Source organism: Felis catus, chromosome D2, assembly GCF_018350175.1.
Source record: "Felis catus isolate Fca126 chromosome D2, F.catus_Fca126_mat1.0, whole genome shotgun sequence".
In the NCBI taxonomy this organism is placed as follows: domain Eukaryota; kingdom Metazoa; phylum Chordata; class Mammalia; order Carnivora; family Felidae; genus Felis; species Felis catus.
Window position 1 is genome coordinate 25,410,581 of NC_058378.1, and position 144,179 is coordinate 25,554,759.

Sequence of the window (144,179 nt, forward strand, 5' to 3'; positions counted from 1 at the left end):
AATGTATAGGAATGTTCAACTCTCCATTGTCTAAAGATGTGAACAAAAACCTTTTTCCTTGACTTTATGTCTACTACTAGCTACTACTCTTTGTCCTTCTCAGCACAGCGCCACACTTAAAAGTGTGGTCCATATTTGCAGTCTCCTCTTCCTCCTCTGGCTTTGGTCTCCACCATTCAAATGATTTCCTAAGGGATCCATTTAGCAGAGATTATCTTGCTTTTTTTCACCAACATCTGGTTCTGGTGGCCACTCCCTCCTTGTATCATTCTCCCTTTGTATTCACAACACCGTATACTTTTTCTTCTTATTATTCACCCATATCTTTAGGTCATTCTCAGGTTCCGTGTGTGTGTGTGTGTGTGTGTGTGTGTGTGTGTGTGTGTTTTATCCTTATTTTTTTTCAGCCCCAGAATTTCTATATCAGAATGGCTCCTTGACCCAGAAAAAGGAGGATGGTGGCTGGTGGGTAGGTAGATAGATGGAAGCTGGGTTTGCATAGCACTTTACATGTGCTTGACAAAACATTAATCGCTGTATCAAAGACTGTGGTTATGTCTAAGTGAGAGTAAAGGGGCCAAAGGGTTTCTCACCCTTAGTAAGTGCCATTATTGGACACCTACCCTATTTCCATAGTTTATCAACTATAAGCTGATGACAGTGAAGTATATTGAGATAATAAAAATCAGCCCAGAACTAGGAAAGTAAATATATGCCTAGGTTTGAGTGAGTAAATATGAGTCCTGCTAATAATCAGACTGTACTAATAGACATATAGAGAGAGCTAACTGCAAAGTCAAAAGAAAATATTATTTCTCAAGGTCACATTGCAGGTGTAAAATGTTCTAACAGTCCTTTCTTTTGAGTGATGACTACTTTCTTGCCAGTGACACTCAAGACCCATTTTTGGGCCCTCTGCCTTCTGAACAAAGACGACTAGTACTGCCCTCACTTGATCACAGCTTCTAATTCCAGAGCCGATCCCCATTTCTCCTAGTCCTGCCTCAAAACTCATTACAAGTAAGTCCTAGCCCAGTAAAAAGCCCCTTCCTGTTCCCTCTTAGAGGCCCCAAGATTTCTCATGGAATACATTCCATGTTGCGGCAAACTAGATAAACCTGACTTTGTCAGATTACATTTGTGTTCCTGGTGATTTTTAATGGATGGGCTTTATTGTCCAGCTCCCATGCATTTCTCACTCCTGATTCATATTCCAGCTATTTACTGAATATCTCCCCTTGCATGTTTTACCAGTGACTTGAATAAAACATGTCCGAAGTTTAACTCATTTTGTTTTGTTTTGTTTTGCTCCGTCTTTCTCTTATCTAGACTGATGAGTCCAGTAATTAGTTTTTTAAACCAAAATTTGCAGATAATTCTAGTAATAACAACTAGTAATGATTCTAATAATAATTTTCTCATTTTCGTCTCATTACTCACTAAGTTCTGTTAGTTATATCCTTTAGATATGCCTCAAACATGTCCTTCCTCTTCATCCTCATCATCATAAGATTAAGTCTTCATCATTTCACACCTAAGGCCTTCCCCCCACCATTTCCAGTATTTTCTTCTCCAAAAACCAGGTCCCATAACTACTATTTATGTAGTTTTGTTAAATACATAAAATAGTCATTAAGCTCTTTAGCCATGTGGGTTAAAATACTCCACTTTATGTTGAAGGCTAGTGTTTTCTTGACATCAGTCACACAAGTAAGAAATGTTGGTCTCGAATTAGAAACAAAGAGGGACTGTTTTAATAGGCAGCATCATGGAAACCTGACTTACCAGCTTTTGTCCACAAGGATGTTCAGAGCTGAGTAGGAGTGGTGGGTTGCAATTCTTTTAAAAAAGCCAAAATGGGAGTTGGAGTTAGTTATGACAATTCTTGGGTCACCGATGCAGGTATTTCAGATGGTGTGTGTGGGGCAATTGTACCTATGGGACTCAGGTGTAAGCCCCCTAGGGAAGCACCTATAAGTGACAAGCCTGAATGGCCATGATTCTATTCCTTTTATTTTTGTGTTGAATTCCTTTTTATTCTACCTTAGAATAAAATGGATTCTCTTTAAAGGCTCTCATCTAAACTTCTTTGCTTAAGATACAAGGAAAAGAGTTTGTTTCTATTTCTGAGCCAGGCTGTAAAGGAGATGTCAGTACCTCGGGAGAAGGGAGAAAGTGATACCAGGAACCATTTGGTTAGCCTTAGGAGATTTACTGCCAGAGCTAAATCTTGGAGAGTTTGGGTTTTGTTAAGTTAAAAGATTTGGGATTCTGGGGCGTCGGGGTGACTCAGTCGGTTGAGCGTCCGACTTCAGCTCAGGTCATGATCTCGTGGTCCGTGGGTTCGAGCCCCCATCCAGTTCTGTGCTGACAGCTCAGAGCCTGGACCCTGCTTCGGATTCTGTGTCTCCCTCTCTCTGTCCCTCTCCCATTCATGCTCTGTCTCTCCCTCTCTGTCAAAAAACAAACAAACAAACAAAAAAACCCCAAAAAACCAAAAAACTATAAAAAAAAAGATTTGGGATTCTTTGATTAGTCTTTCAGTAAACCCCTTCACTTTTCATCAGGATAAAGCAAGTTTTTAGCTTAGCTTATAAGGACTTTAATATCCTACTCCCATCCTATTTTTGTTGTTCTATTTTTCTACACACACACCCACACCCACACCCACACACCCACACACACACTTCAGCCATCTAAAAAATATTGAGGATTCATAAGAGCATGCTTCCTTCTTAGTCTCTTGGTCCAATTTTTTTTGTTTTTGTTTCACTGTTGTCACTTTTATTGTGTCTCACAAACTTTCTTGCATGTTGTGGGAAACCTATCCACTGGTAGTTCAAGAAAATTACACTGTATAACTTCTATTCTCAGAAAGAGACTGACTTTCTTACATTCAGTTAGAGGAGTCAGAAGCAACATCTTTGGTTGGCTTGGGTTGGGTCAAGACCAATTGACTCTGCCAAAGAGGTGTGAGATCAAATGGAGCACCACAGAGCCCACTTGAACCACATGATACAGTAGGGAGAGGAGCATTATTTAGATGATGGCGGGAGGTTACTGTTTCTAGAAGGGCAGGATTCTGTATGGGAAATAATTTGGGTTCTGTATTTCTTCTTTTCTGTGAAGTGAGGCTATTCTACTTGACTTGTACTCCCTCTCCTCCAAACCTAGCATAGGGTCTGGTGTGTGGTATGTCTACCATATGCTTTTGTCAATAAGCATTCTCTTTCAGAAAGGGAGGAGGGCCCTGAGGAGGACCAGCGAAGGGTCGAGAAGTGTAGGAAAATTGTCCAATGACTATTCTGACACAGGAGTAGCCATTGCCTGTTTGAGAGGCCAGCAAGAAGATAAGACTCATTTTCAGGTAATTCCTTCCTAAGTTTCTTTTTGTGGCCAACTCTATATATATGTGTGAGAAACCATAATTATGTAGAGGGCTCTTGGCAGGGCAAATGATCTCTTTTGCTTCCATTTTCAGTTTTCATTTATTTTCATGTTGTCTGATGGTTGATTATTGGTGTATTTTGTGTTCCTTAGAAGCTCTATATTTCTACTTTCCATCCCCTTCTTCAGAACACATTCTTAATTCTTTCTTAGCATTTTTCTTAGCGATGGTTCAGTAAAAGCAATGCAAGAATACCTTGGAGATGTTGCAGGTTCAGCTTCAGGCCACCACAATAAAGCAAATACTGCAATGAAGCAAAATCCACACTACAGTGAGTCAAATGAATTTTTCGGTTTCCCAGTGCATATGAAAGTTATGTTTACCCTCTACTATAGTTTCTTAAGTGTGCAACAGCATTACATCTAAAAAATGTACCCACCTGAGGGTGCCTGGGTGGCTTAGTCGGTTAAGCATCCAACTTCAACTCAGGTCACGATCTCACCATCTGTGAGTTCGAGCCCCGCATCGGGCTCTGTGCTGTCAGTTCAGAGCCTGGAGCCTTCTTTGGATTCTGTGTCTCCCTCTCTCTCTGCCCCTCCCCCACTCATGCTCTGTATTTCAAAATATGAATAAAAGTTAAACAAAAATAAAAAAACGTACCCACCTGAATTAAAAATATTTTATTGTTAAAAAATGCTCCCAGTGATCCTGGGATCCATCTGAGCTCCATCAGGATCAGTGATCCTGATCACTGATCGCAGATCACCATAACAAGCATAATAATGAACAAATTTGAAATATTGGAGGAATTACCAAAACGTGATATAGAGACAGGAAGTAAGCAACTGCTATTGGAAAATGGCAGCCACAGACTTTCTCGATGCAGGGTTGGCACAAAGCTTCAATTTGTGAAAAACACACTATCCGCAAAGCACAATAAAATGAGGTGTGTTGTACAATAGCAAGGTACCATCCGTATTTCTACGGTATACTTTGATTTCAAAAACATCCCGTGTAGTTAACACTAAGTTTTTAGAGTGTACCGCGTAAGTGTGTTTCTATCTCGCAAGATCTGGGAGATTAATTTCAAGTTGGATAGATTTTTGCAGTTTTGCATTAATGAGTTCACTTCCTTTTTAAACTGGTGAACTTTTTATGTTTCTTGGTTTCTGTGGGTTCATGCTGAGTTAAAAGAAATTTCATGCCACCACTCATTCAACCATTTTACTTTCCCATTTTTATTTAATGTAGCAGAAAAAGCACAGAATTTTTCAATCATGAAAACCTGAAACATCAAAGGATATTTGATATTCATGGTTTGAATTTCATGATTTTAAGGGAAACTGTTCCCTAATGGAAATGGTCCAGAATAGCTCCTTGAAAATGTAACAATGGAATTCCTTCTGCGTGTATTCAAGTAGTTGTTACATTCTGTTTGTGAATTTATCTTCAACATTTAAATGTAGTATTTAAGGGATGGTTTAGGGGTACCATCATCTACCCATGTTCATCTTTGCTGAAAAGAAAGCTGAGGACTTCTTGGTGGGAATGACCAAACATATAATGCAAGCAATTCCCTCGAGGAAATGGCTCCCAGGGGCCATCTCTTGAGATGAATAAAAGCAAAAATTGTTGGAGAAGGTTTTCCCCATCATAAATGCTTTTAAATAGGAAAACAAACAGAGAAGAGCATGACTCTGCCCTTTGTGCTGGATGGCCATCAGCTTAGAATCAGGTCCAAATGACCTTTTATGATTTCTTTTTTTTTTTTAGGACAACAAACTGGGCTTCCCAGAATCCTCTTTCCTCTTCTAACCCTGAAGATGGGTTGGAGTCTGCCAATGAGGGGAGACTGGAAAGTGGAAGAGGAAAGGCCATTATTCTCTCAGGAGGCACTAAGGAGAGACGAAGATGTGAAATTTGAAGCAATCTCTTAGAGTTTCTTACAAGACATTTAAGTCTGTGCTATAGGCACAAGTTTTTAAGCACTGAATTTTCTGAGTTTCACCCCTCCAGTTCTTCCAGCTACCTCCTTATATTCAATCCTCCATACTCAGGGTGTTTTGAGGGGTTACTGTTTTCCAGACTTGATCTTGACTGATACACTCTTCATGCTAGTTACCTCAGTTTTGTTGAATATTGGGCTTCCTCACTTGCCCAGCATTTGTCCACAGGGTGTTAGAGGTCTTTGGGATGATGCAGAATTCAGAGGAGGTTCAAGATCCAAGATCTATGGGTGCTCATAAAAGTGGAAGATGGAAGGATGCACAGGAAATTGAGAGATGGCAGGTTGAGGAGGACCAGAGGGTAGTGTGGGGCTGTAGAGAAAATATTTTTATATTTCCATATGGTTAGGGCTTTCTTATTTTTTCTTTTTTAAAAAAATGTTTATTTATTTTTGAGAGAGAGAGAGAGAGAGAGAGAGAGAGCAAGCATGGAAGGGACAGAGAGAGAGGGAGAGAGATAATACCAAGTAGGCTCTGTGCTGTCAGAGCAGAGCCCGACGCAGGGCTCCATCTCACAAACTGTGAGATCAGGAGCTGAACCGAAATCAAGAGTCAGATACTCAACCAACTAAGCCATCCAGATGCCTCTGGTTAGGGATTTCTGAACAAAGAAAGCTGGGATCTGGATGAAAGGACAAGTTATAGTGTTTAAGGATGAGTAGACAGTAAGAGGCCCTCCTGAGAGGTTTATCTTCCCTGAGGTTAATGTTTCATTTCAGAAGAGGAATGAAATCCAGGGCCACAGAGACCTTCCAGGTATTGTGAACTTGTACATGGAAGCATTTATTTATAGTTCAGAAGAGCAGAACTTAGGATCCTTCCCTTCTCTTTCCAAGGAGAATTTGTTTAGGGAGCAAAGTTTTCGTTTTCTCAGGAGGAGAGGGGGGCACAGCTGTCATCCTAGATAAGCTCCTAGATTAATTTGTTTTGGGTTTCTTGCCTGTCATACAGATCTTGACCTGTGGGTCTCACTGCAAGGCTCTGGATAAGAAGAATTGACACAGAGGAGAACTGATGTGGTTATTGCTGTAAGTAATGATAACTGTGTGCCAGAAAACTCATGCCTCCTTTCAGGATAATATGAATATATTATATAGATAGATAGCTACTGAAAACTTAGCAGGTGCTAGAATCAGGTGGTTTGAGCTTCAAGGGTGGCAGTGGGAGGTGTTGAAGAACACATGAGAATGACCTGGAGGAAGCCCCAAGGAGGTTGCCAAGGCTGACCCCAGGGATTGTCGAGCGTGATGGGGATGGGTAGCCTCCTGAGGGCTGAGAGAGAACTTTGTGCAGTTACTTTCAGCTCCAATAAAAGCCTTATTGGATGAGAGATTACAAAGGAGTTTGTAAGTACTTACAAACTGTGATAAATGTGATGAAGGAAAAGAACAGGGTGTTGTGTGAGAAGGTTGAGATGATGGACTTTAGACTGGGTGGCCAGGGAAGTCTTTTCTGAGGAGGTGACAGTTGAGCTGAGATCTGAAGGATGGGCAGGAGTGGGGGAAGGGTGAGCTTCCCAGGTGCAGCAACTGCACTTATTAGCTGGATACGAAACGCAACCCCTCATGGTGTGTCGGAGTGAGGCATTTAATGACTGGGGGGCATTTCTACCCTGGTTTTGTTGGTGGTTCTGTTTCTTCACCTGTGTGAAGGGGATAATGAAACCTACCTGCCAGGCAGCTCTGCTCTCCAAGTGAGAAAATTGATCTGGAAATGACCACCTTCCCCCAACTTCATGATGCAGATGAACTCTGTTCCTTAGCTGAAGCCAAGTGACATCATCTCTCTGGAGGGGGATGTACAGTTAAGGAAGTTTGTTTGGAGGTAAGAGAAAGTGGCCGCAGATGAGTCTTATTGCCATCTGAGATCTTGGTTCTGATAAGGCCTTCTTCCTAAATTTGGAGGATAGAATTTTCAGCCTTAGTACAAATGGCAGTGAGAGAGTTTCTGGAGGCTTGGAGGCTTTTCTCTGGGTCCTTTCTAGTGCAGATGATCAATTTCACTTATGCCTAAGGATGCTTTGATTTTTGGGCTTCTGGGGTGATCTCCTTTAATGTGTCTGACTTCCAGGCAAGCAGATGGGCAAGCATAGTCTGGGGAGGCTTGGAAGGGGAGAAGGGGAATTAGGGACGACAGCAGAGGGATGGAGTTATGGGACTTTCTTCATTTCTGTATTTATTTCTGGAACTCTTTCACTCGGGAATTGCTGTGAATGCATTTCTTTTCCTCACAAGGAGGCAGATGTGGCGTGGACTGGGGACTACAGCAATTAATTTTGAGAATCTAGGCAGAGCCTTAATCAGAGGGAATCCCTGCTATGGTGGACATATCGATGACTCAGGAAGCAACCTGGCGTTCGTCATGGCTTTTCAGCTATAAGGCTGCAGGCTGGACCTTATTGGAGTTACACGTCTCTGTGAAGTATATTTGTTTCCTGTTTTGCTTAGATAAGTATTGCCCTTAATGATCATGATAGGATCCATACAGCTAACTTTGAAAAGATTAGACACTGGCTACTATGATTTCATTGCTGATGGTTATTTTGATGAAGAAAACCTCTCAGCAGAGGAAATGGGAAGCAATAATAACTCCCCCGGCCAGAATCATTTATTTACTGAGTGCTTATGCAAAGGAAAGACAAGAAGATTGACTAGACACACCTCACTTTCTCTTCGGTAGTTTCCCCCTTTGCTTCTGCCCCTTACCGTGACGCGAGTTCTTGAAAATACAGATACATCAACCCTAAAATTGTAATTCATTTCCTAGAATTTAAAGCTTTAAATTTTTCTACTCCTCAGAGAAGGAAATAGACCTGTCCCCTTTTTATGTTCATTCTATCTTGGTATCTGCCATTGTCAGTAGATATCAGAGAAGACTTGATTGGCAGGCACTGTCTGAGTTAGCCTTCTACCAGTCACAGCTCAATTTAAATCATTAAGGGTCTTGGTGAATATTTACTCCCATTTTCCTTCCAGGCATAATCAATGGCTCTTTCCTCTTTGCCCCTATAAAACTTAGTCTGTCGTTCATTCAGTAAACATTTACTAAGTTCTAGCTACATGCCACGAATGTGATAGTCATTGGATATGCCATGCTGAACAAGAAAGACAGTTTCTCTCCCTCTCTCTCCTCTCCTTTCCCTTCCCACCCCTCCCCTCTCTTGCCCTTCCCTCTCCTTTCTCTCTCTCTCTCTCTCTCTCTCTCTCTCTCTCTCTCTCTCTCTCTTTCACCCAGACAGACAAAACAAACAATTATTATGAAAGATGATAGGCTCCATAGTAAAAAAAACTATAGTTATGGCTATTGTGGCGATAACAAGAATAAATAACCTAGTTTGAGGAGTCATAGAAGGAAGGGATGTTTACATTGAAACCAAACAATCAGGAGGTGGTGGTTAGAATAAAGAAGGGGATGTGTGGGTCGGGTACATAGAATAGCTTGGGAGAAAGAAGGAGGTAGCAGAAGACCTGTAAATGAAGTGATTGCATCCACGCTTTAGAGACCTCATATGTCAGATCTGGGCCAGAGCACATCCTCTTGTAAGAAAGGACATGAGAACTGGGGTTGTCCGTCGCACATCTCTCCCTGCTTTGCCTGTGGCTTACGATTACTTGTCTCCTTGAAATTTTTACTTGTCTTGCTGCCTTAGGACAGTGGTAGCTACTCAACAAATGTTTGCTGAGAATATTTAATAGTTCGTCTCTGTAAAAGCATTTTAACATTCTTTATCTTTTTATGTCTGTGTGTTAGGCTAAGATCAATCGCTCTTCTCCTACTGAGCTGTCAGCGTAAGCCATCAGGCATTTTAGTAAATTATCTGTGATCGCCATTCTTTGCAATTCTGATTAACTTTCCTGTAGGAGCTACACTGTTTTGGTACCAGCTCTGAGAAAAAAAACAAAAACAAAAACCTGGCTAGAACTTTCCATCTTAAAAGTCAGTTTCAGTTTGGCTCTGTCAGGTACTTCCAGAAACAATTTTTTTTGTGTCTTCAGTCATTCTTTTTGGTTTTAGTAACAGAGTAGATGCTAAAATGGCATGGAGAAGGATTTGGTAAGAAAATTTGTTAACGTGGTATTTATCCTACTTATAGACACCTTTGAAAACTTACACAAGCACAATGATAGCTTCTTTTGGTATATCATATCATGTCTCATCTATCTTTTTCTATCTATCTACCTATCCTTTTAGAAATATGTAGGAGCTTCTTTGTTAACATTTATGTTCATTTAAAAATCTGGAAAATCACGCGGTGCCTGGGTAGCTCAGTCAGTTGAGCGTCCAAATCTTGATTTTGGCTCAGGTCATGATCCCAGGGTCATGGAATCAAGCCCTGCTGACCATGGAGCCTGCATAAGATTTTCTTTCTCTCCCTCTGCCCTGTTCACATGCATGCACATGCTCTCTCTCTCAAATTAAAAAAAAAAAAGTCTGGAAAATCTTACTGTGAGTAGCCAATGGAAAATTTTCTCATTGAAAATGGGAATGCCCTTAAAAACTCAGAATCCACTGGGGTACCTGGGTGGTTCATTTGGTTAAGTGTCTGACTCCTGATTTCAGCTCAAGTCGTGGTCTCATGGTCTTGAGATTGAGCCATATGTCAGGCTGGGTCCAGAGTGTGGAGCTTGCCTGGGATTCTCTCTCTCTGTCCCTCCCCCACTCATGCACATGCTGTCTCTCTCAAAATAAATAAATAAAATGTAAAAAAAAATCTTAGAATCCATTGACTAAAGATACACTTTACCATTTCCTCCTTTATTTTGAACCTGATTACTTTTCCCCCAAATTACTTTTTCCCATATCATGAACTACTTCTGTTTGTTCAAAAATAAGTCCAGATTAGCTCCCATTATCTGTCCAGATTTCTGCATGCAGTAGTCTGCTTCCATCACTTGTTCTATCTACCGAGGGTTTGAGCTGCCATTAGGGTATATGGAGCATATATTGGACTCTCTGTTCTTACCAGATTTTCACTTCATGCAGAAAATAGGCTTATAGCTGTCTTGTCTTGCTTACTGTAACATCATGTGCCTTAGTTTTGTTTCCCTAGCTTGACCTTTAGGTGTGTACAGAATAGGACTACACTCTTTTGATTCCAGCTGTGCCCCCCAAACAATGCTGAATAAAACAGATTCTTATTTCTCCTTGTACTTAGAATTGTTTCCACCTGACTTAGGACTGAATTGATATTACAGAGTCATAAAATGTTAGAAACTGGGGCGCCTGGGTGGCTCAGTTGGTTAAGCATCCGACTTCGGCTCAGGTCACGATCTCACGGTCCGTGAGTTCGAGCCCCGCGTCGGGCTCTGGGCTGATGGCTCAGAGCCTGGAGCCTGCTTCTGATTCTGTGTCTCCTTCTCTCTCTGCCCCTCCCCCGTTCATGCTCTGTCTCTCTCTGTCTCAAAAAATAAAAATAAAAATGTTAAAAAAAATGTTAGAAACGAAAGTGATCTTAGAGCTCATTTTAGTGAATCTACCCATGTAGAGATGAAGAAACTGAGGCTCAGAGATGTCACATTGCTTGCCTACAATTGTCTTGATGTAGTGTTTTCTGGACAGGGCTGACTGCTAAAAAAACAGCCCGTAGATCATAGTGGCTTCTAAGAATCAATAAAGATTTATTATTTCCTCACGTCAAGGTCTATGTGGGTCCTTGGGAATGGGGTTGGTGTGCTCCATGCATTCATTTAGAGACTCGGTGGTTCTATTATCTCTGATGGGGTCTCACAGACTGCATCCTCTGCATCTTGCGAGCAGACAAGGAAAGACGGAGACAGTGGGGAAAAGACACACTTGCTTTCAAGTGCTTCAGACCCCAAGTGACAAATCACCTCCACTCATAGGCCATTGGTGAGAACTAGCCATGTAGTCCCATCTAGATGCAAAGGAGGCTGGGAAGTGTAATTTAGTTGTGTATCCTGGAAGAGAAAATGGGCATGGTGACCATTTAGCCAGTCTCTGCCATACTTAGCCTTCCCCATAGCAGTGATTTTCAAAGTGTCATCCTAGCAGTATCACTTCACCTAAAACCTGTTAGAAATTCAGATTCTCAGGTCCCACACAGACCTCCAGAATCAGAAATTCTGGGAGATTCTTGTGATTTTGTTGCATGCTGAAGTTTGAGAACTACTGACATATCCCAATTGATATAGGTTCTCAATGTTGCCTGGCTACCATTTTAGAGTCACCCAGAGAAACCTAAAACAAATAAAACAAAACAAAACAAACAAACAAAAATAAAATAAAATAAAATAAAATAAAATAAAATAAAATAAAATAAAATAAAATTGCCTGGGCCCCACCCTAATCAATTAAATCAGAATTTCTAGAGGGGGACCCAGGCATTGTTATTTTAGAATAAAAGTTCCTGGTTATTCTGAGTGTGGCCAGGGTCAAGAACTACTATCTCAGATAAAAAAAAAAAAAAATACTTATTTTATTGTATCATACTTATTTTATTGTATGCAGCATGCAGCGTATTACCTGTGTAACTTGGGATAAGTCCGTTAACTTCTCTGAGCTTCTGTTTTTCTCTTCAGTAAAATGGGGCATGATTCTAGAATCTACTTTACTGAGCCATGAAGATTACATGAAGCAGTTTATTTGTAGCAATTTGTAAATTGTAAAAGCAATTTATTGCTTCAACAGCTGGCACATAGTCAGTGCTCACACATAAAAAAGAAAATTTTTACTACATTTTGATTGCACTGTTGAGAGAACTATAGAGAGAAAATAGAGTTGCTAAATCAGAAGTCAGGATAGTATTCACCACATCTTCCCATACATTTTTAGGTCTCTCTGCCTCTCTCTCTCCCTCCCTCCCTCCCTCCCTCATCTTTCTCCTACACCAAACATTTGAGATTTGGATTTGGAATTATTCACCATTTGGGATTATCTGTATTATTATTTTTTCTTTCAGAGGCTACATTCCCATTGCTTCCTATTAGGCCTGTTTTCAGCACTGAATTCGGGCAGGACATTGATCTAGCATCCTAAGTGAAAATAAGAGAGTGTTCCTTTGGACATCTGCTTGGTGACCACGTGGTACTCAACTGGCGGTTGGACACAAAGGAGGCTTGGTCATCATCTGTGAGTGACACCTTTACGTTGTCTAAGAAGATATTGAGGTGCTTGCCTCTGTATTTGGTGTACTGCTGGAAAAGAGAAAAAAAATTGCGTGTCATGTGGCTGCATAGGTTTTCTATTACATGCAATTTGCTGAGAATGGTGAAATTTTAGTAGTCTGGATCACCTGTAAAGTATTCAGGAAGTTGATCCATTTACTGTGGACTTCTAGTAGGACAGCGTAATTCTATAGAATTTTTAGGCAAAATAACTGATTGACAGGGCAAAATAACTACCTCATTTGTGCTTATCTTAATGGAATTAAGATTAGATTCTATCTTTACCTAGAACTAAATGGTTTTTTGAGGCACCCGGGTAGTTCAGTCGGTTAAGCAGCTGACTTCAGCTCAGGTCATGATCTTGCGGCTCGTGAGTTCAAGCCCCGTGTCAGGTTCTGTGCTGACAGCTCAGAGTCTGGAAGCCTGCTTCAGATTCTGTGTCTCCCTCTCTCTCTCTGCCCTTCCTCCACTCACGCTCTGTCCCTCTGTCTCTCTCTCTCTCAAAAATAAATAAACATTAAAAAATAAAGAATTAAATGGTTTTTCTGGTCTGTATGTTCAAGATTAGCTAAAATATTAGATGAAAGCTTATATTGGTTAGTGAAACTCTCTTCAACTTGTGTTTGAAGTAATTGTGCTTTAAAAAATGCTTTGGATGGCAGCTATGATGGATTAAACCTGGAAACAAGACAGAAACTGGTACTACATTTGTTAGAGAGTAGATGAATCATGTTAGGGTTAATATTCTGACAGCAAAAAAACACTTGCATTTAAACTTCTGAATGGCTATAGATGGCTCAGTCTATTCAGACATCCTGGCAAGACTGAATTTAGGATCCTGGTAGGATGCTGGTTTGTGAGAAGCATAATTTTCAAGGAAGTAATCACAAAGCTGGGTGTTGACAGCTTTGAGTTCAAGTTTCAGACTCTCTCTATAATAGTACATAAATCACTCAATTTCTCTCTGGTTCTTTTTTACTACCTGTAAAATATGATTCACTGTGTTTCTCCCACACATATTTCATTGTGGTTCTCACTCACATACCTCGTCCTTCAAGGATTAGGAAACAATTAAAAATATTTTTTTTGCCAAATTAGAGTCATTCAGAGGACCCATAGTTTTCCCCTATTAGAAAAGTGAGGAAGTCTTAGACCAGTTAGGTTCTGAAAACAGTGTGGCATGTGAGTTCAGGGGAAGTTGCGAACCGAGTTCCATTATGGGGGTCAGACATTAGCGTTCTTATTCACTTGGCTTTGATCATTTCTGTGAGCAAGTGGAAAATCTGCCTTTTTCAGAAAGCCATTTTACTCTGCGGGTTCATTATTTTGGCTGACAAATGGAGAGGTAAATTGACAGTGACTTCCCAGCTAAGAATACTCTGTGTGTTTACCACTATAGGGAGCACGAATTTTGTCAGTTAGCATGATGTCTTTTTTAGCTTTCTTACCAAGGTTTCCATCTGGAAAAAAAAAAAAAAAAAGAAAAGAAAAAAGAAAACCCAGCAAAATTCTCTTTCTTTCAATGAAAAAAGCCTTTAAAAAGCTAGGGAGGTTCATTGTTAGCAATGGCCATTCCTGTGGAGGACCTTGATGAGACCGTGTTAAACTGTCATCAAGGCTGGCTTCGGGCTTAATGGGGAAATTCTTCCATCATCAGCAGTGAGTCAGCATGGACTAGGCGAAGGTCATGAAGACAGGTGGTAGAGATGTAAGATATGTAAGGCATTCTAGGGAGATACAATAGCACTGCTGGAAAGGGGCTATGCTCTGGGAGTCACACAGGCCTTGAGAGGGGGGAATCCTGGCTCAGCACCCGACATATATGCAATCCTAGGCAACTGATGTAACTTAAGTCTAAGTGAGCTCATCTGTAAAACGGGAGCATTATCACCTACCTTGTGGGTATGTTGTAAGGATTACATTAGGTAACTCATTCCAAATGTTCAGTGACGTCAAGTTCTGGCAAGTAGCACGTACTCACCCTTTTCAGGCAGCCCCCCTCTTGGTGTTTCCTTCCTGGTCCCATTTGTAAATGACAATTAAAAAGCTCTGGTATTCATCGTTCTAGGGAAGGATTGTAAATTGCCACTGCCATTTTACTATAATTTCAAGCCACTGACCTCCCTCTACCTCTGTATGTAGCAGGAGTCCTAACCCACCGAGAGCTGGGATTTATTTCCCTTTCCCTTGAATCTGCATTGTTCTGTATTGGTCCTATGACTTGCCTTGACCAATGGAATATGGCAGAAATGATGCTCCATGACTTCAGAGGCTGGGCTTCCGGAGATCTGCAACATTTAATTTTGTTGCTGGGGACACTCCTTCTGAGAATCTAACTTGGGTTTAGATAAAGTACAGTGTCAAAACTCTGTCATTTCTGGAAGATGAGGTAGGGGCTCCTTGGGAGTCAATTGTGGGAGATTCTCGGATGAATTTTAACTCATCTCAAAAATGTTAGAAATGAGGTGACCAGGTTTGATTTCAGGATGGTGGCCGGGAGCAGAGGATAAAACGGATTCTGAGTATAGCACTCTGGTAGTCCCTCAGGCACAATGATGTGCTACGTAGCACCCCCTGATGCTGGCCCACAGCCCTTGGACAAACCTGAGCCTTGAGATGGCTGTCACTGGGGCTATGAATAAAATCCCCAACGTAGTGTTATTAAAATCTTGTTTGGACAGTGATGATGCAAGGTGTTGGGTAGCACCGATTTCAGTAGTGTTAATGGTGTTGAAGAATGTTGCATGTGACTTTATAGTGATTCTCCAGTGATGGGTAATAGCACGGCTGGTATCTGCAGTAATGGGAGGTGGCGGTGGCAGTGCAGATACGAGCACTGTGAACACATGGCATTGTGTGCCTTGGGCCAAATGAGATTGTGTGTTTGCAGCAGTGGTGACACTTTTTGCAAATTTTGGTGGTGGTGGTTTTGGTGACTGAAGGAAATCAGTTTTTTTGCCATGCGTCCCACCAAGAGGTGGAATTTATTTCCCTTTCCCTCGAATCTGCATTGGTCTGTATTGGTCCTATGACTTGCCTTGACCAATGGAATATGGCAGAAATAATGCTCCATGACTCCAGAGGCTGGGCTCCAGGAGATATGCAGCATACAATTTTGCTGCTTGGAACACTCCTTCTAAGAATGCGTTCCCCATGCTGTGAAGAAGCACAAGCACCCATAGGGGAGAGGAAGCCTGAGGCTCCCTACGGACAGTCAGCACCAGTTGCCAGCCACGAGTGAGGTCATTTTCACCAGGCCATCCCAACATCCCAGACGATGCCATGTGAAGCAGAAGAGCCAATTGGTCAATCCATGGAGTCAATGGAAGTAGTGAATTCCTGATGCTTTAAGCCATGAAAATCGGGTATGGTTGCACAACAAAAGATTACCACACAGTAGCTATTTGCAGTTCAAGAGATAGTGCCCAAGAGTTGGAACAGACAAGGAGGGAAATAATAAACTCTGTAAAATAGTTAACAGGACTAGTTAAGAGAACACAACTGAGATGCCTTCAAAGGATTCCCAGAACTAGAAGGAAGACATTTTTGGGGAACGAGGAGATGGGTATCTCATATATAAGAAGGAGATGGTAGCACCAACCTTTCAGTGATGCAGTGTAGATTAAGTAGGGCAATGTATGTGAAAGAGTTAATGCTCTTTGGGGCATAAATAGGCTTAGTAAGTAGGAGCCACTATTGTTATTCTCTTATCTGGGGCTAGCCGGGGCTAGTCCACTAATTTCATAGTCAACAAAAAACAGCCCCATTAGTTGTATATATATCTTATTTCCACAGCTAGATGAAGGCTCTCTTAAGGGCAGGAACTGTAACTTATATTTCTTCATGTGATGTAGCTCTGAATAAGTATTTGCTAGTCAATTGGCTAGAAATAGGGCAGACTACATCAATTTTTTTAGGGGTCTAGTTTCATTCATATTAGACCCATGTATCAGTTTATAATCTTAGCTAAATTTTAAAGCCGAAAGGTAAAAACTGATTGAACCTCACATAACATGAACACTGGTTGGAGGGATACATGGGTGTCTCGTATGTGTATTCCAGATGGTACTATAAAGCCACAAATGCTCTGTTGTCAAAGTTTGTCCATTTGATCGTCCTTATCCTAATCAGCTATACACCTATCATGACCTCCAGATTGCCTATCTGTGGAGCATAGACAGCTTTGTTCAGTCAAGGTCAAGTACCAAAGCAGACTCACAGTTACTGGCAGAATAGTCTCATTGGGCTTTGTGGAGCTGAATCCTTAGAAAATGCCATGAAGCTATGATAGTATGTGATTGGCCCTTTCAAGCACTGCCCTTCACCAATGGGTTATTACCACCTGTGCCCTATATGTAAGTAGTCACTAGGGCCTCCTCAATCAGCTGAATGGGTTCTCAGCACTGTTCTGCTATCAGTTAGCTGGGGGAGTATGTAGTCTTGGTCCATTACAAGAACAGCAGGGTGTGCATGTGTGTGAGTGCACACGTGTGTATGTAAGCGTGTGTGGGTGGCAAGTGTTAAGCATAACAAGGCTCTCTAATGCAATCCACTCTGCTTTCTTTTAGAGTCTGGCCACTTACATCCGTAGGAAATTAATTCCATGTGTGTGTGGCAGCTGGGATTTTATCATTTTCAGAAGGGACGATGAATTATTTGAAACATCAGTTTAGACAAAGCATCTAAAGTCTCCTCCAACATATTCTATTCTTCACCAGGGATTCTTTGTCTAAGAAGAACAAGATTTAGTGAAGGGTTTCTCTAAATAGAACATGTGAAATGATTAGCTGTGGCTCATGACATATACATGATGGAAAGCAGTAAATTATATTAAAAATTTGGAGCTAGAAATCATCCCTTGAAAACAGATAAAGAATTGGTTTTATATTTAGACAGTGTCCCTCTTCTGGGAGCTTAAAGCAGGCTGACTTTAAAAACTTAATACATAATTAATTATTTATGAGGTGTGATTTAGAAGGCACCAAGAAGGATTCTCTGCCTCAATACAGTTTTTTTTTTCCCCCAAATGATACAGGTCCTGAAATTCCACCATTAGAGAGACTCTTTTTTGTTGAGGGTCACCTCCTTAAGTAGTCCTTTTTGTTGGAATTAGATAATTTTAGGGTAGAGCCTTAGAATTCTTGATCTAAAACAGAGAATTTTTTTCTTTCAGTGATCAAATTTTAAGAACTACATAGGGATTCTGATTGGCCTAGATGTTATCATGTGCCCACACCCTGGGACCAATCACTGTAAACCATGGGTTTAATGATTTGTGATTGGTCAGGTTAGGCCACATGCCTCAGACATCCTGAAAGCAGGAGTAGGTGGTTCACTGGGATTGACAGCCTCATCTGAACCACATGGAGTCAGGGAAGAGAGTTCCCCAAAGGTAGGTGGGGTTGCTGTCTTCACTAGAAGAAGGAGGATGGGAAAAGTCCTGGGAGTACACAAGCAACATCACTGGGTCAAAAGCATCTCCACTTAGGGTTTCATGGCATGAAAGAGTTCATTCTAACCTGAAGGGTGTAGGCAGTACATGGAGGTTACATGTTTGAAACCCATGCATCCCCAGGGAGAAGGTGATTCTGAAATGCTGCGTCTCTGATTGACACAAGAAAAATCAACACCACATAGACACGTTTTGCAACATGATGCTATCCATTAGTGTGGATCAGTTATGAATGTGCTAGTGATGAGACCAGGATGTTTCATAATCTTGCATCAGAAGAATATCTTCTAGGCTGTACCTTCCCAATCAAGACATTGATTCAAAGGGGGTGAAGATTGGTTGCTGGGGGCAAAAACTTAGGTATTGCAATGGTTTGTGGCCTTCCCAAGGTCTATGGTACATAAACAGATATGCAGTATCATGGGGGCAGTTAGGAAAGAAAATCTAAAAAGGTTCTTTAGGGGGACAATAATACAAAACGAGTTTGAGAAACATTGATCTAAATCCAAGAAAGTTGCTATATCCTAGGAAGATGGGGCCCGGAAATGAAAGAGATGATATGAAACTAGTGATCAGAGATACAGTATGATTTATGAAAATAGAACCAGGATTTGAATCCAGTCCACCTTCTGGTGTGGGAATGTACAAGAAACTTAAACGTTCTGCATTTCAGTTTCTTAACAGTGACCCTTATGCAGTCAACCCTCTCAAACACTGGGACCAGGCAGCCACTGACCTGCTTCCTATCACTACATTTCTGTCCTAGCGTTTCATACCAATAGAATCATGTAGTATGTAGTCTTTTGTTCTAATTTCTTTTGCTCACCATGTTTTTGAGATTCATCCATGTTGTTCTACATATTAGTATTTCATTTCCTTTTATTGCTGACTGTATTCCACTTATTAATTTGTGAGGTGTTTGGGTTATTTACTGTTTGGGGCCAGACAGCGTGATGTGTAATATTGTTATGAACATTTGTGTTTGAGTCTTTGTGTGCACATTATCTTTTCAAACATTTTTTCATAGTTCTTGATTCTTGCTGCCAGATGCCACGGAATACCAGATATGCCAGAAGTTTTTGCCCCCAGCAACCAATCTTCCCCCCCTTTGAATCGATGTCTTTACTGGGAAGGTACAGTCTAGAAGATATGCCTCTGATGCAGGATTATGAAACAGCCTGGTCTCATCACTACATCATGAAAAACAAAAGACCAAAAGAGGGAAGAAGAATACAAATGGGCGAATTTGATAAATAAATTATTTTTGAAATCCGTATCTTATAAGTACTTACTGCTAGAAATAGCATTATTTCAAAAAGTATTAGAAGTGTAAAAAATATATTGGAAGTGTAGAAAAGTATGTTAAATTAGAAAAAAATACCCAAATATGTACAAAATAATTATACAACTGGCAAAAAGCCACAAGATGAATGAATAGTTAGGTAAAATACATGGTTACTTTCAAAGTGTCTTTGGGAAAATTGTTTATAAAAAACTTAATTTATACTCCCTAATTCAGAATTTTAGGCAAAAAAAAATCATTAGGAAATTGATTATCAGGAGAACAAGTTTCAGGTAAACAAATTTGAGGCAAATTCACTTTAGGCAAATTTCACTGTTAACGGAGAGGACTTTGTGATTAATTGGATATAGATGGCAAAAGGAGAGCTCATCCCTGGACTGATTCTCAGATTTCTCTTGTGTTCCACCAGTCAGACAGAGGTGTCATTCATGGGCATGGCGAATCCAGGAACGGAAGGAGGATTTGTGGTTGGGTGTGAAGGGCAGATGATAAGTTTAGGTTTGTTCGTGTTGAGTTTGAGTTGCTTGGGAGACACCAGGTCGAGGTGTCCAGTAGGCAGTTAGGTTTATGGAGGTGAGGGCAGAAATCTTGCTGGAGATCCATATGGAGCCATTATCACATTGGCATTCAGATATATGTGGACACATGGAGAACATTGTGGGGACTGGAGAATCTCTGTAGGAGACTTCTGTTCCTACACAGGAGAGAATGAGGTTTTCCCTCCAGTTGTGCCTTCAGGAAGCTCCTCAGATGCTCCAGGGTACCAGAAGTGTCCCCATGGTCCTATGTCTCAGGTGCATGTGACCTTGGCTCATAAGTTGGGGGTGGGGTGAAGTCCTCTACATTGGATCCACATCTGATGAACTCACTGAATATTTGGGGTTTGGTGCATGTTGGAAACTATTACAGAAACCTGAAAAGACTGATTCTTTGGGAACAACATTGGGGCCTAAGCGTCATTGCTTTGGAACTCCTTCTGTAGAGCGTAACCACAGAAGGAAGCATGTGGGAGGATATGGCAGAGGCCTCTGTGTCCATGTCACCTCCCCCCTGCCCACTTTAGGTTTCAGGTGCAGCTGTGGTGGGCCTTTCTGGTGAGCTCAGACTAGTCTTCTCATTTTTCTTTTCTAAAAGTTTATTTATTTATTTATTTGAGAGAGAGAGAGTGCATGTGTGTGCATGAGTAGGGGAGGGGCAGAGAGAGAGGGAGAGAAAGAATTTCATGACCAGTGAGATCATGACCTGGGTTGAAATCAAGAGTTAGATGCTTAACTGACTGAGACACCCAGACGCCCCACATCTCATTATTTTTCTGATGTCTGCCTTGGGTTCTTTTCTGATTCTGCAGAAGCTCTCTTGGCCTGTGTGCAACTGCAGCCCGGAAATGCTGGGGAGCCATTGCTCCCCTCACACAGTGGGCACTGGGAGCCAGTGGATACATGCTGGAATGTTCTTTTTTGAGGTGGACAGCACTGGAGGTGTCCTGTATACTTCTGTGGGACCCTGGTTGAACCAGCTCCCGTCATGGATAACACATCCTCTAACTTCCTCTTCTTTCTTCCCTGTCTCACTCTCTCATTGTCTAACTCTACATTCCTGGAGCACGTCCCAAGGAAGTCACCCGTACCCAAGTCCTTGCCTCAGGCTCTGCTTTTGGGGGACTCTACTCTGAGACAGCTAGCTCTGTCCACTCTTCAACAAAACACTGTCAGTTTGGGGGCCTCCCACTGGCCTTGACTGAGGGAAGAGATAGGTGCCCAGCAGAAACAGCAGGGTGCCCAGGGATGCAGCAATTCCCAGGCCCGGCGGGTGGGGGTGGGGCAGGAGGCAAAGGTGCAAACTGGGGTTGACATGTAGCAGCTGCAGGACTGTGTACTGGATGTTTCCACGAGCACATGTGTTACTCCTGGAGAACTCCAGAAGTATTTGGTAGCAACTTCGCTGGGAGCTGGGAATCAGCATTGTCAGAAATGAGTAAGAGCCAGTGGAACCCTGGTTATGGCAAGATTTGCTATCATCAGAGTATGTGTGGTTGTGGAGGTAACGGACAATGAGAGTGAGTAAAATTTCCTAGGGATAGCTCAGGGGTTCTCGACCTTTGGTGTACAACAGAATCACCTGAGGAACTTCAAAAAATACGAATACACCCAGAGTAGAATCTCTAGGGATCTGGCTGTGTGTATGTTCCAAAATTCCCTAGCTGATACTGATCCTCGATAAAGTTTGGTGACCTTTGCTCAAAAGCGGGACCAAAAAAGGCCAGGGAGAGAAGCCTGGGGAGGCATTGACCCTTAAGACGCAGGCAGAGAAAGGTAAGTCTGTGAACGAAAGTGAGGAGAGCAGTGAGAGAGTCAGAATCTCAAGGAGGTAGGTGGGCCCTGTCAGGGGAAGGCTGAAAAAGGGCATTAGGCAGTGACCTTGGTAGGGGTGGTTTCGGGGAGCCTGGGAGGTGGCTGTCACGTCTCAGCAGATTAAGGCATGAGTTGGAGCCATACAAGAGTGCACAGTGTCCCTTTCCCCTGGCTCACAGGTCGCACACACCTTGTCTCCCGCCAAATAGCAACCATCTCGTTCAACTCGCGAGAGTGAGCACATCACCTGGGGGGTTAGTACCATCCCCAGCACCCCCGGGGAATGAGGGTGTGCAGAGGACCCATGAGATTCTCTAATAGGGGAAAATCTCCAAGAAACTAAGAAGAAAAAAATACTTCCAAAAAAAAAAAAAAAAAAAAAAAAGAAAAAAAGAAGAAGCATTTCAAAACCGTGGCCACAAAAGGTGGGGCTGCGTTTGTATTTTTTTTAAATGAAGGATGTTGGGGTGCCTGGGTGGCTCAGTGGGTTGAGCGTCTGACTTCGGCTCAGGTCATGATCTCAGGGTGTGTGAGTTGGCGCCCCACATCCTGCTTGCTGCTGTCAGAGCCTGCTTGTCTCCCCCTCTCTCTGCCTCTCCCCCGCTTGTGCTCTCTCAAAAATAAATAAAACATTAAAAGATAATAAAACAAAATAGAATAAAATAAAATAAAATAAAATAAAATAAAATAAAATAAAATAAAACAAAGGATGTCTAAATAGCACCCTTTCCCCCGTTGGCTGGCTTTCAAGCCGCAGCCCCTGGCATTGTGCCCCGTGGGAGGCTGCGGCACGTGGGAGGGACAGCTTCTGGGCTCGCTCGTCTTGCTTTGTGGCACGACGGCCTCTAGATGGCAATCCGTCTCCATCTCTGGAGCCTCCCCTCCCGGGCGTCCCGTCCCTCGGAAAATTGCTCTTTGGGAGAGAAAAATCAGAGGCATTTCTTCAGAATTGACTGGAAGCTGCTGAGAAAGCTCTTCCTTGCCTCTTAGTTCTCGAAAGGCCTTTGAGACGCTGGCGAGGGTCCAGCATTGGGAGTACTGAAATCTCCGCGAGGAAGGCGCCGCGGTGTTTCCGAGCAGCCCGGGGCTGGGGGGTGTCGGTGGGGAACGTGGGCTGGGAGGAGCTCCTGGGACAGCCTCGCCGCCCCTCGGGAACCACCTCTCCCCTGCGCCGGCCGCCTTAGGGTTTTCCCTTCCTCACGGGAGCCTGGCCTTCGGTCCCCTGTAAGGCAGCTGCCACTACCATGAGCCAACCTTGCTGCTTTTGGTTTGTGCTTACCTGCCATATGCTGTTATGGGCAGAGTGCTTTAGAAATCTCGTTCAACCCTGCCAGGTAGGTTCTGTTATGATCCTGTTATTTGTTTTAGTTTTTTTTTTTTTTTAAGTATATTTATTTATTTTGAGAGAGAGGCAGAAACAGCACGAGTGGGGGAGGGTCTGAGAGAGAGACAGAGAGAGAGAGAGAGACAGAGAATCCCAAGCAGGCTCCGCAAGGTCAGCAAGGAGCCCGACGCGGGTCTCGAACCCACCGTGAGATCACGACCTGAGCCCAAACCAAGGGTCCCTCGCTTAACCAACGAAGCAACCCAGGCGCCCCTATCCTGTTATTTAAATAGGTGAAATACTTGGCCAAAGTCAGGCAGGGATTAGTGTAATAGCTGGGATTTGATTCTACAGCTTGAATTCTTAATCACTATATTGCCTCAAGGACAATGTCTAAAAATACCCTAAAGCCTCTAGGAAAGGAGCCCCGCCATGGGTCACAGATGAGTGTCTAGGAAGAGAGGCTCAGGACATGGGGCTCAGGCTTTCTGAAGGGGGCATGAGAGGGCATCCTGGAGAGGGTAAAAGGGTTCCAAAAAAAGAAAAAAAGATGTGCGTGGGAGCCACAGATGAGACGCTGCTCCTCAGTGCTGCCAGGACCGAGCTGCACCTTGATTTGGGACTGGCTTGTTCATGGCGGGCATCTGACACCACCAAATGCATTCGGAAGCTTTAGTTTGAGAGTCAGTGCGTTTCTTGGAACGCAGTCAGCAAAATGGCCCGTTCAAAGCAGTAAGCAAATCAGATCCGATCCTGAAACAGAATGGGCGGTTGCTGGCCTATTGTGTCTTTCGGTGAGGGCTGAGTGGCAGAGAAAGGTGACATGGGACACGTGAACAGGAGGCCCTGGGGTCAGGCTTGGTGCAGGTGTCTCGCCTGGGAGCTTCCGACAGGGGTGTCACCAGGATGAATATTCAGATTTTGCTTCGGAGAATGCAGACAACAGAACTTGGGCCATACTACCTGCCGTTTCCCTAGTTTGCCTTTAGAATGATTAAAAATTTGTCATTTATTGGTTATGTGCTTACTATGCATCTGGCCCTGTCATGGGCCATTTATGTGCATTGTCTCATTTAGTTCTTATGCAACACCAGGAGGTATTATTACCTCTCTTCTGCAGATGAGGAAACTGAGGCTCACAGAGGTTAAGTAACTTCCCCAAGGTCACACAGAGCATGCCAGAGGCCTCGTCTCTCTTGCTTTGGGGCCTTGCTCTTAAGCACTCTCTTTGGCAGCTTCTTCTCTGCCTCAAGTTGGTTCCTTAGCTGGGACCATCAGAGTGTTGACCATTAGTGTGATCACTCGTGGAGGCAGAAGCAGAGTCATGGACAAGTGCGTGATCTTTGCTAGGACTCTAAAATCACAGGCTCCCCTGTGTCTCTCCAGAGCAGGCAAGATTCAGGCTGCACGCAGTGAGTGAAATGGAAAGGGAACTTTTGAAAACCCCGGAACTGTCAGGCCTGAAGGAACGACAGCATCCCTACCCACTCACTGGCTGTGGTTGTGGGAGAGAGGTTTGTGGCCTGAGGGGCAGGCCCTGCACTTCCGGAAGGAAATCCTAGGGCTGGCCACTTATTTCTAAACCTTTGCCTGGCTGCATGGCTATTCGTTAACTCTATCGGTACCGGACTCAACTGCACATATTTTGCACCAGCATCGAGACTCATGCCAGCTTGGTTGCAGCAGGGGGCTGTAAGGCACGGGACAGCCCAGTCCTGGTGATCACTGGGCTCACTGACGTTGTAGCAACATTTGCCGTGGCCCCCTTCCAGTGCTCAGAGTGCTCTTCTGTGTTTATCGACACCCATCCTACAAATGCTGTCCATAGCTGTTTTCCCTTTTCCCCAAGGATCCTGAAACGCTTTGCATGTGCTCCTACTACTGGAAGATAGATGCCTGATGTTACAGCTTCTCCCCATTTACGAGATGGATAACCTTAAGAACAAATGGGAACCCGAGCTGTGTTCCACACAACAGCCTCCTTACATATGCTACGTTTCTCTCCAGAGATATAACACAAATACAGAATTACAGAGGCCATATTTATGGAAATATAGAGGCAAATATTTTGAACATCCGTTTTTATCAGCGCTGCATTTTTCTACTTAACATTAATCCTTTGTTTCATTTGTATTCTTTACTGGAAACACATACCCACGTTAGCAAAGGAAGAAAATTAAAACCTTGTCAATCATAAAAATGAGTGGATTGTCTAAATGTTTTTATCTAAAAGGTGTTATATAAATGCCTTTTTCTACATGTTAGCCTGATTTTTCCTCTCCAAATACTTTGAAGAGAATTTTGTGTTTCTTCAACCTATCAACTAACATTTATTAGGCTCTTCCTATGTATACCCACTACTCAAGGCTTAGGGAGGAGGGTAGTACAGGTCGTGTATATTTCTCCTCCGGGAAAGTGCTACACTCTAGCTGGGAAGAAGCCTGCCTATCCATGGCAACGTCAACAGGCATCGCTTCCAGTGTTGGCTGTGACAAAAGAGCTCCATGAGCGGGCTGTTGAGAGATGAGGTCCAGGAGGCGGGGATCAGTTATTATCCATTTAACAAACATGTGTTGTGCTAGCCACTGAGCGGCTTGCTGGGGCTCTGGTGATGGATTAGAAAAGCTCTGTGAGGGGCCCCTGGGTGGCTCAGTCGGTTAAACATCAGATTTAGGTCATGATCTCACAGTTCCTGAGTTTGAGCCCCACATAGGGCTCTGTGCTGTCAGTGTGGAGCCTGCTTCAGATCCTCTGTCCGCCCCTCCCTCTTGGCTCCTACACCACTCACGCTTTCTCAAAAATAAATAAAAACTTAAAAAAAAAAAAAAGGAAAGCTCTTTGAGGGACTTACGCATAGGGAGGGAAACATAGTCAGTTAGAGTCCAGACCTGGGTGACTGGGAAAGGCTGAGTGGTTTGTGCACTAGGTGTGGCTTCGGGGGAGAAAATGGAGGTAAGTGGGGCTAGCATCCAGCCTCCAACCTCCCTCCCGGGGATGCCTGGAAATGTGAGTACTACAGGGACTTTTGTCACTAGCGAGGATGCCTTTTTGCAAATTGTGCCAAGGTGTCCCAAGTGCCAGTGGCTGCCCTGAGGGTGATTGTTTCTATTTTTAAATTTATTTTTTAATTCACATAGAAAAAAAATCCACTCTATTTGGGGTACAGTGTTGTGAGTTTTGGCAAATTCGTAGTTGTTTAACTACCACCACAATCATGCACAGCACAGGTTTTTATTCCTCCAAAATCTTCCGTCCTACTTCTTTGTAGTCAAGCTCTTTCTCATTCCCAGCCCTGGAAACCACTGATCTGTACCCGGATCCCACAGTTGGTTGTTTCCAGAGTGTCATAGATATGGAATTATGTGGAATGTAACCTTTTGAGCTTGGCCTCTTGCACTCAGCATAATGCATTTGAGATTCATCCATTTTGTTGCAGGTATTGTTTGTTCCTTTTTAATGCTGAGTTGTATTCCAATGAATGGATATACCACAGTGTGTTTGTCCATTCCCAAATTAAGGGATGTTCCAATTATTTCCCAGTTTTTGGTGATTATGCATAAAGCCGCTGTAAACATTTTCATGTTGGTGTTTGTGTGAACATAGGTTTCATTTCCTTTCGGTGATTATTGGGTGATTATCTAGGAGTGGGATTGCTGGTTTGTACGGTCAGTATATATTTAGCTTCATATAAGAAACTAGTTAAAGATAACATAAAACGAAGATAAAAACAAACTATTTTATAGTGGCTATACCCATTTGCGTTCTTACCAGTCTGTAAGAGGGTTCCTTTTTTGCCACTTTTTGCCACACCTGTTGTTTCTTATGTTTTGGATTTTATCCATTCTGACAAGTGTGAGGTCATATCTCATTGCAGTTTTGATTCGCATTTCCCTGATGATTAGCATCGTTTCACGTGTCTGTTGGCCATATGTCTTCTTTGGGAAAATGTCTGTTCATTTCTTCTGTCCATTTTTTAATTGAATTACTTGTTTTTTGGGTGTTGAGTTTTATAAGTTCTTTATATATTTTGGATACTACCTCTTTATTAGATATGTCATTTGCAAATATCTTCTCCCAATGCATAGGCTGTCTTTTAGTTTTGTTAATTGTTTCCTTTGTTGTTTAGAAGCTTTTTATTTTGATGCAGTCTCAATAGTTTATTTTTGCTTTTGTTGCCCTGGCATCAGGGGACCTATCTAGAAAGAGTTGCTGTGGCCATGCCAGAGACATTAATACATGTACTCTTTTGTAGGGTTTTTATGGTTTCAGCTCTCACATTTAGATCTTTAATCTATTTTGAGTTTATTTTTGTGTATGGTGTAAGAAAGTGATCCTGTTTCATTCTTTTGCATATTGCTGTCTAGTTTTCCCAACACCGTTTGCTGAAGAGAGTATTTTTTCCATTGGATTATCTATTTCCTGCTTTGTCAAAGATTAGTCGATCATGTAGTTGTGGGTCCGTTTCTGGGTTTCCTATTCTATTCTGTTGATCTGTGTGTCTATTTTGTGCCAGTACCATACTGTCTTGATCACTACAGCTTTGTAATATAACTTGAAGCCTGAAAGTGTGATGCCTCTAGCTTTGCTTTTCTTTTTCAAGATTGCTTTGGCTATTTGGGGTCTTTTGTGGTTCCATAAAATTTTAGGAGTGTTTGTTCTAGCTCTGTGAAAAATCCTGGTGGTGTTTTTTTTTTTTTTAATGTTTATTTATTTTTGAAGGAGAGAGAGACAGAGCATGAGCAGGGGAGGGGCAGAGAGAGAGGGAGACACAGAATCTGAAGCAGGCTCCAGGCTTCGAACTGTCAGCACACAGCCCGATGTGGGGCTCGAACTCACAAGCTGTGAGATCATGACCTGAGCTGAGGTTGGACACTTAACCAACTGAGCCACCCAGGCACCCCTATCCTGGTGGTGTTTTGATGGAGATTGCATTAAATATGAAGATTCTTCCATCATGTCAGCACCATTTGTTGAAAAGACTATCCTTTCTTCATTAAATTGCTTGTGCCTTTTTGTTAAAAATCAACCAGCTATATCTTTGTGGGTCTTTTCCTGGGTTTCGATTGTTTTATTTTTTATTAAAAAATTTTTTTTAACGTTTATTTATTTTTGAGACAGAGAGAGACAGAGCATGAATGGGGGGAGGGGCAGAGAGAGAGGGAGACACAGAATCAGAAGCAGGCTCCAGGCTCTGAGCCATCAGCCCCGAGCCCGATGCGGGGCTTGAACTCACGGATTGCGAGATGGTGACCTGAGCTGAAGTCTGACGCTTAACTGACCGAGCCACCCAGACGCTCCTCGATTCTCTTTTATTGATCTCTGTGTTTATCTTCTCCAGTGTGAGTCTGGTTTTTTTTTTTTTTTTTTTTTTTTTTAAGTTTATTTATTTTGAGGAAGAGGGAGAGAGAGAGAGAGAGAGAGAAAATCCTAGGCAGGCTCTGCACTGTCAGTGCAGAGGCCAGTGTGGGTCTTGAACTCAGGAACTGTGAGATCATGACCTGAGCTGAAACCGACTGAGCCACCCAGGCATCTGGTAGGTAAGTCTTAAGAACAGACATGGAGTGAGAGGGGGGCATGTGGGAGAGAATGATGTGGGAGGGGCAGGAAGGGCTGGCGAGTTTTCAGGGGATAGAACCTTTAAAGCAGAGATCTCTATTGGTTACGAGCGAGTGAGGAGAAGAGAATAGGCAGATATTATAGTCGTTTCAGGCCTTGGAAACATCATGTTCCCAGCAAAGGCTGGAGGGCCAGAGAGAAGGGGGTGAGGCAATTGTATGATTCTCAGTGTGGCTGGGACTGAGTGGGGAAGTCCGAAGTCAGGGTGAGGTCAAGGGAGGTGTGGATTTGATCCCAAGCGTAGGGTGGGTGCAGCCATTTCATAGAACCTGTAAGTGGGTCTCCAGGAAGAGTAGAAACGCCACATTCAGTTCTCAAAATTTTGTCAATCAGCGCATTGTCCCTATCTCTAAAAAAGGAAGTCTGGCTTCGCATAAAAAACACAGCCCAGTCTCAGCTGCTCAGTCATCTCCCAGAGGGAACAGCCCACTCAGTCCGGGACCCCCACCATCCTGTTTATTTTTACCTCTGTGAATTGAAACCCCGCTCTCCGTTTTCCCCTCTTGCCTGGGGCTCTGTGTAATGAGGTGTCGGCGAGTCGCAGTGCACTTCCAGGAAGCGGCCTGCAGGTGGCAGCAAAACCAAGGCTCCTCCTGCGAAGGCCTCCCTGTTCTCTGCCTTGAGTTTAAGGCAGCTCTAATATTGTCGAGCACATCGAAATTTGGTGTCTGCATAATAGCAGGCTTGTTTTTACCACCTCCCCCCGCCCTTCGGAAATAATATTCTCTAAGTCTTTTGGAAGCAAACCTGCCAACTAGAGTGTAACATGTTTCCTAATCATTTGGGCCACTTTCTCCCTTCTGAATGGGTGTTGGTTTCAGTGGGAATGTTTTGTGCAGCTGTGGATCATTGAGAAGATGGTTCCGATTTGCTCTGGTAAGCTGAAGAAATAGCCAAGCACGTGGCATGAAGTGAAATAAGGACAAATGCAGGCGACAGCCCGGAGGCAGGCAAGGAGGGACAAAAGAAAGTCTGGAGGGCAGGGTGGTGAACTGGATGCTCACAGGCAGGGCCGTTACCCTGCGTTATCAGCTGGTAAGCCTCTTCCTCTGAAAATACTCCTCCTGCACTGCTCCCGACTTCCAGAATTCTGTCACGGAGGACAGCGCTTTTCAGAGTTCAGCTGTTCCTTCTCAGGGACGTCATCTCCCTAGCGCTCCCCTCCCTCATCTCCGGCCGAACCGGGTAATACACTTGCTCGCAGCACATTGCAACTTTGCTTTGTGGTGCTTTTCACACGTGTAATTACATGACTGTGTGATGATATATATGACATCCCTATCCTCTACTAGATGGTAAATCCCATGAAGGCAGGGATAGTTTTGTTTCACCCAATTCTTTATTCTACAGGCGTGGTCTAGCTCCCGGCACAACTCTGGCGCAATTATTTTGCTGAGTAATTCAATGATTATCAAAACAGCAGAGGGAGTGCCATCTAAAGGCAGGGGGCCAGGTTGATCTGGGGGAAATCCCTGCATCTGACACTTACCCACTCTGTGTCCTTGGATGTGCTGCTTAACCTCTCCACATTTCAGTTTTCTCATGGGTACCATAGAGAAAATCATGCCTATTTTGCAGGGTGGTCATGAGTACACGGGAAAAATCTATGTCAGGTGCTTAGCACAGTGCTTGCCCCTGAGTAAGTCCTCAAATACGGTAGCTCCTCTCGTTTTTATGGAGGTGACTTCATATGCAGTTTTCTGGGGGAAACAACATGGATTTGAGTTCAGAAGGAGATGAAATGACTAACAAGAGAGCTTGTCATAAAGTTTTGACAGGAGGGAGGAGGAGAGAGCTGTTGGAGGTGATGGTGCTGCTGGTGTAGCTGGTGCCATGAGCTAGTTCGCAAGCCCTCAAACTGTTAAAATGTTCTGAGCTAGAGTGTGAAACAGGACAATACTGCTCTGAGTCAGAATAAGTAATGAGCTGACTAGGTGAAGCCATAGCCTAGTTTAGAAATGGAATGCGGTTGGGTCATTGATAGAAGGGTCCAAGAATGTAAGGCTGAGCAAGGCGGTCGGATATTTACACGGCAACAAGCCAGTTGTAGAAGAACTGTGTTCACTGGAAGTGTGGTGAAAGGAAGCCAGAGGAGCAGGGTGACCCTTGGCGTCCTCTTCCCGAGAATGGCTTTCCGACTGTTGCGTAATGTTTTACATAACTTTAAAAGCAGATCTTTTAAAGAAAAAGTGCTTTTAAGTGTTAGGAATATTCATAATAGCTAAAAGGTAGTAACAATCCAAATGTCCATCCACTAATGAATGGGGAAACAGAACCTGGCATATCCAGATCTGGCATATTACTCAGATATAACAGGGAATGAAAGACGGATACATGCTACAGCATGGACAGACCTTGAAACCATTGTGCTAAGTGAAATAAGCCAGATACAAAATTACAGATATTGTGTGATCCCATTTATGCGAGGTATTCAGAATATCCAGATAGATTCATAGAGACAGAAAGTAGGATAGTGTTTGCCTGGGTCTGGGGGTGGGGAGTGGGTAACTGCTAATGAGCCTGGGTGTCTTTTAGGGCGTGATGAACATATTCTAAAATTAGACTGTGGTGATGGTTTTACGACTCTATGAAGATAGCAAAGACCACTGAAGTGTATACTTCACATGGGTGAATGATATAGTTTGTGAATTACAGCTCTTTAATAAAGATATTAAAAAATATCAGGGCTAGATCAGTGGTTCTCAACCCTGGCTGCACATTACAATCACTTGAGGAGGCTAAAAAAGATACTGATTCACAGGGTCCCAGCTGCAACCAATTAAATCAGAATATCTGAGAAGTAGCACATGGGCTCTGGGCATTTGTGAAGCTGGAGTTGACAGCTTCTGGCCTGGGTCATCAAGCAAGTAGATTTTGTAGATTTTCTGCCTCTCGAGGACCTCCTATAGGCAAATAACGGGCACCGTCCATTTTGTTGTTGTTGGTTTTGTAAATCGGTGTGTCGGAGGTAATTTCTGTTTACTTTTGCTTGAAGGCAGAAGAATGGCTCAACTATGTGGCCTTACTAGAATCTTTCCCGTTTAGGATTTTGTGATTAAATTCATCTGTTGCAAATGTGATAAAAAGAGACAAGCATTTGTTCTAGTGATGTCTGGAGCTTTAGTACAACTCGAAACATTCTGTTCATTTAAATTTAGTCAACAGAGGTAATGACACGGGTAATAACACGAACATTTTCGTGCCAAAATTGTACTTGCCACTTAGGCAAAGTAAATGATGAAGGTTTAGGAAGGAACTTTTGATTACTGCTGTCATCACTATCAATATCATAATCAAAAGCAATCAATTGTCTGTTTATTCTCCACAGTGGTAGGGGCAAGTCGGGCATGTCTTGTTAGGCCAACCACTGTGTTTTTATTTTTTTTTATTTTTTTTTATTTTTGGGACAGAGAGAGACAGAGCATGAACGGGGGACGGGCAGAGAGAGAGGGAGACACAGAATCGGAAACAGGCTCCAGGCTATCAGCCCAGAGCCTGACGCAGGGCTCGAACTCACGGACCGCGAGATCGTGACCTGGCTGAAGTCGGACGCTTAACCGACTGCGCCACCCAGGCGCCCCTACCACTGTGTTTTTTGAAGAATACTGATCAACGAATGTCCCTGTCCAAATCCTTCTGAAAGCTGACCAGAACTAGTTTGAATTGCAATAACCTTTTAGTGAACGAAGAGGGTTGCTGATATCTCGAATTTTACAGTGCAAGGAATGATGCTGAAAACGTTCAAAATAAACACATTAGAATAGAGAATGTCATCCTATTAAATTGGTTTTGGAAGGGCAGCTCTAGTAGCATGAAAGGAGGAAAGGGAGATAAAAGGAATTTTCCATTTATTGAGCTAGTATGAGTCAGACATAAAGCATAATGCCTTATAGGATGTCATTTCGTTCTTTCTTTAATCATCTTTCTAGGTTAGCGTTTTCTTTCTCTGCATATGAGAAAATGAGGCGAGGGAGGCCACCTATTTTGCCCCAGGCCCCCAGCTTGTAAGTGGAGGTTCTGCCCCAGATGCGTGTAACTCTGTCAATCCGTCGTTCTGAAGAAAGGCCAGATTGTTTCTGTTTAACAGCTTTGTGTAGGAAAGAGCTCTCAATAGTGGAAGGCCCAATTTCAAATTCCGTGTGGTCTTCGGCAAGTCACAACCTCCACGGCCCAGTTTCCTGAGCTATAATTGAGGGTGAGAACATCTGCCTCCTGGGATGTTAGGAGGCAAATGAGTTACGTAGGCGAACGCGCTCAACAGCTTGCTTGGCACAGTGCGGGTGGGACGTTACAAATGTCACTGCTGCCCCTTCGGCTTTGGGTTTCTAAGCTGTGGAGAAGCCTGCCTGGAAGAGGTGACCAATCTTGGGAAAATCCCCAGCCTTGCTCTAACCTCCACGTTGAAAACTGTCCACACCGGGGTCAGGCATGAGAGCCTGGGTTGGAAAGGCTCCCCGTGGGTCCTGTGTGAATGGGCAGGTGTTTTGGTTTTCCAAGGAGTTCTTTTCCTGGCTTGAGTTCTTTCAGGAAACCAGTAGTCTATAGACAGAGAGGAGTATGGGGTGCTCTGGGGAATAGCTCTGTCTTTAAGGAATTTAACACGTAGTCGCGGAGGGCAAAGCAAACACATGTGAAACGAGAGTGGTGCCGTAAGAGGTGGTATTTCTTTTTAGAAAAATAACATGCATAGTGAAAATTAAAAAAATGCTACAGGATATGGGTGTGGTGGAAAGTCAGTATCCCTCACTCTCCCCTCCCCCTTTCTTGCCCTGGTTCTCTTTCCCTCTAATCAGTTTCTTCCTACTTTCCGGAGAAATTCTTCCTAAATGCAAATATATAGGTATGGCCAGCACCTTCCCTTTTATCAAAATGCCAAATGAGACATACTGTAATACTGTTCTGCACTTTGCTTTTTAGAATTCATAATAGATCTCCGATATTGTGCTGTATCAGTACGTATTGATCTCTCTCATTCTATCTAATGGAATTCCTTTGTATGAATGCACTGCACTTTATTTAATGGCTCCTTATCAATGGTCTTTTAGGTTGTTTCCAGGCTTTTGCTACCTGAACAATGCCGCAATAAATTTTCCTGACAAAGAGCCATAATTAAGGGCTAAATTGTGTGTTCAGACTGTAAGTGATTCTCATTTCACAGTGTGGGTGTGAGTGCGTTTTGGGTGGGATAGAGTTTTGTGCTGCAGAGTCTCTTGCCCCTGGCACGATTTTTGGCGTTTCAACTCCACACCCCCTCCAAGTTCCGGTATGCTCCCACTGTGACAACCTCAAAATGCCTGCCCCTCCTCATTTGTAAATGCCCCCTGGGGGGATGCCATTGTCCAGAGCAGCACTGGCAGCAAATGTAAGGAGTGAGAGTTGGAAGCCGGGAGAGGGGAGGGGCATCTGAGCACAGGGTCTGAGACTACAACAGGGTTTGAGAACAACCAGAGAAAGGACCAGAAGTAGGGTGGCCTCCTTGAGGGATTTCCCTTCTCTCTCGGCACCTGCCTGCTTACTCCCCGAGACATGGCGCAATGTCTGTAGAACCGATGGGCCTGCCACATGGTCCTTAGTCTGTAGTGTGGGACCTGGAAGCCCTCCTGGGTCTTTGCTTCAGTTCCTGTCTCCAAGCTGCCATGTTGGCCCCAGGGCCCTCCAGTCACAGTTGTGGAGGTGCTGGCCTGTTCACTGGAACAGGGACAGGCATCAGTATAATTGAATGGGGCCACCGACCGGGCTGGGGACAAATGACACAGTGCTTGAATTTTCACTCTACAATTTTTGTGCCAATGAATCATAAGTTCCCCGGCCAGTCAAAGCTTTACATCACCGAGTCCCTCTCAATTAGAGACAGCCAGTCGGGTTGATGTTGGCATCAGTTACAGGAGGGGAGAAATATTGCAGAAGAGCCCACAGGTATGGGGTGTTGGGGACATGGAGAGGGGAGGGGAGATGGCTAGCTGTAATGGACTCTGTGCCAGGGGAAAAACAATCAAAATCAGTGATATCCTAACTGGGTTTTGCATCACAGTTACTTGGAAAAGTTATGAAAAGAAAACAATGCACATTCCTCAGCTCCATTCCAGACCAAAGAAATTATATTCTCTAGGAGTAGGGTCTGTATTTTCATTACGATCCTCAGGTAATTCTTACGCCCTGTGGTGGGCAATCAAGCTTGGGAAACTCTGATTTAAATAGACTCCAATCAAAGAATTCCCACATCACAAATGAGAGGGTTAGAGGAGCCTGGCATGCTGCTTTGCTGGCTATCTGCCCCGTCGGTAAAGGGAGTGAGCAGGTAATATGCTAGGTGGTTAATTATATTGGCATTTATTCATTCTGAAATGTTTACAAAAGTAATTAGAAGTCAAATTAGGTTTGATGCTCACTGACCTTTTAAGGAAGGGCTTGGCTTCAAACAACCAAAAAAAAAAAAAAAAACCCAAAAAAAAGAAAGAGGACAAAAAAAAAAAAGCTTATTTCAAAGGTTAATCAGAGCAAAACACAGCATGATTAGCTGGGATCTCCAGCATGCAAAAGTAGGGTGTCATTTGACATTAAGGACGAGAGGAAATGGAAGATCACTTCTGGGTTGTTGTTTTTCTGGATTTAGAGTGTGAAAGCAACCTTCTCTGAAACAAGAATCCTCCGAAGTATGAGCCTGGGGTGGAAATGGTGTTCTGAGAAAATATACTCGTCAACTCTTCCTAGATCTGAGTCTTTCTTGGCTGGTGGTTTTCGAGTTTTTGCCAGTCCTCCTGGGAAGGTCTTTTCAATTGTAAAATCAGAGGTCTTTCTCCTAGTCAGGGCATAAACAAACTCAACCTTGGTCTGTTCTTCCCTCAAGGCCTAGAGACTATCATCATACCTTCCGGTGGTGGGAAGTCCTCTTCTGCCTATGGAACTGCTTTCTCCTCAACCCCGGATGTGTATTTGGGGTCCCAGGGTGCATGTTTTTGACAGTGGGGTTAAAGCTGACTAGCTATGTGATCTTAGGCAACTCTCCCAATTTTTCTCTTGTTTCCCTTTGCCTTTCCAGATCCATTTTCTGCTCTATTCTGCCCCTGGGAGACTCTCATAAACCGTAACACTTGGATTTTCTTGACTGTTGACTTCCTGCTGGGTTCAGCCAGTGGGAGTCCCTTCCCTGATTGGGTGGCTGTCATGGCCCCATAAAGGGCTCAACCCTGGGCAGGCTTGCCTCCACCTCAGGACTCTCTGAGCTCCCTTTGCACCTCCTAGAGCCAGGAATGGCTCCCCCTGTTGGTAGTTGCTGGATTGTTCATCCACCCGTGGTGTTTCCCTGACCTCTGAGAACCTCCACAAATAATACATTTGAGCCTCTTCAGTTGAACTGTTTGAGGGAAACTGTTTTCACCCACGTCCTGTCTGATGGACTTTTCCTTAAAGCTAACAAATGGGGAAGCAACTCTTCCTCTTTCTGTGTTGGTAACGATAATGTGAGATCCATTTGGGAAGTATGCTTCAGAAGTAGAAAGGTTCTACTGCAGGGTAGCATCAGAGTTACTGCTGTGGTGACTCCAAATAGCATCAAGACGTCTTCATAACCCTACCTCAGTTTGGAGTTTTCAGCATTTGATATTTGTGCAGTAAATTCTTGATTCATTCAGAGAGTAGAAAGTGAGAAATGATAACGAGACTCTTTTCTTCCCTTTAAGTACATAGACTCACTGTGTTTCTGGAAGTTACAGGAATGTCTGGTTTTATTATCTTTGCTATTTACAGACATTCCTTCCAGTTTCTGGTAACAGGTTGGGATTTATATATATACTTAGTTTTCAGAGTTGCATTTGGTTTACGTCTGGGGTCCATAGACGTTTTATTCAAAGTTAGAAGAAGCTCGGGGTGCCTGAGGGGCTCAGTCGGTTAAGCATCCAACTTTGGCTCAGGTCATGATCTCGCGGTTCGTGAGTTCAAGACCCACATCGGTTCTGTGCTGACAGCTCAGAGCCTGGAGCCTGCTTCGGATTCTGTGTCTCCCTCTCTCTCTGCCCCTCCCCTGCTCATGCTCTGTCTCTCTCCCTCTCAAAAATAAATAAACATTAAAAAATTAAAAAAAAAAATTAAAGTTAGGAGAAGCTACACTGAGGGTTCCTGACAAGATTTCATTTTAGCCTAAAGACCTTGAAAGCATAAGTTTATATTTATTTTTTAAAGCTTATTTCTTTATTGTTGAGAGAGAGAGAGAGAGAGAGAGAGAGAGAGAGGGAGTACATGCAAGTGGGGGAGGGGCAGAGAGAGAGAGGGAGAGAGAATCCCGAGCAGGCTTCTTACTGTCAGTGCCGAGCCTGATGTGGGGCTTGATCCCACAAAGCGTGAGATCGTGACGTGAGCCGAAATCAAGAGTCAGATGCTTAACTGACAGAGCCACCCAGGTGCCCCGGAAGCATAAGTTTTTAAATGGCTGCGCACATACATCGTTGTTTAATCGTTGTCACATCGTTAGATAATCACGTTGTTTCTGGGTTTGCTCTATGATGAATAGTGATAGAGTGAGCATTCTGGTACTTACAGTAGACTCACGTTGTTCACCAATGCCAGGCACTGCTCAGGCCTGGTCCTGGTGGATATGGCAGTAAATGAAGCAAAGCTCTGCCCTCAGGAGCTTAGTTGGGGAGACAGAGACAATAGAGGAACAATTGAATGAGGAGGGTAAAGCAGGGTAAAGGCAAATGGATTGCCTGTTTAAATAGGGCAATCCCAGAGAGCTCTTCTCATATGGCCACATTTGAACAGAGATCTGAATGACAGGAGGGAGAGATCTGGGGGAAGGGCGTTCCTGGCAGAGGGAGTGGCCAGCGCAAAGGCCTGGAGGCAGGAATGTGCTTGGTGTGCTTGGGGAACAGCACAGGAGTGAGTGGGACTCAGAGGAATGAGTGCCGGGTAGCAGTAGGAGCTGAAGTCAGCAGGAGAACTGAGGGCAAGGTCTTGAAGAGTCTTATAAGCCATTGGAGGGGCTCTGATGGGTTCTTACAACAATGAGAGACCCTGGAGGGTTTGGAGCAGTGGAGTGACACAATCAGACCTTGATTTAAAAGGCTCTTTTGGTTGCTGTGTGGAAGATGCTCTGAAGGCGGCAGGGGAGGAGTGGGGGTGACCAGCCAGAAGGCTTTTGGGGTAATTCGGGGAGAGATGTTGGTGGCTTGGACTAGGGCTGTCACAGCAGAGGTCATGAGGAATGGTTGGATGGCGGGTATATTTTGAAGGCAGAGGTGGCAGATTGGAATCATGGTTGGATGCAGGGTAGGAAAGAAAGGAGTTAAGGATGACTCTGGGTTTTGCCCTGAGTAGTGGTTGAAGGAGAAATAAATGAATGTCTTGTTAGGGCAGGAGTTCTCAATCCGGGCAGTTTTGCCCCCAGGGGACATTTGGCAGATAGTTTTGTCTGTCACAACTGGGATGGAGGGTGTGCACTACTGAAGTCTAATAGGCAGAAGCCAGGGATGCTCTAGACCTCCCACAATGCATAGGACAACCCCTCTCCCCCAGTGAAGAATCATCTGTCCCCAGATGTCGACAGTGCTGAAGCTGGGAAACCCAGAGTTAGGGAGATCACTACTTTTTTCTTTCCTCAGCCTCTTTCTTCTCTTGACTTTGTTCTCTCTATCAGATGGGTTTCCTGGCCATGTCTTGTACAAGTCAGGACATGATTGGCCCAGGTATCCCCCTCCCTCCCATCAAATGTGACCTTTAAACTCCCACATCCATATTTGACTTAATATTCATGGTCTCTCTGTTCCAGTTCTACGCTTTTAGCAGAGAGAATTTCATTGGCCTAGGCGTGTTCTCTGTTCCAATCAGGCATGTCAGAGGTAGCCACAAGTGGGTCCCTGTTCTTTTAACAAAGACTGCAGGAAAGTTATTCTGGGAAAGAGCGAAGGTCAGATAAGAAGATTAACTGGAGTGTCCGTTGTATGAGCTTGGAGAATTCAGCCTAAGGATCTGACCCCTGGGGACCCTGCTCAGCTCATAGAATTGTCCAGGCTTCTGCAGTTTCTGCCCAGTCTTTTAAAATCAGCAAGGAACAGAGACCATGAGGGAGGGGTGACAGCTAAGGCCCTCCTGGGCCATAGTCAGAATCTGGACCCCACTGCGCTGGACATAAAAGAGAAGGCTGCTTGCTGTGTTTTCCCTTTCCCTTTTTAATTGAATCTGAATCCAGCATATCTTCAGAGGAAATCATCTGGAGCAACAAACACTCATAGCTAGTGACTGGCATGAAAAATAATAGTGGGGAGAGAGCATAGAATGCAATGTGCATTTATTGTGACATATGGCTCTCCTCCTGGATTTTCATTGACTATATTATCCAGGCAGGAACTTGTTTTCAGAGAGAAAGGGGTGTTCTGCAGATGGCAGCATATTGGAATCATTGTCAGAAAGAGGAGAGATTATATCAGACTCATACTGAATCAAACGTTCAGTTAAGAATTAGTCTGAGATAGTTTTTCCATGCAGTAATGAGAATTTTAATATTTCCAGCCTGCTGTTGCACATGACTCATGCACTTCTCACAAAGGGATGTCTCTGGGGGCCTTAAAATAGGGCTACTAGAAACCGTGATTGGGACAGAATGATGATGGTGAGGCGAGAGGGGCCTGATCAGGCCCGGGGAGGTGCGGGTGGGCTCCTGGCATGGACAAAGCAGGACCATGGTGACCACGGTGACTCCTTTGCTCTTCCTGCTCATTGGAAGTAGCTGCATTTCTCGGACCTTTGAGTTAGGTCTTTGAAAGTCCCGGTAGAAAGGCAGATATCTTCTAATAAATAAGCCATGAGAGGCCATTTGCACTTTTTGAAAGAACAATTTTGAGATATGATTTACATACAATTCACCCATTTACAGTATACAGTTCAGTGGTTCTTTTTAGTATATTCACTGAGTTGTGCCCCCCTCTCCGCAATAGACTTTAGAACATTTTCATTACCCTCAAAAGAAAACCTGCACCCATTTCCTCCCAAACTCTATGCTTAGTAACCATTAATCAACTCTCTGACTCCTTAGAACATTTCATATAAATGGTGTCATGCAATACGTAGTATTTTGTGTCTGGCTTCTTGCACTCCGCATGTTCTCGAGGTTCATCCGTGTTATGGCATGGGCCCTGTACTTCGTCCTTTGCTATGGCTCAGTAATATTCCACTGTGTGGGCACATCCCATTGTATGTGCATTGTGTGGATGTATCACGTTTTATTTAGTCCGTTCTTCAGTTGATGGACACTCGGGTTGTTTCCAGTGTTTGGCTATTGTGAGTGGGGCTGCTGTAAACATTTGTGTGGAGGCCTTTTGTGCTTGAGTGCTAGTTGATCAACTCAAAGAGACAACCAACCGGTCGAGAAGTCTGCCACGATCTGTCTTCTCCTCTCTTCCCTCTTCTTCCCGCCACAGTGGGTTGTTCTCTCTGCTCTCAGCACCTTTGTGTGTCTTTCCATTATTAGTCCTTGCTGGACTCTAGTGTGACATTTTCTTATCATTCCGTGTGTCATCTCTGTGAAAGCGAGGGCTGTGGCTTATTCATCTTTCTCTCCTCAGCATGTGACAATACTGCGTTTACAGCTGGTTTTGGTTCTACTTCTTTTTTTTTTTAACGTTTATTTATTTAAAAAAAATTTTTTTTTCAACGTTTATTATTTTTTTTTTTGGGGGGGACAGAGAGAGACAGAGCATGAACGGGGGAGGGCCAGAGAGAGAGGGAGACACAGAATCGGAAACAGGCTCCAGGCTCTGAGCCATCAGCCCAGAGCCTGACGCGGGGCTCGAACTCACGGACCGCGAGATCGTGACCTGGCTGAAGTTGGACGCTTAACCGATTGCGCCACCCAGGCGCCCCGAAACGTTTATTTATTTTTGAGAGAGAGAGAGAGAGAGAGAGAGAGAGCAAGCAGGGGAGGTGCAGAGAGAGAGAGGGAGACAGAGAATCCGAAGCAGGCTCTGCGCTGTCATTGCAAAGCCTGATGCGGAGCTCGAACCCACGGACCACAGGATCATGACCTGAGCTGAAGTCAGACACTCAACTGACTGAGCCACACAGGTGCCCCCTTAAGCATGACTTCTTAAGTAATTGCTGTATTTTTAGTTATGGCCTTTAAAAACAATGAGTTTTTGTATCTTACTCTTTAAAGGAATTTCAGAGTCTGAGTTTAGCCTAAAAATCCCACATCTTCTTCTCTACTGTCTGTGGGTCCTTTTTGGTCATGGTCAAACTCAAAGGTGGCTGGAATCTGTCTGTCGTGTTCATTCGTGGTGAACCAGAGGGAGGCACCAAGGGGATTCAGAAAATCAGATTTTTTTTTCTTTTTGCTTATCCTTGTGATGTTGAGTTATCTTTTTGTGTCTCTCTTATTTTTTCTTTTTGAGCTCTGAAGGAGGGGGAGTATCTAATTGGACTCTTAGGGATGTGTGAATTCAGTAAAGTATTGGCATAGGTGGTTAATGAGCATCGTGAAAGTGTAGGGCTGTGGTCCGTGGGAGGCATCTTGAGTCCCGCAGATGACAGTGTTGCTGTTGATAACACAGTTGGACTTTCTCTTGAGCATCCGCTCAGCCGGAGGCTGCCATCTTTTGTATTTTTATAGGAAATGATCAGATCTTTCTTTAGTAATTCGGGGCTCTGTGTGCCCAACATGGCTTTTGAAGATGATGCAGTGTCTTACAGTCAAGTGACAAAGGTTACATTGACTGGATTGAGTCCTCTGATAGTCTGACCCCTGGCCATGACTGCTTCTCCTCACTGTTGAATCACTGTGCCCTCCTCCATCCTTGCAGTGATGGGAGACCCTGGAGGGTTTGCAGAAGAGGCGTAACATGACCAGACTTTGATTTAAAAGGCTCTTTTGGTTGCTGTGTGGAAGATGCTCTGAAGGCGGCAGGGGAGGAGTGGGGGTGACCAGCCAGAAGGCTTTTGGGGTAATTCGGGGAGAGATGTTGGTGGCTTGGACTAGGGCTGTCACAGCAGAGGTCATGAGGAATGGTTGGATGGCGGGTATATTTTGAAGGCAGAGGTGGCAGATTGGAATCATGGTTGGATGCAGGGTAGGAAAGAAAGGAGTTAAGGATGACTCTGGGTTTTGCCCTGAGTAGTGGTTGAAGGAGAAATAAATGAATAAATGGGTTGGGGCAGGAGTTCTTCCCCTGTGTGCCCTCTCAGAGCTCTCACCTTCAGTTCTGAGACTGCTGATTTGCTGGCCTGTAGTTTCACTCATTTCCATGGTCCTGGACAATCAAGATTTTGTTCCAGCTCTGTACTGACAGTGCTGGGCATCCTGTAGGTTCTCAGTGACTGTTTTTGAGTGGGTCACTTCCTGGCATCCCGTTAGGGCTTGCCGAGGATGTAGGTGCACGAGGGAGAGGCTCTCTGGGTGGAGGAAACAGGTACCTAGGAGTGTGGAATGAGACTGGAGGCCTTGGCACACTTTTGCTTAGAGAGACGCAATCCTGGAATTTAAACTTCTGTTCTTATGAGGCCACAAATGGCCTTTTATGTTTAAATGGTCTTCTACTGGATGATGTCTCTCGATCTATTCTTGGGGTGCAAGACCTTTGCATAGGGCTGCTAAGGCGATTTCCAGCTCTCGACTTTTGGAAAAGGCATGTGGCTTCAAAATTTTTTCCCTCTCCTGATCTGAAATTGCCTCTCAACTTATTGAAATCACTGTTCTAAAGGACCTGTTTGTTTCCGCCCAAACAATAAATCCCTGGGCATGTGTTGCATTTGATACTTTCCCCAAGTGCTTTTAAAGAATTCTTTCATGGTGGCTGTGTTTTATCCTTCTGACGTCTTGAGCTCTGACAGGACACTGCCTACCTGAAAGATGCAGAATGTGGCAACATTTGCTTTTTCATCTTATAAATCAAGCAATGAGGATTATGGAGGTAACAGCAATTTAGACACAAATGCAGGTTTTTCTTTATATTTTTTCACAATGCCATTCATTTCGAATCACTTTGCTGATAATTTGTATTGCTGATACGTGACTGTTTAAATAGTTCATATATTCTAGTAATCTCTTCCTGTCTTTCCTTTGAGCTCTCTCTTTGGATTTCCTTTGCCTTCCCATTCTGTTGCCTGTCCTTTGAGAATGAACAGCCAGGTAATCAAATCAGTGAGGCATCTCTATAAAACAAAACAAAACCCCCAAATAAACGAGAGTGATGTTTATGTGCAGGTTTTGAGAGAGACTCCAAGCACAGAGGTGCTAACATACTGAATAACCTCAAATTCCAAGGCTCAGAAGCCCCATCATTCTATTCTATAGCAGTGCGAAGGGACCTTTCAAGTGCATGGAACACTAGAAATAACTAATATGGGTTTTTATTTCTCCTTTAAGTACTTACTAGTGATGTCATTCACCCCGCAATTGACCAAAACCTGGGTTAGGGGTTTTGTTTGCTTACCTTTGGGGTCCTTGAAGACTGTAAGCCTCGCGAGGCCATGTCTTCTGTGTCTATACAACATTCACAGTGCCTCTCATGGGCTGAAATCCAGTGAAGAGCTGGCTTTGAATATTTGCAGACATACCTCATTTTATTGCACTTTGCTCTGCTTCACAGATGTTGCTTTTTCTTTTTTTCTACAAATGGTAGGTTTGAGACAGCCCTGTGTGGGGCAAGTTTCCTGGTGCCATTTTCCCAGCAGCACTTGCTAGCTTCATGTCCCTGTGTCATATTTTGGTAGTTCTTGCAATATTTCAAATGTTTTCATTATTATTATATTTGTTATGGTGATCTGTGGTTAGTGATTATGACTCACTGAAAGCTCAGATGATGGTTAACATTTTTTTAGCAATCACGTATTTTTTATTAAGTATGTATGTTGGTTTTTTTTTTAGACATAATGCTATTGCACACTTAATAGACTACAGTGTGCTGTAAACATAACTTTTATATGCACTGGGAAGTCAAAGAATTCATTTGATGCACTTTATTGTGATATGTATTTTATTGCAGTGGTCTGGAACTGAACCCACAGTATCTCCAAGGTTTGCTTGTATATTGCCTGTATATTTCCATATGAAGATTCCACCAGCAGTGCAAACTCTGTATGAGTTACGTTGGTCTCCCCTTTGTTTTAAAATGGATTTCAGTCAGCTTACATGGAAGTCATATGTCAAAGTTAACATAAATTACATGAGAGTAGGGAAAAATGAAAAAAAAGATAGGGCCATAAAGTGGAGCTCCCATGAGGCACACATACTACAGGTAAACCGCAGATGTGACTTTACAAGACTAAACAGGAAACCTGACTGGTTATAGTCTGTTGCCCATATGATAAAAGCAAGCCAGCTTCTCAGGAGGAGCACAACCACTGGACCCTAAGAGCCGAAAGGAGTTTCTCAAAAACTATCCATGAGATTCATAGCTCTCTGCTGGCCTGAACTCTCCAAGGGATAGATTTTTGAATATAGGAAGGCATGGATGGACTGCACAGCTTTCAGCCAGTCCCTTCAGATATTTTATTTCTCTCAACTGAGCTTTTGTTCAAATGCAGTTTATTTTTAAGAGAACATATCCATCTTGCTCCCAACTGAACTCTCCCTTCTGCTTCTCTTTTTCTGAAAGAAGGCTGAAATCATACAGCCATGTAAGTCTGCCTCATTCGAGCCACACAGGACTCCTTTGCTTGTTTCTTCTCATACCAACCAGCCATCAAAATCTCCCCCTTTCTTCTTTTCTTCTCTTCTCCTTCTCTCCTTCCTCTTTCTCTCCCCTCTTCCTTCCCTCCCTTCCTTTCTCCCTCCCTTCTTTCCTTCATCACTTAACATGTAGCAGAAGCTGACTATGCACGTGAAGGCATGATGTGAAATATATGTACCAGTTGGCAAGGGGACTGGCCAATCAGAAAGGATATCAGCGTTGGCATAGGAGCAGTGTTCTCAAAGCCTTCTGTGCCAGACATAAACTCTTCATTTGCTCGACTGGGGAAGGGGGTGGTTTTGGGGAGTTCTGGGAGAGGGCTGGGGTGGAAGGGCAGGCCAGGGGGTGAGTGAATGGTGGTTTCAGATAAGGGGCTACTTACTCACAAGTATAGAAGTGTAACAGCTGACGCACCTGCATTGGTAGATGCTGGTGCGGATCAGCCCTGGGTATACGGGGTCACAAAGATGACTCAGCCATGGTTCCCATCCTAAAGGAAAGTGGAGTTCACTGTCTTCAGAATGCATTTCAGAAACCTCTTTTCCTCTGTCTATGCCACAACTGTGGTTTAGACCCTCACTGTCTCAGGCTCCATCGACTATAATTACCTCTTAACGGGTAACTCAAACTGAATTTTAATTTCTTTCCTCTTTTATTTTTTCCCTTTCCAGTGTTTCAAGTATGTGCTGCCAGAGAAAATTCCCTAAAATACTGCTTTTATCACACTATTACCTTCTACTCCCAAACTGTTAATGGCTTTTCTCTTCTTTCTAGGATAATATTCACACTTCCCAGCTGGGTATTCGAGACCTTCTGTTTTGCACCTGTCCCACTGTATCAAGGAATATGGTGTCACAGAAGGACCAGCTCTGGTCCCTTCTGTTCCTAAGTAGCTTAAGATGGGCAGTGAAGGTGTGGGAGAGATGTTTGTAATGATTATTATGCAAAGAAAGAAAATGTGGCAACTGGGCAGGTGATGGGGTGTGGGGTGGGGCAGGCTGATGTCACTAACAGGATTGGACAGTCAGGAATAAAGTCACTTGAGTCTGACTTCTCTTGGTGAGCCAGGAGCAATGGATTCCTAGGCACATGCCCCTGATTCTGGGTGGTTGAGCCTGGGAAGGATGAAGGGGGTTTGTTAACCTCAAGGTGAAACGTGTTATACTTTCTGAGATGCAAACCCAGGATACAAAGCCTTTTCAAAGATTAGGTGCCCTGAGTAATTCCTAAACGGGGCAGTGCCAGTGTGTGTGAGACCCATTTTCACGTACCACCTTCCTCAGAATTTTACCCCCTGCTCTCAGTGGACACCCGGAAGTCCTGGGCCTGACTGGCTTCACAGGATGAGCCCTGGGGAGAGTGTCTGGGGACCTTTTTCTGAGCTAGCTATTTGTTAATAGAAAGTTTGGCTCAGTAGCCCCTGAGCTTAGGCCAGGAAAAATGATTCCTACCTATTACAAACTGAGAACTTTCCATAACCTTCTTTGGGTACCACGAGTTAGGCATTTTGCCGACATTTTCACACATGATCTTGTATAATCTTCTTCACTATCTTGTAAAGTCGGTGTGATAAGAAAACTGAGGCGCAAAGACTACCTTAGCCATGATCACCCCAGGGGTAAGTCATAGAATCAGGATTGTAGGGCTACCAGGATCTAGGCTCTTTCTACTCTATCACTTTGCCCTTCTACAGCTAATACTTTACATAGTGCATGTAAAGTGCTTAGTACAATGACTGGCACATTTTAAGAGCTCAATAAATGGTAGCTTCCATGATGATTCCCAGTGAATTGAGAATGCCCTATAATCACAACATAAGCCTTCAATCCACAGTATTCAGATGAGTATCACCTGGCAAGACCAGGGGGACGGGGTACAGGTCAGAGAAGTTTTCAAATGGGGATGGAGTGTGTGACAGTGTACCCAGAGGACATCCTGAGCATCTGAAGGACTAAGGCAAAGTTCAGCAAATTAAGACCCATGGGCCAGATCTAGCCCACTGCCTGTTTTTGTATAACCTATGAGTTAAGAGTGTTCTTTTCGGTTCTAAATGGTTGAAAAAAAATCTAAAAAAGAATGATGTTTTGTGAAACATGGAAATTATATGAAATTAAATTTCAGGGTCTGTAAATAAAGTTTTATTGGCACACAGCCTTGCCCATTTGTTTATGCATTGTCAATGGTCTCTTTCACTCTATGATGGCAGAGTTGAGTAGTAGCAGCAGAGATTGTATGGCACCCCAGGCTGAAAATATTTGTATCTAGCCCTTTATAGTAAAAGTCTGACTTGGTCTAAGGTAGAGTGATTTAAGAAAGGTAGGTGAAGGAAAACTCAGAGGTACTTCACTCAGTTCACAAAGCTTCCGAGGGGAGGCCCTGCTGACTTGGGCCATGAAATGAGATTCTGTCTAGTTTCAGTTCAGTTTAGTGATACTGAATGCTCCTTACATGACAGACGTTGCCCTGGGTATGAGGAATTATCTCTGTCCCTAGAAACATCACAATATTATAAACTAATGGAATTATGGGCAGAGATGTGGAATCACCTAGATTTAATTTCAAATCCTGGCTTCATCATTTACTCGTTGTATGCTCTGCTGCTGGGTTTCTTCTTTTTGCTTTTCCTCTCTGCTGCCCTGATCTGTGCCTGGGGAGGTTGATTCATGGATTTTACCAATGAACTAACTCCTTTGCCATTCAGCTTCCAGGTGGATTTGGCCAATGGGAGGTACAAGCAAGAAATAAGATGTTAGTTGCTGCGTGACTCAAGATGTTTATTCTCTTGTTTCTCTCCTTGCCAGTTGGCTGTGCCTGGCTGCATGGTTCTACCGAGGCCACAGTTCCTGTTGGAGAAGGCCTATTCCATCCAGCTACTCTTTCTGCTGGGTACTGGTAGCTACTCTTTCCTCTTTCCCTTGGGCTTAGGGTTGTAATAGGCTCCAATGTCAATAGCTTCAGGCTATTGCAATATCCCAGCATTACCCAAGCACTTATAAATAGTTCATGTGAGTGTCAGCTTCCTCATCTGTAAAATTAGGATATCATATGAGTGGTCGTGATCACAAAATATATAAGCTCCTGCACAGGGTCTGGGCCTGCAGTAGGGGCTCAGCAAATGCTTTTCTCTTCTGCTTTCCTTAAGAGCTCATGGTTTCTTAAGGGAGACAAGCCAGGAGGCTACAAAAAAGTTTAAACCAAATTAGAGTAGTAGTTTAGGGATTATTAGGAAAGGACAAATTTGTAAAATATTTTGTAAGTAGAACTAGCAGGATTTAGATGTATGGGATGAGGGAGAGCAGAGAAGGATTAGGGGTAAGCTTCAGTTTTTTGCTTCAGTTATTGTGTGGATGGTGGCCTCATAACTGAGGTAATGCACGAGGAGTTCCCAAATTAGAGAACAGGATGATGAGTGCCGTTAGGACAAGTAGAATTTGAAATGCCTGTAGGATGGCCATGTGACAGTGTTAAGTAGGAGTTTGACTGGGAGGAGATAGAGAAGGGTCTGTGCTGAAGAGGAGTATTTGAGAGTCATCATTGTGCAGGGGAATAATTATAGTCAAAGAGACTGCTGGATCGTGGGTTTGGGGGAAGACAAGATGCTTTGATGGCAAAAGGACTAGATTGGAGGCCAAGTGACCTCACTTTATGATTTGGCTTGCTGTTTAACCTTGGAGACAATACTCAACTATGTTGAGATTCCGTTTTCTCAGCAAATAAGGAGGTGGAACAGATGGTATCTATGATGCTATAGGACTTGCCGTCTAATTAGAAGGTAAACCATGAAGTAAACAGAGATTAATGATTGTATTTTCAAGAGTTGTATGGAAGAAAGCCTCCAGAGACCAATGGCCTTCCTAGTTAATGGCTATTGTTTAGTGAGAAGAAGGTACAGAAAAATTGTCTAAGGCCCAGTTTCATGGAATTATAATAATAATTGTAATCACAATGGCCAACATTCACTGAGAGCTTACTGTGTGCTAGGTACTTTTCTATGGGCTTTGTAGGTATTAGCATTCAATATTCACAATAGACCTGTAAAATGGGGGTGATTCGGAGGCCTCCATTTTCCAGATAAAGAAAATAAGGCAATAGGAAGGTTACAACATCAGGGGCACCTGGGTGGCATAGATGCTTAAGCGTCTGACTCTCGATCTCAGCTCAGGTTATGATCTCACAGTTTGTGAGTTCAAGCCCTACTTGACAGTGTGGAGCCTGCTTGGGATTCTGTCTCTCCTTCTCTGTGGTCCTCCCCTACTTGGGCTTGCGGTCTCTCTCTGTCTCAAAATTAAAAAAAAAAAAAAAAAAAAAAAAAAGAAATGTTATAACATCCCACTCAAAGTCATAAAGGTACTGAGGAACCCAGATCCCAAGCATTTAATCCCAGACTATTTGTTCACAGGGAAAACTGTGAGCTCTGGGGAAATAAGAGTCAGCAGCATACACATTGGAACTTGTAATTATTTTAGGTTATTACTAGTAATGATTTTAAGTTAACCATAATTTTAAGAGAGGCAGAGTCAGGAAACAGACTTGTCAGTTATATTTACTGGTGGTAAGAACTTGGTTGCTGACTAGTATTATTATTATTTTTTACAGCATTTACAGATATAAAATATACTTTTGATCAGTGCGTTTTGGTAAAGATTTTAAAAACTACATAAGAACCCAGACTATATATATATATATATATGTATATATATATATATATGCACTCATATATTAATATATACAAATCCCATCTTTTGTGCACTTTACCCTTCTACTCCAAGAATTCACTTTTCTGAATTGTTCTTGACTATGAACTTGGCTATTTTTCACAACAAAAGTAGGTAAGATGGATGAAACTTACCCATGTGAGTATTGTATGGATGGTGTCAAAGTCATTACTTGTTTACTTTCTATAATGTCCCTTTTCTGAGGACGTGTCAGGTAAAATTCTCTTGTGGCCTTGTTAATATTCATTATATTCATTAAATTGTATATATATATTATATATATTGTATACGTTGTATATACATTGTATATACGTATATATTGTATATATTGTATATGTATTCATAATTGTATATATATTTATTATTATTATTACTTTATTATTTTAGTACAATTTATTGTCAAATTGGCTAACATACAGTGTCTGAAGTGTGCTCTTGGTTTTGGGGTAGATTCCGATGGTTCATCGCTTACTACAACACTCAGTGCTCATCCCAAGTGCCTTCCTCGATGCCCATCACCCATTTTCCCCTCTCCCCCACTCCCCCTCTACCCTCAGTTTGTTCTCTGTATTTAATCCATAAAGCAGTCACTTCAGTTTCTTCACAGAGGCTCTAACAAAGCAAACGATCAAGTGTTTCCTTTTACCTTGAAAGTTTAGGAGCCAAATCTGTGGCCCGTGGGCACTGTGTGTGCTGTGCAGTTTTAGCTTTATTCTTGCTCCCACTTTATGATCCTCTGTTTACTTTTCTTTCTTTTTTTTTTTTTTTACCTGCTTTTATTTTATGGCATCTTGTTGCAGTTTATGTTACTGTACCCAGAAAGTAGGCAGAATTTAAATAAAATATATGCACGCACGTAGCCCTGCTTACATGTACACAGTCACATACCCAGTGCATTTTGGACTCTCCAGGAGGCCAGGGTTGGCTTGCCAGCACAGGGACTATTAAGTTTCTGTAACTGCTCAGCATACTGGCTGATAACAAGGAGGTCATCAAAAAGAAACTGATAATTAGGGGGATTATCACAACCATCAATTCACAATCCCTTTGATGAGTGTCGGTTGCACTTAACGACTCACTGAAGATCAAGTCACACTGCCTTTCAGCAGTAATATGAGCTTAATAAGCATTCGTGTGATGATAACAATGAGTAAACAATCATCTTCGTAATGATAACAATTTGGTCCAGGCAGGAAGGAAAATGTTCCTGACTGGGCTTGCTTGACTGTGACAGGAGATAGGAAGTCAGAAGCTGGTAGAGGCAGTGACAGGGCTGGTGGGGTTAGAAATTCTGAAGGAAATAGGCTTAAGGAACACAGAGTTGGGATGGGGGTGGGAATGTACGTGTGGGACTGAAGGGTGTTCTAGTGAGAGCTTGGTTCAGAGCAAGGAGTGAGGGAGGTGTTGCACTGGAGTGTGTAAGAGGAAGGGTGCTTTGTATGAGTGTGTAAGAGACTGCTGGCTCAGTTGCTCACTGGCTTTGTAACCTCGGGCAAATCATTTGACCTCTGGGGCGCCTAGATGACTCAGTCGGTTAATCGTCCGCTCTTGATTCAGGTCATGATCTTGTGGTTCGTGAGTTCGAGCCTTGCATTGGGCTCTGTGCTGACAGTGAATCCCTGCTTGGGATTCTCTCTCTGCTCCTCCTGTGCTCTCTCTCTCTCTCTCTCTCAAAATAAACACACAAACTAAAAAAATATCACTTGACCTCTGTATGTCTCAATTTCCTGATCTGGAAAAGCATGATCCAAAAGAATCTACGGCATGGGGTTGTTGAGGCTTTAAATGGTAAAGTCATGTAAAGTGTTTGTGTTGTGGATGTATAGTAACCGGCAGTGCTTATGCTCCTGCTAGATCCTGGCATGGAGAATGCTCAGATTCTCGTCTCAACCTTCTAAGGGGATCGTACCTCATTTTGGATGTTGGGAATGTTGGGGCACCTGGGTGGCTCAGTCAGTTGAGCGTCTGACCCTTGATTTCAGCTCAGGTCATCATTCCAGGGCTGTGGGACTGAGCCCACCTTGGGCTCTGCGCTGAGTGTGGAGCCTGCTTGAGATTCTCTCTCTCTCTCTCTCTCTCTCTCTCTCTCTCTCTCTCTCTCTCTCCTCCCCTCCCCTCTCTCCCCCCTTGCTTCCTCCCCTGCTCACACTCTCTCTAAAATAAAGGGAGAATGTAATTGTGGGAGCCATGTTATTTAAGCAACGTATAGGTTATTATCTGTACTATGTATTATATGCTGTGTATTTCATTTGACATTTCATTTTCTATTGTGTTCTTATCATCTTCTCTCCCTGTATATATTGGTCTGCATCGTGTGTAAGCCTGGATGAAACATCTACATGATAGAGGTGCAATAAATACTCAGTGAGTTGAATTGAGGGATGCACTTGATATTTTGAGATAATGAAGAAATCAGTGAGCTTGGGATTTCAAATGAAAGTACTACCATGAAGACGCCAATATTAGTAATTGTATAGTGTTTTTGACCCATCTCAACCTTTTCACAAACACATTAATTCTCATAAGCCCCGCAAGGTAGACAACATGCTACAAACAGTTCCATTTTACAGATGAGGAAACACGTGGCTTAGAGGTTCAATCTTGGGCCACAGCTGGTTAGTGATGGAGCTCGAATCTGAATTCAGGTCCGTAGACACCTCCAGCAAAGAAACGCTTTCTGGTACTGCTTTGGTGTGAGGAACCCTGAGATCTGTGATTAACTGCTCGTTAACTTCTGTGGAGTTTCTCTCCTCCACCCGGAGCCGGGAGAGGGATTACAAAGGGATTTTCTCGGAGGTGGGAAGGTCCGGTGCTTGCGGGAAAGCAGGCTGGTGCGGAGAAAGGGGAGTGGGGAGAGAAGTCATTGCAGGCCCAGTTTTCACCTGAAGGGGGCAGTTGCTCATCAGTTCTGGCTGACGACTGGCAGCCAGGAGATAGAGATCCAGAGTGGCCAAAGCTTATGATGTTTTATTTTATTTATTTCTATTTAAATACAATTAAGATAGAATGTTACATTAGTTGCAAGTATACAACACACTGATTCAACGGTTCTGTATATCCCTCAGCGCTCACTAAGTGTAGTCACCATAAGATGGCGACTTTCTATGCGACTCTCCCAGTTTTTTTTTTTTTTTTTTTTTTTTTTTTAATTTTTTTTTTTTCAACGTTTATTTATTTTTGGGACAGAGAGAGACAGAGCATGAACGGGGGAGGGGCAGAGAGAGAGGGAGACACAGAATCGGAAACAGGCTCCAGGCTCCGAGCCATCAGCCCAGAGCCCGACGCGTCTCCCAGTTTTAAGTACTGATAACGAATTCAAATTAAAAGCAAGCAACCGAGTCACAAGGATCAAGTTAAAAAACATGTGGGTTAAATCAGGCCCACGCTGTCAGTTTGCCACCCCCTATATCAGATGATTTTCATGGTCCCTTCCGACTCTAAGGGCCAATGAACAAGGCCAGTAGCTTCTTGCTGAAAGGTGGGAAGATGTTTATCTCCACTCATCATTGAAACCCATCATCTCTGTTTCCAGTAGAGAATATTCATTGGTACCAGGGGATGATGCCACCCTGTGCCTCCAGGTTCTCGTGCACATAGAGGAGATGGAATTGCCATGCCACACTGCAGTGAGTGACAGGTGTAGATGCAGGGAGAGAAAAGCAGACCCAGGTTTAATTATGTAAATCTATGACTATGCTTTAATAAGGCACTGCAATAAAACTGTCATAACTGCCAAGTTTGGGAAATAGGCTGAGCAAAGTTTTCACTCCTGGCACTATATTTGGGAAGAAAAAAAAAAGGAAGAAAAATGCAGAAGAGTTGGCTCATCTTTGAAAACCTTCAGCAACACATCAGGGATTCCTGAGCTTCTTGTCCCTGCCAGGCGGTGTGTGCAATGACGACTCTGGTACCGAAAGCCCGGCAGCCCCCACAGAACTCCTTGGGAAAGGAGAGAGTTCAAGTTTCAAGGTCGGTGTTCTCTAGCGAGATCTCAGAGACACTGAGCTTTCCAGCATCACCTGCCACCTCTTCCTCAGACTAGTCAGCCCCCTCTTTTGTCAAATAACCTTGCTGCTGCTCCTGTTCTCAGGGTGTGACAAAAGGGGACAGGGGCTTGGTCGTGGCAGGATCGGTAGTGGGGGTGGGTGTTTTCTTCCCCATCAGGTGGTAGGGGCTGGAATGCTACCATTATTCTAACCAACCAAATTATTTAAAAAATTTTTTTAAGTTTATTTATTTGAGAGAGACAGAGACAGAGAGAGCATCAACAGGGGAGGCGCAGAGAGAGAGAAAAAAAGAGAGAGAGAGAGAAAGAAAGAGAGAATCCAAAGCAGGCTCCGTGCTGTCACAGAGGCTCTATGGCTGAAACCAAGAGTCAGATGCTCAACCGACTGAGTCACCCAGGGACCCCATAAAAATATTTTAGTATTAAAAAAGCACCCCATCTTGATAACACAGGGCTAGGATTTTCATGGCCAGGGCTCTGTTGGGCATGAACACCAGAGGTTCCCTCTAAGGAGCTAAGGCAGAAGGGCCCACAGGAAAGGAATCCCCAGAGCAGATGTCTTGTACTTTATAGTACAGATGTCCCGTGCTCTTATGAGGTTAGCTCTTTGCCAATGAAAAAAAACTAAAAGGGCAGCCCACTCTCCCATTTCATCAACAAATAACTGAATAGATTATGTGGAAGAAGAGAGAGGGAGAGTGGGAGGGAAGAAGAGAGAAACAGAGAGATTATGGATGAAAAGAGTCTTCTGAGTCTTATCAATCAATGAAATGTTTGTGGCCTTTATTTGGTCCCTGAGTTAAACTAGTATAAATTTACGTGCCAGTTAGAGAATATTAGGGAATATTAAGGAATTATTATTACAGTTGTTTCGTGTGATAATGATTTTGTGGTTCTGGTTTTTTTGAGTTTATCTTTTAGAGATGCATGTTATAACGTTTATGGAGAAGATGACATAATGTCTGGCATATTTGAAAAAGTAATCTGAGAAAGAAAAGAGTACGGTGCAGACTAGATCCAGCTTGTACTCATTGGCAAGATCTGACCATTAAAGTTTTAGGAACTTTGTGAGCTAGTTGGTAAAGAGTCATTATTAAAAATTGAATCCGGGGGGCGCCTGGGTGGCTCTGCAGTAATTTTAGCTTCTAGGCTCATGACGATGGGTCTTTCTGGGGAATTATTTATGATTACAGAAGTCACTAGAGTATAGAAGTGAAAAGTGCAGGCAGTCAAAAAGTAGAAGTAGCCCATCAACTGATGAATTGATACATAAAATGTTGTATATGCATGCAATGGAATATTACTTGGCCATAAAAAGTAGTGTGGTACCGATACATGCTGTATCATGGGTGAACCTTGAAATCATTTCACTAAGTGGAAGAAGCCAGTCATACAAGACCGTATTGTGCAATTCCATTTATGGAAATGAAATTCCCAGAACAGGCGAATCTATAGAGACAGAAAGTAGGTTAGTGGTTGCCTGGGGCTAGAGAATGGGGGTGTGGGAGGTAACAGCTAAGGGACTGTGAGGTTTCTTTTTGGGATGATGAAACATCCTAAAATTGCATGGCTCTGGAATATACTACAGCCAGAGGCTTGTATATATTAAATGAGTGAATTGTATATTATATGAATTATATCTTAGTAAATCTTTCAAAAAAAAAACAAGTGCAGGCTGGCCGAGTTTAAATTCTGTTTCAATTTGCTTATCAGCTATGGGACCTGGGGCAAATACTCTTAACATTCCTGTGCTGACTTCCTCATCTGTAAAAAGAGGCTAAAGATGGTACCTGCCTCATGGGATTTTTATGAAGAATTAATTTAATCGCCACATAGACTGTCTCAAAATGCTTACAGTGTGCCCTACACATGGAAAGAAGGCAATAAATATTAGCTACTATCATATACATGTTAGCAGGGAAGAATTTTCTCTAATAAGGGAGGGAAGAGGGAAAGAACCTGCTGGTGTTTGTTTTTCTACCATTTAATCCGACCCTGGGCAAGTGAAAGTGTAACCAAACCATTTCAGGTAATACTAGTTGCAGCGGGTTGAGCAGTGGTTGCCAAAAGATGCATCTCTGTCCTACCCAACCCCCAGCCTTGAATGTGATCTTCTGTAGAAAACCAGATTTGCGTATGTGATTCAGTTAAGGATCTTGAGATGAGATCGGCTTGGAAAATCCTGTCGTCCTGGAAAGACAAAAGCAGAGGGACATTAGGCAAGCAGGGGAGAAGGCTCTGTGAAGATCGAGGCGAGGCCAGTTATACTACCTCGGACAAAGGGCGCCTGGAACCTCCAGAGCTGGAAGAGACAAGGAAGGAGTCCCCGCTAGAGTCTTCCGAGGAGTTTGGCCCTTCTGACACTGTGATTTAGGACTTCTGGTCTCCACACAGTGATGGGATACATTTCTATTGTTCTATGCAACCAATTTCTATGCACCAGAGAAAGGTTACACGTCTTAAAACTGCTTTTGTGACAGCACTCCACCTAACATTTCCTCTGCCGATTTGTGTATCAAAGATCAATTTTCATTCAGCAAATCAAATTCTTCTTCATAGACCCAGTCTCCTCTTCTCACCTCCCCAAGGCTCGTTCAGGCCTTTCCTCTCCTGGCTTAGGAAACCTTTAGCCAAGGCAAGGCCGAGCTCAAACGGCACTCTGCGTACTCCGCTCTTTACTGCTTGCTTCTCTAAAGTACTTTCTATTGGTGCCCCCCGTTTCCTGTGTGCTTATGTGCTATTTTTTAGTATTTTCTAGTTGTATTTGTATATAGTGATGTCTCTACAACTAGTTAAGTTCTTGAGGATGCAGAATCTTGTAATTCTTTAGATTTTGCCAGCATACCTGGCATAGAGTTGGACACGTAGTAGGTGAATGAATGACACGACTCAAGGCAAGTTGGATGTTCTGAAACGACAGGAGAGTTTATCTTTCTACCTTCTTTCCTGATCACTGTTTCTCTCCTCCTCCATTTTCAGGGCTAGATGACTTTCTCGATGGAGGGTAAAAGATATGAGGGGTGAATGTTAGCTAGATTCTCAAAGACAGGCTCCTAGAACTAATAGCTGTTCCCTTTGCCAACCGTTGCTTTGTTTGGCTAGCTCTGTTGACTCCTCCAATAAGCATGACAGAGGATAGTACATTGGGTTTCTTATCACCCAAGCATTCTTTCTTTGTAGATGGAGAAATAACTTGATGAGAGAGACATGTTGGGCAGAACAGATCAATGGTATGAGACTGAGAATTTGCTCAGAACATCATCTTCTGTTACTACTAAGCATGTAGTACTTTGTACATTGTCAAAAAGATCACTGGACCTGGAATCAGGAATCTCAGACTCCAGTCCTGGGCCAGTCACTGCCATTTGTGACCTCGAGTGAATCAACCTCTCTTGACCTTGAGTGAGTCAACCTCTCTTGCATTTTGACTTCCCCACTGATAAAATATCAGAGGTGAGCTAGGTGATCTCTAAGACCCTTTCATATTTGCATAACCCTATAATTTTGGATATATATTCTTTTATTCATCTGAATTCTGTATGTCTAGCATAGGCTGTATCAGTCAGGATCCAGTCAGAGAACGGAAGCCATGCTAGCTGTTTCAATAGAGGGAGTTTAATACAGGGGTTGGTGGGCCGAAGCAGTAAGCAGGGAACTCTAAGGTAATCCAGAGTTGATAACTTCAGGGCGTCCCTTCTACTTAGGTGGTAACTAAGGAAAGATGGTAGGGTTACCAGAACCTGGAAACACAGAGGAGGAGTCTCTCACGCTGAGACTCAGATTTATGAGGAGATACTGTCACCTCTGATGGGGCATGATGGGGCCATTCTGGAAGTGCCAAAAGTAGGTGGAGGCCAAGACTAGCTGTTGCTGCTGGGGGATGAGGGGTCATTGGTGGGGTGACAGTGCTGGGAATACCAAGCCCCTCTCTCTTCCTGTCCTCCAGGCTCCCTCCTGGGTCTGTGTTAGCAGAACCTACTGTGGAGCCAGCTGCCAAATGGTTCATGCAGTTCTCAGCGTCCCAGCCTCAACATCGAAAGGCAGAGCACAGAAAGACAGATTCGGGGCCAAGACAACAGCCTAATGACTGGCGCGTTCATTTTATATTTATATTATGTATTTATTTTATAGTCATTTATAGGTGTTCAATGTATGTGTGCCCCCAAAATGGTGCTCCTGTAAAAGCAACTGCATGATCTGTTTTGGGGGAGAGAGTTTAGGGAGATTCACTTAGTCGACAGGAGTAAAAGAAGTGGTGGTCGAAGAGCAAACAGGCAAAAGTGGTGAACAGGCAAACAGGATGGTGGGCCGGTCTCCCACGTGGCTTGCTCAGCTATACGGAGCTCTTACCGGAATGGGACTTATGCAGTCTGAGGCTGGCTCCGTTGTGGACTTTTTAAGGTTTTCGGTTGTGCCGGTGCTTAACGGTAGATTGAGAGATTCATAGCCAAAAGAAGCCCCTCTCTGGCCTTGCTCTGGCCTTGAGGAAGGAAGGTCCAGCAGAGTTTGTGAAGCCAGACACCTGTGGGAGGCAGAACTCCAAAGACGCCTCTCGGATTTTTGTCTCTGGTTATGCAATCAAACACTAATGTAGATATTGCTGGGAAGGGACTTTGCAGATGTAATTAGGATCATGACAAGGAGGCTATCGTGGATTATCCAGATGGCACAATCCAATCACATGTCCCCTTCAGAATAGAGAAACTCTTGTGGCTAGAGTCAGCCAGATGCAGCGGAAGACGAAGGCAGCTGGGGAGATGAGGCAGGAGGGGAGGCCAGAGAGATTCTCAGGGTGAGAAGGACTTGACCCGTGGTTGCTGACTTTGAGGATGGAGGTGGGGCGAGAGTCAAGGAATGGGGCAGCCTCTAGTGCCTGAGAGTGACCCCCGGTCAATCGCCAGCAAGAAAACAGACTGCAGGGAACTGAATCCAGCCAGCGGCCTGAATGAACTTGGAAGAAGATTCATCCCCGGGACCTCAAGAAAGAATGCGACGTTTCTGACGCCTTGATTTCGTCATTATGGAAGCAGAGAACCAGCCGAGCCACCCTATGCTTTGGTTTCTGACCTCCAAAACCATGGAGTAACCAGGAGGTGTTTTTTTTTAAGCCACTAAATTTGTCTTAATTTTTTGCAACATTAATAGAGAACAAACACAGCACTGGAACAGTGCTCCTGGGAGATCCGTTTTTGTTGTTGCTTCCTAGTGGCTTTCTCCAAATGCCCAGTCATTGTTTCTGGAGGCTGTCATGGGTGGCTGTCCTGAACTGTCTCAATTCCTATGTCGGTCCCATAGGGATAGTTGCGAGACCCTCCCTCCACGGCCCTGCGGATCAGTTCAGAGAGAACCTGACTGCCTCCTCCCTGTATCGTCAATATGATCAGTAGGCAGTGAGTCTGTCACAGCAAAGAGAAGTGGCGATTGGGATGGATAACTGATGGGTTGAATCAGAGAATTTAAACTCTTTCTTTTTCCCTTTTGCTTAATCATGTTACGTTTCCATATCTCAGGGGAAGCATCACTTTTATTGGCCATCAAGATGGAGAGGTTGCACAATCAAATTGCAGATGTAATTGTTAGGCTAAATTAAACTGTCAGGTGCTCAGACAAGGCTTCTCTGTTGATTGGAGCTCAGTTCACTCAACAAGCAGAATATGCCTTGTGATCTTGTCTGGATAATATGCACGGCCTGGATGGAGGAAGAATTAGCCTTTCACTATGTTTTCCTAAAACCTCCTTCTTAAAATTTTTTTTTTTAATGTTTATTCATTTTGAGAGACAGAGCATGAGTGGGGAAGGGGCAGAGACAGAGGGAGACACCCAGTTGAAGCAGGCTGTAGGTTCTGAGCTGTCGACACAGAGCCCAGTGTGGGGCTCAAACTCATGGACCACGAGATCATGACCTGAGCTGAAGTTGAATACTTAACCAACTAAGCCACCCAGGCATCCCTCCTAAAACCTCTTTCGAGGAGAGGCTGGGTGTCAGGCTGTATCTATTTCTTTTGACTCATGGTTCACAGAGAAGCTATTATTAGTGTTTCTGGGCTTGGACGGCCACTGTTTCATTAAGTGACTTGAGAGATCTGGACACTAAGGGGTTACATGAGCTGTCAGGAACTTCATACCACACAAAATGGAACGCTCTTACTGTTTTCCCTCTTTCTTATTGCTAAATTCCATTACACATTGGTCACAACTCTCAGGGCAGATCATTTCAAGGTTTTATTGTGTTCCCCTAGTTGTTAGCCAACTGATCTTTGGCCCCAAACCTTCTTGTTCCTCACAAGTTACCGTTTGTCATTCCCGAGGAGCAGTTCTGTCACTGTCCAAGGGGCTTTCTAAGTGCTGCTTCTTCATCTATGCTTACTTTTTTTGGTTGATTTTTAAAAATATTTATTTATTTTTGAGAGAGAGAGAGAGTGTGTGTGAGCAAGGGTGCAAACAGGGGAGGGGCAGAGGGAGAGAGATACAAAGGATCCAAAGTGGGCTCTGTACTGACAGCAGAGAGCCTTATGCGGGACTCGAACTGATAAACCACGAGATCACGACCTGAGCCGAAGTCGGACGCTTAACTGACTGAGTCATCCAGGCGTCCCTAGTTGATTTTTAAATGTACAGCAACTTTGATCACCTTTTCCTCCCAGAGACCAGATTTGAATTTATGGCACTGTGCCAAAGGAAATATTACTTCACCTTTTTGCCTAGTAATAAGAACTTCACATTTCTATTTAATTCTCTTCTCAAAGTTTGCTTCATGTCTATATTTGCGTTGTATCACATGATTCTTTAATGGGTGACATTCCCAAAGAGGCTTAAGGTAGGTTCAGGCCCCAGTTTCTAAGGAGCACTGCCTATTTGATCATCCTTCCGTGGGCCCAGATATTTGTGTGCAAGCTGGGATCTCTCAGGTCAAGGGGCTTGTAGCTTGGGGCTTTAATACAGCAGCTGAACAGCTGAGAGAGTTGGTGGAGAATGACTTTTTGGAATGAACTGATATAAAAAAATATAAGAACTATAATCTGGGGCACCTGGGTGGCTCAGTTGGTTGGGCGTCTGACTTTGGCTCAGGTTGTAGTCTCCCGGTTCATGGGTTTGGGCCCCGCATCAAGCTCTGTGCTGACAGCTGCTTCAGATGCCATGTCTCCCTCTCTCTCTGCCCTTCCCCTGCTTGTGCTCTGTTTCTCTCTCTCTCAAAAATAAATACACATTCAAAAAATTAAAAAAAAAACATACTTTTTTTCATCCTCATTCTTCAGTAACACGCATTGATGAACACTGTGTGCCAGGCATTGTGGTAGGCATTTTATATAGACATTATATCATTTAACTCACGCCGTTATCAAAAGTCATTTCAAGCATATATGTGTGTATAAACATACATACACAGTTATATACACACGTATATTTTTTACCATGTGCATTATGCATACATGTATGTGTGTGTACATGTATATATATATGTGTGTATATATATGTATATATATACACACATATGTATGTGTATACATACACACATATATGTAAACCAGATGTTCTGGAGTTCTCTGGCATAATGGAAATACCCCTTCTTGTAGTAGAATGATTTAAGTGCTTAAATAGCCCCCATTTCAAGTATTGTGGGGTCTGTCGGTGCTCTCCCTGATACCTCTGAGGATTCTGGAGGCAGGGATTATATCTTCTGAGTCATCCCCAGTGTAACCTGCTTCTCTGTGATTGTCTCCTCCAGTCAGTGCTCCTGGATCCTGTGGTCACTATCCTCTCTGCTCTTTTGGACATTTGGACACTTTCCCCCACTCTTCTTTGTCTGTAGTTTCTAAATCAATACAGTGCTGCTTATGTTATGAATAGTAGACTCTGTGTGTGTGTGTGTGTGTGTGTGTGTGTGTGTGTGTGTTTGGGGATAATAGAAAACACTGCCTGGGAAAGATTAGGGAACAACTTAAAACTGAATGTCAGTCATCGCTGATTTTTAGTATCTCTTGGACATGCTTTTGGTTGGGAATTTCTCACTGGTTGCCTTTGCCCTCAGTCCTGGGTGTCCTGTCATGTTACCAGCCTCTCTTTCTCCATCCTCTCCTTTACCCCCAGCTGCCAACCCCAAATCTAACATCCTGAACATTCTGTGTCAGTTCCTGTCTCCTGCTGGTCCACACAGAGCACACTGGACTGGTTTCTTCTTTGTATCACAGCTCGTATTCTAACCGTAGACAATAATGGCTTGTTCTGCCTTTGATTGCTTAATTTCAGACATTAAAATACGCATTTCTCTTGCTCTAGCTGTTTCTTCCCACTGGATTCCTTTCACTGTAGGAACCAGCATGGAGATGCTGAAACTGGAGGAGGCAGGGCTCAGAAATGCACACCTGCCAAGTGGTTCTCCATGATAGAGTTTAGCCACAGCCGCAAGACTGCAAGGCAGAGGTTAAGGAGTTCTATAGACCCCCTTGGTTTTTGGTGGGGAGAGAACAATAGTGAAAAGTCTTTCTTCATGTCAAACAGCCATTATTCTGTTATTTTCCTATCACAGTCTCAGATATTCTGGCAGAGGTAGAGGAATATCTGCTCTTTAAGCATTCATGCTCATTTGTAACAGTCTTAGGTGGTAGATGGAACAAATTATAGTATCATAGCTTTGCAGAACAGTTAACTATCCTGGAATTAAGATAAAATAAAAAAAAAGCTTTACAGAAGAGGAGAGACGACAGAACATAAAATGTCTTGCAATATTAATCATTTTAAAATTCTCCCTTCTCTGTGTTCTCCTGCACTTTCCTTGTTCCTCAGTGAGCGCTATATTTAACTTCATATATAGTTAATTATTTATAGTTTATAGATAAGAAGACCATTTCCTAGGACAATTAACTGAGTTGACTAAAAGGAGGTGATACAATAAGGAAAAAACATTTTCTAAAGGATGCAAATGCTTTTCAGTTTTTATTCCTAATACCCTCCTATTTTATTTAAGGAAGACCGCTGACGATTAGATTAAATTAGATAGGGGTTTACCAAGCATTTAATTCGGCCTTGATGATGAGCCAGGTGCTTGAGGATGTTTGTCAGAGGGATGAAATCTGTCATGGAATTCTCACGAGTGCCTTAGGAGGTAGTCTTTTTCCAGATGTGAAGAGCAAAGCTCAGAGAGGGAAGGTGACTTCCCCAAGATCCCACAGCTGGGGATAAGCAGAACCAGGATTCAAATGCAAATATTTGACTTCAAAACCCTTAACTCCCAGATGTACTGGATGTACTGTGGCCTTATCTTCCTCCTCAATCAGTTAATTAAGGACATGCATTCCTCACAGACATTTGTTCAGAGGATTTTGTTAAGTAGATAAGGCAATTGGAAAGACAGAGCCCAGTTAGCTGAATTCCTGGTAACCTACACCTGTCCGATCTAATCCAGGTGGGATTTTGGAAATGAACCTGCACGTACGTGATCTGAAAGCTGAGTCATTTCTGTGGTTGCCAGTCTCCGAGACAGTCCTGATGATTCCCACCTCCTGGAGTTCACACCTTAGAGGCCCCTCACATGTTGTTCCAGGGCTGGTCTGTGTGGACGATAGCATGTGGCAGAAGTGATGGTATTTTGTAATGTAGCCTAGCAGACTAAGACATATGTCCTTCTCAAGATGAGGTTATAAACAAAGACTGCCGCTTCTGTCTTCTGGCGTTCTCTGTCAGGGCCCAAACTGGGGGGAGGGGGTGTCTCATGGGTGCCTCCTTCAATTCGAGCCTGCCACCCCACCTGCTCACCCTGTCCCTGCTCCCCCCCCCCCCCGTCTCTCTGATCTCTGGGGGTAGCTGGTTGCCATGTTGTGACCAGCCCTGTCAGCAGGATTGTGTGGCTAGGAACTGACACCTCTGGTCAGCAGCCATGGGGAGCTGAGGCCTGTGCAAAAGCTGTGTGAGTGAGCTTAGAAGTGGATTTTTCAGCTCCAGTTGGTCCTTGAGATGACTGTAGCTCCTGCTGGTAGTTGACCGCCATCTCAGGAGACTCCTCGAGCCAGAACCTCTCAGTTAAGCTGTTTCAGATTCCAGACAAAGATGTTCAGGGCCGGCTAACCTTTTCTAACTCGCCACCGGATCCGCTTTGGTACAGGAGAGGGCTGTGACACCTCACTCCTTACTTTTACCAGAGTCCTCTCTCCTTGAGGGGCTGTTGTGGTTTTATTTTATTTTATTTTATTTTATTTTATTTTATTTTATTTTATTTTATTTATTTTATTTTATTTTATTTCTATTTTTTATTTTTTTAAATATGAAATTTATTGTCAAATTGGTTTCCATACAACACCCAGTGCTCATCCCAAAAGGTGCCCTCCTCAATACCCATCACCCACCCTCCCCTCCCTCCCACCCCCCATCAACCCTCAATTTGTTCTCAGTTTTTAAGAGTCTCTTATGCTTTGGCTCTCTCCCTCTCTAACCTCTTTTTTTTTTTTCTTCCCCTCCCTCATGGACTTCTGTTAAGTTTCTCAGGATCCACATAAGAGGAAAACATATGGTATCTGTCTTTCTCTGTATGGCTTATTTCACTTAGCATAACAGTCTCCAGTTCCATCCACGTTGCTACAAAAGGCCATATTTCATTCTTTCTCATTGCCACATAGTATTCCATTGTGTATATAAACCACAATTTCTTTATCCATTCATCAGTTGATGGACATTTAGACTCTTTCCATAATTTAGCTATCGTTGAAAGTGCTGCTATAAACATTGGGGTACAAGTGCCCCTATGCATCAGAGCTCCTGTATCCCTTGGGTAAATTCCTAGCAGTGCTGCTGCTGGGTCATAGGGTAGGTCTATTTTTAATTTTTGAGGAACGTCCACACTGTTTTCGAGAATGGCTGCACCAGTTTGCATTCCCACCAACAGTGCAAGAGGGTTCCTGTTTCTCCACATCCTCTCCAGCATCTATAGTCTCCTGATTTGTTCATTTTAGCCACTCTGACTCATGTGAGGTGATATCTGAGTGTGGTTTTGATTTGTATTTCCCTGATGAGGAGCGATGTTGAGCATCTTTTCATGTGCCTGTTGGCCATCTGGATGTCTTCTGAACTATTGGTACCTCATGAAGATAAAAAGCTTCTGCACAACAAAGGAAACAATCAACAAAACTAACAGGCAACCAACGGAATGGGAAAAGATATTTGCAAATGACATATCGGACAAAGGGCTAGTATCCAAAATCTATAAAGAGCTCACCAAACTCCACACCCGAAAAACAAATAATCCAGTGAAGAAATGGGCAGAAAATATGTTGTGGTTTTAAATAATAATAGCTTTTGTCCTTTATCCTAATTTGATAGGAATTTGTTTGTGAATACCCCAAAAGTATAGAGACGAAGTACCTGTTACCTAAGTTTTACATTTGTTCTTTGAATGAAACTCATCAGCATCTGCATAATCCTTTCAGATGTGATGGTTAATTTTCTGGGTCAAGCTGACTGGGTCACAGGGTGCCCAGACAGCTGGTAAAACATTATTTGTGGGTCTGTCTGTGAGGGTGTCTCTAAAAAAGATTATTATCTTGGTAGACTGAACGACAAAGAAGACGCCCTCCCCAATGTAAGTGGGCATCGTCCAATCCCTTCAGGGCCTGAATGGAACTAGAAGGTGGAAAAACGGAAAATTGGGCTGGATTTCCATCTTTTCCTGCCCTCGGACATTGAATCTCCTGGTTCTGAGGCTTTTGGACTTGGACCAGGACTTATGCCATTGGTTCCCCTGGTTCTCAGGCCTTTGGGTTTGGGCTGAAACTATACACTTGCTGTCCTGGGTCTCCAGCTTACAGATGGTGATCATGGGACTTTTCAACCTCCATTGTCATGTAAGCCAGTCCTTCAGAATCAGTTTCTTCCTATCCATCTGTCCCTCTTTATATCCTACTGGTTCTGTTTCTCCGGAGAACCCTGACCAATCCAGCAGGTTTGTGAGGAGGTCAGTGGTGATATGTGTCACTCCGGTGTTCGGTAAAATGTGATAGCAGCACTGTTGCAGCAGCAGCTTGAGGAGAGCCTGGGACTGGCAGATGGGGACCCGGCTTCAATTCCGATTCTGTTCTCAGTGTTGCTTACCACACTTTGCCTTAGTTTACTCTGGGGACATGGTAAACATTCAATCCTGGTTATGCTCTCAACTAGCTCTGTGACTTTGATCAAGTCCTGCTACCTTTCTGCCTCACCTCTCATCTGTGAAAGGGAAATGAGATTATTATGAGAATGGACTGAGATAATAAATGGGGCGATGCATTGAAGGGTACAAAGGGTAATACAAATGCTGTGTAGTATTAATCAGGGTTCTGGTTGTTATGACTGTGTTAAGTAATTAATCACATGATAGGTAGTTTTAAGTGGAAGTAAGGGACCGTCCCCCAAACACAAGTGGATTTGCTTTACAAAGTGGAAATGATTCATCATCATTGGATTAGGTCATGATGGATCTGCTCATTCATTCATTCATTCATTCATTTATTCAACAAATATTTACTGCTATGACTATTATGTTCTAGGTACTGTTTTAGGGACACCTAAATGAACACAACAGACAAAGACCCCTGCCCTCCTGGAGCCTTTCCTGATATGCCCCTCTTGTGAGGGCCAGGGCTGTGGCCCTCCTTGTCCATGTTGGCTGTGCTTAGAACCAAGAGAGAGTGGCTAACAGCCGCTATACGCAGTCTGAGGTGTGCTCTTTGAACCAAGCAGCCACTGTCCAAGAAGAGGGAGCAGGGTGTAAAACCAAGGGATTCAAGAACAAAGGAAAGACAAGGAGTGAGAGGTCTAAAGCTCCCTAGGGAGGACAAAATCTGGAGAAGTTCCTGAGCCAGAGTAAAAAGTGATAATAGCAGCCTTTGGGCGATCCTTAAGGAGAGAGGATCCTGGCAAAAGAAAGAAAGGAGGAGCGAGTGATCAAAATTCCTTGATGTGCAAGGAGGACCTGATGGTGAGTTGAGAGATAGGGCCAGCGAATGCTGAATTGCTTCGCATCAGGGAATAAGAAGCAGCTGGGGTTTTGGGCGCAGACCAACTGAACAGGAGTGGGAGGATCACCCGGGGATACGGATATGAGGCTGAATAGTGGGCTTGGGTCACAGTGTAGAGAGCCTTTGACATGGGTGAGGATGTGGAATGTAGTTTTTGGTGCAGTGGGGATTGTAGATGGTTTTAGAGTAGAAGAATGATATAGTCTGAGCAGATCCATCTGGCAGCAGGATATTGAACTGACTGGAGGGGGAAGGAGTGAAAGATTATATGGGGAGCAAAAGGAGTTCAGAGGAACATAGGTTTCCTATCCTATAATGTGAAGCTGTTCTCATCCTGGCTGCACGTTGGACTCCCCTGGAAAATGTTTAAAAATTTACTGATTTTTAGGACCCACCCCAGACTCATTTAATCAGACTTTGTGAGCTCATTTCCTGCACATCAGTGTTTTTTCTTTTTTAAATGCCTCTAAGTGATTTTGATATGTAGAAAGAGATGGGAACTAATGCTGCGGAAAAATTGAGCCAGATTCTCCTGTTATCGCCATATCTTTATACACATTTAAAAGGGAAAAAAACATCATCACTGCAGGCTTGAAAAGCTTTTAATCTTTAGCTTGATTGTAGTGGATTGTCAGAATGAAAGAAAAAGGTTGACAGAAGCATAAGGTGACATTTGATGATGGGCGTTCAGTTTATGGGGGTGGAGCCTGTAGCGTAGGGTTCAGTGGGAATGTTCTGCAGTGGAATCTACCTGCTTGGTCCATTTTCCAGCCAGGTTTAAACCCTTGTCCGAACTCACTAAGCTATGTGACCAGTTGTAAGTTGCTCACCACACTTTGCCTTAGTTTACTCTGGGGACATGGTCAACATTCAATTAATTTTAGTTCTTATTGTTAGTCGATCCTGAGGAATTTCACTGCAAGCCCAAAGATAAAGATGTTGTTTGGGTCACTTCTCATTAGTTTTCTAATTAGTTAGGTTCATGGTAGATAATGGTTGGCTAGGAAAGACCTAAATGGTCCAGAAGACAGTTCTAAACCTCATCCGTGGATTTTCCTGGAGGTCTCAGTTTTTATCAGAATCTTAGAGACCACCTCAGTACATCGAAGGGTGCCAATGAACAAAAGAGAAAATGTTCCCTAATATAATGAAGAGCATCTTCAAATGGTGCCTAAAAGTCCCAGGCACATGGGATATAAACATTTCTTAGAGAGTTATAGATGACCATCAGAATGAATTATTGGGGCAAATTTTCAAAAGTGACTCCTGTTCTTTCATTTGAAGGCTTTCTGTTGGCTATTCTTCTTTTGTTCAGGCAATGTGAATACACATGGATCCTTCCGGAGGGTGGCAGTGAGAGTCCTGTGGTTTAGCACAACTTTTCTGGACCCCACTGGCTTCTAGCTGGGCTTTAGGTAAGCTGCTTATCCTAAGCACAAGATACTTTGATGAGAAAAGGGATCATGGTCATTGGTACTCATTTCCTCTCAGTAAATGGTTTTTGCTGTTTTGAGCTGTTGAACTTGTGGCTCTGTGTCTTGTTACTGGCTCCACCTCTCTTGAAGTCTGATTTGGCTGGTTGGTTCATTTCTAGAATATGATTGAATTTGTTCCCTTCAACCTAGTGTTTAATGAAATAAGATAATTCTTTTCTGGTTCCCAAGAAAGAGATGCCAATCAGTGCAGGCTAGACCATTCTAGCCTTGAAGTAAAGTCATGGGACCACCTGGGAGCATGAAGTCGGGAATTGCCTCCCTGTGAGGGGCTGACTGTGGGCTGTGTATTTCCCACAATGCTCAGATGGGTATATGCAAATGCTCAGATGTGTGTTGCCTTGAAGAGCTTGTTTGGTCTGCCTATCTGACCTACTGCCTGTATATCAGATGCAGCAGATCTAGGACCAGGGACTTTTCTTGGGGCCCTGCTTCTGGGGCAGAGATAGTAATCTTTGGGGGATGAGTCAGTCATCAAAGAGGAAGTTCAGTCCAATTCCCTGTTCGGAGGCTTGCTTCCAGGTTAGGTCAGAATAGAAGAGGGCCAATTAGGTGATGTGATCTTCCAAGTAGAGCTTTTAGGCCAGGAAGCCCCAAATACTGGCACCCAGCCTGCCTCTTGCAGTCAGACCAGACCAGATTTATGACAGCTGAGATATATAGGATGTGATTGCACCTGTTTACACTGGGAACTTCGTTGCCTTAATTTATGGGTTTTCCTGTGTACTGAATCATGAAAGCTTTCTGCTTGCTTTTCAGTGAAAACATTGGACTTCCTTCCAAACGGAAGCACATAATGAGTAGACACATTCCTCTCTCCCCCAAACCCAGCTGAGGCACTTAAATTTGCGTCTCCTTTCTCTCTTTCCCCATCTATGACTCCGCTCCTCTCCTTTCTTTTTCTGTTTCCTAAAGTAGTCCACAAAGTTTAATTGCTCGGTGCCTTTCTTAAGTGTTTGAATTCTCTTGGGGGCACTTAGGTGTTTCCTAATGCAGGACAGAATCTGGATGAGATTCAAGCAAGTGGATGATGTGGTTTGGCAGAAAATAAGGGAAGCCTTTTACTCTTTGAAGATGCCAGGGTAGCATCACTGCTGGATCAGCATATTTGAATAATTCTGGGAGCACTGGGGCATAGGTAATGTCTTGCCTACAATGTGGGTAATATTGCAGAATCGGTGATAATTACTCAAGTGCTTTGAATTTCTAAAAAACCTTAAAAATCACTCTGTCAGGCATGTAGGAGAAAAAGGCTGAAGATTTATGGAAATTACAGTAGAAATATGGGGATGATGGAATATGAGACAATGATCCTCCTTGTTTTATTTAAAAAATTTTTTTTCAACGTTTATTTATTTATTTATTTTTGGGACAGAGAGAGACAGAGCATGAATGGGGGAGGGGCAGAGAGAGAGGGAGACACAGAATCGGAAACAGGCTCCAGGCTCTGAGCCGTCAGCCCAGAGCCTGACGCGGGGCTCGAGCTCATGGACCGCGAGATCGTGACCTGGCTGAAGTCGGACGCTTAACCGACTGCGCCACCCAGGCGCCCCCTCCTTATTTTATTTAAGGTAGTGATTTTGTTACTATTATTGCCTCTACCACCACTAGTAGCTGAGAGTTGCTGGGTACTTCCCATGTTGTAGACACTGCTGAACTGCTTTTTGTTTCTTCCCTCATTCTGCGTTCATTAGCTCACACCAGTCTTATGAGGTAGGTACTACTATTATTCTTAGTTTGCACTCGAGGAAGCAGAGGCTTAGAGAGATTACAGAATTTGCCTTAGGATCTCAAGTCATAACGTGCTGGAGCAGAGACTTCAATCCATGTATATTTGCTCAAAGCTCATATTCTTAACTGATGAGTTATGTAAAAATATAGTCACTGTAAATATGTATGTTGATTCAATATTGCAAAATTATATTGGTTAGATTAAATCATTTTCTTCAGCACTGTGAGCATGTACAGTGCGCATGTGTGTGTGGGTGTGTTTCCTGCACTGTGCTGGTGACATAATAAGTTATAGAGATGGACAGAGCTATTAACCTGAGCTTGGAAAGGCAAGATCCATCAGGGGGGTTAAGGACGTCTCTCCCCAGTATCCTGCAAATGGATTGTAAGCGTGGTGTCCCTGAGTCAGAACAATCAAGTCCGAAGGGAAGAATGTTAGAGGGCTGAAGACGGTTGATTCATCGCTTGAATGAAAGTGTTTCTGGCATTTGTCCTTGATTGTAGCAAGATGTTTATTAGGTTGTGGTCCTGTAGTAAGAGACAAGATGGTTCTCCCTGCGTGGAAGCCAGAGCTCAGAGCAAGAATAAGTTCATCAAGGGGCCTGTGAACACTGCCAGCCTAACTAGAGCCAAAGGTTAATGACTGGTGGTGGTGATCCTATGAGCAGTTTTTTCTTTTAAACTGCATTAATTATATTCTGTTTGCATTTTACATATATGCCGTTTATTTTCACTTACTTTTAAAAAGTCCTTCTTTAAGAAAATTATTTTGAAAATGCCAATTTGTATCAGTTCTGTTGAGAAAAAAAAAGTTTAGGCCTAAGGGAAAAAATAAATCCCAGTATGGGGGGCATTGAACCCTCGGGGACTGGAGTGGTCGTTTTGGGATAAAAACGAGGGTAATGTGAGGGGAAGGGAAATTTCAGGGGAAAGAGAGGCAGTTGCTGATGTAGTGGCTCCTCTGCCAGTGAATTTCCTCTACAGACTTCTCCTTTGTTCGGCCTTTGCAGGATTTTTGTCTGATTTCTTTCAGGCATGGATCTTTAACAGAATTAAAGTGCAGAAATTTTAAGGTTACCTGGATCACCTTGTCCAATAAAGGACAAAGAAAGCAAAGACAAATTAACTTGCTAGATAAATGGAATTTATAGAAAAACTTTAACGTGAATCTTGTAGATAACAAATTTTATTTCTGTAAAATAGTGATTTTAAACTTCGTTGTTTTTTTTTTTTTTCTGAGATTTGCTATCACAAGTAATTTGTTACCAAAAATAGATGAAAGAAGTTTGCCAAGACCTTATTAATATTTTAAAGTATAACTTTGGGTGGCATTATGGTTGTATCAGTCACGATAGGGTAGGCTTTGGGCAGTACCAAATAACCCCTGAAAGTCTTAGTTGCTTCAAATAATGAAGTTTTATCTTGTTCTTACTGTATACCTCTTGTAGGTAATGTTGGGGGCTCTGCTCTGGATTATTCTCACTCAGACATGAAAATTGATGGAACCGTATCGTATGGAATGTTTCTAGTCACTACGGCAGGCAGAAGGAGGTGGGCAAATCACTCACCGGCTCTTGAAATTTGGAAGACGCCTATTGTTTCTGTTCACATTTCATGGCCCAAAGTAAGATATAGATACTGGCCTTACTAGAAGAAGGAGGGGAAGTGTGTTCCCACCATGTACTTAGAAGGAGGAGAATTAAAATATTAAGGAATAGCCCGATGACTACAATAGAGTCATCCTTTGGTGAATCTGTTACTGTGAATCTTCCATCATGCCTTCTGTGAGGGTCATAAGAGTCGAGAACTTTCAGGCAGGAATTGTTAGGTACAATACCTAACCCACAGGCCATCTGCTGTTGCATAGCCCATGGTGGTGTTTGCAGAGGGACATCACTCTTCAAGTCCATCCTGGGGACTGAGACTGTAAACTCTTGCTCCAAACGAAGAAACTCAGTTCCCCCTAGCTGTGGCAGTTCAGAAGATCCCTGATTTGTTAGTGGGAAAGAGGAGTGAGGAAAGAAGGACCTTCTAACACAGAGCTCTGGGAGCCCTTCCACAACTGATGTAGGTTTCCAACAGCAGTAGTCTAAACCTGGCCTCTAAAGGTTCTTCCCGACCTCATCTGACCCACCCAGCTAAAATCTGGTGCCTGAGTATCTTACCTTGCAATAAACTTTCGATCTCCATTCTTTTCTCATAGTGAACATTTATTTAGCACTTACTGTGTGCCAGTCAGTGTTCTAAGCATTTGATATATCTTACTCATTTAATCCTTTGTAACCGTCAGGGAGGTGGGTACTATTATTACCTCCCTTTTACAACCAAAACACTGAGAGGTTAAGGAAATTGCTAGTAAGTAGGGGAGCTGGGATTTAATTCCAGACAGTCTGGCTTCAGAACCCAGTGTATGGCCTCTTGGCTACCAGCACAGTATAATATTTGGAAAAAATGAGCTCTATTTGAATGTGGGTATGAACAATGAAATGCTCAATGATGCCAATAGCAGCTCACAGAGATTCTCAGGGACTAAAATCCTTACAATCTTGCACTCTCTATTTAAATCAATAGGACAAAACTGATGCCAATGTGCCAGTGGCCCAGCAGGCACCTTCATCTTTACAGAGCTAAGGCAGAACAAATTTATATGATTGATTGTTAATAGAGCCTCTGGCATGACCAGCCAATGATAGGTAGATAAACTGAAGAAATACTGGTGTTTTCAAGAAACACAGTTTTCTAAAGACCTAAACTCATGACTGTGCACGCAGGGGTTGTAGAATTACTGTATGAAATCATTATCGCAAAAATAAGCATAAAACTTCCTTAAAGCAAAGGGGGGCTGTCTAAGAATTGGCGCTAAAGTCCTCATCCGATAGTGTGCTGGCAAATGTTTAACAATTGATTCTCTGAAAAACAAAACAAGACCAAACAAACAACCCCCCCCCCCCCCGAAACCCAGCCTATTTGTAGTGGTTACCAATTTCTGTGGTGTAAATATACCCACTGTTTCAATTTCCAGCTACTGATGTGATATCACTGAATACACAGTTGGAAAGAGTTGCTAATAATCGGTTCCCACAGGCCAACAGAGGCTGGCTTTAGCACACTAATGATGTCACATGTGAGAAAGAAGACACCGCATAGTTCAAATTTATAAAAATATCTGCTAGATCTCAAACAGTTTAAGTCAAATGAATATACCACCATATCAGAGTTTGAAGTGAGAATGTTTTAGGGTTTTTTTTTTTAATTTTTAAAGTTTATGTATTTATTTTGAGAGTGACAGAGACAGCATGAGCAGTGGAGGGGCAGAGAGAGAGGAAGAGAGAGAGAGAGAGAGAGAGAGAGAGAGAGACTCCTCTGCACTGTCAGTGCAGATGTGGGGCTTGAACTCGCAAAATCGTGAGATTATGACCTGAGTTGAAACTGAGAATCTGACACTTAACTGACTGAGCCACCCGGGCGCCCCTAGTTGTTTTTGTTTTTAATACCAGTGAAATACACTCTATACAGACACATCCCACTAGTGCCTTTTGTGCTGCTCTTTGGGGTTGTTCTCTAGAAAATACTAAAACTGCCAGGAAGCTGCCACTTCAAGAATTTCAGCTCTGAAAAGAGGAAAAGACTGGAATGTCAGACCGTGGGAGACAGAAGCGCCGAGTGCCTCCTGTGGCTGTGCCGGTGAGTAGCTGTGATCTGGGGTATGTCATTCATCTTGAAGTGACGAAACCCTTAGATCCTTATGGTGCTGACGGTTTATGGTTTTAAGTCCAGTTAAAGGGGATGGTGAGAAGGAGAAGGCATAAGGTAAATCAGTGGAAAGGGGACAGAAAATGGAGAAAGAGGAAGAAAAAGACTGAGTGGAGGGGCTGGGAGAAGGAAACAGAACCGGGAGAAAATGGAAGAACTAACATTCATCAAGAACCTACTACGTGCCAGTGATTATGAGATTATGACTGACTGTAGGACTATGATTATGAGATTACGGGAAGCTACTGGTTTATTTATTTATGCTAATTTAATTTCTATACCAACCGCCTGTGGTAGGGATTACTTCCAGTATTTTACAGAGGAGGAAAACGGGCCCGGAGTCTAGCTGTTCACCCAAAGCCACACTTCTAGCAAGTAGGCTGAGCTGGAAACCCAAACAAGGTCTGAGCAGCTGTAAATCCCGTGCTCTTTGCACTGTTCAGTGCTGCCTAAGTGGGCAGGAGGTCTGAGAGGAATGTTGGATTAAGATCACTCTCAGGAGAGCATTTGGGCTTTGACTCATGAATTATCCTTTGACAAGTTTGTGGATCTTCTTCGCTGCTCTTTACCTGCTCAAACCTTGAAATCTTAAGGACTCTGGTCTGAAAAGGACGATGAAAGCAGCCTGTTAGGGCAGAAATTATCTGCTGGGATGACGACTCCGTGCCCAGAGCAAGGGGACCCTGGCGGGTCCCAACCTCTGGGTTGGAAGTTACCCTTTGGATCTCCCCAAGGGGCAATAATAGAAAGTTGGCAGAAAGTCTGCTGGCCTTGATTTTAAACAGCGAGGCTGGGAAAGACACAAGAAGAAAGGGGGGGGGGAGAGAGAGAGAGAGAGAGAGAGAGAGAGAGAGAGAGAAAGAGAGAGAGAGAGAGAGAGATTGATTGAAACGACGGGCAGATTTTGTTGCCCAGTAAAGACTACATCATCAGCACGCTGATTCTCAGTCTTGGAGTCTGGCTGAAATCAAAATTTGAATCAGACATCTGCTTTAATGAGTAAGAAAATATTGATTAAAAGAACCAGGCTCCCTCAGCTCCCAGCTCTAGAATCTCGCTGCTTTGATAGCACAAATCAATACTCTCTTATGAAGGTTTAAGCTCTGATTTGTGAAATAGGAACTGCACCAAAGTCCAATAAGAACTGCCCTCAGGGCAGAGCCGAAGCATCCAGCAGAGAAACTGCAGCCGGCACTGGCTCAAGGCGAGAACATTTACCACTGGGCAGCTTTAACTCAGGGCATGGAGCCCTGGGTCAGAGCTCTGGGCAGCTTCACAAGTGACCTCCTGCTGTGGGCTCACCGGGAAGGGATCAGATTCCGTGTGCGTGCTGTCTGTATTGTGTATACACACAGGGATGAATATTCCCTCTGTTATACACAGTGAGCACCATGAACTTGAATTATAGGCCCGACCAGGAGTGCATTTACTGCTGGGTCATTTGCATCCCCAGCCTGGTTCTGCCTTTTGCAGTTCCTGGGGAGCTCTTCAAGCTGAATGTATCCGTTCGGGTACTGTAGGTAAAGGCTCATCTCTTTGTTCTTGCTCAATGGAATCGAAGGTTAAAGGTTTTCTTGGGCTGGAGAAGGAACACACACTTTGGAGTCAAACAGACCCGTGTTCAAATCTTGTGTTCACCACCCCCTAGTTATGTGACCGTGGGGGAACACTCATTTCACCGTGGCTGAGCCTGTTTTCTTGTCCGTGAGCTGTAGAGGATCTTACATCCTGGCATATTGCAGGGATTCCGTGAGATCCTGCCAGGACGGTGTTGAGTGCACTGCCTGGTATGTAGGAGGCATTTCCGTAATCCCTGTAATTCTCCTAGGTTGCTAGTGAACACATATATGTGTCACAGCACTAGCTGGGGTTTTGATAAAGCAGAAGGCAAGCGCCACTCTATCCAAGCGACTGCTTTATTTGTCATCCACCTTGTGTTTCTGGCGCCAGACCCACGTCAGCCATGAACTTGCTTCAGGAAGGCCTCTCAGTGTGTTCATCCCCATCACCCAGAGTGTTAAATAGTCACAGGATGTCAGCTCTGCATCGGCCGTGTGACCATGGGGACAGATGCTTGTGCTCTCTGGGTCTTCGTTCCTCTACTTTTAAAGGCAGGGTGGGATCATAGGGAATTTGACATCCCTAAGGCCTCTCTGGTGGGAATATTCCTGGTTGTTCTATGTTCCGCCGTCTGGCACTGTGCCTTTTCCTCTTAATGTCTGCCTGTGACTCGAAGAACTTCTCTGCTTTTCCCACAGTCTGCACTTTCTCCAGGGCGCAGGCTTCCCTGCCGGCTCTTGCCTGCTTCTCCCACGTTTTGGGGTTCCGTTGATTGGCACTCACTAACCACATCAGTATGAATGATTCTTTCTCTGTCTGATGTCCTCCGGTCCCCACTCCCTCCTTTTCCTCCCTCAACTCTGCCGTGGTGTTTACCTATTTGGGGGATTAAATGACCCTAAACAGTGCACCTGTTGTGCTCATAAGTGAAGCAAATAGGGTATTTTACAGATGTTCAAACCAGATCCTTCCCTCTAAGCTGCTTTTTAAATTCTGCATGACTTCTTCCAATGAAGACCAAAGGAAGAAATTCCTTTGATGACAGCACCAGAAATAGGTGCTCTTAAAAACAAACATACAAGCAAGCGTAGGGTCACTATGGATTACTTAACGGATTGTGTCTTTCTCCCTGCTTTGGTGGCTGGAAAGCTGAGAGCCACGTTTTGTGGTTCGCATCTAGTAAGATTGTGTGGCAGGCATTTTGAGTCTTAATCTGTACCCTGAGTTCATTTTACTTTTCCTTACTTTATTTTTTCTTCATTCGAATTTCTCATTTGTTCATTAAAAAAAAATCCTGTTATTCTTTTGAAAGTGATGCCATGCCCTTTTACAAGAGGGTGAGGTCAAAGTAAATAAATGAATACATCCTGTGCATGTTGTACAGTTGAGTGCTTCACTCAGCCTCAGGGAAAAGCAGTCAGAGAAGACTTCCCGGAGGAAGATGCTTGGAGGATTATGCACATGCATCGAGTATTGTGCAGTTCAGTCTGTCATGACATCCCCAGAGTGGCGTAAGGCTTGTGATCAGAGATGTAGGGATGAAAGTGAAGTATAGAAAACCTCATTAGATATTGGAGCAGGAAACATTTGCCACATAACCTAACGTAATCAAGGGAGTGAAATCCCATTATTTTTGCGTCCACACCCAAGGGGAGGAGATTATACATTCTGTCTGCCACAAAGAATTCATGTAATTTGACATCAGATTTTTATCTCCTTAAGTGAAAACTTCCTGTGTGCCTCTCTGGTTCTTCTTTTGACCACCATTACTGTGTTATGATTCCAGAACACCACCATGAGGGAGAAACACAGCAAGATCTCTACTCACCAATTCAGTGTCCTTAAACACCCTGACTTTCTTAACTGTGACTTTGACCTTAAGATCTGGCCAACCCATGATTTGTCTCACTGTCTGGAATCAGCCCATTGTGTATACTGACCTCGGATACCTCCCTGATCACATCACCACTAACATACCTCCACTTGCTATCCCTGTCCCTGTCTACCACCCATTTTCTTCTGCTACTCATTCTCTGATGTAAAGACAATGGATGCATTTTAGTAATGGATCTTTGTGGAGATTAAAAAAAAATTAGTACTTAAAAAGAGAATGTTTTGATGTAGTTTGATAGGCAAGATGGTTCATAATTTTGTTAGGGCTTTACCTGTGTCCTTCAAAGACTTTCATGTGGATTTCCAGCTATAGAATCCACTTACAAAGCTTCCTTTCATAGTAAGAGCAGTAGAATGCTCACTAAGTGTCAGGACTGTCTTGCTTCCAACGACTGCCTTAGAGAGTATGAGTGTCCTGTCACCACCTAGAATTGTGAGACCAGCAGGGTAGACCCCTGCACAATTCAGATCACAGACCCTGTGCAGTAAAGTCTACAGAATCCAACTTTACCCAAAGACAGAGGGATTGTACTCATCACTTATTAGTGATGTTTGACATCGTGGGACTAGAAGTGTTTGTGAATAAAATTCTGCTTTCAGAATATTGTAAATTCTCTAATAGTGGGACTTTTCATCCTGACCTTCCTTTTTTGTCAAATTTGTAGAACCTTCTGGACCTCACCAAGGCCTCCCCAGACATCTGTAAGCTGTTAGTATCAGTGTGCTCATTTTCTCAGTGGGAAGAAACCAAAATGAAACAAATAAAATACAGATTTCGGGGCACCTGGGTGGCTCAGTCGGTTGAGCGTCTGACTTTGGCTCAGGTCATGATCTCATGATTTGAGTTCGAGCCCTGCATCGGGCTCTGTGCTGACAGCTTGGGGCCTGGAGCCTGCTTTGGTTTCTGTGTCTCCCTCTCCCTCTGCTCATGCTCTGTCTCTCTCTCTCAAAAATAAACATTAAAAAATGCAGATTTCAGTCAAATCTGATTTCTGCCTTTGATATTCAGTGCAATGAGAAATTAACAAGGTGAGTCTGAGATGTAGCCAGAGGCTGAGAAGAAAGTACCCAGAGATCAGTCAGCTAAAGTTCTAAAGAAAGGAGGATGCTCTCCTTTGTCTAGTTGGTATTGAAACAATAAAGAATAGGATGATATATGATGGTTAAAAATCATCCAATGAAACATGGGACTTTCCTAGAGAAATAAAGAGTTCTTTCTTTTAAAATTTCCATATAACCATAACGATGAGAAAAATATTTATTAAATACATACTCAGGGCTGGATAGTTCCCTTGCATTATCTCATTTTCCTTCACAGTAGCCTGAAGAGGTAGTAGCTTTATTTTACAGACAAAGAACTAGAGACTTAGAGAAGTTCAGGAACTCTCCAAAGTCATGTGGCTACTGCCCTGGGCATATACAGACCCAGGTGTATCTAATTCCAGAGCCTACACACTAAGGCCAATGGTTAGAAGCTTGTCAGTACAAGGGCCCCGATCTTATAAGAGGTCTTATTAAGAGATCATAAAATGATAATATGTCTGAGATTTGCTTCATGTTAATCTGGGTAGTGGAGAAAAATGTGTGGATAATTGGATAAAATAAGGGCAGTCACATATTGAGTCTTAGGCTGGGAGAAGGTACGTGTAAGGTATACATAAAGCTTATGTCTGAAATATTACATAATATAGGAATGATTGTTGAATGGATATATATATATATATATATATATATATATATATATAATTATATATTTTAAATTAAAATAAACCTTAAAGAGGGGCACCTGGGTGGCTCAGTCAGTGAAGCGTCTGACTTTGGCTCAGGTCACGATCTCTCTGGTGGTGAGTTTAAGCCCCATGTCGGGCTCTGTGCTAACAACTCAGAGCCTGGAGCCTGCTTTGGATTCCCTCTCTCTTTGCCCTTTCTCCACTCATGCTCTCTCTCTCTCAAAAATAAATAAACATTAAAAAAAACTTAAAAGTAACCTTTAAATGTTTGACAAAGAGGAATTTCAGATATTCAAGTTTGACCCTTCTGACACCCATGCATTTAGTCTAACTGCTCCAGCTAGAATTTTGCCCTCAGTGGAGAACAGTGAGGCACAATGGTGGTTGCCAGTCACATTTCTTGTATCTTCTCTTAAGATGGTGACTGTATTTGCTGTTTTACATGTTGTAACATTTCTTCTGGTTTCCACATATGTAGATAGTCACACAGCTCCTGTCCTTTCTATTTGAAAACCTTAGTGGGGACCCCAACATGAAAGCACCCAAATATATAAATCAATTAATCACAAACATAAAGAAACTCATTGATAATAATACCATAATAGTAGGGGACTTCAACACCCCTCTTACAACAATGGACAGATCATCTAAGCAGAAAATCAACAAGGAAACAATGGCTTTGAATGACACAGTGGACTGGATGGAGTTAACAGATATATTCGGAACATTTCATCCTAAAGCAGCAGAATACACATTCTTCTTGGGTGCACATGGAACATTTTCCAGAATCAATCATATACTGGGACACAAATCAGCCCTCAACAAGTGCAAAAAATATCGAATCATACCTTGCATATTTTCAGACCACAACACTATGAAACTCAAAATCAACCACAAGAAAAAATTTGGGAAGACCATAACATGTGGAGATTAAAGAACATCCTACTAAAGAATGAATGGGTTAACCAGGAAATCAAAGAAGAAATTTAAAAGTACATAGAAGCCAATGAAAATGAAAACACAACAGCCCAAAACCTCTGGGATGCAGCGAAGGCAGTCATAAGAGGGAAGAATATAGCAATCCAGGACTTTCTAAAGAAGGAAGATAGGTCTCAAATATACAATCTAACCTTATACCTAAAAGAGCTGGATAAAGAACAGCAAATAAAGCCCCAAACCAGCAGAAGACAGGAAATAATAAAGATTAGAGCAGAAATCAATGATGTCAAAAAAACCACAAAAAACAAAAAACAAAACAGTAAACAGATCAATGAAACTAGGAGTTGGTTCTTTGAAAGAATTAACAAAATTGAAGAAGAAAAAGGAAAGGACCCAAATAAATAAAATCACGAATGAAAGAGGAGAGATCACAAACAACACTGCAGAAATACAAACAATAGTAAGAGAATATTATGAGCAATGATATGCCAATAAATTGGCCAATCTGAAAGAAATGGATAAATTCCTAGAAACATATACACTACCAAAACTGAAACAGAAAGAAATAGAAAATTTGAATAAGTTTGAATTTACCAGTAAAGAAATTGAATCAGTAATCAAAAATCTTCCAACAAACAAGAGTCCAGAGCTGGATGACTTTCCAGGGGAATTCTACCAAACATACTACATACATACATACATACATACATACATACATACATTAATTATTATTATTATTTAAAATGTTTATTCATTTTTGAGAGACAGAGAGAGACAGAGTGTCAGTGGGGGTGGGGCAGAGAGAGAGGAACGCAGAACTCAAAGCAGGCTCCAGGCTCTGAGCTGTCAGCACACAGTCCGATGCAGGGCTTGGTCTCACAGACTTTGAGATCATAACCTGAGCCAAAGTCAGATGCTAAACTAACTCAGCCACCCAGGCGCCCCTCTAGCAAACATTTAAGGAAGAGTTAACACCTATTATTTTTATTTTATTTTATTTAGTTTATTTTTTTATTTTCCCATGATTCAGTGTTGTTTTTTTTTTTTTATTTTCAACTTTGATCTAAGAAGTTATTCTTTACCTTGATGGTAGATTTTTTTTAAATATGAAATTTATTGTCAAATTGATTTCCATACAACACCCAGTGCTCATCCCAAAAGGTGCCCTCCTCAATACCCATCACCCACCCTCCCTTCCCTCCTACCCCCCATCAACCCTCAATTTGTTCCCGGTTTGGCTCCCTCCCTCTCTAACCTTTTTTTTTTCCTTCCCCTCCCCCATGGACTTCTGTTAAGTTTCTCAGGATCCACATAAGAGTGAAAACATATGGTATCTGTCTTTCTCTATATGACTTATTTCACTTAGCATAACAGTCTCCAGTTCCATCCACGTTGCTACAAAAGGCCATATTTCATTCTTTCTCATTGCCACGTAGTTTTCCATTGTGTATATAAACCACAATTTCTTTATCCATTCATCAGTTGATGGACATTTAGGCTCTTTCCATTATTTGGCTATTGTTGAGAGTGCTGCTATAAACATTGGGGTACAAGTGCCCCTATGCATCAGCACTCCTGTATCCCTTGGGTAAATTCCTAGCAGTGCTATTGCTGGGTCATAGGATAGATCTATTTTTAATTTTTTGAGAAACCTCCACACTGTTTTCGAGAATGGCTGCACCAGTTTGCATTCCCACCAACAGTGCAAGAGGGTTCCCATTTAACATCTATTATTTTTAAACTGTTGCAAAAAATAGAAATGGAAGGAAAACTTCCAAACTCATTCTACGAGGCCAGCATTACCTTGATTCCAAAACCAAAAACCCCACTAAAAAGGAGAACTACAGACCAATTTCATTGATGAACATGAATGCAAAAATTCTCCACAAGATACTAGCAAACCAGATCCAACAATACATTAAAAGAATTATTCACCATGATCAAGTGGGATTTATACCTGGGATGCAGGGCTGGTCAATATCTATAAACCAATCAATGTGATACATCACATTAATAAAAGAAAGGACAAGAACCACATGAACCTCTCAATAGATGCAGAGAAAGCATCTGACAAAATATAGCACCCTTTCTTCATAAAGACCCTCAAGAAAGTAGGAATAGAAGGATCATACCTCAAGATCATAAGAGCCGTATATGAAAGACCCACCGCTAATCTCATCCTCAGTGGAGAAAAACTGAGAGCTTTCCCCCTAAGGTCAGGAACACGAAAAAGGATGTCTGCTGTCGCAACTGTTATTCAATATAGTGTTGGAAGTCCTAGCCTCAGCAGTCAGACAACACAAAGAAATAAAAGGCATCCAAATCAGCAAGGAAGAAGTCAAACTTTCACTCTTCGGAGATGACATGATTCTTTATGTGGAAAACCCCAAAGACTCCACCAAGAAACTGCTAGAACTGATACATGAATTCAGCCAAGTTGTAGGATATAAAATCAATGTACAGGAACTGGTTGTACTTCTGCACACCAACAGTGAAGCATCAGAAAGAGAAATCAAGGAATCGATCCCATTTACAATTGCACCAAAACCCATAAAATACCTAGGAATAAACCTAACCAAAGAAGTGAAAAAATGTATACACCAAAAACTACAGAAAGCTTATGAAAGAAATTGAAGAAGATACCAAAAAAATGAAAAATTATTCCATGCTTATGGATTGGAAGAACAAATATTGTTAAATTTTTGATACTACTCAAAGCAATCTACATATTCAATGCAACCCTTATCAAAATAACACCAGCATTCTTCACAGAGCTAGGACAAACAATCCTAAAATTTGTATGGAACCAGAAAAGACCCCAAATAGTCCAAGCAATCCTGAAAAAGAAAATCAAAGCCGGAGGCATCACAATCCCGGACTTCAAGCTGTATTACAAAGCTGTAAATATCAAGACAGTGTGGTACTGGCACAGAAACAGACACATAGATCAATGGAACAGAATAGAGAACCCAAAAGTGGACCCACAAACATATGGCCAGCTAATCTTTGACAAAGCAGGAAAGAATATCCAATGGAAAAAAGACACTCCTTTCAGCAAATGGTGTTGGGAAAACTGGACAGCAACATGCAGAAGAAGGAACCTGGACCACTTCCTTACACCATGCCCAGAAATAAACTCAAAATGGATGAAAGTCCTAAATGTAGGACAGGAAGCCATCAAAACCGTAGAGGAGAAAACAGGCACCAACCTCTTTCACCTTGACTGCGGCAACTTCTTCTTTGACGTATCTCCAGAGGCAAGGGAAACAAAAACAAAAATGAGCTACTGGGACGTTATGAAGACAAAAAGCTTCTGCACAGTGAAGAAAACAATTAACAAAACTAAGAGGCAACTGACAGAATGGGAGAAGATATTTGCAAATATCAGATAAAGTGTTAGTATCCAAAATCTATGAAGAACTTATCAAACTCAACACCCCACAACTAAATAATCCAGTGAAAAAATGGGCAAAATACATAAATAGACACTTTTCCAAAGAAGACATCCAGATGGCTAACAGACACGTGAAAATATGCTCAACATCACTCATCATCAGGGAAATACAAATCAAAACCATAATGAGATACCACTTCACACCTGTCGGAATGGCTAAAATCAGCAACTCAGGCAACAACAGATGTTGGCGAGGATGCAGAGAAAGAGGATCTCTTCTGCACTGCTGGTGGGAATGCAAGCTGGTGCAGCCACTCTGGAAAACAGTATGGAGGTTCCTCAAAAAGTTAAAAATAGAACTACCCTACGACCCAGCAATTGCACTGCTAGGTATTTATCCAAGGGATACAGGTGTGCTGTTTTGAAGGGGCACATGCACCCCAATGTTTATAGCAGCACTATCAACAATAGCCAATAGTATGGAAAGTGCTCAAATGTCCACTGACTGATGAATGGATAAAGATGTGGTATATATATAATGGAATATTACTCAGCAATCAAAAAGAATGACGTCTTGCCATTTGCAACAATGGGGATGGAACTAGAGGAGTGTATTATACTAAGAGAAATGAGTCAGAGACAGACAAATATCATTTGAGTCATATGTGGAATTTAAGACATGAGACAGATGAATATAAGGGAAGGGAAGCAAAAATAATATAAAAATAGAGAGAGAGAGACAAACCAAAAGAGACTCTTAAATACAGAAAATAAACTGAAGATTGCTGGAAGGGTGTTGGGTGGGGGGAGATGGGCTAAAAGGGCAAGGGGCATTAAGGAGGACACTTGTTGAGCACTAGGTATTACATGTAGTGATAAATCACTAAAATGTATTCCTGAAAAAAATAAATTAATTAAAAAAAGAAGAAAACCTTAGTGGGTTTTCCTGTTCTCATAGGTTGGCAATGGAGCTTCTACAGAGCACACAAGACATCCTGAAAAATAAGGAGCAAAGAGCAGGGGGGCAGTGAATGAGATGGATTTGAAGAGTCAAGACAGATAGTGGCTGTTATTTAGAGATCAGAAACCAATGTGAAAGTGGGAATTGAAAAACGAGGAAGCAGAGACATCAGTTAAGCTATTTAAGGGAAAAAAGAGTCCAAAGTACATCGTAAAGGATAAAAATGTGGGCATTTATATCTTCATTAAGGAGCTTATTAATTACAGTTGAGTTGTTAACTGGTTTATAGTTCCCTGGGAGTAGGAGGAGCCTCTAAGAGGAGCCCAGGCAGAGAATAGCCAGGCTGGATAATTATCATGGCTTACTTTGGGCTTTGCCCCAGCCCCATAGACAACTTAATATCTGGTCGCCAGGTGAACAGACCTGGGTTGCTCTACCCATGAGGCAGGACAAATTCCCAGGCTCCTGGCCAGTGGGCTCCTCCCTTCTTTAATTGACAGTGAGAGCAAAGGTGACTCATCTTACCTGGAAATGGTCCAGAACCTCCAAGGGCCTTCCTGATGTGTATGTAGAATGTTCTCTCCCAGATCCTAGGGGCTCACAGGGACTCTGTGTCTCTAAACCACAGCAATACACCCAGGCACTATGCAAAGAGTGGTCCCACTAGCAAAGAGTAAATGGTGTCTGTGGCAGAGTGCAGCTTCCGGCTTTGATCCGCCCCTTTTTCTCATTCTTGGCTATGTCTCTCATTTATGTTCCCACACTTATCCATTGGCCTTGATGATTTTATTTATTTTTATTGGACCTTGGCTCTTCATTTCTCCCATAAGGAGGAAAAAGAACAGGCCAGGGGTAGCCAGGAAGATGACGTCAATGTGAGAAGCTACTAGATAAAAATGATAAAGGTAAGGACATGCTTTGAAATGGAGGGTGCACGTCCTACCTAAAGGCAATCAAATCACAGTTTTCAAGCAAACCCTGGCCTGGACAAATAAAATACACTAGAGAGTAGATTTGTTCTGTGGGTCTATAGTTTGGAACTGCTGACGTTGATTGCCACCTTTGGGACCTACCTCGTGTTTTTGTGGAAATGTCCTTTGGGCCTACCTAGTCCTCAGGTGAAGATGTGGATGGGGTGTCTGTTCAGATCCGAGCGGGGAGAGTGTCCCATGATGAGGGTGCACACATTCTCTTCTCTCATTCCTGATTCTGAGAAACCCCCAGTGCCTGTGTGACAGAGCGTATTTCTTGCCACACTGGCCTAATCCTCAGTTGTCTGCCCTCAGTCTACCCCCAGTCCCTGCCCTCTCCCTATATCCACATTTATTCTCTTTTGGTTCTAAGTCTCTCTTCTTCCCCTGAGTAGAGACTGCTGCCTTCGTATCTTCTGGACTCTGGAAAGTAATTAAATATACTAATCTACACTAAAGTGCTAGAGGCTTAAAGTTGTACTTGTTTCAGGAGTTGTTCCTATGGTTCATGGAAAGGTTAAGGCTTAATGCAAAAGAATACTCTCTGATCATACATTTCCATGTATTTGACCACTAGGGTAGTGACCATGTTTTTGGAAGTTTGTAGAAGTCATGTGGTAGATTCTGTTGATTGAGTTAGTCAACCTCCATTTTTACTTCACCCTCCATTTTGGAGGGGTCAGAAAGCTAAAAGCTACATTTCCAATGGCTCTTTACAATTATGGCTCTGTATGTGAAATAGATTCTGATGAATAGATGCACTTGTGCTAAGATATAGACCGTGGGAGGAAGGCAGAGAGGCCATTTTCCTGCCTCTTTTGTCTGTTTTCTGCCTCAAGCAAGGAAGGGGAAATGTGAGCTCTTTCTGCATCAGTGTTCCAATGTCTAACCTCCAGCTTCCTGAGTATGGAGGGGTAGTTAGGACGGCGATGTCTTCTTGATCCCACTCTTTGATTCTTGGACTCCAGGCACAGGGATATGATCGATTTTGTATTTATATCGCCGGTGGCAGCCTCAGAGATAGATCAGTTTTATATTGTTCTGGGAGTCATTCCTGGAGGCCCATCTGAGAACCTGCTCCTTTAGCCCTTTCATCAAGTCAGTAAATGGAATTTTCTTCATTGAATCCCTTCCTGCTCAAAACAACTAGAGTCCTTTATACTTGATGCATCAAACCTTGGCTGTTAGAGCCTTCGAGTGGTTTATATTAAAGTGACTCCTGAACCTAGTCCTTTTCCTAGAATCTAAATCTCAAATTTGACACGAAAATGAAGATGGACAGAAGGGTCATTTTCAAAGAAAAGACATGGAAGTGTGGGAACCAGGTGCCACACTGTGGCATTGACTTTTTACTAGACCAGGTGTTCCCTGTGGTGAATGTCACTAATGTCTTATAGAGGGTTTAGGTCACTGCAGATTGTATTGACAGCCAGGGTTTTGTCTTGTTTTGTTTTTGTTGTTGTTAATTTCCCCTTTTCCTTTAGCTTTCTTGGTGCTAAAAGGCAGATGAAGGTAGCTTAAATAGGTGAGGGGTACGTGTGTTTGCCGGTTGCCTGGGTCTTCCTTAATTGTTGCGGATAGATCAGTGAGGATAATGTAGTCATCTTTCCTAGTGGGGAATGTAGTTTGGTGTGGGAATAATTGAATTGGTAATGGGAAGGTGGAAGTGTTGTTTTGTGTTGAAATATTCATTTCTCCCATAACTGTTGAGTAAATGTAGCCATTAGTGTATGCATACAATCTTCCTTAATCCTCTGAGTATTCTGGCAGCAGGTAGACACTTCCTGCTGAGAAACATTTGAGTGAGATGAGCATTTTTAAAAGAGCATGAATCTGTTCACCATCTGGGGAGGCAGGAATTATTCTTCTGTGTTCAGCATGAATTCAGGTGACTTCAGGAGAGGGGAACAGTGATGTTGCTCTAAATTTTGGCTGTCTACTGAATTCAGCTTTCCTTGTAGCAGCTGCAGCTGAAGATATTCCTGACCCAACAATAGCTTAAAGGCAGAACATCACAGAAAGTGGGGGATGCCTCTAAGGTCTTTCAGACAAGGGATAGTCATAGGTGGCATCTGTTTTTTTTATATGAAAGGCATTGGTTTTTTTCCAAGATGGCCCTGAAACCATTTTCAGTATTCTGTAAAAATTACTTCTTAAATATTTGGTTGCCTGAACAGCAAATGGCCTTGCCTCACTCAGAGAAAGTGTCCCCACTCTTTGTATGTTTTTATTTATTTCATTTAATTAACACACATGTGAATGTAAATAAAAAGTTATTACGGTGCATCAAATATTAACTCAATTCTTGTAATTAACTTTGAAGGTAGGTACTATTATTTTTCCCATTTTTATAGGTGGAAAGACCAAGGAACAGAGAGATTAAGGAACTTACTCATGGTCACACAGCTAGTAAACCAGGATTCAAAACCATGTAGCGGCTCCAGAGTTCCTGCTCTGAACCACTGTGGCACAGGTAGCTTATCTTTCCCTTCTTTGCCTCAGAGAATGTGCCATCTTGTCTACAAGGTGTGGGATGCTGCATTTTGTACAGATTGTGTACTCCTGAGGGGGCCCAGTCAAGAGGGCTCAGGCAACAAAGCCTAACCCTGTCCTCTGTTCACCAGACTGTGTGTTCTGGTGTGTTGCACCCACCCAGAGTCGGATTTGGACTACGGTGCCCTAGGGGATACCAACACCTCACTTTGAGGCCCACTCCTCCATCCACACACACTGGACCATTCCCCTTTCTGTCTCTTTCAGAAAACCTTGTAGCTTCAGTGATTTTCTAAGCATGGGCAAGAATCTGACGTGATAAATAACATGAAACTGTACTTCTTAATATCTGTTTGTTATCTGCATAAAAGCCTCTAGGTATACTTAAAGTCAGTGTTAGCTTCTCTTGCCTATACCACAGAACTAATATTTAAACGCTTTCTTATGTTCATAGCCTTTTGCTGGGAATCTTTTGAAGTACTCCAAGTCCCTCAATTATAAAGCTGCTCAAGAATGAAAAAGCAAAGTCACCATAAAAGTTAAAGTAAAGTATTAATTAAACTGTGGAACCCAACTGCCTTTTATAGCATTGTTTCTAAGGGAAAATGTGTTCTGAGTTTCATTTTTGGATGCCTGGAGAGTTTTTCCCTCTAACCTAAGGGGTTCAGAATGTAAAAGCGACTGGTGCTCACAACGAGGCGGTGGCTGTTTATGTGACTTGGCCGTCTGCAGCTGGGTGTTCACAGCTTGGTTCACCTCCTCTGACTGGCTTCCCAAATCCACTCTTGCCGTCCTTCAATTCATTCTTGACACAGGCAGCTAGACTGAGCTTTAGAAATGCAAGTGTGATTATGACACTCCTCTTCTTAAAATCCTTGAATGGCTTCTAATTGCCATTAGGATAAGAGCCTTAACACGGCCGATGAAACCATCTGGCCCCTGTCCAGCCCTTCAGCTGCATCTTGATCTCTTCTCCTCTGTCCCTGTGCTTTAGCCATATTGCTCTCCTTTTAATTAGTTCTGATAGTCTGAGCTCTCTCTCACTGTAGTTTCTTCACATATGCTTTTCCATTTACCCAAAATAGTCTACTCCTTTCCCTTCACCTGGCCAACTGCCACTCATCCTTCAGATCTTCAACCTAAATTTGACTTTCTCAGAAAAAAATGTTTTTGTACTCAAGGCATCATGTAGTTTTCCTTTCTAACACTTATTACAGGTTAAAATTAAATTTATTTAATGTCGCTTTTCTTGGGTAGAGTGTAACTTCTATCAGGGAGGGGCCATGTTTGTCTTATTTTTTTTTTCTTCTGGCATCCAAGAAGTGTTGAATAAATAGTTTTTGAATGGATGGATGGTGAATGAATGAATGAATGAATGAATGAATAAACTAACCAGATTTAACTTGCATATGTGACTGTTTTCTTTCCCCACTTGTACTTCAAATTGCCTGAAGGTAGGGGCCATATCTTTACTCATTTTTATAGGGTCTAAATTGTCTAGTACAGGGCTTTGCAAATAGTGAACCTAAGTAAAGAATTGCTAATTAATTGACCTGTCAAGCTCAGATGAATTAGTTAAGGTATGGAAAAATAAGGTCAGGATGAAATATATTGGGTCATTCTAATGAAAGAGTGCAGTCTGGTGTTTCAAAGTACAGTGATGTATTGGTCCCTGCTTATGTCCAATGGTCAACAATCTAGTAGATTATGCCCTATATAGAGCCTTCTTTTTTCAACGTTTATTTATTTTTGGGACAGAGAGAGACAGAGCATGAACGGGGGAGGGGCAGAGAGAGAGGGAGACACAGAATCGGAAACAGGCTCCAGGCTCTGAGCCATCAGCCCAGAGCCCGACGCGGGGCTCGAACTCACGGACCGCGAGATCGTGACCTGGCTGAAGTCGGACGCTTAACCGACTGCGCCACCCAGGCGCCAGAGCCTTCTTTTTTCAACCTGATTGCTTGTTTAACAGATGATTTTATCACCACTAAAAGTGGTTGGTTGGTATAGGTGAAGGTCTTTGACCTGGGTTAGTAACAGCTGCTAATTGTATTTCCTCTTTTGTTTCTGAGAGTAATTGGTATTTTTCAACAACTTGTTGAGCTGCCGAGGGACACCTGTAATAGGTAGCTGATCAGACGCATCGAGATGATGGAAATGAGACGTCTCAGGTTTGATCTTTTAATTTATTAATTTTGGATGGGAGCTGATATTTATAGCTACAGACCATACTTACCATCTCCCTGTTATCCATCTTTAATTCTTCCTTTTGGAAGAAGACAGGACAGACTCCTGAGCCTCTTCTTATTCAGAGGGTCACAAACAAATCCTTCTCCCTATGCCTATTGATTTTGACTTAAGTTAGTGAAGTTCCACTCTTTTTTTCTTCCTTTCTACATTAAAAAACTCCCCTGTGCTGTGAAGAAAGAAAGGAAAGAAAGGAAAGAAAGACAGGAAATCTAAAAATAATAAGAATAGATTTTGCATATTCTCTCGCCCTGTCTGATTATCGTCATCATCACCTTCATTTTCAATATTGTCTTGGCATATTGTACTTTCAAAGCCCTTTCACATATGTTTATTTCATATGCTTCTCTTCCAATAATTGCCCAAATTATAGCTGAGGAATCCTGGGCTCACAGAAGTCAAATGACTTAGCTACAAGGTCATATGGCTAGATAATGAGTGAAATTGGGGATATTTTCCAGGACTTTTCTGGTTGTAAAGAACAAAACCTCAGTATATAGCTACTAGCTTAAGAAAAAAGCAATATATTACGAAGAGCGTGTAGTGGTTTACGAACTGGAACAGGCCACAGGTGCAGGCCAACTCTGGAGACTTTCAGAAGTGGAAACGGAAACCTGAAGCCTGCAGGCGTTTCTTAATTCTTATCACATCTGCTTCTTTTGGGGTATTGGTATGATAGGGTCAAACTTCCCCATGTAGTGGGGGACATGACTGTTTCGTGTGCAGTGTACAATTACGCTGCATCCAAGTGTCGTGATATCACTGTAGATTCATAGTTTTATTATGGCAAATTTCCAGCAGATGGCACTCAAGTGTCTTCTCTAACAAAAACCAGTAAAATGATTTGAGGGAGGTACAGTTTTCTATTTGCACAAAGGTGCTTTAGTGGGTACTGGGGACTTTGTCTTTCAGCAGCTCTGGGATTACGCTCTTCCTGATTGTAACCAAAGAAGAAAGAGAAATCTGCCCTTCAAGCCCCAGCAGAAAGAACCTAGACAATAACTTTGATGGATCTCATTGTGGATCGATTTCTATGGCTGGGAGTAAGGTTTCATGAGTGACCCTGCAGATAGCACAGTCCTCCCCATGGCTCCCTAGTGTATACACATCCACCCACACTCTTCATTCCTTATGTAAAATTCCACCTGCTGCTTAAATAAAGTAGTGAGTCTGCATGTAATCACAGATACACTCACTGCTCCTTCAAGTAGGTATTTCAAAGTATCATCAAGTATTGCATCTACTAACAGGTCCAAGGGCTTTGGAAGAAATGTCTTTCTCTCAGGTCAGATATGATATGCCAGATTTTGAATCCTGGGGGCAATAGACTAGTTTAGCTATTTCTAACCTGTCCAAGATACAACAATGCAGGAAAAAGAGAGTAGCTAAAATAAAAATTCCTGTTTGAAAAAAAAGGAGGAAGGATAAGCAACAAAATGGGTACAACTCCAAAGAATATTCCATATTTCATTCCACAGGACCAGTGAAGCATATCTATTTTTGGCTCACTGTCCTGGTTAGTGGGTTAGTGTTAGATCTTTGGAATTCTGTCTCCACAAAATTTTGCCTTGATCACTTCTCTTAGTGGCCACAGTAGATAGGGAGACAGCTCATGGGAGGCTGTATTCTTCCAGAAGCCCAGTTGCTGTCATTATGATTACAGGAACCCAGGGGTTGCCTTAGAAAAGGAGCAGTTACAGGCTTCTAGTTTCAGAGTTTCTTCAGCCCTTCTTGTAAAGGGCTAGTGGGCTATCAAAGCTGAGTTCATGCTGATGAGCTCTGTTGATTTATAACCAACCAGAAATCTTGTTGAGTCCTAATAGTTGACTTTGGACCCTGCCTCTGAAATTTATATCTTCTAGAAACATACCCCTATGGGTAGAAACATCCTCCTATGGCTTCCCTTTAATAATTTCTCCTTGGCCTCTGCCTCTAAGGCAACTGAAGCAATAGGTGGAGTGCGTAAAACAGAGCTCTGGCCCCTGTTTGCATCCCAATCATTTGTACCTTACAATGTGAAAAATTACTACCCTCTTTCAGGGGGTTGTGCACAGCAGAAGCTGTTTGGGAGAAATCTGTGTGGTCGGGTTTTCCTTATTTCTAGGTTACTCCCAGGTATACCCTCTCTTTGTTTGTGGAATGACTTCACTGCAGAGCAGAAGGTTCATGCCGAAGAGTTTTGCAGGTAGCATGGTTTTCTGACCCTTGGCAGCTTTGGATCACTGGCTACAGACAGAAACGGGCTCTGTCTTAACAGTGCTGTATATCTACTTACTTCCTACCATTTGAAGAAATGCCGTCTTGCATTGAGGGTTACCCTCCATTTGAAGGACCTTACTGAAGGCTAAAGGCAGGACCCAACATACTCTGATTTCTTAATATTTTTCTACGAAGCCACCAAACTGTTATCATGGTCTGTCTGCCCAGGTATAATAAGGTAATAGTTAACATGTACGCTCTGTTTTCATGTAAGATGGATTGCCACCTTCCCAGCTGGCAGTGGTGTGATTTTCCCTGCCTCTGTGTCCTATCAACCAAGCCTGGTCTACTTTTAAGTCTCTGCCATCTGTCTCAGTCTACTTCCTGATACTAGTATCTGTGTTAGGAATCTTTGGGTTGCCAGTGATGGAAACTGAAGTGTAACTAGCTTAAGAGCAAAAGGCGGAGGGGAGAAGTATTGGAAAGGTCCTGGGTAGCTTATGTGAGAGCCGTAGGGAGAGGCAGCTCTAGAGACTTGTGTGACTGGAACGGGGGATTGACTCTTTGTATCTATCTTGTATTCTAGATTCTCTCTGCATATTAGCTTCATCTGCTCAGACCCTTCCACATAGCTGCAGGGAGCTCTGGTCGCATCCTCACACCTTACAAAGCAGGAAGATGGATTCTTCCTTTCCTGTTCCAGGAGAAAATATCCGAGTAGGACTCTGACTAGGCCTGCTTGGGCCAGTTGTTGAGGCTGAGGGGTGGGGCTGGCATCACTTAACTCACTGGCCTACTTTTCAGATGTTGGGAACTCCTACCAGAATGACACTGGCTGAATTCTTAGTGTCTTGGTTGTTTTCACGGGTGGTCAACACTAAATACCCCCATAATTTCAAAAACACACCTGAGGAACTGATAATTTCCCTTTAATAGTAGATATAAAAACCACTATCCATTATCTTTGGAGACAACCAACTTTCTTTAAAGATACTGCCAATTTTTCTTGCTGATGCCATCCTTCCAGTTTTGGAAAAACAGTCACGTTCCGCCCAAATTATGCTTTTGATGAATGTGGTCCCTGGATATTCAGCTGGGACAGTGATCTACAGAGACAGCAATTGAAATGGCCAATCACAGGAGCCACTAAATCACGCCTGAGTGCATGTGTGTGATTAACAGCAGGTGCTGAGGATGTCAGAGCTGGCAAATTGGAGTCTTCCTTTCTCCTCACCTTAGCGATGCTTTAGGTTTCCCTGGAACTGAAATTTCTGCAGAAAAGATAAACTTTGTCATAAACAGCTGCTCACTGGATACTTAGAATAGATGGCTTTGCAGTTGCTTTTTAAAAACGTATTTCTTGTCTTTCTAGCTTGACTATGAACCCTTTGGGATCAGGGACCAGAGTTTGTAAGTTATTTATACACCCGGAACAGTTTCGTGTTCACAGAGGTGTTTAGCCAGAGATGTTTGGAGGGTTGTTATGAAGGCACGTAAAGAGGTCAGATGTTGGCATCATTGGCTTTAAAAAGTGCGCGGAAAAGGCTTTCCAGTCTCAAGTGCACAAACAGCTGTGGCTGTGGAATAAGCATTGATCTTGGAGACAGTAGCTATTTGAGTTCTAGTTCTTTTTCCTACCTTGACCAATATTTTTGAGCGAGAATATTTATTAAATCAAAAATCATTTTATTGAATGACTATTACGTGCTAGGACCTGGAGGTAACAGCAGACTTGATGATAAAGTCCCTTCCCTTATGGAGCTCCCCCCACCCCCCACCTTCGGGAGAATACAGATTAACAAGCAAGATAATGAGCAAGACAATTATAGATGATCAGAATTCTCATGAAGGAAGGATGGTATGATAGAGAGTAACCGGCAAAGGCTTTTAGGATAGGGAAGAAAGGGGTGAGATTCATAGGAGTTAGGAATGCAGCCTCTGGCACGAGACAGATCTGAATTTGAACTTCAGTTTCTTCCACTTACCATCTACGTGTCCTAGGGAGAGTTACATAACATCTCTGAAGCTTTTTTTTTTTTTTTTTTTTTCATTTAGAGTACGGGGCTATATGCCAACCGTATAGGTTGTTGTAATGATTAAGTTAAAATGCATATAAAGTGCGTAAGTATTCTGTCGATTGTTCTCTCAGCTATGACAAAATGATTCTGAATGTTTTTGCTAGAAAGTTCTAAATTTCAATGATTTTTGTGCTCCAAATTTCTTTCTTTAAAAAAGAAAAGAAAAAAGTAACCTTTCTGATTAATTTCCAGCTTCCAAAGTCTTTCAGTGAAACAGAAGACGGATAATTGTCGTTTCTACTTAACTTTGCAATCTTCTGAGCTCAGTATCTTTAAATAGGAAGCAGCCATAAATCTAGTAAAGTTCAAAATCCATTACCTAAGGATATGGTTAATGTCTCCCATCTTGAAGTGTAATTATCTTTTTAAGAGCAGAGTTGGCTAAAGAAAGCCACGGTTGATTTAAAAAAATTCCAAATCCACCATTAAATCAACAGTTGCTCTTAATTTAATTCATTGCATATGGTTCCAGGTGTGGGTGCACCAAACCAAGGGATTTGTGGGATGAACAGAATCAGATTTCTATTTCTCTGTATATTTACATGTAAACAGATTAGAGTGGATGGTTTCCCATACCTTGCCATTCAGGGATCCTGTGGCACACATCACCTTAACTGGTGGCAGGCCTACGATGCCAAGTCCCAGTGGTCTTTAAGGCAGGAGCATGTTGTTTAGAACTAGTGTTCTAGTTCTACTCTACTAGTTCTACCAATAGTGTTCTACTCTAGACCAAGAGGTAGATACATGTGTTCTATTTCCAGCCACTTACTTATTGTGTGAATCTGTGCATCCCTTATCCCTCCTTGCAAATGTTTTAGGCATTCTCTCTGTATATTAGCTATGAAATCAGTTCCACAGAGGCTGAAATCTCTGCCTTATACAGTCTCTTTGGTTTCAAAGCATTGTCCCCAGAAGACTTTTGTTTAAATGTTTATGGAGGAAAGACCTTGTAAAAAAACTAATTTCGTTCATCAGTATACTACAGTTGGAAGTTAAGGGTGTCAACCGTCCACTTTTGCTATGTATTTGAGTTATCACCAATCAAGAACCATCTGAGCCATATGGGTTTGAAATGCGGCTTTCTTAATTGCCCAGTAACTGCCGCCTTCTCCCATATTGTTTTGATGTGTTTGACTTAACTGTGTTGAAGGGCAGAACTTGGACCAGAAGATCAAATGGGACTTCCTGGTCTCCTCCCAACCCTCCCCGCTCTGCTCCTCAACCCCCCCCCCCCCGCCCCATGAAATTCAAGACAGCAGGATGCAAATTAGGGCTGATGTGGTTTACCCACTTACCCAGTCACTGGCATGGAAGCTGGGGAGTCACAGGGACAGTGCCTGGTGGGCCAACTGCATAGTGACAAAAAAAAGAAAGGAGAGGGGAGTGTAGATGAGGGAGGGGGGAGGGAGAGACAGAGAGAGAGAGATAGGGAGAAAGGGAGAGATGTTCCATGCTGTTGCTTCTGAGCCTCCCACTAGTTCTTGGACTTTCTCAGGGGAGAAGATCACTTGTCTGTGCCTTTGAGAAGAGCTGCTCTTGGCAAGCTGTCCATTTCTCTTCCGGTTTTCAGTTTCATTTTCTTTTTAGGTGTTTATATCTTCATTAGTCCAGGTTCCTAGGTGCACCATCCTCTGGCACCCTAACTGTCTTGTCCTCTTGGGCTGCTTCGTTCTCCAGTACTTTCTGACCTTCTCACCCTCCTCTAATACACCTGCCCCCTCATGTGTTTCCTCAGTCTTCTATCTCATCTCCAGAGCTAGTTTCTTCTTTGATGTTCGTGTTTGGCTACTCTATAACATTTTTTTTTTCATAGCAATCTTTGATGCCTTAACACAAAGTTATGATTGATATGAAAATTTCAGGTTTCAAAGTAGGCAAGTGGGGAACATGTTTTATTCGCAGAAAATTTATCTGCTCCTCAAATGACGTAGAGCAGGCAATAACCTCTTCTGCTTACCCACAAAATTGCTGTTGGCTGTGGTCATCTCCCATAGCTGGATTTTATCCTTAACCCGGATCTCTGACAGACTGAATCAAATTGATTCAAAAGTCTTCTCTCCAATATGACAGTGTCTGATTTAGCGTGAGAAGGGTTGAAGGGACTGAGATGTTCAGCGTACAGAAGAGAAACTCTCTGGTGAACATGGCGTCTGCTTCTTGTATTTGAAGTGCTGTTATTTAGAGAGAGGTTGTTCTTTTTTATCTAAGGGGTCTGAGTTAAAGAGAGCTGGATTAGGAGCTTTTCATAGACTGACCTGCAGACGTGGAAACCTCTTCATCCAGGAAATAGACTGCCTTCGCTTCCTGACTTTGAAGATGTTTAAGCAGACGCTAAATGACTACATGCCTCAGTGCTGCAGGATGCCTCCTGTGTGTGGAATAAGGTTAGGCTAATGACTTCTGGGGTCCCTTCCCATGCTGAGATCTAATGGTCTTTCAGTGCCTTCTCTCCTCAACTAGTTGTATCTACTGCTCAAGGTCTGGAGGAGCATTTGAAGAAAAGGACTAAATGCTTCACACTTCCACAGTTGCCAGATTTCTTAGTTTTGTTAAAGGCAACACAACTTTGAGAAGTCTTGCCTAGGAGATGCTAGAAGAAGCTTTTAAGGAACTGGGGAACCAAGGGATATTGTCCTCATATTAAAACAATGCTTTAAGGTCACAAAATTTTGAGAAAATTCATGTCAGCCTGCGTCATAGTCTGTCTGGTTTTGATGGCTGCAATCTCGAGTTCTTAAAACCGGAGTCGGTTTTTATATAAACTTAATAATTGAAGTGTGTATACAGGGACGTGTTTACAAGTCTTAAGTGTACAGCTTGATGAAGTATCACAAAGTGAACACAGATGGATAATCACCATATAGATCAAGAAATATATTACCCAGGAATAGAACTGCACCCCCAAGGCTCCTACCCTTCCCACCTGTGTTCTTTCCCCGTCTCTATCCCATTACCTTCTCCCCAGAGGCAACCGTATCCAGATTTCTAACATTATAGGCAGGTTTGGCCTGATTTGAGGTTTATATATTCACACCAGCAGCGTATAAACATTCTAGATGCTCCCCATTCTTTTTTTTTTTTTTTGCTCCCCATTCTTTACAGCACGTTCCTTTTACCTTCACCACTTTGATGTACTGATGTCATACCGGTTTTAAAATTTGCATTTCCCTGATGACTAATAAAATTAAACACCTTTGCATATGTTTGTTGGCAATTCAAATATCTTCCTTTTTAAAAGTTTTGCTCAATTTTCTACTGGATCGTCTGCAGTTTTTTCTTGGACGTGTAGGCAGTCTTTGTGTTTCTGTCTATGAGATAGAGGTCAGGTCCCCCCTACCCCCAATCAAACCATCCAATCTACTCAGCACCGTTACTGAAAGTAAAACATTTTCCCCGCTGCTATGCTGTGCCACTCTTGACATAAGTCAGTTCTCCACAGAACTGTGGGCCTGTTTCTGGACTCCTCTTCTGCTTCCCTGGCCTATTTGTCTAGTTTGTCTCAATTACTGTAGCTTCATAACTCTTGCTGTAACTCCAATTTTGATCTGCTTTAAGATTGTATTACTTATTCTCGGCCTGTTGCATTTCCACATAAAATTTTGAATCAGTTGTCGATTTCTATAATTAAAAAAAAATCCCGCTGGGATTTGGAGACAACTGACATCTTTACACCATTAACTCTTCTGATCTACGTTTTACAGGTTTCTATATAGAGGTCTTCTGCATCTTTTATTAGATTCGTTCCTAGGTTTTTAAGTTTTTTTAAAGGCAGATATCATTTAAAATATTATCTTCTATTTGCTTGTAGATACAATTATTATAATTAATTAACTTTTACATTGACCGTTTATCTAGGTAACTTAGTAAATACACTTATTAAGTACAACAAATCATATGTAGATTCTCTTGTGTTTTCTACCTACACATGATAGTATCTGCAAATAGTAACAGCAATTTTATTTTATTTTTTTAGTCCTTATACCATTCATTTCTTTCCTTTTTTCTCTTTTTATTGAAGTGTAATTCACATAGAGTGTTACATTACTATCAGGTGTACAATACAATGATTCAACACGTCTATACATTGTTCGGTACTTATCACAGTAAATGTACTCTTAATCCTCTATTTCACTCATCTTCCTACCCACCATCTCTCTGGCAGCCACCAGTTTGTTCTCTGTATTTAAGAGTTTGTTTTTTTGTCTCTTTTTTTCTTTGTTTTGTTTCTTAAATTCCAGATATAAATGAAATCATATGGTATTTGTCTTTCTCTGGATGACTTATTTCACTTGACATTATACCCTCTAGGTTCATCCATGTTGTTGCAAATGGCAAGATTTCATTAAAAATTTTTTTAATGTTTCTTTATCTTTGAGAGAGAGAGACAGAGAGAGAGAAAGAACATGTGACTGAGGGAGGGGCAGATAGATAGAGCGAGACACAGAATCCAAAGCAGGCTCCAGGCTCTGAGCTGTTAGCACAGAGCCCAACGTGGGGCTCGAACCCATGAACTGTGACATCATGACCTGAGCCGAAGTTGGACGCTTAACCTACTGAGCCACCCAAGAGCCCCAAGATTTCATTTTTTTAATGGCTGTGTAATATTCTGTTGTATATATATATATATATATATATATATATATATATATATATATATACCTCATCTTCTCTATCCATCCATCAGTCAACGAACATCTGGGGTGTTTCCGTATCCTAGCTCTTGTACCTAATAGTGCAATAAACATAGGGGTGCATATATCTTTTCAAATTAGTGTTTTTGTTTGGTAATACCCAGTAGTGGCATTACTGGATCATACAGTAATTCTATTTTTAATCTTTTGAGGAACCTCCACACTGTTTTCCACAGTGGCTGCACCAGTTTGCATTCCCACCAACAGTGCACAAGATTTCCTTTTCCTTCACATTTTTGCCAACACTTGTTATTTCTTATGTTTTCGATGTTAGCTATTCTGACAGGCGTAAAGTGATATTTTAACCTACAGAATGAGAGAAGATATTTTCAAATGATATGTCTGATAAGGGGTTAATATCCATAATACATAAAGAAGTAATACAACTCAACACCAGAAAAACAAACAATGTGATTAAAAAATGAGCAGAGGGCCTGAATAGACATTTTTCCAAAGAAGATATATAGACTGCCAAAAGACAAATGAAAAGATGCTCAACGTTACTAATCATCAGGGAAATACATATTAAAACCACAATGAGAGGCTGCCTGGGTGGCTCAGTTGGTTCAGTGTCTGACTCTTGATTTCGGCTCTGGTCATGATCCCGGGGTCATGGGATCAAGCCCTGTGTCGGGCTCCACACTGAGCATGGAGCCAGCTTGGGGTTCTCTCTCGCTCTTTTGCCTCTGCCCCTCTCCCCGATTTGTGTGCATGTTCTCTCTCTCTCAAATAAAATAATAATAATAAATCATAATGAGATATCACTTCTTATTCTCCTTCCTTCCTTCCTTCCTTTCTTCCTTCCTTCCTTCCCTCCTCTCTTCCTCTCTTCGTCTGTTTCTTTTTTTTTCTTTTTGCTTTACTGCACTGGCTAGAATCTCTAAATATAAGTAGTGATAGAGATCTTTCTTTTCTCATTCCCAATCTTAAAGGGAAACCTTCAGCATATCACCATTAAGTGTGAATATTTGCAATAGGTTTTCTTTCTTTCTCTTTTCTTTTCTTTTCTTTCTTTCTTTCTTTCTTTCTTTCTTTCTTTCTTTCTTTCTTTGATAGATATCCTGTATCAGTTTAAGGAAATTTTATGTATAGTTTTTTGAACCAAGGTTTTCTGACTCCAGTCTCTATAATCCTAGTTTTGACTTTTATACAATTTTAATTTACCTATTATAAACACCATTTGGCATTTTACAGGTTTCAGTATTTGCATTTTTGGAGGGATGGTGTGGGGGAGCATCAACACTTGTGTCTCTGGATGTTGCCTGCAATTGAAATTGTGGGAGCATGTCCAGTGTGCCTGATGGAATTTGTTCAATCCCTCTCCCTCCCTCACTTTTGCCTATTCGTGTCTCAAAAGTAAGTTCCAACTTCCCAAACCTTCTTTGACTGAATTTAATAACTGCATATAGGTATTAATATTTTTATGTTCTTCTAATATATGAGGTAGAATAGGTCATTTTCTTTATCATCATTTTATTGCCAGAGATGTTCAGGCCCAGTGAAATGGAGAAGATTCTCATGGGTCAAAGAACAGGTGAGTGCAGGGTTGACACTTCCAAGCAGTGTTCATAATTATCCTAATTCTCTACCCCAAAGCTGAGACATTGTCCCTCATAAAGCTGGCAATTTTCTTGCTTTTTATTTAGTAAATAACAATCTTATAACAGCATTCAATTCAAATTTAAAAAGAAAAATAAATAATCTATAATGCCTCCATGAAAGTGTTGCCTCTCTTCTAGTTTTTGTATGTTTCTCACTAGTCTTTTATTAAACACTTGTTAAATTGATGTGCTTTAAAATTGATAATCCTTTTGGGGGTGCCTGGGTGACTCATTCAGTTGAGCATCTGACTCTTGATTTCGGCTCAGGCCATGGTCCCAGGGTTGTGGGATCAAGCCCCATGTGGGACTCTGCACTGAGCATGGAGACTGCTTAAAATTCTCTCTCTCCCTTTGCCTCTGTCCCCTGCTTGTGCATGCTCTCTCTCTAAAATATCTAGAAAAAGAAAAAATAATCCTTTTGGACAAACTAAAAGCCATAGGAATGCAACAAATGTGGGATTTGTTAGAAAATTTAAACTCTTCTTTCTTGGAAAAATCATAGTAGTGATAGCTGTTGGACTATTCGTAGACTTCCTTCTATTTTGATGAAGTGGTTGTGGTGTAACTTATTTTATCGTGATTTTACTCTAGGGCCTTTAGAATTAGATTTTGCTGTAGTCAGCTTTGATTTAACGCTTGTATGCATTACAGGTATTAGAAAAAAAATCCCATTCGCCCAAAAGTCTTTGGAGCACCAGCAAACTAATTAAAGCTACCCAACTAAGTAAATTCATTTTCGATTATCAGTAACACAGTGAATTCTTTTTTTAAGCACAAAGTTTGCTCAGTACTTGAGGAAAAACCCCCAATCTATCATATACAGTGTATCATATACATATGCAGTGTATATCATACACATACTCAGTGTACCTGTAGATTTACAAGTGTTTCTCTTCCAATGATTAAATCTAAGTCATTAAAAAAAAAAAAAAAGAAGTGTTTCAGTATCTTTTTATTGCAAAGACCACGGAGAGCTCAGATGGCTAGACTAAGACATTAAAGGTCCAAGGACATGGGTTTGAAAGGTGGGTTGACAACTAATTGGCTTTGTCTGTTTTATGACCTTATGATCACTTCTTATATGAATGAATCTGTCATTCTTATATGAATGAATCTAGGCATTCAGTAATTACTGAATGCCTAGCATTGCAACAGAAATGGTTGATGTGATTTTATAAATTCTATATTACTTAGTTATTAATCAAGCAAAAATGTGGGGTCATTGCAAATGCTTCTGTTAAGTATCAGGAAAACATCTTAATTTTCAGTACACTGGATGTTGGTTTGGTGGTAATACATTGTATTTAAAGGGATCCACCTGTATTTATAGGGGGGAACCTGTTCTGGTCCCTGCTTTGTCACCAATTAAAAATAGGGCAAACATTTTCTGAGCCTAAGTTTCCTAATCTGTATAATGAAGTTAGTAATGCTTGCCCAATTTATCTCCAGCTTGAGATGAAGGTCAAAATAGAAATTGTAAGTGTACATACTCTTGGTCAGGATTCTAATGATAGAAGACATGCTTTGATCTTCTGTCTTTCATGTCGTTTGTTATACATTTGGTGATTTCTGTTAGGTTAAGGTAATACTCAGCAATACTTATAAACTAGTGGATATCCGGTCAGAAACTAAGACCTGGCTTAGGAGGCAGTGTGGGATGACAGATAACTCAGAAATCTCTGGAACCAATGCCTATGCAGGTTTTAGAAGTAGGGTTAGGAAGAGTCAATAGTTGCCTTGACATTGTACCAACATCTCCCCTGTGTTGCAGATTGAAACCAACTAAGACTCTCTAAACCTTTTTGTAGCCAATGATATAAACCTCCTCAACTGTGAGTTTGTCATCAGAGTGCTTTTCAGGACCAAAACATACAGAGATTTGAAACTCTCCTTGTCCAATTCTTTCTAACTTTTGAATGCTTTACTGGACTCATGGTGATTGGCCAAGTAGAGAGAAGAAGGAGACAGAAGAAAAAAGAACCAAAAGAGAGTCTGGGTTCTTTACCATCAAGATAGCCAATTTCTTTCATTTATTAATTTGTTGTCGTTGGCTTATTTGTTTGTTCATTCATTCAAAATCAATTGAGAAGCTCTTATGGACCCAGTTGTATGTCCAGTGCTCCATTTACAAACATGAGTACCTCTGTCTTGCATCAAATATGGAAAATCAATTTGTAAATAACTGTTGCTTGTATTCTTTAGTCCACAATGACTCTGGCTCCGTGTGTGTTGTGTGTGTGTGTGTGTGTGTGTGTGTGTGTGTGTGTGTAATTCAGGTTGATGTTAACTCCTCAACTTTAGTTTCCACAATTTCTGGTGACAAGATCCCACCTTTTTTTAGGAAGCTGCCCTTACCCAACCTTCAGCCATGTAGTTTGGGTAGGATTGACTCTGGGGCTCTGGCATCAGATTGACTTAAGACTATCATTTGCCCCATTTCTCCATGCAGAGTGGGAGCAAAACTCAAGCAGTGTCAGTGAGGCATTGGTAAAATTTAAGCACACATTTTCTGGAACTTCTGAGAAAGAGAAACTTTCTTTGTCCTATGGATGTTGCGAGAAGAGATTATGACATCTTGAATGGCTCTTGCCTTTTTATGCTGACAAGATGGGCATGCCTGGAGCTGCTAAGTTACTGACATGGTGGTCTGAGGGTGAAGCCAAGACCACAAAAGGCAGATCAAGGGGAGAATGAAATCAGGTACTGGTGATAATGTTTGGGCTGCTGGATGGATCCTCACAGAAGCAACTTATCTCTAGATATTTCCGTTACATAAGCCATTAAATTCTCATTGGTTTTTATATGTTTTTTTAATTTTTATTTTTTTACGTTTTTCATTTATTTTGAGAAAGAGCGTGAGCAGGGGAAGGATAGAGAGAGAGGGAGAGAGAGAATCCCAAGCAGGTTCTGCACCCAATCAGCCTGCAGAGCCCGATTCGGGGCTTGAACTCACAAAACTGTGAGATTGTGACCTGAGCCGAAATCAAGAGTCGGTCGCTTAACTGACTGAGCTACCAAGGCGCCCCTAGTCTCCTTAGTTGTTAAAGAAGCTTTATTGATTTATAACTTAAATATCATAAAATTCACCCTTAATGTTTTTAAAAAGAGTTTAAATAGTGAAACCGTTTTAATGGTGTACAATTCAATATTTTTTAGTACTTTCACAGAGTTGGGCAACCTTTACCACAATGAATTTTAGGACACTTTCATCGCTCCCAAAAGAAACCCCATTCTGATGAGCAGTTGTTCTTTCTCCCTCAACCTCCTTGGCTGAAACTGCCACCCACTGCCTTCAGCCCTGGCCACCACCACCACAAATCTGCCCTCTGTCTCTGTAGAGTAACCTGTTCTAGACATTTCCCGTAAGTATGAATACGTGGTCGCTTATGACCAGCTTCTTTTATGTAGCGTAATCTTTTCAAGGTTCACCATGTTATAGCGTATCATGACTTTCCCACATCCTGGCCAACCCTTGTTACTGTCTTGCTTTTTGAGTGTAGCCATCCTTGTGGGTGTGAAGTAGTATCTCACTGTGGCTTTGATTCACATTTCCTTCTGACTGATGATGTTGAACATTTTTCATATGCTTGCTGGCTATATGTCTATCTTCTTTGGACTCCCTTTGCTTTTTAGGTCAATTTGAGTGAAATGTTTCGTCACTTAAAGCATGGAGTCCTGTTGGGTTCAAGAAGATATGTGCCACCTCTGGGGAAGAGTTTCAGTGCTCTCTGTCTCTCTCAGTTGTCATCGAATTAACTTTAAATATAATATTCAGAGACATGTACAAACCCCAAGTGGAATGCTCAGCATATTTTCATGGGAACAAACTGACATAACCAGTAGCCATCATCCAGGTCGAGAAACAAAACATTGCCTGCACTCTGGAAAGCAGCCTTTCTCTTCTGGTCTCCAGGCGACTCTCCCTCTAAGCTTTTAACATCATAGGTACCTTTTGCCTATTTTTAAACTTTATATAAATGGAGTCATACAGTAGGTACTTTTTTGTGTCTGGATTCTTTCATTCACCACCATGTTGGTGGAATCCACGCAGGCTGTTGTGTTTAGCAGTAGTTTATGTGTTTATATTGCAGGGTAGTATTCCACTGAATGAATTTGCCACATTTTATGCACCCCTTTCATTGTTTATGGATATTTGAGTTGTTCCAAGTTTTTGAGTATTAGAAATAGTACTACCATGGACATTTGTGTACAGGTGTTTTGGAGTACTTTCAGGGTCATGAAGATTTTCACTGATATCCATTAGAAGCTTTTGCTTAAACTTTCATATTTACATCTACAATTCTCCTGCCGTTCTGTACATCTTTAGTAGACTTTTCCTAGGTATTTGATATTTATTGGTGCTACTATAAGTCCTTCAGAAAGGATTTACTTTCGCTACTAGCTGGTAGTTTGGATGGGGAAGTTCACCTTACTGTAGTCTGAGATTGATTTAAATCAGAACTGTGCTTCATTCTTTTTTTTAAGTTTATTTATTTTGAGAGGGAGAGAGAGCACGCATGAATGAGGAAGGGGGAGAGAGAGAGAGAGAGGGAGAGAGAATGAATCTCAAGCAGCCTCTGTGCTGTCAGCGTGAAGCCCTGTGGGGTTCTATCTCACGAACCATGAGATCATGACCTGAGCCGAAATCAAGAGTCTGATGCTTAAACGACTAAGCCACCAAGGCACCCCCATGCTTCATTCTTTTTGAGGCCTAGGTGTCTTCAGTTACCCTTTTGCAAAGGACTAATGGGTCCTCCAAGATTCATATGTTGAAACTGATCCCAGTGTGATGGTATTTGAGATGGTACCTTTGGGAGGTAATTAGGTCATGAGGATGGAACCCTCACAAGTGGAATTAGTGCCTTCCTAAGAAGAGGCGTGAGAGCTACGTAGCTGTCTTGCTGCCTTGTGAGGACACAGCAAGAAGATGCGGTCTGTAAACCAGGAAGAGGGCATTCACCAAGAACCTGACCATGCTGCAACACTGTTCTCAGACCACCAGCTTCTAGAACTAAGAGAAATAAATGTTTGTTGTGTAAAACACCCAACCTATGGTAATTTATAATAGTAGCCCAAACTAAGACACCTTAGTCCTTGGATATTGTCCTTCAGAAGTCCCAAATGAAAGCCCGAGTGCTTATCAGGGACCCTCCTCTTTGGTAAGTCCTGAAACATTTTGAATTTTTCTCTCTGCCTCTCCTGAGCTGCTAAAATCTCTGTCCCCACCTTCTCTGCCTGTCAGCCACAGTCTTCCAATTAGCTCTTCACAAGCCACTTGTCAATTAGCAAACACATCAAGGGGAAAGGTGGGGGCAACATCAGACTCACTTCTCAGTACATGCCCTTCTTTCTCTTTATGATCTTAGACCTTCAAGTCTTGGCTGCTTTGGTACTGCTTGATTCCTTCAAGCAAATCTTTTGTTTTGTTTTGTTTTGTTTAGTTTTGTTTTTTTCAAGCAAATGTTTGAAAAAATATTTTACACAGCTTTTCTTTCTGTCTGTCTCTTTCTTTCTTTCTTTCTTTCTTTCTTTCTTTCTTTCTTTCTTTCTTTCGAGAGGGAGAGGGTATGAGAGCAGGGGAGAGGGGCAGAAGGAGAGAATATTAAGCAGGCTGCATGCTCAGTGTGGAGCGCTACACAGGTCTCAATCCCACAATCCTTGGATCATGACAAGAGCTGAAATTAAAAATCAGATGCTCAATCGACTGAGCCACCCAGGTGCCCCTTTACACATCTTTCCGATTGTTATCTTCAGGAAGGTTAGTCTGATACTAGCTTATATTCCATAGTTGGAAATAGAAGCAGTGGAGTGCTGTTAAATGTTTAATAGCTGGCTCTGGAGGCTGAGCATAGGTGGGAAGGGTTTAATTTGTAGCTTTTGCCGATTTCCATGGTGCAAATCCTCTTATGGCCAATTTCAAGCAACCAAAGTGACATAATTGAACACAAAATTGAGGAAAGAGGTGCACAGAGTGCTTTTGTGAGCTATAATGGACAGGCTCCAGCAGACTACTGGTTTATAATTCTATTCCAATGGCTATTCTCCCCAGTATACGTGAAAAGAGCTGTTTATTCTGCACCATCAACATTCCTAAATCTAAGTATTGAGGGCCCTACCCATCTGCCACAATCTGAGTGATGGGGGCAGTTTGTTAGTAGATGGAGTCATTGGAAAGGTAGAGTTCTGTGTCTGGAATTTGCTCTGGAAAGAAGCGAAAGAATGTATGAATTCAGAAGGGGAGTTGGAAACACGAAGAAATGTCCACTGGATGTATTCAGAAACATTAATAATTATAATATTAAAGAAACAAGTGATATAATTTTCATCAGTGAAAATGGTAAAAAAAAAAAGATTAAAAAATATATTTTGAGCACAGATTTCACAGACAAGACTACACACAGCCCCAAACTCTCATATCTTCTGGGGAAGGAAGTTATAATCATTCTGGAAAGAAATGTGGATCCAAAGACTTAAGACAGTTTTACCCTGTGACCAAGTAATTCTACTTTTGTAAATAAACCCTAAGAAAGTAATCAAACATGGGGAAAAAAAATCCACTTAAAAATGAAATGAAGAACGGTAGAATATGTGTGTAGTAAATGAAAATGTTTTTCAAGAGCTTTTAAAGATGTTACACATGATGTAAAATTTAAACAACAGGATATGATGCTGTTCACATTTTACTGAATTTTGTACAAGTAGAAATTCACATGTATAGAGAAAGGAAAGGAGATAGATTAAAAAAATCATGGGGTTATCCCTTGTAGCAGAATTATGGGCAATTTTTGTTTTCATTTTACTTTTTGGGTTTTCTGGTTTTCTAAGTAAGTTTGTGTTGCTTTTACATTCTGTAAAAAGCCAGCAAATATGGCAGCGGGAGGAAAAGATTTTGGTAACCCATCCCTATGCATGCAAGTGGCATTTTCTGTTTGAGATCAGCAACCAGAGTTATTATGAGAGTCTCAGTTGAATCAAATGCTAAGCTCTTTGCAAATGTGCTGGTTATATTTTCCTATCTCTGAGTCTGAATTTTCTTCTGGTGCTGTATCATAATGTAACAAATAAATGTCAATACTGAATGAAGAGAGAGAGAAAAAAGCTGTCCTTGGGTTCGGGGGACAAGAACTTTTGAACCTTCTCTAATTTCCATGGAGCTATGACCCAGGGCTCTGAAGACAGCTACCTCTTGGCCTTGTGCCCAACCTCACAAGTCCTGAACAACCAAGACCTTTGAAAAGACCAAAAACCGGGTGTGTGTTCTGGAGGGAGCTGGTCTTGCTTTCCCTAGGGTTTGTGTAGACCTGTCAGGATTTTCATGCTTTTTGTTTTCTTTTCTAGTTATTTTTCTTTCCAAGTGATTGTAGATAGAATTCATTTAAATTTCTGAAGACTTTTTTTTAGCTGATTTGCAAGATTTCCCTGTTTGCTAAAGTTATACTTTGATCTTATCTTCTGAGTTTTCAGGAATTAAATAACACATATGCCAACGCAAAAATAAGTAAAACTTACCGGTTATTTTTTCTCTCTAGGACCAATAAAAGGGTCTTAGGGTTTTAGAGACTTAAATGTAAATTTTTTTTGTTATTAATTTGTATATACATATATACACACACATTTCCACGTATTTGTGTTTGTGTGTGTGTATACATATGTGTCACAACTTACTATCACTTTAAAAAAATTCAGAATCTCCTTTTCCCATAAAAACAATGTTATGTTTGGGTTTTCATAGAAGTCTAATATTTAGCTCTTAGGGTCTGAGTGAAGATATTGTGTATTTGTGTTTCAACATGATAATATTCTCACATTTCTCTACATTTTACTGTTTAAAAAGTGCTTTTATTATAAAATGCAGCATGCATACAAAGAGAATATATCACATATATGCACAGTTTAAAGGATAAGAGAAAAATGAGCGAGTTGCTACCACATAGCCTAAGGATACAGAGGCCCCTTTAACCTGTCATTTAAATTCCCACCTAGTCCACTCTCAGTCCACTCTTTAAAAAAAAAAAAACAACCCATCTCTCAGCAAAGTGGAAATAGCTGGGAATTTGCTTAGTGCGATGTAGGGCTTCTATAAAAACCCTCTCCCTAACAGACTATTGAATGAACAGGAAAAGGATATCCGTTGTTTCCACTTGTGTTCAACATTTTACTGGAGGCCTGAGCAAATGTACAAAGTACGAAGAAGAAATAAAAGGCACACAGATTAAAAAGGGAGTAGTGCAATTTATAGGAAACGTGATTGTGTTATGTAGAAAATCCCAAGGAATTTACAAAGAAATTACCAGAAAGAAGTGAATTTAGCAAGACCTCAATATACAAGAGCCGCAGTATATAAAAGCCGTAGTATTTCTCTAAATGACCCTGGAAGACCAGCCCTGCGGGGGAGACCCGCGCATCCCGCTTTCGAGGGCAGTCTCGCACAAGCGTGTCCACCGCCCTGTCCCCAGTCCCCTAAGGCGCCCCGGGCCCTGGCTCCCAGCGGGGGGCGACCGCAGGACCTAGGTGAACCGGCTCCACAACGTGCAGGCCCTGAATGCCTAGGCTGCGGCCCCCGGCCGGGTGGGGTGTGCTGGGTGGGCTCCGGTCCCACGAGTGGGGTCGGGGCGGGCCCGCACACCCAGCAGGAGCTCCCCCCCCCCCCCCCCCCCCCGCCAACGTCAGCGGCGGAGCATCTGGAGGACCGTTGGGGTCGTTGCATTCCGTTAGAGCACCTGCTGGACCGGTGGCCGGGCCGCCTGCTCGAGCCTCGACCCCACCCCACTGGCAGTTGCCAGCAAGCTTCGTCCCGCCGCCACCGCGCACCCACCGGTCTGGCGGGGACCACGCTGCCCGCACCTCTCCTCTGCCCTGTGGGCAGTCGGTGCCACCAGGATCGCGCTTCCTCCCCACCTCCCCGCTGGGGTCGTAACCCCGTCCCCCCCCCCCCCCACCCCCACCCCCGACGGCGACGGCGGCTGAAACTCTTGTCTGCTCCAGCCTCCATGATGTTCGCTACTCCGGCCACCCAGGAACAGTAGATATCCCTCCAGGGAGCAAAGGGACTCTCCTCTGTTGGCCGCCTGACGGTTGTCTTTAGGAGGCCAGAGCCATCCGGTCATCCATCAGCTCCTTGCCCGAAGGAGACTGAGTCAGGGCTTTAGGAGAGCCCACGAAAGGCTCAGTGAAGGAGGACTGACAGTTGATGACCAAAGGTGAGACATTGAGAGAAGAGGCCCTGGAAGTGGGAGTGTGCCACAGGCGTGGAGGCCACTGAAGGCCACCGGAGCCCCCTGGAGCTTTACTTCCTTCAGGTGCCACTCTGGGCCTCTGAAGGGAAACCTCCCACCCAAGCTGGGGATACTAGTTTGAGTAAGAAAAGCCGCGTGTCCTCGATGCTCTCCTTCTCCATTGCCAGCTCTCGTGGCCCTGCGGGAGGTGTCCCAGGGAGGACACCTGCCCTGCGGGAGGTCCCTTTGGAGGAGTGACCTAGGTTCAGCAGGGCCAGTCTCATTCTGCAGCCACTTCTCAAGAGGTTGACAAAGGTGGTTCTTGTTGAAGGCCATTGGGTCAGTCTCCATCTCACCGACGTCAAAGGAGACAAAGTGAGGGTCCCCGTCACGCCTGTCAAGGAGGACGTCACCCCATGTGCCAGCTGTGGGCCCTACAAATGGGAAATTTCAGTGCCTCTGCCACTGTCGTAGGGTGAAGGTGAGCTGCCCTCCCGTCCTCAGCTTCCCTGTCCAGTCATTGCCGAAGACCTGGGTTTGGAGAAGACGGCTGAGTGGCCCTGGTTTAATAAGGTCTTAGAGATGAGACTGAGGCCACCTCCGACTGCATTGCCGCACAGCCTGCCCTCAGCCGCTGTCACAGTGCCCATCCCGCTCACTAGAACATTACCAGTCACGGACTTGGCTGACCTGCCTGCCAGGCCCCATCCGTCTGCTCCCATACCTAAGATTGCTTGTGAAATGAGATGCACAATTCCTAATTCTCCCTTTGCTGTTCATGCAGGTTCTCTTTCTCCCTTCAGGGTCAAGCTCATCTTTGGGGCCCTACTTAGCAATGAGAACGGAGGCCTTGCGTTCCTGTCCGTCAGTGGTAGCTGTGGCATCTCCTGCTTGGATCTCCCCACGCTCCTAGCACCTCAGTCCTTTCTTCGGCCTGCCTCCTGGAGATTGGAATCACCTATGCCTATGTGTGTGGATTATCTGCCCTTTTTCATGCGGACGTCTCCGCCAGTCGCCCCCACCTCAGTCTTCACCGGCCAGTCTGTCGCTGCTTCTGCAGCAAGCATATCTGCAGAGTCAGCCTCCCAGCCTCCTTTGGAATTTGGTGTCACTGACACGGACACCACTTCCATTTTTCAGACTTTCCTCTTGACTTCTCCCCCTGGGCTCCAGGGAGAACTTTTATTTTCCATGGCACTTTCTGGTTCTGAGAACATGTACTTCATGCGCAGCGTGGCCTCAGGCTCGGTTCTGCCAGCTTGTCCACACAGTCAGCAGCCCAAACGTGACTTTCAAACTCCCTGACTCTGGAGCCACCCCCTCAGCCCCTATTGGGGGTCTGTGATGGGCTGTGGCCTGGAGCCGCCCGACGGCAGCCCTTTTCCTTTTGGAGACTAGGCGGCCCCAGCACAAGCCACAGCCCAGCCACCCACAGCAGCACAACTCAACCGGGCTTATGGATTTGATAGCTCCATATTGTCCCTTTGGCATCCCTGTCAGCACCCAGCCAGCTTTTGGTGACACTTCAGGCATTTTCCCAGTACTACAGCTACTACTGGCTTTACAGTTGCTGCCAGGATGCCTAGGACTGGGAATAATAGCTCACCATTTCTGAACACCACCGCAGATCCATTTGTGTTTGTGGGATCTGCGTCCCTAATGGGTAGCAACAGCTCTGGGGTGGCGTTAGCTGCCCAAGCCCCACCTCCAGGATGGAGCACTCGGCTTTGGCGCAGGATGAAGCGGTCACTACTTCCTCTAGTTAAGGACTTTTAGATCCAAGCTTCAGGGTCCTGCTGGCCTATAGCACCCTGGTTGCCAACGGAGAGTCTACCTCTACAGAGAGCACATCTGTCCTGGGAGACCTTTTCCTCCCTGTGTGTAGTCAGAGCACTTGGGGCTAGCTGGGCAGAGGGACATCTGTGACTATTGGAGGAGTCCGCACCACTGAGAAGAAATGAGTGTCAAGTGACAGTTTTTTGTCTCCTGGTAGGCCGGTCAGCTGGGGCCCTTTGTGGCACAGCACATCCGTTGCAGCTGGAGAGGCCAGCGCCATCCTATGTTGGGTGGTGCTTCTCTTGTCGCCTTTTGTCAGACTTCCCAGGGTCCCCTGGCCACAGCACGTGGGCTGCAGCGGGAGGGATTAGTACCCGTCTCGTGCCGGGAGATATGTCTCTTCGTGCTTATGATCAGAGCATCCGAGGCACATGTGGCCAGACTCCCATCTCTAGAAGCTGCAGCGGCCAGGACCATTCCTATGCTTGCAGCCCTCGTGTTTCCACCTACAGTCAGAGCACTGGGGACCCATGTGGTGCAGTAGAAGGGGACATCACCAAACCTGTGCTTGGTGACACTTCCCACCACCATTCTGAGCTCCTGGGATGCTCGTGGTCAAAGCACTTGTGTTACAGTCAGGGTGATGTTGCCACACATTCTTAGGGAGGCATTTCTACTTTTGCTTGCAGTCAGAATACCTGGTCACCCAGCCATGATACCCCCTCTGGCTTTTAGGGGGCAGCACGACTGAGAAAATACCTATGCTCAGAGGCACTTTCGTTTCTACCTTTGGTCAAAGTGTTTCCAACTCTGGTGTGGTCAGAGTAGGCTTCAGCTTTCTGTTCGGGGCACCACCCAGGGCTTGTGGGAGACAGAAGTGAAGGAACACCGAGTCTTCATCCTCTCATAGTGCAAGACCTGCAGATCTCAGTAATTAAGAAGCAGAAGCTTCCACGAATGGAGCTCGCTTTGCTGGGAAGAGGCTCTCTCTTCTAGTTATGTCAAACAAACTTAACCTCCTCCTTCCTACCACAAGCTGAAGGTCTCACACCTCAGGGGATGTGTGTGTCAGAGGGTGTGGGGCAGATGAGGCTGGTCAGAAACCCAAGACTTGAGAAGTTACACTGTGGAGAGTAGAAGAGAGTTCTTTCTGTATGTATCATCAGCTGACCCCTTTCTGACTTTGACCGTTGGTCTGGCCAACCCCAGCTCTGGGTCAATTTACCCCTCATTTTGGAACTGGTGGATGCCCCCTGCTGCTTATAGCTGCCCCTTTGTCCTTACTCATTTGCTCCAGTGGGCTCAAACATTCTGTCGCAGATTACGTGTATAAAGCTTTGTTCTTGCGAATTCATCCTCTGCTTACGTGTCTTTGCTCTTTGGCTCAACTGTAGAGGAAAGATGGTGTGTGAGTGGTGACGTGTTTGGCCAAACCTAACTGTGTGAAGTTTTCTATGGCTCTCGGCAACTAGGAACTTAGGACTGTAGCCTCTGTTCTTCCAGTGTGACGAATGGCAACCCAGGAGGACGTCAGGCCCAGAGGAAGGAGAGATGGGGTGACTTGGGCTTCTCTCCCACTGTCTGACCCCACTGCAGATGGGACTATTCCTGATGTGTGTTCAGAAACCACACTTTACAGTTTTGGTAATGTAAAAATGTTTCAGTGTCTTTTTTAAAAAAATCTTTTTCTTTAATGTAGGCTTAGGCCAGTTACCCTCACACATCCACCCTTTACCCAGAGAGGATGGGCCTGGCATCTAGGTTCATGGACTTGTAGGAATAAAGGCAGGAAGAGCTCGCACCTGCTGTGTAATGATTGAAAATGTAAACATATTATGGTGGTTGTCGTGCTGCTTAAAAAAACATCTGAACATATCCTCTTTTCAGGGGGAAATAGAAATAACCAGAAAATGGAAAATAACCAGTTTGGCTCTTGTCTATACCACTCAAATATCAAATTGTAAGAGTTAACACTTTCTCCTGATCTGGCTGACCTTTGAGTCCCATTGAGTCTCCACTGGATTTAATTGCTCACAATGTAGTCATTTCTAAGGCATTTCACAACAGGGGAACTTACTTAGGATGGGAGAAAAATTTACAAGCATTTCTCCAGAAAGTTCCCTATTATCTTACGAGACACTTATTATGACTGTGTGCTAGACTTTGTGCTAGGCCCTCGTGATAGATTATCTCTTGCCCCAGAGTTGTTTACAATGCATTCGGGAATACGGAGGAGTAGACCAAAAATTACAACCGGAAGGCTAAACGCTAGGGTAATGGGAGTAGGTAAGAAGGAAATTAAAATGAAACCTGACCTAGAATGAAAAGAAATTCGAGTTGCTCCTTAAAGAAGAAAGAGGAAGCAGCCAGGCGAAGAAGGGCTACTTCCAGGTCAAGGAGAAAGGACGTGGGAAACTTGGGTAGGGAGTGAGTCCACGAGTGTGGCTGGTGGCTGAATCGGGCGAGTGGAGTCATGGAAGGGTCATGAGCCAACAAGGCAAGATTGTGTAGACTTTAGAAACATCCCTGTGGCTGTGTGAGAAGGAAGGATTAAATGGGAGCCAAAGCAGAGGCAAAGAGGCTTCTGGGAGACTTTGCGGTGGCCTCAGCAAAGACAGGACACCAAGCTCCTCAGCTGCCCGTGGGGATGGCAAGGTGGTGACAGGAGATGGAGGTGAGGGACACCACTGCAACAAAACCAGGCCCATTCTGGTCATCTCTTGTGGGTAAAATAGGCGTGGTTTTGGCAAAAATAATACAAGTGCAGTTTTTAATAGTGGGACAGCCTAGGGAAGGCTGAGTGCATTTGGTCACTACCGATTTAACACACGTATCGAGCATCTGGAATGTGCTAAGGACCACTTTAGGTAGTAGTATCAGTTACATAAAGGCAAAATCTCTGGTCCTTAGTGGAGCCTATATTCTATTTGGAGGGGAAAATAATAATTGTAGTAAGTAAATTATCTGGTAGGTTAGCCAATAACGGATGCTGTAGAATAAAGTAGTATATGGGGATTGGGATGAGAGTGGAGAGAAGCATAGATTTTAATTTTAAAAGTGTGGGTAAAGCAACCCTTACTGGGAAAGTAAGAATTGAGCAATTGAGTGGGCCATGGAGATGTAAGGGAAAAGCATCCCAGAAAGTGGGAACAGCCACTGCTAAGCCCAGGGGGAAAATGCCTGGTGTTCTCAGAAGCAAGGAAGTAAGCTAATGAGTCTGGGAAGGGGTCAGCAAGTGGGAGAGTGGGGAGAGAGGAGGACAGAGAGGAAAGGGGGTGTCTGGGCCGTGAGGGCCTTGCAGGCTGTTGTAAGAAAGTTGCCTTTTATTTGGTGATGGGAATGTTTGGAGGGTTAGAACAAAGGATGATGTGATATGACAAGTTTTAACAGGATCATTCTGTATGCTGGCAGGATGGTGGAAACAGGAAGAGCAGTCAAGAGGCTAAGGCTGCATTCCAAATCAGGCATTAGTAATGGCTTGGACACAGTGATGGCAGTGGAGGGGAAGGAAGGTCAGGCTTTCTACACATATAGGAATATATGCCATTAGGTTGGATGACAGGAGTGTGTGTAGGGAGAGGAGCCCATGGAGTTACCACCATAGGCTAGAGAAACATTTTGGCTTCATCAGTGCATACTTGCTTATGGGACCCATGGAAACCGATGGCTGATGGAGAATTTATAAAGGGAAAATAAGAAGGGCAAAGAGAGAAGACAGCAGAGTCCTTGATATGTGTGGTTGAGATCTTGGTGCACAAGGAGAAAAGGCTTAACCTCAAACCACCTCATAAACAAATTTCGGATGGATTGAAGACACCAGATATTAAAAAAAAAATTACGAGGATTTAGAAAAAAGTATAGGAGATGCTATTCATAATTTTGGGATATGAAGGATTTCTTAAGATTAAAAATCATAAAATTCTGAGAAATATGATGCCATTGAAATTAAAATCCCTTTACTTAAAAACCATAAACAAGATTAAAAGACAGAAGACAGACTTCTACCTTTTTCTCGTCAGAAGGCACAATTCAGAAAATGAACTGGCAAGGTGCAGACTGGGAAAAATATTTGCAAAACGTATATCTAAGGAAGGACTAGTGAAGAAGTCCTACAACTCAGCAATAAAATGCCAAGCTACTCAATAAAATATGGGTAAAGCGTTTGGACAATCCTTTTACGAGGAAAATTCACAAATGTCCAATAATCACATAAAAAACATCGTTAGTCATCAGGAAAAGGAAAATTAAAGTCATAGTGAGGTGCCATTACACACTCACCAAAATGGATAAAGTTTAAAAGGCCTGATAGCTTCAAATGTCAGCAGAGAACTGGAACGTCTGGAAACCTCGTAAACTTCAGTTGAGAATATAAAGTCTCTCACTTTGACAGACATTCATGCATTCATGCATTTTATTCCTAAATGTTGACTCAGGAGAAGTGAAAACTTATGTACACAAAGACATGTGTACCAGAATATTCGTAGCAGCTTTGCTCACACTAGGTAAGACCCAGAAATATTGCAGGTGTCCATCCGTCAGAGAACGGAAAACAAACTGTGGTGTATTTGTACTACTCCGTGATCAAAAGGAGTGAATCTTGACAACAGCTACCAACATGGAGGAATCTCGAAAACGTCATGCTGAGTGAAAGAAACCTTACACACAGGAGTGCATCCTGTATGTTTTAACATACGGGGTATGCTAGAACAGACCAGATTAACCCAGAGTAGGAATAATCTCTGGGGAGGAATAATCTCTGGGAGGGCTGTCTGAACCCAGGGGTGCAGGTGGACCCCAGCACTGAGCAGAGGAGGGAATTGACGACTAAGGCAGCCAGATCAGCCCTGAGGTGACCTCCAAGAGCTGAGCTGTCCTTTCCCTGGGCTACCGACCTGCTCCAGATTTGGGGTCTCATTCCATGGGTGAAGTTGCCAGTTTCACTGAGTAATATCAAGTGAATAATAAGCTGAGTATTTCCTTCTCCTTTAAGTAAGAGCTATACTTTTCTTGTTATATTTTTCACTTGTTAAAATGAACAAATATGTAAGAAAATGTTTAAGGAAGAAATAAGAGTGCATTTTAGCTATCCTTCCTGTGGTAGGTAGATTTCTGAGATGGTCCCCAAGATTCCCACCCTTTGATTTAGACACCCTGAGTTGTCCCCTCCTGTTGAGTGTGGGCAGGGCCTGTGAACATCTCGTGTATCACTCCCAGTCATTACGCTACCCTTGAGGAAAAAAGGGAGTTTATCCTATTATCCTGGGTGGGCCTGACCTAATCAGGAGAGCCCTTAAGAGAAGCAGCAGCAGACACTCTTGCTGGCCTGGAAGAAAGCAAACAGCCATGTGGTGAACAACCTAGGGAAGGGCCATGTGGCTAAGACAGCCCCTAGCTGACAACTAGCCAGAAAATGTGACCCCAATCCTACAACCGTAAGGAATAAAATTCTGCCAACAACCTGAATGGACCTGAGAGGATCCTGAGCCCCAGATGAGACCACAGCCCAGCCAACACCAGTTCAGCTTGTGAGACCCTGAGTAGAGAGCTCAGCTCCACTGTGCCTGGACTTCGGACCCATGGAAACTATAAGATAATGAATACGTTTTAAGCCACTAGGTTTGTGATGGTAAATTTTTTTTTATGTAGCAACTGAGAATGATTATATGCATATATCCAGTGCCTTTGGTAGACACTGGAAAGTTTTCCAGCTCGGGAAAGGGACTAGAAGTAAGGCAGGGGGCTAGCACGGAGGGTAGGGCTTGGAAAGCTCCTTGGAAACGTAACCACAGAGAGACTTGGAAGGAGTCCTGGGAGCTCCTGGGAGGCATGTTTTCTGAACTGAGTCAAGAGGAGGGGGTCTCTATTCTCAGCTGTGAGCTGGCTGTGTATGAACCTCATGCTCTTGATGTGACCAGGGTGCTTCTGTGTCCTTAGGTGGGATGGAGAATTTTTCCTGGGAAAGGAGGCTGGTTCTCTTGCTGATGAGCGTAGTTGTATTCATACTGTTTTACTTGGGTGGTTCAGAATTTCACCATCACGTATACTTTGGCTGTGACTTGGTTTCCTGTGGGTCTTTATGCTCAGGAGGACCTGGTGGGAAGGCTAAGCTTGTCCACCTTGAATCACAGACACTTGCATCTGGACATGTCCTTAGCGGGTGCCCATCTCGACTCCTGGCACCTCTGGCAGAGGGTTCTTCTGCCCTTACCAGTCCTGCAAGTACAGCTTGGTTTTGGGAGGCTGTCCCGTTCTTAGGCAGCTTGAGTGGTTTCAGACAGTGTTTCTAAAGATAGTGTCCCTCAAATATATGAACAAAAGTAATACCTCCTAATTATCCCTCTTCTCTTCATTTAAACATCCTTTTTTCCTTGAATTGTTCTACTTTTGTAAAGAGTTCCATAATCCCCACTCTCCTCCTTGGACAGCCTATAGAAGAAACTCTATGTCACACAGTGATGCTCTAGGTAAACTAGGTGTCAGCATGGCTCAATGCTACCTTCTTCCATTTAGCACTGACTAAATATGGGGTTGTGGGTAACTACTAACCAATTCAAATATTCGGACAAGATTTAGTGAAGTCTCCTGTGTGCCTGGAATTTTGCAAGGATCCAGGGGCATAAACATAAAATGACATAACTCTGCCCCCTTATTACCAGAGCACTTAAAATTTAGCTGGAGAAATAGCATATGAATAATTAATAAAATACCGTATGAGGATCATGTAATAATTATGAGTTAATAGCTCTGAGGAAATTCCAGGTGCTATGTAATCTCCAGTTTCTCTTTTTCTTCCTCTACACCAAATTTCATGGAATGTTGCTTTTGGGAATGCTCAAAATCTTTGAGGAGACATTTAGAGTGTCCCCCTTTCCCTAGCAGCGTTGTCCCCATGCTATGTCCTTGTTTGTATGGTGGAAAGGACCTGAATTAAAGAAAGACACAGTATGTCACGTGAAATGATGGGATAGAATCCGCATGGAGGCCATTTGAGGATCCTTCTCTTGGTCTGTTCTTGAGAAAAAATTACTCTTGCAAATTCAAACCTGATTCTGATAAAGCCTCTAATTTTCTTTTTGCTTTTACAGGAACCGTAGAGATAGAGGAATGTGTTAAACAACATCAATCGATTATAATACACCAAATACAGAATACGAGAACATCTCCGGACAAATGAATGAGTTTCTCCAACAAATAAATGAAAATAATAAAAAAGTGGGAAGAGGAACCTATAGATTAAAAGACAGTTAAGAAATACATGACATGTCCAAACTAAATGAGGATAAATTGTTTAGATCTGGATTCAAATGCCCCAACTGTAAAAGCCTTTCTGAGATAGGAAACATTTGAGCACTGACTCTGTATTTGGTATTAAATAATTGTTATTTTTATGTGCATCAAAGATAAAGATATTTTGGCTATCTTAAAAGAGTTTGTAATCTTTAATGATAAACACAGAAGCATTTATGGGTGAAATAATATATTTCTGGATTTTTAAAAAAAATGTAAAAAAATATAAAAAATGTAAAAAAGCTGTGGTAGATATGAAGAGAATGGAGAATTGAGGAGACCAGGATGTCCATCTTTGTTAACAATGTGTTGAAAGTGAGTGGTGGATTCTCAGTTCTTCATTTTATTTTTCTCTTTGATTTTTATGCATCTCAAAATTTCAATTATAAAATGTTAAAAATCATGGTCATATGCAAACTATTTAAATGTTAAGATTTTTTTTCTCTTTGCCACAATTTTTCGTGTTTTTCATGACAATACACTTGTAATTATTTTGGTAACCTTTCAGTATCAACCTGATACTGTTTTAAAAATATTTTATTTAAAAAATTTTAGGACATTTTTTAATGTTTTATTCAGTTGTTGAGAGAGAGAGTGAAAGAGAGAGAGAGAGAGCACGAGCAGGGGAGGGGCAGAGAGAGGAAGACACAGAATCTGAAGCAGGCTCCAGGCTCTGAGCTGTCAGCACAGAGCCTGACGTGGGGCTTGAACTCATGAACCGCGAGATCATGACCTGAGCTGAAGTCAGATGCTTAGCTGATGGAGCCACCCTGGCACCACTCAAACTATTACTATTAACATGTAAAAAGCTGTACATATTTAATATATATTACTTGATGAGTGTGGGGATGAGTAAACTCCCATGAAATCATCAATACCATCAAGGCCATCACCTCCTACTTTCGTTCTGCCCCCTTTATTGTTATTATTATTATTATTATTATTATTATTATTTGTAGTAAGAACATTTAACATAAGATCTATTTCCTTAGCAAATTTTCAGTATACAATGTGTTGTTAGCTGTAGGGACCATGCTGTATAGTAGATTTCCAGAACTTGCCTACATACTTTAATTTTTAAATTTTTAAATTCTAATTTTGGTTCAGTTAACATATAGTGTATAGTTTCAGGCATACAATATAGAATACCCTGTGCTCCATACAACATAAAATACCCTGTGCTCACCACAGCAAGTGCACTCCTTAATCGCAATTAACTATTTAACCCATCCCCTCACCCACCTCCCCTCTGGTAACCATCAGTTTGTTCTCTATGGTTAAGAGTCTGTTTCTTGGTTTGCCTCTCTGTCTTTTCCCCTTTGCTTATTTGTTTTATTTTTTAAGTTCCACATATGGGTGAAATCATATGGTATTTAGCTTTCTCTGACTGACATTATATTCTCTAGCTTCATCCATGTCATTGCAAATGGCAAGATGTCATTCTTTTTTATGGCTGAATAATATTCCATTGTGTGTGTGTGTGTGTGTGTGTGTGTGTGTGTGTGTACACACACACACACACACACACACACACACACACACCGTATCTTCCTTATCCATTCATCAATCCATGGACACTGGGCTGCTGCCACAATTTGGCTATTGTAAATAATGATGCTTTAACATAGGGGTACGTGTATCCCTTTAAATTTAGTATTTTTGTATTCTTTGGGTAAATACCCAGTAGTGCGATTGCTGGATAGTTCTATTTTTGACGCTTTTAGCAATCTCCCTACAGTTTTCCAGAGTGGCTGCACCAGTTTGCATTCCTACAACAGAGCAAGAAGTTTCCTTTTTCTCCACATCCTCATCAACACTTGTTGTTTTTTGTGGTTTCGATTTTAGCCATTGTGACAGGTATGAGGTGACATCTCATTGCAGTTTTGATGTGCATTTCCCTGATAATGAGTGATCTTTGAGCATCTTTTCATGTGTCTGTTGGCCATCTGTATGTCTTTTTTGGAGAAATATCTGTTCATGTCTTCTACCTATTTTAATTATATTATTTGGGTATTTTTGTGTTGAGTTGTATACATTCTTTATATATTTTAGATACTAACCCCTTATCAGGTATGTCATTTGCAAATTTCTTCTCCCATTCAATATGTTGCTGTTTAGTGTTATTGATTATTCCTTGGCTGTGCAGAAGCTTTTCATTTTTTAAAATTTAAATTTTTTTTAAATTAAACATTTTTTATTAGAGAGAGAGAGAGAGCTTAAGCAGGGGACAAGGACAGAGAAAGAGGCTCTTTAGCAGGCTCCATGCTAAGCATGGAGCCTGACATGGAGCTTGATCCCACAACCCTGGGACCATGACCTGAGCCAAAATCAAGAGTCAGAATCTCAAATGACTGAGCCACCCAGGTGCCCCGGAATCCTGATTTTTATACAAAATCTTCAGTTTTAAAAAGGGAAAAGAATATGAATCTGTGAAACCCTTTGCAGAACAACAGAAGAGGTCTACATTTGATATTTCTGTGTGCTGACCATTGTTCTAAGCACGTTACACAACTCTGTAGTTCTAGGTGAGAATCATCTGGATAGGTAGGGGGCTAGAATGCAGGAAAAGTGGGCATAGGGGTCCCATACCTCAGATGGGTCAGCTGGAAGCCTCATGATGGAGGCAGAGGGAAGGCCTGTGGTCTCTTCGGCTGAGCTGGCCCAGCGACGCCTGTACACACTCTGCTGACAGGTGATGTTTCATCTCTCCTGCATTCTTCATCTGCTTTGTCTTTGCTCTCCTCCCCTCTGTTCCCTGGATATTAGTTGGGGGAAGTGAAAGAGGAACAATAAAACTCTCCAGCTCCAGTGAAAATGCTAAGTTACAAGCTTTTGTTCCTAACTAGCCTCCGGTGAAATTGTCTACAACAGAGGAACTTAATTAGTGAATCGGACTTCTGTTCAAAACCTATACAGAAATCTATAGGCACTGAGCAAATTCTGTTCTCTCCTGGTCTGTTGTTGCCCTGGAGCTGTTACAAAGGAAGTGTCACTACCCTGGCTTCCTATTTCAGGAAAAGAGAGACCCATCAGCCAAAGAGGCGGGACTTTTTCAAATTGCCTATGTAGGCTCTGCAGGGAAGGGAGGACCTCTAACAGCAGAGGGAAAATGAATTTCCCTGAGTGACAGCTCATCATTCAGAGAAGCAAGGGTGGAGCTTCCAAAAGAGCCCCGCCCTCAATCTTCAAGATTGTGCTCAGAATGACACCAGCAGAAGCCCAGCACCGTCTCTGACCAGTAATGGGAGGTAAGAAGGAGGCATTTCTTGTACAGGACCTTTAGAAGACGGTCGAGGCTGGACCAGAGGGACTCTTCCCTCATGTCCTCTGGCAAGAAATGGGGACTGATATGCTGCTCTATCAACCCACGTTCAATGGCTCATATATACAAGGTGTCCGCAACACCTTAGTGTGGTTTTCAGCTTTAAGAACTTCACAAGTGTAAATGCTGTGAAATTGCAAACACATAATTTGAAAGTTGAATTATTTACATCTCTTATATACTTATTGTGATTTATGAGTTTTAGATAATTTAATTTTTTCAGGCTCTGTCACTGTGACACACATGGAAACAAAAGATTACAATTAAACACTTACTTTTCACAAAACTATGTAGACATATAAGAAATGTAAATAATGTAACTTTCCAATGATGTTTTTTGTAGGCTTATAGCATTTAGACTTCTAAAGTTATTAAAGCTTAAAACATCACTAAGACTTTTGGGACACCCTGTTATTATCGACTGTTAGATGGATGCCTGTATAGTGTTCATAGAGCATATGTGTTACCATAATTCACTTATGTAATGACTATATTTTCAATTTACTAACTAGGTGCTAGGCACTGGGAATACAGCAATGAATGATATAAAAATCCCTGTTCTCATAAAATACATACATTTTTCTGGTAGTTCAGAATATATGATCCTTATTTCGGAGTTTGGGTCCAATCATTATCAATACATACTTTAGAAATCGTCGTAAATGTTGAGAGTAAGAAACGTGTGTGTGTGTGTGTGTGTGTGTGCGTGTGAAATAGAAGTTATTCAAAAATACTATTATTTTACCTTAGGAAGAGAATCATGGAGGTCATGGGGTAATAAATTTGGGTTCGCACTGTTTGGGTACATTCATGTTCACAACCTTCTAGTAGTCTTCCTGGCAATTCCACTGCAGTTGCCATTAACTGACTCTCCATCTCACAGCCCTCCTTTCTTGAAACCACCAAGCCTCCTTCCTCAACCTGCGTATTTTCTTTCACGGAGGAAGAAGATGCAATCAGATGAGAGCTTCTGTATCTCCCCATATGGAATCTTCTAACCAACCCAGATACAGTGTCTCCCCTTCATCTCTGGATGCCCAGTGGGTTTTTGACCACAGTCAACTCCATTACTTGTATACTGAAGGCCTAATTTCCTTGGCCTCTAAGGACTTTCCAAAATCTCTCCCTTCTCTTCTGTACCATCACCTTTTCCCTCTCCACTGGATCTTTCCATTGGCATACAAACACACTGTAATTTCCATAAGACAAAAAGCTTCTGTGACTCTAAATTCCTCTCTAACTATTGCCCAGTTTCTTTGCTCCCATTTACAGGGAATTTCAGAATAGTTGTCTACACTAGTTGTTTTCATTTTCTTATTCTCCTGAACCTCTTCAAATCAGGATTTTATGCATCTCCACTCCACTGAAAAAGACACACGTCAGGGCCCAACTCAATGGCTACCATATAACCAAATACAGTGGTCATTCCAAGTCCTCCCTTTTTATTTTTAAAAATGTGTGACCCATTTGATCACACTCTCCTTGAGGAACTCCTCCTCTTCACTTGGCTTCTAGAACACTGTTTACTGACTGCAGCTCTCAGTCTACTTTTTTGGCTCCTTCTTTTTATTTTGCTCTAGATGGTGCAGCATCCAAGGCTAGATTCTTAGAACTTTGCTCTTCTTCCTCTACTCACATCCTAGACCCACACTCCTCAATCCTCTTTCTTTTTCTTAAATGGTTTTTTTTTTCAACGTTTATTTATTTTTGGGATAGAGAGAGACAGAGCATGAACAGGGGAGGGGCAGAGAGAGAGGGAGACACAGAATCGGAAACAGGCTCCAGGCTCCGAGCCATCAGCCCAGAGCCTGACGCGGGGCTCGAACTCACGGACCGCGAGATCGTGACCTGCTGAAGTCGGACGCCCAACCGACTGCGCCACCCAGGCGCCCCTTAAATGTTTTTTTTAATGTTTATTTGTTTTTGAGAGAGAGACAGAGGGCAAGTGGGGGAGGGGCAGAGAGAGAGGGAGGCACAGAATCTGAAGCAGGTTCCAGGCCCTGAACTGTCAGCACAGAGCCCAATGCGGGGCTCGAACCCACAAACCTTGAGATCATGACCTGAGCTGAAGTCAGACGCTTACTGACTGAGCCACCCAGGCATTCCTCCTTAATCGTCTTTCTTAGGAGATGACTCAGATTAATATTTCCAGCCCCAATGTCTTCCTTCAACTCTAGACTGGTGTAATCAGCTGTTGCTTTCATGTCTCTTGGATAGCCAATGGCCATTTCAAACCTAGTGTGTTCCAAAATGAACTCATTTTATTTACCTCCAGATATGTTCCTTTAATCACCTCTATAGTAGTAAATGGCAGAACCATATACCAGGCCAATACTTTGGAGTCAATCTTAGGCTTGACATTTTACCACCTTCAATGCTGCCACTCCTGTCCACCCAAGTCCTTATCCACCCTTGGCTGTTCCTGTACAACTACAATAGCCCTTTAATTACTTTCCTTGCTTCCAACCTCACCCCCACAGAAACTGTCTACACAGCAGTCAAAATCATCGCTCTAAAACATTCAATTTGATCTTGGCACTCGCTGCTCAAACTACCCATATGGCTTCCCACAACAGCTGGAATACATTTTTAAGTCAAGTGCTGCCAGGCCCTTCCACATCTGGTCTGTGCTTACCTCTCTGACCCAGTTTCTCACCACTCACCTCATCGCTGCCCTCTAGTGTACTGATCCTGCTGTCCCTCAGGATCACCTCATGAAAACCTCTACTGCAGACATGGGGCTGGAATGCTGTTCCTCTCTGCATCTTCCCAGCTGGTTCCTGAACCTCATTCGTGGCTCTCGGGCAACGTTCTTCAGAGAGGCCCTTCGCGACCATCCTGGGTAAAACAGCACCCTCTCTGAACCCGGCATTCACACTCCATCTCTTTACCCTGCTTTGTATTTTCATAAAACGTATCCTTTTCTGATAGTAAATTAGAGCTCGGTGACACAGACTTATTAACTACCTTGCTCTATTAGAATAGAAATTCCACGAGGGTGGGGTCTTTATTTTGTTGGCTCTTACCTCTAGTGCTTTGAATTGTGTCTTGACAGGAGGCCTCTCTAGATGCTGCATCGAACAAAGAAGGGGATGTGGGATAGAATGAGACCACATCTTACTCTTACCCCCCAGTGCTTTCTCCTCCCCTTTCACCTTTTCTTTCTCCACCTACTTCTCATTCTTCTCCTCCTCCTTTTCTTCCTTCTCTTCTTTTTCCTCCTCTTCCTCCTCCTCCTCTCCTTCCCTTTTCCTTTCCCTCCTATTAAAAAAAGTTACTTTAAAAAATATATGAAGAACAGTGTGGAGATTCCTCAAAAAATTAAAAATAGATCTACCCTATGACCCAGCAATAGCACTGCTAGGAATTTACCCAAGGGATACAGGAGTTCTGATGCACAGGGGCACTTGTACCTCAATGTTTATAGCAGCACTCTCAACAATAGCCAAATGATGGAATGGAGCCTAAATGTCCATCAGCTGACGAATGGATAAAGAAATTGTGGTTTAGATACACAATGGAGTACTACGTGGCAATGAGAAAGAATGAAATATGGCCTTTTGTAGCAACGTGGATGGAACTGGAGAGTGTTATGCTAAGTGAAATAAGTCATGCAGAGAAGGACAGATTCCATGTTTTCACTCTTATGTGGATCCTGAGAAACTTAACAGAAGGCCATGGGGGAGGGGAAGAAAAAAAAAGGTTAGAGAGGGAGAGAGCCAAAGCATAAGAGATTGTTAAAAACTGAGAACAAACTGAGGGTTGATGAGGGGTGGGAGGGAGGGGAGGGTGGGGGATGGGTATTGAGGAGGGCACCTGTTGAGATGAGCACTGGGTGTTGTATGGAAACCAATTTGACAATAAATTTCATATTAAAAATATATGAAGACACAGTAGTTGAAACAATAGGAAATAATCAGTTTCTTATGTATCAACCAGTGTGTGTGTGTGTGTGTGTGTGTGTGTGTGTGTGTGGTGGCAGAAGGACGGGGAAGCGGTTGCACGTAGAGGGTGGGTGAGCAAATGACAGAACTCTGCCTTTAAAAAAATTTTTTTTCAACGTTTTTTTAATTTATTTTTGGGACAGAGAGAGACAGAGCATGAACGGGGGAGGGGCAGAGAGAGAGGGAGACACAGAATCGGAAACAGGCTCCAGGCTCTGAGCCATCAGCCCAGAGCCTGACGCGGGGCTCGAACTCACGGACCGCGAGATCGTGACCTGGCTGAAGTCGGACGCTTAACCGACTGCGCCACCCAGGCGCCCCCCAAAAATTTTTTTTAATATATATTTTTGAGAGAGAGAGTGCAAGCTGGGGAGGGGCAGAGGGAGAGGGAGAAACAGAATCCAAAGCAGGTTCCAGGTAACCGGCAGCACAGAGCCTGATGCGGGGCTCAAACTCACAAACAGCAAGATCATGACCTGAGCCAAAGTTGGACACTCAACCGACTGAGCCACCCAGGCACCCTGATAGAACTCTGCCTTTAATGACGGAAGTAGAAGGGAAAGACCTCAGTCGGAGGTACATGCTAGAATTAAGGGAGCATGCATTCTGCTTTTTCAGGTGCTGCATGGAGGCTCAGCTCCCTAGCTTTTCCTTGTGCCGATGCTGCTGGGGAGTGCCGCTGGGAAGTCAAGTTAAAGGTCAAGGGGAGTCACTCTTATTCCATCAATGGCTAGTTACACCTAGGCAGTGTCCATAAATGACTGTTGGCTGGATGGCGAGTTAGTATCACAGCTTCTTTCCTTCCCTCTGCTTCGTTAATAAATAAGCTTGGCTTTCAAGCCTGAGTGTTTTCTGCCCTCTGGGGTGTATTAAGAAGCATAGTAATACACACATAGTGTAATCCTGCCTTTATTTGTTGAATTAATCCAGGGAACATTGAGAATGATTCCCGAAGTGAATAGATCCTACTTAGTGACGAGGTCTTAGGATTCTGTATAAATAAGGCAGATTTCAAAGGAGTGCCCCACTCCATTGTTACCTCGTCCTCTCAGCACAAGGGCAGTCCCTTTTTGCTGCTCCTGTAAACTTGAAGCTAACATTAAAATGATACAGAATCAGGGACTGGCTAGTTCTACCCAGACCAAGAAAGGAGAGTTTTCACAGGCTCCGGGAGCCATTTGGCTTTCTCTCTAGGCAGCTCTGGAGAGCAAGGGGTTAAAAAAGGAATCTTCACGGTCTGTGAAGGAAGTCCTACACTGTTTTAAATTTGTGAAAATAATCTACTTGGCTGACATAGAATTAATTATAAAAGGATTTAGTGAAGAGTGCCGGAGTTTTGGTTCATTTAAAAAGTATCCACTGATCTTGAGAAACTTAACAGGAGACCATGGGGTCGGGGAAGGGGAAAAAAGAAACGTTACAAACACAGAGGGTGGGAGGCAAACCATAAGAGACTCTTAAATACAGAGAACAAACTGAGGGCTGATTGGGGTGGGGGAGAGGGGAAAGTGGGTGATGGGCAGGGAGGAGAGTACTTGGGATGAGCACTGGGTGTTGTATGGAAACCCAATTTGACAATAAATTATTAAAAAAAAAACAAAAAGTACCCACTGTCCAATTGAGGGTTGAACAAACCTGCTCTCTGCATTTCTTCTGTCATTTGATGTGTTAATTTTTTAACGCATTGATTTTTGTCAGGCACAGAAGCATAGGAATCTATTCTATTTTGCTCGTCTCTAGTGGCATGTATTTAGTAGAGCCCAGTGGTATGGTTTAGAGATTGGGGGAGTGGGACAGGGCAGGGAAAGCCGAACATGAATAAACACGAAGGTCAAGGAACCCAAGGTACAGAGAGTTTTGTTATTCTTTCAACATTTGTCACCAGATGCTTGCTTCAAATAAGTCTGACTTTGAGAAATGGCTGGTAAGACTTGCTTAGATGTGACAGCTGTAAAAGTCCCTCATGAACTCTGAAAAGGCAATCTCAGCCCAGCTGCTCATGTTTTGGGCTACCCAGAATGAAAATGCTGTTAGCGACTGATTCACTTCTCCTCCTGCACTGGCTTTGACAAACGTTCAGTGCCAGAGATGAGACGGGATTTCTTAATGTTCTTCCCCTTTTCTGGACTCAGCAATAGCCCTGCGTTCTGGATGACCAGGGGCATGCAAAATGGATAATAAACCTTGTGGGTAATGAAGGGTTATCACAGTGAGCAGTGAGCACAGAAATGATCTCAGTTTGGGGAGGGCTGAGTTCCCGTGACCACCTTGCAAGGCAGACCCCACGGAACCCTCAAAGAGAGGGAAATAGGCCAAATGAACCAAATGCATGCAGGAATTTGACTGCACCTCTCACACCTGTTAAGGCAACCTTGGAGAATTTCCTTGAGGTAATTGATTGGTGTAAGGAGTTGCACAGAATTACTTTCAATAAAATTGTTTGCTGCACACTTATTTGTGAATAGACCTGTCTCTCTTCAGGGATTGTTAACACACCGAGGGCATAAATCATTCCCATCATTGTTATTTTCTCATTACGAAGGACAATGTCCTTCATAAATTCTAGCTTTTCACACACTTTAGCTCCTCAAGTCATTGTGCTTTTGTTGAGTGACACATTAGGAAGTGACAGCACTTGGAACCAACTACAAGGAAAACCGTGTTGGGATTTGGAACTGGGGCTGAGGATGGCAGGGTGGCTCCTTACTTCTGGTCAATTCCATAACAGGGACTGTCTGCCTGTGTGTACTTTGCTATAGAGTCCACGCTTGGGACCCCAGGGGTGGCTCTTGTGCTCTGTGTCCCTACCTGTCAAAATCCTATTTATCCTTCGTGGTCTAGCCCAGGTAGGTAGCCCACTACCTTTAAGAAGCTGGTTCAGATCCCTCAGGGGAAATAAACTTTCACCTCTCTATCCTCGGAACAGGGTTTCTTAATCTCAGCATTATTGACATTTTGTGCTGGATAATTCTTTGCTGTTGTTTGGCGGGGGGCTGGGGGTAGAGTGGAGTGTCCTGCACATAGTAGGATGTTTAGCAGCGTTTCATATGCCCCAGGTGTGCCAACCGACACTGTCTCCAAATATCCCCCGCAGGGCGAAAACCACTCCTGATTGAGACTCACTGTCCTGCAGCATTTCTTTGGATGATCATACAGCACTTGTCACATCTCCTTTTATTAGTATGTGTATTTGCCAGATAGATTTTAACCTCTTCGAGTGTGTGGGGGGGTAACCTATATTTTTCAATTTGGTAAGCTCTTTCCACCAAATGCTTAGCATGTTGTATTTTTTGTTTTTAATTGCTGCATAACAAATTGCTACAGATGGAACAGTTTAAAACAACACCCATTTATCAGTCACGGTCCTGTGGATCCGAAACCTGGTCTGGCTTGACTGACTGGGTTGTCTGTGCACGATCTCACAGGGTGTCAGCCCAAACGGGCTCTTACCTGGAGGCTCAGGAGGAGCTTGTTCAGGTTGTTGGTGGGATCCAGCTTCTTTCGGTTATAAGTCTGAGGTCCCCATTTCCTTGCCGGCTGGCAGGTCAGGGCGCTCCCCGTTGCTGGAAGCCACTTGTGTTCCTTTTCACGTGGCTCGCTCCATCTCCAAGCCATCAAGGTCATGTTGAATCTCTCCTGGGCTTCACATCTCTGACCTCGCCTCCCCTGTCGCTTCCCTCTCCTCTCTCTCTTTAAGTTTATTTATTTGAGAAAGAGAGAGTGAGAGAGAGAGAGAGAGCAGTGAACGGGGAAGGGCCAGAGAGAGAGAATCCCAAGCAGGCTCTGACGTGCCGGGCTTGAACTCACCAAACGTGAGATCACAACCTGAGCCAAAATCAAGAGTCTGTAGTGTAACCCACTGAGCCACCCAGGCACCCCCTGGTGGCTTCCCTTCTACCTACTTCTGCCACCAACCTGAGAAAATTCTGTGCTTTAAAGCCTCCCGGGATTAGATTAGCCCCATGCAGACAATCTCCTCTTTTAAGATCTATTGTGCTATATAATTAGAATCATAGGAGTGATATCTCATCACATTTGCAGGTTCCAGAGATTAGGTTTATTACTTACATAGCTGAGGTCTCTGGGGAGAGCAGGGCAGCCCTTCCAAATAGGTGCAAAATCCTTTGAGAGAGTGAGGAAAGGAGATTGGCTCAGAGTTTTTATCGTGGTTGGGGGTGGGGCCACTGTGAGGGGTCCGGTGCACGAGGGGCTCCCATGGTTTCAGTCTTTCCTTTGGCGCCTTGCCTTTCTTACTGGCTTACCCAGGTGTGCAGCAGAATTGGGGAAGAGGGAAGGAGAAGCCTTACAAGCCGTCATCAGTCAAACATGACATGCAGTCAGACTCCTTATAACATAAGTGGTCATTTTATAAGGCTCTGAGCAGAAAATTGTTTTTCAGATCTTTAAAAGACAAAATCCGTTAAAATCTTTTTCAGTCAATTCCCTTTCATTTTTTTTTGTTATCATATTCTTAAGTAATAATGAAATACATCAGTTTACCTGTCTTCTGTCCGTGAGGTGGTTCCCTTTGATTTTCAAAGTTTGCACAGTGTGTGCTCTGAGCTCTCCCTCCCTGTACCTTAAAGGATGGTAGTAGAAGAGAGGTCTGCCAATAGTCAGTCTCCGTACCCACAAGGTGGTCACTCCCTCCCAGAAGTAAGGTGACCAGAGCTCCTCTTTTATAATATAAGTGACTGATTTTGTGACACCCAATTTTTGATTTTATTTGCACATTGAGAGATGGGTTTCTATAATCACTCATAGAATTATCACTAGAGTAGCTATGCATATTTTCTCTGACAGGGAAAAAGGCTATTTGGGGCAGCATTTTTTGCTTTAGTTTCATTCTTGATGCCTGGATTAAATTTGTTTTGGAATCATGTGGTCAAGGTCTTATGGTAACACGATCTGAAGATACAAGTGACAGTTAATTGAACCCATTTCGTCTCCGATAACGAAAGGATTGTCACGTGGAAAACGCCCAAGGAATGCCCCCGTCTGCAATTCAGGACTTCCAAGAGTCTCCTGTCACTAACGATGGCAGAATCAAAAGTAAAAATAAAGGCTAGAATGATGGACTGAAACCAGCAAGACTATAGTGAGACTATTGGGAAGCACATCAAGGGACCATGGAAGAGTTTGTCTTCTGATGGGAATAGATGTTATTAATCTTACAGTAACCCTTCCTTCATAAGCTGTGATACTCCTTCACTTAAACATATCCTTGTGTCTACACTGAGGAAAGATAAGTACTTATAGCAGAGCCGTGCTTGAAGTTCCTTTTGTTTTGGAATCGGGATTCTGTGTGCCAGCCCAATTGAATTAAGTACGGGCAGTGGAGAGCTTTAGTTTCAAGAAACATCGTGCGTGCAGGTGGCTGTGGGTTTGTGTTTGTGTGCACATGTGTGGTTTTGGTTAGTTGACTTAAACCTAGTCTAAATCAAGTTGAAATGCTCAAACTTCCTTGGTATACTAGAGAGCATCGTTTGTTAAAAGGTCGTCCACTGATCTCTGGAGGTACCTGAATCCATTTCAGGGGATTTGCAAGTTCAAGGCTATTTTCGTAATAAGACTAAGATGTTATTTTTCTTTGTCACTGTGTTGATATTTACATTGATAGTGCACAAGCAGCTCAAATTTCTGGCTCCTTACCATGAATCAAAGCAGTGGCACCAAACTGTACTGGTGGTGATTGTATTTTTCGCTGCCAGGCCCGTGTGTGTGTGTGTGTGTGTGTGTGTGTGTGTGTGTGTTTAAACCAGCTTTACCTAAGAATGCTCTTGATAGGGACCTCCTGGGTGGCTCAGTCAGTTGAGGATCCGACTCTTGATTTCAGCTCAGGTCATGATCTCATGGTTCATGAGTTTAAGCCCCAAATCAGGCTCTGGGCTGACAGCGTGAAGCCTGCTTGGGATTCTCTCTTTCCCTTTCTCTCTACCCCTCCCCTGCTTGCACACTCTCTCTTTCACTCTCAAAATGAATGAATAAACTGAAAAAAAAAAACATTTTTAAAAATGTAAAAAAAAAGAATGCCCTTGATAAAACAGTAAAAACTATTAATTTTACGAAATCTCAACTTTTGAGTGTATGATTTCTAACATTAGACATAGGTACAAGAGGAGATGACTCAGCCAGCACAGTTGTAGAAAATCAGACCCTTGTGATGAATCCCAACCTCTATCCATCATTCCCGGTGGTTCATTTTCTCTGACAGAACCCTGACTGATTCAGATTTGGGGAGGGAGTTTGGAAGCTGGCTTCAAATATTTGCAATGCTATTACGTGACCAGAGAAGCAGTTTTATTCTGTGTTGATTCAAAGCCTGGAAAGAAGTCCCAGCGGTAGGCGAGAGAGGCAGGATAGGGTTTGGACTCTGGAGACAGACTTTAGTTTGGCTTCGATTCTTACTCTGCCATTTACTGGCAGCTTTGGTTTTCTCATCTGTGAACTGATGATAATAATAGGACTCATTTTGTATGATTGTTATAAGAATTACACAATTTAATATTTGGAAAGTGCTTTAAATAGTGCTTTCCAAATAGTGAGCACTATTTAAGGTTCTGTTATGATTTAAAAAGTTATAGGGAGATAGATTTTGCCCCTTTAAGAATTTTTTAAATGATCTCAGCTTTCCAACAAAGTAGTGGAATGCTAACCCTCCTCTGGCCCTTGGGAGGCAGCAGGAAAAAGAAATACAGATTGAAAGTCCAAAGACTTAATTCCAGTTGTTGGCTCAGCCATTTGTTCCCTGTGTCATCCTAGCTAGTCGTTTAATGTCTCAAAATCTCCATGTCATCATCTACAATATAATTTAAGTGAAACAATGTGATTGAAGGTGCTTTGTTATCTGCAAAGTGCCCTATAAATGTCAGTCCTCGTAATTTCCTTGAAAGCTTTGAGGCAGAATCCGGTTGAGCTTCTCTTTGTCAATGACACCAGCGAAAGGATTCTTGTATCAGTGGAGTTTGGACTAGATAATCCCTGTGGCTCTCTCCAGCTCAGAGGTTTTACCAACAGTTTCTCAAGCAGGCTTTCTGTCAAGGTTTGTGAGCCTATTAAAGGCATTAATAAGAGAAGGATTTTTTTTTTTTTTCCGGAGTGAATGAGACAGAGCGCTGTACTAAATAAGGAAATTAAATCAGACAATCGGTGGGGAAGGTTAGCTGTTTCTACACATCTGATCATCTCAACTTTAGTGGAGGCTGTTATTTGTTATGGAGGAAGTCCTTCTACATTTGAATTACAGGCAGCTCCACTGGGAAGTGTGCAATTCCATCTTCTGTGCGAAGGTTTAGGACAACTTGACTTTCTCATTTTCCCTCTTAGAGCTTCAGATTGTTATGGTTAAAAATAAAAGTATTTATCTTCGGTTTGGAAATCTAATAAAACTTTGACAGGAGTGTGAAATAGTATAAAGCATTCCTTGAACAGATCCATTTCAATAACACTTCCCAACAATCAAAAAACCTTCAGGGCTCCTCCTTAATGACTTCTGAAGTTTTCACAGATTTGTACTAAGGATGTGAGAATGACTGGAAATGGATTTTAAAGTAGTGCTAACTTGTTTGTTTTAAAATCCACTCTCTGATTCAGTTTTTGAAAAGGATTTGAGAATATGCTTCCATTAAAATGTAAGCTGATGAAGTTATTACCTTAACAAGTGCTACCTGCCTAGCATTTGGAATTAACCAGGGAACTGCTCCCAGGTAAAACCTGTGGAAAAGGAAAAACGTCTCTGAGGTTGGAGTCAAGCCCCAGAGGAACAAGGGTGGCTGACAATCTATCACAGAAGAGCTGCTTGATTGCCAAAGACGTGAGTGAGGGCCTTGGTATCAGGACCTAATGCGGATGGAAGCAGTATTGGGCAAGTTTAAAAGACCTGGTGCTTCTTAAACCCTGGGCATGTCAGAATTAATTGGGGCATACTTTTAAGACCGTGATTGCCAGACCTCAGTGTCAGACTCTAGTTCAATAGATCTGGAATACAGACTAGGAATTTATAGAATTTACACAAATATAAATTTCCAGTTGATTCTGATGATCAGCAATGTTTAGAAACCACTAGAATGATGCACTGCTCAGGAGCTTAGGTTCACATCAAAAAAGGGATTTAGAGAGTTTTAAGAATAGAGTCATTGTGGGTAACCTTTAAAAAAATTTTCCATTGTGTTTTATTTTGTAATTTTATATTTTGGAAATTTCCATATTTACCCAAAGGTAGAGAGCACAGTAGAATCAACCATCTAATGTATACTGTATCTGTCACCCTGATTAAACAATTATTACCATGTCCCCAGTCTTGTTTCACCTGCTCTCCTTGTTTCTCCTTCCCCATTAAAAGAAAAAAAGCTAAAATATTTTAAAGTAAATCCCAAACATCAACATTTCTTCTCTAGTGGGTGAGGACTTTTCAAAAGAGTAACTGTCATGCTGATGGGGTTTTGGAGCAATGAGGGTCCAGAGCAGATGGCCAAGAAAGAATTCTTGAGACATCTTTGGTGCAAGAATGTGATTAAAAAAATTTTTTTTATATCAGTTTTCTTTATTTTTGAGAGGCAGAGAGAGACAGAGCACGTGTCGAGAGGGGCAGAGAGAGAGGGAGACACAGAATCAGAAGCAGGCTCCAGGCTCTGAGCTGCCAGCACAGAGCGCAATGCGGGGCCGGAGCTCATGAACCGTGAGATCATGACCTGAGCCGAAGTCGGACGCTCACCCAACTGAGCCACGCTGGCGCCCCAAGAAGGTGATTTTATTAAAGCACGGGGACTTATGGGCACAGGACTTATGGGCAAAAAAAAGAGCTACCCTGGGGTTGTGAAGAGTGACTGATTATACACTATGGAGTTAGGGGAAGTAAAGGCCAAACGGAGGCCTCCAGAAGGACTTTCGTATGCTAAGGAGGACTCCTAAGATACGGGAGGCCTTGCTATTGTCAAGCTAAAGTTGTTTTTTTTCTAGTATGGCATTCACATTAAGGCCTTAGGAGTTCCTGGAGAAATGTTATACTCTGCATCTGCCTCAAGTATTTGTCAATGGGCTGCAGGTTATAAGGAAATTTAATTTTACCTGCCATTTCCTTCTTGCCTTTGTTCCCCACATCACTATGGAGGGGAGGGTGATGTTGGGGCTCCAGGAAACTGAGTGTCTAGGTTTCTGGACGGTAGACTATTGATAAGATTGCCTATTTCTTGTAATTTACTAAGACATTTGTAAACTGATAGAGATTCATGTCCTGCATGACTGTGATCTCTATCAGTTAACCATTTGTTTTCTCTTGGGCAGCCCGGAGTGCTTGAGCAATGTCACACACATCCCACTTGGAGGGAGGGAGTGTTTGCAGGGTGTCAGCTTGCCTTATGATCCTTCATCAATGTCATTATCCTGTCTAACCAGTACTTCTGTAATATTATCTAGTAATACCCAACCTACATTCCAATTCCTTAATTGTCTCAAAGTTGTCCCAAGAGCAAGTAAGTAGTTGAAGCTGGGATTTGAATTCAGGCAGTCAGACTCCAACAGGCTCTAAAATCCATTAACTCATAGAAAGAAGAGAGAGTATGTGGAAGGCAATCTTGATGCCCTGAATATTGATTGATAGTCTTTGGGATCTTGGGGAATAGGAACCAACTGTCCCAGACGGGGCAATTTTAAGTACAAGGAATTTGGAAATGCATCAGTTTCTGTGACTTAGTTGTATCATCATAAGGCCTTGTGATGTTGGGGAATGGCCCTGTGTCCATATCTGACAGACAGAACCGGATGCAACTTGAACATGTTCTTTCAGATTTGCTGAGGTGTAGAGGCATTTTCTGGGAGGGAATACAGGTGCAGCTTTTTGACCCAAGTTTGTCTTAGGTACTATCATCTAATCTCTTCATCATCCATAGTTGTATTAAGCCTATTGAGGCTTGGCCTTTGGTCCTTGGGTTTAGGATGAAACAAAATATAATAGGTGTCTAGTACATATTTATTCAATGGATGAATGAATGAATGAATGAATGGAATATAACTTGTATTTGATACTCAGTACCCCGTAGATCAACTCTGCTTTGTCAAATCTATGATCTTAATTTATGGTAAACACTCTTTTTGTAGATAAAATGTTTGCATAAAATTTTGTGTATTCAGAGTTTTCTCGTGAGAGTTATTTGACAATGAGTTCTTCCTGAAGAACTTTCTTCAATAGAAATAACATGTCCTAATACAACTGTAGGACAAGAAATACATTTTGAATATTTTTTCCTCAAAAGATAACTGACATATACCTATACTTTGGAGATTTAAATATATCTCTTTAGGTAACATGGGTATAGGCCAGTAAGAGAAACTGTAGTTGCTAAAGAGTCAGAGTGGTTTCAAGTGAGGAATGGAAAATGCACATCTTATAGACGATTGAGGCGGAAAGTCTCTTGCTGCTTTATTCTAAACTTCTCTGATGCTGGGCTCGACTCTTGATTCACCTAGTTTTCTGGGGGTAGAGGCTGTTGGTTCGTACCTATATCTGCCTTCTCCTTTTCTCTCTGGGCTCAGAGCTGGAGCACATTTCCCAGCCTGCCTTGTAAGCAGGTGGTCACATGACTGAGTCCCAGCCAATAGGGTGTGAGTGGAAATGATGCACATCACTTGTTGGTCTGGATGGTCATTACTTCTCATGCATGGTCCCCATTCTCTACCTCTGTCCGCAGGCTGGATGCAGGCTGTTGGGCAGAGAACTCCTAGGCTCCTTCAATGTTGTGACCCTGCCTTCTCTGACAGCCTTGGACATTATATAAGAAATAAACCTCTACCATGAAAGCCATTGGAATATGGCCGTTTGTTATAGCAGTTAGCTTAGCCTGGCTTATATAGTTTCTAAACAGCAGGATGAAAATATGGATGAAAATATGGAGTCTAAATCCTTTCGGGATTTAGACAGGTAGTAGGGGAGAGTGGTTTAACACATGTGTAAGCTTAGGAAACAAAAGCACTTTACTGGAGTGAAGTCTAGTCCCATTTCTGTTAAGTAGCTGTCGAAGAGCAAAAATTCCTGTTCCCTTCCAGGTCCTTCCGGCCAGACCAAGAATAAAATTGGCATGAGGCAGATTAACAGGAGAAAATCAAATTTAATTTTTGTACGTATGGCGAATCTACAGACACAGAAATTCCAAAGACTAGTCAGGCAAAATGAAGTATATGTGTTACTCTGAACCAAGGAGAAGGGGGCAGGGGTCTGGGACTTCAGAGACAAGAAATCCAATTCACAGGAAGATGAAAAAGAGTAAATATTTGGCAAAAAATGTTTGCTGGTTCCCTTGAGAACAAAGGGACACAGAGGACTTGGATCAAACGGGCCTCTATGTTCCTCCCTGTGTTCCATACCTAGTTCATAGTATAAGGTAGCTCTCTGTGGTGATAGCTCTCTTCCTGAAGCAGGTCAGTCATTCATCTGGATTCTTTTTAGGCAGTTGTGGTGGAGGTAAAGAGCTTTTCCTGAATCTGCCGCATTTGATTGCCCTTTTAACTCAAAATAATTTTCATGCCAAAGTGGCCCATCCTGGGGCAGCTTGGTCTTGACTCCTACATAGCTATGTGACTTTGGATCATTAACTTTTTTAGGTCTCAGTTTCTTCATCTCTAAACCGGGGATGATTGTAGTATCCACCTGAATTGCGGATTATTGTGCAAAGGGAATGAAATTGCCTCTCAGAACAGGTAACGACTAGTAATAAAGTTAGCTATTATTATTACAATCGACCACGGATACATTGTAATGTATTCAAGCATATTTTTAACTGTGCTTAGTGTGTCAGGGCAACGTGTTAGGAAAGCATCTAAAGATTAGCGGTACTGATTTTTGCCTTCAAAGAGCCCCCAGTCTGGGAAGACAACTGAAGGGCAAACCAATAATTGCAGTATATAAATGGCTTTGTGAATCTGTCAGCTTTTTAAAAAAAAATTTTTTTAACGTTTATTTATTTTTGAGAGACAGAGAGAGACAAAGTATGAGCAGGAGAGGGGCAGAGAGAGAGAGTGGGAGACAGAATCCGAAGCAGGCTCCAGGCCCTGAGCTGTCAGCACAGAGCCCGACGCAGGGCTAGATCGCAAGTTCATGACCTGAGCCAAAGTCGGACTCTTAACCGGCTGAGCCACCCAGGCGCCCCAATGAATCTGTCAGCTTTTAAATCTGGTGAGTAAATATGTTAAATTTCCCTGTGCCAAAGATATGTATCAGTAGGTGGAGGTAGAAAAAAGATTTTCTTGGGGTGCCTGGGTTGCTCAGTTGGTTAAGTGTTTGACTCTTGATTTCGGCTCAGGTCATGGTCTTGTAGTTCATGAGTCGGAGCCCCGCACTGGGCTTCGTGCTGATGGTGCGGAGCCTGCTTGGGATTCTCCTTCTCTCCCTCTTTCTCTGCCCTTCCCCTGCTCATGCTTTCTCTCTTCTCTCAAAATGAATAAACTTAAAAAAAAAAAAAAGGATTTTCTTGGAATATATCTGTGTATAATTAACCAGACTACTTTGCTGGAAGTCAATTGGCTCTTGTAACAGTGAGTGCTAAACGTAGAGGTTTGGTCATTTCAGGGCAATACTTGGAGCCTTGTAAACAGCTTGAGATGATTAATTTACAGTGAATAAGAGCTGTGCTGCACTGGATGCTCAAGGCTGACTTGTTAGTGGTAATTTTACTCAGTCAATTATCTCTTTTTCTCTTGGTCAATTTCATCTCCACCACGCCATTGCAGTACACAGAGAAAAATGCAGGTAGGTGACAAAACATAGGGGGTGGTAATCTATCCACACCTTCGGGGCAGCTGGGAATTTTACCGTGAAAAGGGTGTGGCACATTGAAACACTAATTAGATTCCCATTTAAACGTTTTCGACTGTGTGTGGGCTTTGGAATCAAAGAGCTATCCCTGAGGATAATCCTTCTTCAAGAGCCCAGTAAACATTTTTTTTTTTTTTTTTTGCCTTGTAAACAAATATTTTCTCAAACTATTAGTTGCCAGGCACTGTGCTAGGAGCTTTGGACTCAAAGATTGAGTAAACAACATCCGAGGTCTTATGAAAAATATTGATTTACACAAATAATTACACCTTTATAAATGTAATAGATAGACATTCTAATTGTTGTGGTGCCATGGAAGCCCGGAGTCCTGTGTCGCATGACACTGTTAGGAGAGATGCTTCAAGGTGTGATGGCTCAGCTGTTCTTCCAGGGAGAATGAGAGTTCGCAGGTGGAGAAGAGAGTAGCGGCTTTGCAGGCTGTGGAGACCGGATGTGCTGGTCCAGGGCCCTTTTCAGTTATGACCCTTTGGTGTCATGGGAGCTCTTAAAAGATGCTAAAGATCTTTGGCTCAAAGAACTGGGAGATTTTATTAAACACGTGACATCTGCCAGGTATCAGGAGATCACACAAAGCCGCTAAGCCTAACTCAAGAGAAAATTTCACAAATATTTCCTAAACCCCCAAAAGATTATTATTTTCTCAATCCAGGCTCCTCCGACGACTGTAATGATTCTCCTAATGAAAGAAGCAGGAGGAGACATTTTTGACATTTTCTTGTCCGGAGGCCTTGCCCTCTTTTCTAGTTTGTGATTTATAATAGTTCAGCAAAGTGCTCTGGATATCCCAAGTTACCTAAAATTAACATATCCGTTAATTGGATTTGATACCATTAGAGGGATGGGGAAATATTCTGAAGCAATTGGTTGGACTCAAGGACATAAAAAGAAAGGCATTATGCAAATGTTTGGTTATTAAGATATTCTGCCTAGAGGGGATAAAGTCCGATAATGAGAAATGAATGAGAATCAAAGGTTCCTGTATGTTTTAATATTAAATTTCTTTAGGAGCAACATTTAGCTTCTTTAGCAGCATGTTTTTACCAACACAAAGGAAGAGAGGCATAAAAAAGCGCTGGGGTGCTCTGGACAGTATGTGCGTGTGGAGTCTGGAAGTGTAACAGAGGTGGTGTGAGAAGGTAGAAGGGAATTCTAAGGCCCACAAAGTCGATGGGTTCTTTTAGGCAGTGCTCTGCATATCACGTGAGGCTACTTCCAATACAGATCATAATTTGTTCCTGAACATCTCGTAAGAGTGATAACTTTGTTTATACACCTTTTAGGTTACGAGACAATCTTCTCATTCATCACATCACGTGACTCACAGCATTTTGGAGGTGGCCTGGAGGCTGCCCCAGCTCACACAATTAGAGACAGGGATGGATCTTTCTGAAGGCACGTTCTCTCATTTGCTTGATGAAAACAACTGGGATGACAGACCATGAATAACTTGTTATCTTTGGGCATTGAGGTAATAATTGATAACCTGGTTGGCAATGAGATTTTTGAACTTGGCGAAATTTAATTCTGGGGTTACTGCATCTGACCTGAAGAATTCAGACCACTAACTTCAATGGGAATATTTTTCTGCTTGACTGGGGCTTTGTTGGCTCATTGCCTGGGCATTACAGTCCCTGGCATCTCAGATACTAATTGGGGCAACACCCACTGACTGGCTCTGTAGGCCTTTTCTGAGAGGCAGTCCATCCCCTAGCAGTGTGTGAACATTCACTAGGAGAAATTCCACGGACTTCCATTACTCCCCACGTTATTCCCCAGGGCCAAGTTGCCTGGGGCCAGGGTCTCTAGCGGGAAGAAAGCCTCCTTTACTCCATCCTTGAATGGGGAGGACTATTCCTTGTTTCCTTCATCCTTTTCTGTATGAGTTTATAAATATTCGGTCCATAACCTTAAAGTTGGAGAGCTGAGCTGGAGAGGAATGTTTAGGTCTGACTCACATTTTTTTATTTTTTATTTTTTACACCACAGTAAACTGTTTTGTTCTAAAATACTTTACTTTTGAAGTCTTGTCCTTCCAACAGGACTGTAAGTTACTGAGGGCAGCGACCTTTTTTCTAGATCATTTGTTTTTCACACACTACATTTGACCCATTCCGCCTTTCTATCTTGATTTTGCGAGGGCCTGAATAAAACCTTGTGTCATGTGGAAATAGAAGAATGGAGTGGTTAAGAGTCAGGTGCTAGAGGCAGATGGCCTGGCTTTTAAAATTTCAGCTCCAGCAGCCACTAAGTACATAATCTTGGACAAGCTACGTAGCTCTTCTAAGCCTGCTGCCATTTCTTCACCTGAAATCTGGGGATGTTTGAGCCTACCTAGTAGGATAGTTGTGGCATTAAACCGGATGTGGCATTTAAAGCACTTGGCCCAGGGCTTGACACACGCTGATCAGTAAATGTGAGTGATTATCAGCATCAATCGTCATCATCATTTCTATTACCTTTGTCATCATCGTCCTTGGGACTGGTTGATGATAGTGCTGTTAGGTGCATCTATCATGTGTTAATTTTGATTCTTTTCAGCCTGGACAGAAGTACTTGGTGTTGTGACACAAGGCTCCGTCTTTGGTGTTATTCTGATTTAGATAAACCTAGAAGGCATCACTGGCCAGTGTAAGGTGACACAAATGTATGAAGATCAGCAAATATAGAGCCGATAGATTTAAAGCTTGAAATACTGAGTTAAAACTGGCAAGGCTACATTTAGCAGAGATGACGATATGGAATTTTTATTCAAATTAAAAGTCAAATAGCTAAACATAAAATCACCCACCAACTACAGGACTGGAGAGACCTGGCTGCCTGGAAATTAGTGTGAAAAGATCTTGAGGATTTTGTTGACCAGGAGTAGAGTGTGGGGTGCTGGCACGAGGCTTTTGCCTATAGAGCAGATTTCTTTCTTTTTCTTTCTTTCTTTCTTTTTCTTTCTTTCTAAAAATTTTTTTACATTTATTTATTTATTTTTGAGAGACAGACAGAGCACAAGCAGGGGAGGGGCAGAGAGAGAAGGGGACACAGAATCCGAAGCAGGCTCCAGGCTCCGAGCTGTCAGCACAGAGCCCGACGCGGGGCTCGAACTCACAAACTGTGAGATCATGACCTGAGCTGAAGTCAGACGCTCAACCGACTGAGCCACCCAAGCGCCCCATTCTTTCTTTTTTTTTTTTTTTAAGTTTATTTATTTATTTTGAGAGAGACAGAGACAGAGCAAGCAGGGGAGGGGCAGAGAGGGAGGGAGAGAGAGAATCTCAAGCAGGCTCCTGGCTGCCAGCACAGAGCTCCATGCAGGGCTCCAACTCACAAGACCGCAAGATCATGACCAAGGGTCTGGTGCTTAATTGACTGAGCCACCCAGCCGCCCCTTGAGAGCAGATTTCTTTAGACTACTGCTATGGGCTGAAGGTTTGTGTCTCACCAAAATTCATATGTAGGGAGCTAAGCCCTAATGTGGTATATTTGGCGGTCGGACCTTTGAGAGAAGGTTAAATATGAGGATGGAGCCCTCATGAATGGGATCAGTGCCCTTAGAAAAGAGACCCCAGAGAGCTCTCTCTGTCCTTTTGCCACATGAGGGCACGGGGCGGGGGGGGGGGGGGGGGCGGGGGGAAGCTGTCTGTGAGCCAGGAAGTGAGCCCTCTCCAGACATGGGATCTGCCGGCACCTTGATCTTGGGCTTCGTGGCCTCCGGAGCCATGAGAATCAATTTCTTTATTGTTGTTTGTAAACCAGCCAGTCTGCAGTATTTTGTTATAATGGCCCGACTGGACTAGGGTAACTATATTCATCAGAGTGCAGTGTTCAGATCAAGGGAAGTAGCAGATTTGCAGTTTATCACACCAGGGTGAACGCGCTGAAATAGTGTTCAGATTCAGGCGCCTCTTCAATCATCTTTTTATCACCCCCTTAAAGGTCTGAGCTTCTTTGTTAACTATGGATGAAATGAATTCACCGGAGGGCAGATTTGTTAAATCATCCACTCCTGTTCATCATTTTGTCGTTGATGACTCTGATGATAAATTTCAACTTGCCAGGAACATTCTTTACCCCTTTCTCAAGAGAGAGTCTCTCTCACGTGGGGCCTGACCTGAGAAGCCAGATATGTTACTTTATTTTCTGTTTGGGAGAGTTAGACCTGGTTTCCTTTGGACTGTTTAATTTCCATCTTGTGTTACCCTTACTTTGTCTCCACTCTTCTCCCTCGCAACGCTGCCCCTCTTCTGTGTTTCTGCTGTGCCTGCTGCTGTAGCTTCTGATTTGATGTTGTTCGTGATCCTCATTCTCTCTTTCCCTTCCGTTCAGGGGTTTCACTTTTACTGCAGCTGGTAACTTAATTTTACCTTAATAATGGCTTGAAGAATAGTATAGCTTTCAGATTATACATTTGTTTAAAAGAGAGTGACATTCGGCGCTCTAGCCAAAAGGAGATTAATGGCAAGAATTTTGGAACTTGTAGCAGGCTGGTGCAGGGGAGAAGTCTTTCGTGAGGGAGCGCACCGTCATGGCAGGTGGGGGCTGGTCACATGGCAGGTGGGGGGGTGGTTTACTCACAATTGACCAATTGATTGTAGTGGGAGGGCAGCCCTGTGCTTCAGCACCTGCAGGGTTCCGTTTTGTGTTGGGGTGAGGGCTTGGCAAGGGGAATTAGAATTCCATCGAGGGCAGTGGGGACCAGGACGGAAAATTTGGGTGATTGAAGTTATTTGACTGCATTTTTATTCTGCAACCAGACAAGTCTACTGGCATTTGGATTCAATCTCATTTAGCCGGGGGTCTTTTGGAGGCAGTGACTGAATGTTATTACCCAGTTCATTGATGGTGACTACTTCAGGTCATGCCAGACTGAAGCTAGAAGAATATTAGGTAAATGAAACTTTTAGAGAGCAATTAAGCCAGACAGTTTAAGCTACGATTTAAGTAAGTTGAAAGTACTTATTATTTTGTACATGATGCACACCTTAACTCTGCATAGAGACCTCAGTTTACATCGATGTGAGTCTCCTCTTCTATAGTGAGGGGAACTGGGGTACCTATTTTGCTATCATTTTAACTGCAGTGTTTATATATTTCTCTTGAAGATCTTCCATGATGTTTTTTGGTTAGGAATTATGTCTGTTATATCATGGGGAGCGATTAACATTAAAGGTGATTTCCTCCTTACCTGAAGGAAATTTTGTTTTTAATGTTTATTTATTTATTTTGAGAGAGAGAGAGAGAGAGAGTTTGAGCACAGGAGGGGCTGAGAGAGAGGGAGACGACAGTCTCCCAAACAGGCTCTGTGCTGTCAGTGCAGAGCCCAACATGGGGCTCAATCCCACAAACCGTGAGATCATGACCTGAGCAGATATCAAGAGTCAGATGCTTAACTGACTGAGCCACCCAGGGCTCCCAGAAGAAATTTTAACAGTGACAGTAACCCTGTTGTAATTACTTTAGTCACTACAGAGCAAAAGGTAGCAGGACAATGTGTTCAAGAATTAACAGTGTATTTTCACAGTTGCATGGCTTCCTTATGCTTTAGGAAAGGGGTGCCACAGAAGGAATGATGAGAGGAAAAGAATAAAGAATACTTTCTTGTTCTGGAGTTTTGAAATATGGCTTTAGAACCGAGAGCAGAAGCAATAGTGAGAGGAAAAGTCAAGAGAGGCCGATTTTTTTGTGTCCTGACCTTGAGAGGGGCATAGGAGAAGTGTGGGAAAACCAGTGTCCCAGGGATCTTCAAGGTCAGGAAAAGGGAGGTGGGACTGGAATTCAGCATGGGCAGCATGAGCCAGGCCTGGTGGAAATGCAGCCGCAGTGCATGCAGTGTGCAAGATAATGACATTCTGGGACCAAAGGGAAGAGTTAGTTTCAGGGATTGTAGATGGGTGACACTCACAAACCAGATATCTCAAAAGCCTTGACATTGTGCAGTTCCCCATCCTGCCCCCCTGGCCTCTCCACCCTGCACTGGGTACAACACTTAGAGAAGACAGACATCCTGAAGTAAGTTTACTCACAATTGACCAAGATTAACATTTTATCCTTGATGAACCATGGATTCTAGATGAACCCTACATTCAGTTTTAGAAAAATGAACTTATATTTTTGCATACCTGAGTTTATTTTCCCTACTTTAATGTTTTAGAAAAAAGCACTG

At 42.8% G+C, this 144,179-nt stretch overlaps 2 long non-coding RNA genes across 2 annotated transcripts; one reads left to right on the top strand and one right to left on the bottom strand.

The window, feature by feature from the left end:
• The first annotated feature begins 22,583 nt into the window (after nt 1-22,583).
• LOC111557049 lies at nt 22,584-118,075 on the top strand. The gene is made up of 2 exons (XR_006586970.1): nt 22,584-22,958; nt 117,735-118,075. It is a non-coding gene; the product is annotated as an uncharacterized LOC111557049 (long non-coding RNA).
• LOC109492464 lies at nt 88,450-97,632 on the bottom strand. The gene is made up of 2 exons (XR_002146343.3): nt 94,662-97,632; nt 88,450-92,559 (listed from the first exon to the last, which is right to left on the bottom strand). It is a non-coding gene; the product is annotated as an uncharacterized LOC109492464 (long non-coding RNA).
• Nucleotides 118,076-144,179: the final 26,104 nt, after the last annotated feature.